The 109,265-nt window shown below is 47.9% G+C and overlaps 2 protein-coding genes across 13 annotated transcripts; one reads left to right on the top strand and one right to left on the bottom strand.

Moving 5' to 3' along the window:
- The first annotated feature begins 1,633 nt into the window (after positions 1-1,633).
- SPTAN1 (spectrin alpha, non-erythrocytic 1) lies at positions 1,634-63,296 on the top strand. Of its 10 annotated transcripts, none has more exons than XM_038549160.1 (58): positions 1,634-1,783; positions 12,145-12,384; positions 13,700-13,825; positions 18,282-18,422; positions 18,755-18,901; positions 20,547-20,680; positions 20,851-20,995; positions 21,073-21,227; positions 21,900-22,035; positions 23,076-23,177; positions 24,259-24,396; positions 24,835-24,945; positions 25,635-25,712; positions 25,852-26,007; positions 26,240-26,444; positions 26,946-27,127; positions 27,467-27,710; positions 27,901-28,023; positions 28,590-28,807; positions 29,616-29,708; positions 30,257-30,391; positions 31,462-31,610; positions 32,668-32,727; positions 33,827-34,025; positions 35,205-35,309; positions 35,744-35,767; positions 36,493-36,528; positions 38,195-38,242; positions 39,190-39,281; positions 39,565-39,709; positions 39,815-39,996; positions 41,945-42,044; positions 42,219-42,416; positions 42,513-42,659; positions 43,780-43,883; positions 43,977-44,139; positions 44,516-44,530; positions 46,159-46,290; positions 46,693-46,830; positions 47,803-47,907; positions 50,103-50,311; positions 51,081-51,201; positions 51,418-51,539; positions 51,917-52,049; positions 53,774-53,872; positions 55,413-55,572; positions 56,181-56,257; positions 56,838-57,047; positions 57,421-57,717; positions 58,125-58,237; positions 58,603-58,620; positions 59,829-59,891; positions 61,075-61,129; positions 61,530-61,726; positions 61,867-61,920; positions 62,011-62,157; positions 62,244-62,391; positions 62,836-63,296. In XM_038549160.1, exons 2-58 carry the CDS (start codon positions 12,148-12,150, stop codon positions 62,959-62,961), a joined length of 7,497 nt encoding a protein of 2,498 aa, XP_038405088.1. In that variant the 5' UTR covers positions 1,634-1,783; positions 12,145-12,147; the 3' UTR covers positions 62,962-63,296. The 10 variants fall into 10 exon arrangements, with proteins under 10 accessions (XP_038405088.1, XP_038405086.1, XP_038405090.1 ...); XM_038549158.1 differs by lacking the exon at positions 1,634-1,783 and adding an exon at positions 4,667-4,714; XM_038549162.1 differs by lacking the exons at positions 1,634-1,783; positions 32,668-32,727 and adding an exon at positions 4,667-4,714.
- DYNC2I2 (dynein 2 intermediate chain 2) lies at positions 63,295-86,994 on the bottom strand. 3 transcript variants are annotated; one of them, XM_038549168.1, is made up of 9 exons: positions 86,794-86,994; positions 73,793-74,041; positions 66,827-66,936; positions 66,150-66,307; positions 65,442-65,551; positions 64,746-64,913; positions 64,289-64,521; positions 63,900-64,057; positions 63,295-63,651 (listed from the first exon to the last, which is right to left on the bottom strand). In XM_038549168.1, exons 1-9 carry the CDS (start codon positions 86,977-86,979, stop codon positions 63,413-63,415), a joined length of 1,611 nt encoding a protein of 536 aa, XP_038405096.1. In that variant the 5' UTR covers positions 86,980-86,994; the 3' UTR covers positions 63,295-63,412. The 3 variants fall into 3 exon arrangements, with proteins under 3 accessions (XP_038405096.1, XP_038405097.1, XP_038405098.1); XM_038549169.1 differs by having other exon boundaries at positions 73,820-74,041; XM_038549170.1 differs by lacking the exon at positions 86,794-86,994 and adding an exon at positions 86,438-86,473.
- Between the last annotated feature and the right edge of the window lie 22,271 nt (positions 86,995-109,265).

Genomic DNA, 109,265 nt, shown 5'->3' with positions numbered 1-109,265 from the left:
AGAGGCTGTCGATATCATCAACTGTTCCAGAAACGCACATCCCAGGGAGGAGTTACCCAGTTACAGAAGATTGTAGGAAATGCCTTCGTTTTTCCTCTAGATTCTGCAAAGCTGGGGTGTGGCCACTCCTCTTCTGTTCTCTGCACTCTGATGGGTTGAGGGAATAAGAGAATTTTTCTTATCAGAGCTACAGCCAGGGCAGCTTAGGAACCAGATTGCGGATCCCAGGCACAGGGGAAGAAGCCAAACTGCAGAGGACCAGGAAGCCAGGGCTGGGCCTTGGCCCAAGTTCTGGTGCACTGTACCCAGGGCTGCTTGGTAACCAGGAGGCCGAGGCCTTCAGAGCTGCAGAGTTCCTGGTCTGCCTGACTGCACAGGAATGATCTGGGTGTTACTCCCAATGGCTGCGGCCCAGCTGTCGCAGGAGCGGGGGTGGGGAAAGGGCTTCCCGACAGAGGGCTTTGGGCTACACTGCAGAGTTTAGAGCCAGGCCCTGAAACTGCTAAGACTGTAAGGTACAGAAACTCCAGAAATTCTCTTTTTTTTTTTTTCTTTCCCCAGCATCCCAGAGTCCACCATTGCAGTGTCTCCCTTCCTAGGGGAAGGCAGCAGAGCATACTGTTTAAGATAAGGTTCTGACTGGATCCAGATCCTAGCTTTTCTTTTTGCTAGCTGCCTAACCTAGGGCAAGAGACCCAGCTTCCATGTTAGAGTGCTCATTTGTAAAATGGAGAAATAATACCTACCTCGTAAAATTATTGCACAGATTTAAAAAAAAAAAAAAGGTTACACATGAAATGCTTAGCACAGCGCGTGGTACACAAGGAAAGCTCAATTAATTGCGGCCTGAAGAACTTTAATGTCTTGTTTATAAAATACGACTAATGCATCCTATTTCACCGGCAACCCTGTCAGAAAGCTTTTGCTGTAAGAATATAAGAAATAATGAACTCTCCAAATCCCAAATGATAGATTTCAACTCCGAATTAGTCTTTATTTTGAGGGGATTGGATTTGGCCTTTTGCTACTACCACCTCAATCCTGGACCCCCAAGTCATCCTGGGTTTCTAGACCCCAGCCCCCAGCAGAATAGGCTGACTTGGGTCCCGGCCCCAGCCATCTCTTAGGGAAAGAGGGCAGGAGGATGAAAAGCCTGGGGGTGACCTCACCCTTTAGGACCGGGCGTTTTACCGCTCTGGGTGCGCAGCATCCCCAGCCAGACTGCGGCGTCCGCCCAGCCCCGCCCTTCGCTGCAGTCCTGGAAGGGCTCCCAGGGGCGGAGGGGCGGGGTGGGGTGCACAAGATTCTCCGCAGGGCGGGGAGGGGCGGGATTGGAGGATCCGAGGTGCGGGGAGGGCCGGGCGGCTGCCGCAGCTCGGCCCACCCGCGCGGAGGCAGCGGCTCTACTGCGCCACCGCCCCCCAACCCCCGGCGCGCGCCCTTTTTTCCCATCCTCCCGCCGCGCTCCCCGGACTCGGCTCTTCCCCCGCAGCCGCGCTTCGGCTCCTTCCGGGAGCGCTCGGTCCTCTCCGTCGCGCGATCGGGAAGCGAGGCGGCGGGAGCTCCGCCCCCTCAGCTCGGCCGGCGCTCGCCCCCGCCCCTCGCGCCGCGCCCCGGCTCTGCCCCCGCGCTCGCGCCCGACCGCCTATAAAGGAAGCGAGGCGCGCGCGTCGCCGCCACTACCCGCTGCGGAGCGAACGGCGAGGCGAGAGGCCGCGGAGGCGCGTCGGTGCTCAGCAGCCCCCAGCCCGGAGCAGCCACTGCCCTCACCCCGCGGGAGCCGGTGAGAAGGGGGAGCAGGGGAGCTCGGGGAGGGAGCGGGGCCCGAGGGCCGTCGACCCCTGGGCGGGGAGCCGCGCAGCCCGCGGGCGGGGCGGGGCGGGGCGGGGCCGGCGCGCGGACAGGTGAGCCCGGCCGGCCTCGCCGCTCCTCTCGCGGGCGCGCACCCAGCCGTGGAGCGTGGGCGGTGGGGGAGCCGCCCGGCCCGGCCCGGCCGCTGGAATGTCATTGACGAGGCCGCGGGGTGCGTCCTGCTCCGCACCCCCGAGCCCGGCTGCGGCCCCGCCCTGCCCCGTCGGGCTGCGGCAGGTGGGCGGGGGCCCCCGACCGGATCGTACCCACCCCCTCCCTGCAGGGCGCTCCCTCGGCGCCCCGGCGCCTCGCCTCGGGGGGCAGCGGCTTCTGCAGCTCCTCGTCCCCGTCCCCGTCCCCCGGCAGTGCCGGCCCAGCCCTCGAGGGAGGAAGAGCCGAGCGCAGAGAGGAGAGGGCTCTTTGACCTTAATTTCATCCCGTGTGGCGATTCTTGCTCTTCTGCCTAGACGCAGAGGGATCCGATACTGGCCTTGTCCTTTTCCTTCCTCGTAATAAACATTTCTTTCCTACTCAGTTGTGATTTGCTTGTAAATAACAGATGCGGCGCTTGCTTTGTAGGAGACTCGAATCAGTAACTTGATAGCTTACGAGTTGTCCCCCCCACCCCCACCCCAGCCCCAGCCCCAGCCCCACCGAGACGGGGGCTTTTCGATTCGAGGACATCATATTATTTGTCAAAAATTCTACAGCCACGCCGCTGTTGGATGATAGAGCAGCCTTTTGTTTGAAAGCTAGCCCTGCGAATTCGGTAAAGATGCTTCCTACAGAAAATTGCCGTTAAGAGTCTCTTTGATGGATCGGGACCAAATATTTTAAATTTAAGGGGCTTGTTGAGGTTAAGGGTTGCACACATTTTAAGTTAAAGGCCTCAGTAGCCCAGAAAACTGGATTGAGACGATTGAATTGACACAACACCTTGTCGAATCTCCTTTATATAACAGATTCTAAAATACGTAGGCCCTTTGTTCTGTCTTCATCATGGTATTTTAGAAAAACTTAACCATCATGGCTGTTAGGGAAGCATAGAAGCGAGACCATCTGAAGTATTTTAATAATGTGTGGCGAAATTGCGGAGTCATAGCAATTGGACCTAAGTAAAAAAAGAATGTATCAAAGATGGAAGGGTGGGGGTGTCTTGCAGCCAGGAAACAGAAAATCTTAAGAACAGCAGTGGGAACACTCAGCTGTATGAAGCTGTTGAGCCAAGGTTCCACCTCCTAAACTAGTCTATTTTCCCTTTTATTGCAGCTAATGTCTTAGGTTTTTCAAAGGTCAAATTGAAGTCAAAGTTTAAAAATGTGGCAGAGGGGGGTAAAAAGTGTTGCAGTAAGGCCTCTGCAGGAGATTAACAATGAGCCTTTTTTAGTATCTGGGCCAGTAATTACTCCAAAGGGAACCTCAAAGTGTGTTAGCTGTTATCTAGGGACCTCTGCGGAGAGAGGAGCCTCGCAAGGAGGATTTGCCTGATGCTGGACAGGTGTGAAGCAGTTCTTAGAATAATCATCCATCAGCTGAGTAACATCCTCCGATGCTTTTGGTCTTGGCAGTGGGTTTTACAGCGATCTAGCAATGGAGAAATCGGATATGTCACAGGCTTGTCAAATAATCTGATGAACAGGTTTAAGGTGGCAAGAGCTGGTTTTTAAATATAGATCTTTTGGTTCCCTGGGTTAGAATTTGCTCTATTTTTTTTCCTTACCTGCGTTCATCCCAAAGGGAGGGGCCGACTACAGATCCTGAGCAGCATAGGGCAGGAGCAGTTCACGGTCCTGTCATTGCTGAACTCGCACAAAGGATAGTGGGCATGAGGCCGGCCTCGTAATCAATCCTCCGTGGGCTATGCAAGGACTCCGCTAGCTATGCGGTCTGGGCTGCTGCAGCTGTGGTCAGAGTAGGTAGAAGAATGCACCGCCCTAATGGCAAGTGCTGACTCTGGGAATGCCCAAGGACGAGGGAATGCAGGCAGGAGCACAGAGCCCACCACTTGGGGCCACGGACCAGTCCAGCCCCCAGAGCAGCTTTGCTTGTTACCTCCCTTCCTTCCACCTTTTTTGCATATCCCTCTTGTATGAGTTTTAAACAGGAAGTGTACCAGTAAATGAGGCTGAAGTCAGATCTTTATGGCTTGAGTTCTTTATTGTTTCTTATGATGTCATGGGAGCATGCTGTTTTCTTTTAAAGATTTTATTCATTCATGAGAGAGAGAGAGAGAGAGAGAGAGGCAGAGAGACATAGGCAGAGGGAGAAGCAAGCTCCACGCAGGTAGCCCAACATGGGACCCGATCCCTGGGCCGGATCCCGGGACTCCAGGACCACACCCTAGGCTGAAGGCGGCGCCAAACTGCTGAGCCCCCCCGGGCTGCCCCATGGGATCATGCTATTTTATTACTGAATGGAAGGGGATTTAGGAATCCACTAGTCCTGGGAGTCTCAATTTATTGGACTGTGGATCTGGGGAAGGCATGTTTAGTGTTAGAAAGCATATTCAGTGTTCTTTATTTGAAAAGTGGGGAAACTGATATCCAAAGAGGGTATAACCTGGCCAAGGCAGCTCATCTAGATGAATAGGAACTGCTGAGGGACCAGAGAACTTTGGTTCTCTTTCCATGTTTTAAATCCCTGGTGGGATTCAGAAGCTCTACAGAACAAGGAAGTTTCCAGAAGAACACCGGGAATTTGGTTTTTACTTGTATTCACATATCCCTAATGGTCTGTTTTCTTCATTTTGAAATTATTTTGTTCAGTTTGCCCTTAGAAGCTTGTTATTTTGCTCTTCCCCCTCCCTCTTTAGACTCCACATTCTTCCATCATGTTGTCATCGTTTCGTAAACGCAGAGTCCAGGTATTTGACCAGCATGCAGGAAAAGGGGTTGCCTTTTGGTTTTGCCTGGCTTGCAGTGAAGACACATTTCTGGCAGAGAGGTGGAATGATCCAAAGAGAGGGGGGAAAAACCCTGCCTGCATGACTTTTTCTTTTAAGCCAATTGGCTAGGGTTGGGGTTTTTTTTTTTCTATTGCTTTTTGGTGTTACATGAACAGAAGTCTTAGTAAATTTATTCTAAAATTTCCAAAGCCTCCTGTTTTTTACTTCCTCTCTTTCAGGCATGAATGTATTAATTTCTTCTTACCTACTGGTGTTTGCATGTAGTGTTTGCTGGCTTTTTTTATTGATGGTTTCTTGGTTCTTAAGAGCCAAGGGACTAAACAGATTATCTTAGCTATTTGGAAAAAATAATCTGAAAATGTGTCATAAAAATAGTATTTTTAAATTTGACAAATACCATAAACTTGGGTTTGTTTCCTATTTCCATTGATTGATTTTCTTCTGCCACAATCCTTGTAATGAAATGGAGCTTGCATTTTCTTTGATGAAACAAAAGCTCACTATGTATGTTTTATTTGAACAGTTTTTGAATGTTTGCCAAACTGGAACTTTTTCAAAAAGAAAAATGCTTAAAATTAATGTCTTGATATCCTGTAAGGAGAAATATAAACTTTGCAAATTTCTAGCGATTATGGGTGATAAATCCAAGGCAAGCCCTTTTATAAATCAGAGTGGTGAATTGTTGAGGTTTATAAAAATGGGCCATGTTATAACCTTTTCCTGTTTTGAATGTCAGTAACAATATTTTGCACTTAAATACCTCTCATCTGAATTTTACAGGTTAAGAGGTAAGTAGCAGCAACATAGTATTTGGGAAGCATTCAGAAGTAAGTTTTCTCAACATTGCTCTGCATTTCTGGATTTTGATGCAATGCAGTATGAATCCTTTGCTTTCTGAAAGCTAAGTCCCTGCTCACCTCTGCAGAAACGTGCTTATGAGTTGAAATGAATTAATCAGTCTGAAGGCTGACATGCAGATCCACATAAGCAAAAATACTTGTTTTTATTCATGGTTAAAACTCTTATGTATTATTTACCTCTCTACTTACCGTCAAGTCTGCCACTAAAATCTGCAGCTAAGCTGGTTTGGAGTTCATTTGCTTGATCTAAGAATCAGTTGGTATAAAATGTTAATGGGGGATCCCTGGGTGGCGCAGCGGTTTGGTGCCTGCCTTTGGCCCAGGGTGCAATCCTGGAGACCCGGGATCGAATCCCACATCAGGCTCCCGGTGCATGGAGCCTGCTTCTCCCTCTGCCTGTGTCTCTGCCTCTCTCTCTCTCTCTCTCTCTCTCTGTGTGACTATCATAAATTAAAAAAATAAAAATTAAAAAAATTAAAAAATAAAAAATAAAATGTTAATGGGTGCTAAACCATTCTTTGGTGGTTTGTTCTCCAGAGAAGCCCTTCCACATCTGTACATGTAGTTCTCCTGCTTTGCACATGTCAAATTTAGTAATAGGTTGGCTTTCTGAGCCAGGGAAAAAACCTGCGTTGGCAGTTCTGCACCTTTGAGCTCTAAGCAACCAGAGTAAGTCTGACGAATGTTTTTTCTGACTTTTTGCTTTGAGCGATGTGTATGAATTTTTCCATAGAGCCAAATGATCTGTTCATCCCCTTAGTCCCCCCACCCCAAATCCCTTTTCTCACAAAAGAGTGTATCTGGTGAAATTGGAGTTCATTGTGTAGTTTTCCAGATGCCTCTTGCATCCAGCACATTCCGTGGCAGAACCAGTGCTTTGTCTCAGTGACTCCTTTCATCCTCACTACAAATGGGTTCTCTTGTGGGGTTCCACAGGGAAATTGTGTTGAATTCCTCCACTCTCCCAAGATCTGCACGAGGGGCCCCTAAACAACTCACTGCAGGTGCCAGGTTCACAGTGTTGGAAGCATCTGACCTTTGGTCTGAGAACGGTTTCTATCTGCAGTGTTTTCTGTTGCCTAACAGCAGAGTCCTTACCTCCTGCCTCTCCCGCCCGTCAGACAGATCCTCTTGCACAGCAGGGCAGATAGCTTCTGTAGGTGAGGCCAAGGCATTTAAAAATTCCCTAAATACCAAGAACTGCCTCAGACAGCTGTCTCTTGGCATTTGCAAGAAGATGGTTATTAATCAGTGTCTAGGCTTTTCTGTAGGAATCCATTTTCAGTTGATAATATGTGTGAATTTGTGTCATGTATGAGGAGTCATTATCAGATGTGTCTTTTTTTTTTTTTTTTTTAAGATTTTATTTACTTATTCATGAGAATACACAGGAGAGAGAGAAGCAGAGACACAGGCAGAGGGAGAAGCAGGCTCCATGCAAGGAGCCCGAGTGCGGGTCTCCAGGATCACACCCTGGGCTGCAGGCAGCACTAAACCACTGAGCCACCAGGGCTGCCCTCAGATATGTCTTTGGATTAAACTAGAACTTTCTATCCAAGATTCATATTTTTAGGCCCCCTCCCCTCTTTCTTCCCAGAGATCTGGCAGTATTGTAAGAACGCTGACAAGTTCTTTTTATTTATTACAATAGAGGACATAGTTGTAATTCCTGTTTTATCCCCTGAGATCAATTCATGTTACTTGCTGAATGATGTGGCTAACATTTTGGCTGCTGCATTGCAGCATTTATAAATAGCCTGCATCTTTAGTCTTCTTGAAAAATATTTGCAAAAATACGACCTTTTTCTTTGTTATCTTCAATGGGAAGCTGTCCTTAAACATACAGAGAATATATTTAGCTGTTCATTTCCCCTCCTTTATTCTGCACAGAGACCTGATTGGCAAAATCAGAGTTGATGGGCTACTTGGAAATAAACAGTCCTAGGAAGTTGGTTCCTTTGTGAGTTTTTAGGCAGTTAGTGAAATAATAGATAGGCTAGCATGGTTGGAGATTGATTTTTAATGGTACATTTCCCAAAGTCTTCCTTTCTAGCTCTCAAAAGGCATTAATCCCATTAAGGCTAGGAACAGCCTGGAACATTCTCTGTGGAGTCTGCCCTATCAGTCAGCTGCATATTTCAGGGCAGGGGTGGAGTTCTTGGAGCCTACAGCCTCAGCCCGGGCAGGGGAAATGTTGGCACACAGGCAGAGTCCAAGAAATTCCACTAACTGCCTCACATACTTTAGGGTGAGAGGCTGTCACATCTTTCACTGGCAGTAGTTCTTGGTCCTGTGGACAGTTTTCCTATTTTTAACATAATCAATGGAGATGACCCACTTAGGAGCAAAGAAACTGGAGCCTCTATAGATAAACTTAGAGCCAGCTCCCTCTCAGGTTTAGGGGTGGGGAACTCTTATTAACTCATCATCTTAGCCTCCTGTAACCATGCTAATGAGGATCCTGAATGCCCACAGCAGTGGGAGAGCTTTGATGACTTTCAGATGCCCAGCTCCCCAGGGACAGCCAGTGGCGGCTTGGCAGAGCTCCCACCTACTGACGTCAGCTGATCTGCAGGAAAGAAAAGTCCATTATTGCCTGACCAAAGCACTTGGTATAGAATTGACTTGTTCTACTTCACTGGGGTGACAAAGAGGGCCTTTTAGGTTGGTTAATTTCAGCAGGGCCTCGCTGGACTGTCTCCCTGGATTGGTAGGGTCAAATCCACAAGCAGGACCCGAGCAGGGGGACTTGCCGAGGCGGTGCCCTTGCCACATTATGTTGGGGATTCTTGGCTCCGTCATAAAGGGCCTGCTCCCCAATGTGATTTCTTAGAAATCTCCGTGGCAGCTAAAGGATTTTAGAAATGCAATGAATCCTGTGTATGAAGAGGCAGACACTCTAAGCATTTAATATAAGGACTTAGGCATCCTGTAGAAGAAACTCCTGTGCTCTGTGGTGGTTTCCTATGTAACTGCATCTTCTTTGGCAAATTTCTTTGCAAGAAAATTTTGTCAGGGAGCAAATTAGACACAATTTCCTGGTGTTTTTCCATCTTAAATGGTTTCCCAAGGGATAAGAACAAAGGAAGTATGTAATTTCTTAACCCTGATTGTTCACTAACTGAAGAAGACTTAGTCTTACAAAAACAAAATCAATTTTTATTTATCAACTAAAAAACTTTTTTTTTTTTTAAGTGTTCTTTAATCTCTACAGCTAGTGTGGGACTCAAATTCATGACGCTGAGAGAGTGATATGCTCCACTGGCTGAGCCAGCCAGGTGCCCAATTTTTAATTTTTGAATAATATATCCATCTCCCCCTTTCTTCCCTTCAAAGTGGTGATGGAAAAGATAAGAGATAATGATTAAGCAAACAGCCTTTAATAAAGAATATGCCAGGGCAGCCCGGGTGGCTCAGTGGTTTAGAGCCGCCTTTAACCCGGGGCCTGATCCTGGAGACCTGGGATGGAGTCCCATGTCGGGCTCCCTGCATGGAGCCTGCTTCTCCCTCTCCCTGTGTCTCTCATGAATAAATAAATAAAATCTTAAAAAAAAAAAAAAAAAAGAATATGCTAGCTGCTATCATGTCCAGAATCTTTGGTTCTGGCACACTAGTTTAAGAACCAGAGAATCCCAGTTTGCCCCAGGTAGGCTCTGTGACGTGGTTATTAGGTGGCCTTGTGTCTCCTGCCTACTTAATAACGAACTGACAGCAGTTTCTCTGTTTCCAACTTCAGAATATAATTGACTCTAACTGTACTGAGTTCTGTGGTCAGAGAGGAAGAGGAAGATAAGGTCTTTTTTATATAGGCCCTTAGGAACTCTAAATTTACAAAAGAATTTTTTTTTTGAAATATTTTATTCATTCATGAAAAGCACAGAGAGGAGAGAGAGAGAGAGAGGCAGAGACACAAGCAGAGGGAGAAGCAGGCTCCATGCAGGGAGCCTGACGTGGGACTCGATCCTGGGTCTCCAGGATCACACCCTGGGCTGAAGGCGGCGCTAAACCGCTGAGCCACCCGGGCTGCCCACAAAAGAATTTTTTAATGGGAGGGAGAAAACCTGGCAGAATGTGACAGTGTTCTAAAGAGGAGCATGGAGGGAGTGAAGACTTCTGAGTTAGAACTGCAGAGAGGACAAGGCAGTTGCTTTAGACTTGGAGGGGTTTATATGGTATTCAGTGGTGGAGCTGGGAGCGGAAGAGAATATTCTTGCCAAAGGGGACTTTCTGAGCTGGGAAATAGTTGCTGCCAGGGTTGGGGTTGAAGTTGAAGTTTGATAGGAGATAAGGCTGGAGCAGACAATGCAGGCTAGTGAGTGAAGTCACGTTTACATTCTAGTAGATATGGCTGGCGGTGGTAGTGATTCTTGTCAAAATTCCTGCCAGAAATCAGCCTTCACCCAAAGAGGCCGAGATTCTTAGGTAGCAATGTGAACCGGAACTGCCCTGTTGTAATGAAGTATTATTACAGAAACTCCACTACATTGTGAATAGTTGCTTACGTTTTTAAAAAAAGTAATCTTAAAAAAAATTAATCTTTAAAAATCTAAAACAACCCAAAAAAGATTTATTTATTTGAGAGGGACAGGGGGGAGGATGGGGTTGTGGAGAGAGAGAGAGAGAGAGAGAATCTCAAGTAGACTCCATGCTGAGCTCAGGGCCCAACCGGGAGTCAATATGACCCTGAGATCATGACCTGAGCCAAAACCAAGCTTCAGATGCTTAATTGGCTGAGCCACCCAGGTGCCCCCAGACATTTAATTTTTTAAGGTTACCCTCAGTTTTTGGTTTTAAGGATAGAAAATACTTTTTTTCAGACACAGTTATCTATTGATAAGAGAACTGTCTTCTTGAGCTCTGTTTCACCAAGGGCCTACCTTATTGGAGTGAAAAGGCCAACTCATTTCTCAAAATGCACTGCCATGTGTTCAGTCCAGGATTTATTAGTAATTCCCATTTGTTCAGTAGGTTGACACCTAGTTGTAGAGCTTCATTCTCCATTTGCAGTTCTTGTCACGAATCTGGCTTTTACCTGGGTGGAATTCCAAATTGACAATATGTAAAATATACCTTGGGTGGATAATGGAGCTCTGTCCACCCCTTTTACAAATGAATTCAGATCTTCTGCATAGCAGCTACAGCACTCAGCTTATACTCGGTCACTGATCAATACACTTTTTTTTTTTTTTTACACATTTCTTAATGGTCCGTGTATGCCAGAAATCGGAGATACAAAGATTAGGTTGCTCAGTCTAATTATACTGTGGGAAGTATATACAAGTGCTTTGTAAATCTGCAGAAAAGTGTGATTATATCTGAGGAGGGAAGGAAGGAGCATTGAGTATGGCTTGGGGAGGAGGCAGGATGGTACAGCTTACTCCTTTCAGCTGGGTATTGAGATATAGATAGTTATCTAGGCAGAAGAAGGGCGGAGCATTCTATACAAAAGACGCCTGGGTAAATAGCTTGGAGTCTTTATTTTTTTTTTAAAGATTTTATGTATTCATGAGAGAGAGAGAAAGAGAGGCAAAGACACAGAGGGAGAAGCAGGCTCCCTGCAGGGAGCCTGGTGTGGGACTCGATCCCGGGTCTCCAGGATCACACCCTGGGCTGAAGGCGGCGCTAAACCGCTGAGCCACCCGGGCTGCCCTCACCACACTTTTTTTTTTTTTTTTTTTAAGATTTTATTTATTTATTCATGATAGTCACACAGAGAGAGAGAGGCAGAGACACAGGCAGAGGGAGAAGCAGGCTCCATGCAGGGAGCCCGATGTGGGATTCGATCCCGGGTCTCCAGGATCGTGCCCCGGGCCAAAGGCAGGCGCCAAACCGCTGCGCCACCCAGGGATCCCCTCACCACACTTTTTAAGTTGCACTGTGAATGTTCTTTGGTGCACATTCATGGGAAACACAGCCTGTTCTTTGCGCAGGCACTCTAGTAGCCTGAGGAATACTTGTAGGATTGACATTTCCCAGTAACTGAGAAATCAGGGGCTCTGACTAGGTAAATTCTATTGGTTATTCACGTTAAGGACTCTGTTATTTTGTAATCATTTGCCTTTTTTCATTGAATAATGGGCTTGAGATCTAGAAAGATTAAAAAAAAAACTAATGTAAGTAAGAGGAAATTCTAATTTTCATGCAATGGAATGCAGAGACCAGGTGAAAGGACTTTTGAATGGATTTTTCAGTCATTTGAGTACCAATTTGGCATTTCCTTTGACTCCTCAAAGCCCTTGTAGAATTGTAAACTCTAGTTCTCCTGGTTGTATTTTTCTGCTGAATTTGGCTGCGGTGTTGGTTAGGCATCCTCTGAGGGACCCATGTAGGCAGGTGTTGCAGCGAGTGGATGGCTATTTTTCACAGAGGAATAGAATCTAGGCTCATTGTTCTAGCCTCAGAATGGACTACCGTCTCCTTTGATTTGTCTGCCAGGGCTATCTGGTAATTCTTTCCTTCATAGAGGCTGATTCCATGAAATCCACTTTGGTCTTACGGTGCTTATTTTAGGGCCTTCTGTCTTTTCAGAAAATGGACCCAAGTGGGGTCAAAGTGCTGGAAACAGCAGAGGACATCCAGGAGAGGCGGCAGCAGGTCCTAGACAGATACCACCGCTTCAAGGAGCTCTCAACCCTTAGGCGCCAGAAGCTTGAAGATTCCTATCGATTCCAGTTTTTCCAGAGAGATGCTGAGGAGCTGGAGAAATGGATTCAGGAGAAACTTCAGATCGCGTCAGATGAGAATTATAAAGACCCAACCAACTTGCAGGTGTGTCTCATCTCCCTGAGATTTCTACCAGAACAAGTTCAAATGTTTTTGTCCCCAAATTATAGTCATTTAATTATGTCTTGAGTAAGAAGAACGTAGATCAGACGTAAGTAGCAGGACTAACTCACTATTCTGAAAAGCCCTTGGTGTGTGTTTTATACATACTAAGGGTGTATGTAAAATCTTGCAGGTATTTATCTTTTTTGGATGCTTCAAGCTGATGGTTTTCAAACCACTGGCTTGCAACCATTCATGGTCCTTCAGCATGATTCAGTGAAGGTCTGGGCTGAGCTCTTGGAGTAGGTGTTTTCGAGAAAGGCATGCTAACAGTGTTGCTGGTGGGAATTTATATTTAGGTGTCTCTTTAAGCAACTCACTGGTAAGTCAGCAAGTCTATAAAAATCGTTGAATTGTAACTGAAGTTAATTTTGTGGTATAAATTATGCCTCAGTAAAGCTGTTTTGTTTTTTTTTAAAGGACAAAGCTTTTCTTATTGATTTTTTTTTTTTTTTTTAAGATTTTATTTATTTATTCATGAGAGACACAGGGAGAGAGAGGCAGAGACACAGACAGAGGGAGAAGCAGGCTCCATGCAGGGAGCCCGACGTGGGACTCGATCCCGGGTCTCCAGGATCAGGCCCTGGGCTGAAGGCGGTGCTCAACCGCTGAGCCACCCAGGCATCCCATCTTACTGATTTTAGTGAAACACTTTTTTTTTGCAGGTGGAGCACATGGTTCTTACTATACCAGAGTCCAGGAAGAGAACAAAGTGTCATACAATGAGTGGATGTGGATAGATTTTTACCCAAATTGTACATGCTAAGAAAATTGTTGCTGTGACTCTGTATTTCTAGAGAGGATTGGATGTCCACATAAAGGCTAATTTCTTGACAGACAGTAAAGTAAGACAATGCAAAATTGTTGGTCCTCTGTGGCTGCACTTCCAGAAAGTTGTTATAGGGCAGCCCAGGTGGCTCAGCGGTTTAGCGCCACCTTCAGCCCAGGGCCTGATCCTGGAGTCCCGGGATCGAGTCCCACATCAGGCTCCCTGCATGTGCTTCTCCCTCTACCTGTGTCTCTGCCTCTCTCTCTCTCTGTGTCTCTCATGAATAAATAAATAAAATCTTAAAAAAAAAGCTGGTATAGATGAGGTCAGAGTAATTAAATAATTAAGCAGGTTGGGGGATGGGAGGGATGCTGAAACTCCCTAATTAGAGGGAGCGAATTCAAGAGGGGAGAATAAAGGGACCTGGGGGATCTGAATGGTGAATTCTGTGTGGTTGCAGCTGTGGCTCACTTCATGGTCCACCAACAGGGCAAGCTTCAGAAGCATCAGGCCTTCGAAGCTGAAGTGCAGGCCAACTCAGGAGCCATTGTTAAACTGGATGAAACTGGAAACCTGATGATCTCAGAAGGGCATTTTGCGTCTGAAACCATAAGGGTGAGTAGGAGTAATACCTGGTATGGGAGGCCATCTGGTATGGGTGGCCATCTGGTTGGTGGCCAACCAATGTGGATTAAATGCCAGTTAGGGTTTCTAAAAAAAGACTTTTCTAGCCTCTTTTTTTTTTTTAGATTTTTACTTATTTTAGAGGGGGGTGGGGAGAGAACCTCAAGTAGGCTGTCTGCCGAGCATGGAGGGTGATACAGGGCTCGATCCCACAAACCATGAGATCATGACCTGAGATGAAATTACTAGTCAGATGCTTAACCAGCTGAGCCATCGAGGCACTCCACTTTTTTAGCTTTTTAAAAGAATTTGTGAAGTCTCCTAAAGGGGTTACCCACATCTTGCCTTTGTAATATGATGATTCAATATGAATGTAAGCTAGTATGTGTCTACTCAGTGGGGAAGTGAATACTCTTTTTGTAGAACAAATTAGAATTTGATTATACTTTAAAGATTACATAAATAGTAGAGGGGAGAGCATATTAGTGAAATTGCTGAGTTCGGGGATCAGGACAGAAAGATCAGTAGGATTAATCACAGATACCATAAAATTCTCTGTTGAAAATTCAAGGTCTGGATCTCAGTGGCTTGCCCTAGGAGGTGGTTTGCTGAGGTCCAGTTCCCATGCCAGTTAAGGGTCCAGGTGTAAGGGACGCCTGGGTGGCTCAGCGGTTGAGCGTCTACCTTCAGCCCAGTGCGTGATCCTGGAGTCCCGGGATCAAGTCCCGTATCGGGCTCCCTGCATGGAGTCTGCTTATGTCTCTGCCTCTCTCTCTCTCTGTCTCTCACGAATAAATAAAATCTTAAAAAAAAAAAAAAAAGTCCAGCTGTGAGCAGTGACTTACGGCACAGCTGTAGTGATTGATAAAGCCAACTTTGAAACAGGCGTCCTCAGTATTTTTTTTAAGATTTATTTATTCAAAAAAAAAAAAAAGATTTATTTATTCATGAGAGAGACACACAGAGAGAGGCAGAGATATAGGCAGAGCAAGAAGCAGGCTCCTCACAGGGAGCCCAATGCGGGACTTGATCCCCAGAATCCGGGACCATGCCCTGAGCCGAAGGCAGATGTCCAACCACTGAGCACCCAGGTGTCCTTGTCCTCACAGTCTTTGATTGGGCTTGTTTGGTGCCAGTTCACTGATAACATTTCCAGTACCAAAGTATCAAGGGAAAGCAAACCTCTTCAGGATGAAGTATGCACACTTAGTTTCTCACAACCGGATGCTCTTACCTATTTTTTATTTACCTTATACCTATCTACATATCTTGTTCTTTGTCATCCAAGGTCACGTTTCCTTGAGGGACTGGCCTTTTCAGTCCCTTACCAGTCAAGGCAATTGTGGAGAGTTAGATGAACTAGATTCATAAGCCCTAGCTAGAAATGTCCCTACCATCCCCTGCTGTTCCCTGACATCCTTGTGAGGTTTTCATTCCTGTAGGATCTGGTCTGGTGTTTTTCAACAATAAATACTTGTCTCTCTTTTGTACTAAGATACTCCACAGTCTCATATTGAAGACTTGCAATCAGCCCTAAGCTTATTATTAATAATTAACTATTACTAGTAATGATTGTGAGTAGGAGAGAAGAGTAAATTTCAAATGCCACATAACCAGCTATTTAATTATAGTCAACCCATTTGGGTAATGTAACGTGTTTCTGCAATTAAATATGTAATGTGTCTCTTTGATTAAATGTAAATATCTCTCTGCTCATTTCTCCCTATTTTATATATAGTCTTAAATGAAAGCAGCATGCCTTAGTATTTGTTAGATAGAAGTTGTTTTCCCAGAGTGCCTGGTGCTTCTCCATCGTAGTATAACCAGGCTACAGGTGGGGAACATGAGAAATAGATGATGCATTTGACTTTAGTGATTAACCTGAAGAGGTGGAGACCCAATACTTACTTCATTCAACTGTTAGTAACGACCCTCCTCCTGAAGATCTTTTTTTTTTTTTTTTTGATTTTTATTTATTTATGATAGTCACAGAGAGAGAAAGAGAGAGAGGCAGAGACACAGGCAGAGGGAGAAGCAGGCTCCATGCACCGGAAGCCCGATGTGGGATTCGATCCCGGGTCTCCAGGATCGCGCCCTGGGCCAAAGGCAGGTGCCAAACCGCTGCGCCACCCAGGGATCCCTCCTGAAGATCTTATTTTTTTTTTTTTTTTTTTTCTGAAGATCTTATTAAAGCAACTTTTAAAAGTACTGTTGGCCACTGTTTGTTGAATAGCTATTTATGTACAAACCCTTTGCCACTTTGATATAAGGCAGTGTCTGATCTTCACTGGAAGCTTGCTAGGTACCCCTAATCGGGATGGAAGGGAAAAAACTGAAGCTCAGAGGAGTTTGAGTAACTTATCCAAATTCCACAGCTAGTAGATGCCAATTGGAATTCCAGTCCATGCCTTTGTCTACAATTACTTTATTTTTTCCAAGCTATACTTCATTCCTGTTGGCTTTCCTTATTTTCTTTGCCAGCTGCTTCTCTGAAAGCTCCTGCTGTTTGCTCATGCCCCTATTGAGAAATCCACCTGAGTCAGAGCCAGGATTTCATCTCCACCCTGTTAGCTTTCAGTGCGTTTCCCAAGTGCACCTGCCTGCTTGCTCCCTCATGCTCTCCAACAGCACTACACTTGGGAAACTGGACTCTCTAATCTGCTGTGTTTACGAGATCAGATGCACCAGAAATGAGAGGGTTGTCTCAGGACTGGAGTGGGCCTTGCCCTAGTCCTTTACCTGAGGGTGTGAAAATGAACTTTGTGGGAGACTGACAATGGACTCGAGGGTGAGGTTTTTGGTCAGCCTTTGGTGGTCTTTTTAATTTTAGCACGGGACTTTCATTTAACCTTTACTGTCATGCTCCCGTGGTGATCCTGGTGCTTGATCTGGCCCCATAACTCAGTAACTGTGTTTGGCAGGTAGGTTAATGTGGGGGCGGAGGGTGAAAGGTGAAGATTGCTTCTATTTCATGGATAACCTGTCTGTTGCTGGTTTAGACTTTCACACCGTACCGGACGGCGTGGCGCCCCATAGTCACCGCCACCCACATTGGGTCCCACATCCGAGTAGGTGGAGTATTGAGTTGCTGCTGCTTGCCTCTTCCTTCCCCCCCTGCCTTGGAATGCCTTTCACTTCCTTCCCATTGACAGGCTGCTTTTGCAGCCTTCAGTGGTGGAAGTGAATTGTGTGAGCATTTATTTCCCCCTGTTGTTTTCTCCTTTCAAGTAGAACATACACCCTTGTTTCTAAGAGGATCCACCCATGTTGGCTGTCCCGTGGCTTTCAAGTTTTTAGCTGGCTGGGAGGGGCATCTCAACCATGGGCGGATCTCTTCTGTGAGTGCTTTAGCCTCGTTGTGGGTTTTACTTCTGTCTCCCAGTGTTAACACAGAAACTCCCAGTATCTTCGGTAGGTATAATCAACACATTGAGATTGGGTTAGATACCAGAAAGCATTACGGAAGCTTGAATTGATGATTGGTTCCCTCCAGTTGTTTACATGTCCTTACTAGGACTGTGCCATGGGAACCCAAAGATGCTGGGAAGTATGTTTGGGTCTGGGGCTGCCACTTGGATGAAGTTTGAAATAAATCCAACCTGAGATGTGTTGGACCACAAAGTACCGTTTTTGTTTTTTTTTTTTCCCCAAACTGCTTTTTCATAGAAGTTCCAGAACCTTTTCTGCCAAGAATCCTTTCTGATCGCTGATATGTTTCAGGACCCCATCTCTTCTACTTATATACAAAGGTGTTCCTATTGACTTGGCCCTCATCGTTATTTCTTAGCATTCACGATGCCTGTAGGATCTCGTTTTGTTGTTTCCCTCCACAAATTCAGAACGTACCCTTCAGTAATTTCCTTTTTTTTTTTTAAAGGATTATATTTATTTATTCATGAGAGACAGAGAGAGGCAGAGACACAGGCAGAGGTAGAAACCGGCTCCATGCAGGGAGCCCGACATGGGACTCGATCCCAGGTCTCCAGGATCACACCCTGGGCTGAAGGCGGCACTAAACCACCAAGCCACCTGGGCTGCCCCCCTTCAGTAATTTCTGCTCAGTTTCCATGTCAGTTCCTCTTGTCTTTCCACCCAGGAATCCCACTCAATGATTCAGTTACTAAGAACATTAATTATAAATAATATAATATTGGTAATAGTTGATCTTAAGTCCCCTGAAGTAGACTGGGAAAAAATCCACCTGCCAGAGGTCAGTAATTTTGTTCTTTAAGACCTACCAAACTACTGTGAGGTGTATGCTGTTTCCTATTCTCGGACTTCTGGTTTCCTCCCAGTTTGGGGCATATCTTTGGGGAAAGGGGGATTATCTTAAAAAAGACTTGTTCTGAGCTCTGATTTGTGGGGTTTCTGACTTGTGGGAAGTCTGTGGAGGAGCCAGATCCCATAGAAATGGTTGTGATCTCGGGGGCTGATTTTTAATCTGCAGACCCGTTTAATGGAGCTGCACCGCCAGTGGGAGCTGCTTTTGGAGAAGATGCGAGAGAAGGGAGTCAAACTGCTGCAGGCCCAGAAGCTGGTGCAGTATTTGCGAGAGTGTGAGGATGTGATGGACTGGATCAACGACAAGGTATCTTTCCAGGGGGAAGGTTTGCGGAGTAAACCTTAGTGAGACTGAGGCCCAGCCTTGAGCCAGTGTGAGCTGCAGAAGGCACATAGTGGAATTGCTCTAGCTCCATCTGCTCTCCGGGGTGTGCTCTTCTATAATTCTGAAGCCCAGAGTCTTCACACCAAAATCCATGAGCTCAGCCTTTTAACAAGGAGGGGAGCTAAGATCAGATGACACAGGAAGCTGCATCCACTAAAGCTAATGAGGCACATCCCGATGGGTCTTGTTCATGCTGAGTTTCTGGGAGCTGTTGTTTTGTTGGTGACTCTGGCTCTGTAATGGTCCCCAAATAGGAAGCAATTGTGACTTCTGAGGAGCTGGGCCAAGACCTGGAGCATGTAGAGGTTTTACAGAAGAAATTTGAAGAGTTTCAAACAGATATGGCTGCCCATGAAGAAAGAGTTAATGAAGTTAATCAGTTTGCTGCCAAGCTCATTCAGGTACGTAGCAATGTGCTGTGTGATTCTTCCCAGATCATAGTATTAACTTTCTGGTGTTTTCAGAAGAAGATTTTGATTATATTACCTAATTTCTGAGTGAGCAAGGTTTGGTAAGCCTGTCTAAGAGTTTTGTTTAGATCTGAGTAAGGCAGCCATGCTGGTAACTCTTAAAGTAGAAACTGCTTGCTAACCTGTGGCCACAGGCAGGAAGGGCAGAGTTCATTTCATCTGCTTCCTCCACGCACTTTCGGGTGGGGCTTGGCGATGCTTTTATTGGGTTGCCACAGGCAGGTGTCAGGGGTTCCCAGAGGAGGGTGTGGTGCTGAGTGCTGCTTACAGTTGGCAGGCACCCACTGACGCCTGACTGCTCTCTTGGGTGTCTGGGGAACCTTGTAATGAATGGGCTCTCCACTGGCGGCTCCGAGCCATTAAGAGGGGCAAGTGCACTCTTTTCCCATTGCCTTCATGCTTGCTTCCATACTCTGCTTCTTTATCCTTAGCTTCCTCTGTAGGGATCAGAGGTTCCGGAGATGTCAAGCAGTAGGAACTAGCATTATTGCTATCAGAGAAATTTGATTTGGGGGAAATAAATCTTAAATTTATGGATCTGCTTCAGGGCTGGTACTTGTTCCCTTTCTGGCCAGTGATGAAAGAAGAGCCAACATTCCTCAGAAACGCCTCACCCTTCCACAGTGAGAGATGTGCTTTGCCCCCTCACCCTGCCCCAGAATCTTGGGGCATCCTGAGGTTGTGCTGAGAAAGCAGTCAGGCCAAGCCTAAGATCTCACAGATGGATCCCAGAACCCTCAAATGCTTCATTTATTACTTACATGTTATTTTTATTAAAACCAAAATGTGGCTGGTGGGGTAAGAGGCTTTTAAAGACCTAGCTCCAGTCTGAAGTCAGGAGCAAACTTCAAGATGAAGTATATAGGCAGGAATGGTTTGATAGGCTCATGAATGTTGGAAATAATGGATTTTCCAGTGCTTGGGACAGACATGGGTGCATTTGTGAGACTACCACACACTTGTAGCTGACGTGTTAGCACAAAGGTTTTTTTTTGTTGTTGTTGTTTTTCTTTAAAGATTTTATTTATTTATTCATGAGAATACACAGAGAGGAGAGAGAGAGAGAGAGGCAGAGACAGAGGAAGAAGCAGGCTCCATGCTTGGAGTCTGACATGGGATTCGATCCTGGGTCTCCAGGATCAGGCCCTGGGCTATAGGCGGCGCTAAACCGCTGAGCCACTGGGGCTGCCCACACAAAGGTTTTTGGTATTGATACCTATCACTGCTTTATGACCTCACCATATATTCCAAGGGATAGATCATGTGTCTCCTCTTTTTATTAAGAGGAAATGGAAGCCAGTTTTATTTGTTTTAGAGGAAGTGAGAGCAAGCGGGGAGAGAATCTTAAGCAGGTTCACTCTCATGAACCCCAGATCATGACCTGAGCCAAAATCAGGAGTCAGACACTTAACTAACTGAATCACCCAGGCACCCCAGAAGCTAGATTTGAACAAGCTTTGCTTCATTTCACACATAAAACCAGTATTTCTTCAGAAAGATAAAGGTTTACTGAAGTGGGGACTTGGAGGAGCCAGGGGCTCAGGATCCAGGTCAGTCTCCACTCTCCCTCATGTAGGAGCAGCACCCCGAGGAGGAGACCATCAAGACCAAGCAAGATGAAGTAAATGCGGCCTGGCAGCGGCTGAAGGGACTGGCCCTTCAGAGACAGGGGAAGCTCTTCGGAGCTGCTGAGGTTCAGCGCTTTAACAGGTACCAAGCCAAAGAGGGCTGCTAGATGTGGGCACATACCTGAGGGACCTGGTTGAGTATATGGCACATGCCAAGGAGGTACTGGAGCTGCCAGGGGCCTTGCCCGGTGCAGCCTCCCCAGCTCCAGACAGTTGTCATAAGTGGCTGCACTGTTGCCTCCCATTCCACAGGGATGTGGATGAAACCATCAGCTGGATTAAAGAAAAGGAGCAATTAATGGCCTCTGACGATTTTGGCCGAGACCTGGCAAGTGTTCAGGCTCTGCTGCGGAAGCACGAAGGCTTGGAGAGAGATCTTGCTGCTTTGGAGGACAAGGTGGGTTTTGAAAGCAGCCAGTGCCATAAGTAAGTTAGCAAGGGGCATGAGCACAGTCTGATGGAGTGCATTTCCAGGTCAAAGCCCTGTGTGCCGAGGCCGACCGCCTGCAGCAGTCCCACCCTCTGAGTGCTGCACAGATTCAAGTGAAGCGAGAGGAGCTGATTGCCAACTGGGAGCAGATCCGGACTTTGGCAGCTGAGAGACATGCCCGCCTCAATGACTCCTACAGGTGGGGAATAATCTCCTGGAGCTCAGCAACTGGTGGTGTTGCACCTCTCTTAGAGAAGAGGGAAGGCGGGCCTAGGGGTCACTTCTACATACTGAGAGCACTGCTGTACACCTGCCAGGTTCCTGTACTAAGAAAGAAAATGCAGGTGACTTTTTCTACCGATGTTATATTTGTTTGGAGATTGGTCAGTCTATGTGTGTGTGTGTGTGTGTGTACATAGTATTTATGACTTCATGAATATTCCTCCATCCTGTATTGGTGCATTATGGCCAGTAGAAGTGGAAATCTCCTTAGCAATCAGAGCACAATGAATATACTATTGAGTAAATCAAGGACTGGGAAATGAAAGAATGCTAATTACTAACTGGAGCTAGAACTGGGGAATGAACAGGAGGTTGGCGAGAAGGGACCAGATTGGAGAATTATGGTGATGGACACAACCTAGATTTTATTTTATTTTATTTTTTATTATTATTTTTTTTTTACAACCTAGATTTTAAAGGATTGATTGCAGCCTTCTCTTGCTTTCCTTTACAATCAAACTGAAGAAGCCTCTGTGTCCCAGGATAGAATTGGCATGGTCTGAGGACAGAATTTGGAGCTTTAGGAAGGCATTTTTCATCCTGGGCTCTCCACTGGCAACATCTGATGACTTATCTTGGTTTTCCCCAGGCTTCAACGCTTCCTTGCTGACTTCCGTGACCTTACCAGCTGGGTAACTGAGATGAAAGCCCTTATCAATGCAGATGAGCTTGCCAATGATGTGGCCGGCGCCGAAGCCTTGCTGGACAGGCATCAAGAACACAAGGTAGCGTTTCCAACATCTTCCCGAAGGAAAGGCAATAACCTGTAACACATTTGGGGAGTACTCTTCCTTATGGCCAGAGTAGCTGAAACATTATTCACAGGTGGCTCTTATCACAGGATTGTTGTTGGCTTTGCCTTTGGAGACTGGTTCTGCCTGCTTCTCATAGGTGGTGAAGCTGGATAAGTGTCAGGAGACAGTGGTCCATACAAGTGAAGGGCCACGCCCTGGCAAGAGAGAAGCCCTGCTGTTCTGTGCATCAGTCATGTACTGTCTTAAATAATAACTTTGTTGAAATGCTGAATGTCATATTTATTGTAATTAAATTCCTTATTCTGGGTTTTTTTCCGTACCATGTCCCACAGAAAACTGGTTTTGTGAGCTTTTTCTTTTTTGGTATGTTTTTTATTGGAGTTCAATTTGCCAACATATAGTATAACACCGAGTGCTCATCCCAGCAAGTGCCCCCCCCAGTGCCCATTACCCAGTCACCCCATCCCCCCGCCTACCTCCCCTTCCACTACCCCTTGTTCGTTTCCCAGAATTAGGAGTCTCTCATGTTCTGTCACCCTCTCTGGTATTTCCCACTCATTTTCTCTCCTTTCCCATTTAATCCCTTTCAAAGGTTTTTTATGACTAAGTAATTTTGGAAAACACCATGAAGCAGGATTTTAGAAATCATTATTGCTGAAAGTCTTCTGAGAGGTTTTAATGTGGAAGTTGTGAAAAAGTCAATATAGAATGTCAAATACACTAGTAACAGAAACATAATTTTAAAAAACTACTTATAATTGTCTCAAAGTATAATGTGCTTGAGAATACATCTAAACAAAAGTTGAGTAGTAATATATTTGTAAAAAAGGCGTTCTGGCTTTGTTGAAAGACTGAAGAAAGACTAAAGGGGAATGTCTTATCTTACACATGATCTTTTATAAAGGTGGAAAAATTCTCCCCAGGATCTTTACAATCAGTACAGTTCCACACAAAAACACATTAAGTCTATATAAGTTGCTGGGCATAAATTGTGTCTTTTTTCCCTGTAGGGTGAGATTGATGCTCACGAGGACAGCTTTAAATCTGCAGATGAGTCTGGACAGGCCCTGCTTGCTGCTGGGCATTATGCCTCAGATGAAGTGAGGGAGAAGGTAAGAGGGGAGCAGTTCTTCAACTGAAAGTCTCTGAAAGCTGGTATCCATCCTCAAGCGTCCAGGCTGTTTTCACTCTGGTGTATGAACGGCTTACACAGAGCTTGTGCCGGGAAGATGGCGGGGAGGGGGCGGCTTCTGGAGAGACTGAAAAAGAACACCTGTGTGTAGTATGGTGATTAATCAGAGAAAAAAGTTTCCATTCATTTGGGACGTTTGTGACATTTCCTACTTAGGACTTCACAGGGAGTTGAGTCCTGCATTATAGGTGAAGCCAAGAGGAAATGGCTTTCAGATGATGTATAGAAGTGTGTACAGGTTCCACAGTATCTGAGTATGAAGATAACCTGAGTAATGTTAGAGAATGATGTTTTAGCATCATGTTGACTACTTTTCAAGGACGTACTTTATTGTCAACTGTGGAACCTAAAAAGTTATGTATTTTATGGAACATCCACTGAGTTGACGTTTCTCAGTCTCAGCTGAGACTCCTTAACTCCATTTTTGCTCCTCACCTTTTAGAAAGAGGTACTTTTTCGGGATCCCTGGGTGGTGCAGTGGTTTGGCGCCTGCCTTTGGCCCAGGGAGCGATCCTGGAGACCCGGGATCGAATCCCACGTCGGGCTCCTGGTGCATGGAGCCTGCTTCTCCCTCTGCCTATGTCTCTGCCTCTCTCTCTCTCTCTCTGTGACTATCATAAATAAATTTTTAAAAAAGTAAAAAAAAAGACTTCTCTAAAAAAATAAAAATAAAAAAAAAGAAAGAGGTACTTTTTCTTCTACCTAAAGTTTACTTAGCATTTTGACCTAACATCATTTGATAACGTAGCAGTAAATTAATTCCAGGTTAATTAGGGTTCCCTCTCCTACATAGCATAAACATACCAGCTGCTCAGGATATTTGTGGTTTCCCATGAGTTGGCTGACACAAGTGACTGTAATTTGTCCCCTTTTGCAAACCAGAAAACAAGCCCAAAGATTAGTATGAGGATTAGAAATTCCAGGGCAGCCTTTCTGTTTGCCTGAGGGTGTCAGATCTGCCCTCCCTCCCCTCACGTCCTTCGTCTCCCCCCTCCTCCAAGCTGAGCATCCTGGCTGAGGAGAGGGCCGCCCTGCTGGAGCTGTGGGAGCTGCGCCGGCAGCAGTATGAGCAGTGCATGGACCTGCAGCTCTTCTACCGCGACACGGAGCAGGTGGACAACTGGATGAGCAAGCAGGAGGTATCGTTCACCCACCCACCGCATCTTCCTTGCTCTTTGATCTGCTGCTCAGGTGGCTTGCTTATTTCAGGCAGGAAATTATTAGCATTGCAGCTGTGCATCGGGTGAAGAGCCGGGGCAGCTCCTGGCAGTTCTGCCGGCCTTCCTCCTGCTGCTGGGGTTGCAAGACCCACAAGACAGACCCCCGGTTTAGAGATGAGTGTGTTGGTGTGGAATGACTTCTTACCAAAGAGGAGTTTTTGGAGTTTGGTTTGGTTTTGGGTCTGGAACTTAACACTTCATGCTATTGTTAGATTAGTTGTAAGTGAATCTAAAAGGACATGAGGCTCCTCCTTTCTTCTTGTCACACTTTGGCCAGCATAAGCTTTGCTTGCCGAAAGCCTTAAGAGATGAAAGGACTAGGGTGTCCCTCTGAGTGCTTTTGCTTTCTTTCTCAAGGCCTTCCTGCTGAATGAGGACTTGGGAGACTCTCTGGATAGCGTGGAGGCGCTCCTCAAGAAGCACGAGGACTTTGAGAAATCCCTCAGCGCCCAGGAGGAAAAAATTACAGTAAGACCCCTTCTTGTTGTACCTTTGGGTGATCCTTAGACTCAGCCCAGAGTCTATTCTTCTGAAGGGTTTCTGAGCAGATGTGACAGGATCTGCATGAGAGGCACTTCCGTGGGGGCTTCAGATCTCATGGTGGTGGGGGAGCATGGCCTGGTAGGAGGCCTGCCCCAGTTTACAGGATGAGATCTTTTCCTGACAACCTCTGTGACGATATTTACCTTTCACTAAAAGTAGTTAAAGAATTCAGGACACCTGGTTTGCTTAGTTAGTGGACCGTGTGACTCTTGATCTTGAGGTTGTAATTTCAAGCCCCACTTTGGATGTGGAGATTACTTAAAATCTTCAAAAAATAAAATTGAAAAGTTAAAGTAGTTGGAGCTCATGGAAGAGGTATTTTCCCCTTTGAAAAGAGTTCTTAGAGGCAGGAACTGGAAGGCTGCTAACCTGTTTTGACCCCTGTCTGATCATACCAGGTGTGTCATGAAATCATCTACAGTCTTGAAGGGAGCTAGCATGATAGTGTTGTATCTTACTAATAACGTCAAGCAAAAACTCAAAAATTAAGGGGAAAACTGTGTTATGGTTCCGAGTGTTTCGTGACCTGTTCAGTTACTTTGCTCTGGAGGCCAAGCTGTGCAGCCACATGCTTACCAAGGAGAAACCCTTAATCTTCCCTCTTTCCCTCGTAGGCACTGGATGAATTTGCAACCAAGCTGATTCAGAACAACCACTACGCCATGGAAGACGTGGCTACCCGCCGAGATGCGGTACGTTTCCAGGTTCTCCATGCTCCTGCCCTTCTGTCCCCAGCTCTCCCTTCTGGGATGCATGTTGCCATGTAGCCTCTTGATTCAGAAATCTCTGGGGAGTAGGAGCCAGAGATTCACGTGGCTTCTTGTCTTTCAGCTCCTGAGCCGCCGCAACGCTCTTCATGAAAGAGCCATGTGTCGTCGCGCCCAACTGGCAGACTCTTTCCACCTGCAGCAATTTTTCCGTGACTCTGATGAGCTCAAGAGCTGGGTCAATGAGAAGATGAAAACCGCCACAGATGAAGCTTATAAAGTAACGTTCCGCCAGCATTGCCATGTAGCGTTTGGCTAGGAAGCTAAAGGCAGTTCTCACAGATAAATTGTAGCTAAAGAAAGAAATAAGAAATTCCAAAATCATACTATTTAGTGTAGGCTGTTTTCCACCCACCCCTCCCCCCTGCCAATAAAGAGAAGTAAGAAGATAACACAGAGTAGTTGACATACTGAGGTTCGAGGTAGAACTCCCTTCTTCCTTTTATTGACAGGACCCATCCAACCTACAAGGAAAAGTACAGAAGCATCAGGCTTTTGAGGCTGAGCTCTCGGCCAACCAGAGCCGCATTGACGCCCTGGAGAAAGCAGGGCAAAAGCTGATTGATGTCAACCACTATGCCAAAGATGAGGTAGCAGCTCGTATGAACGAGGTCATCAGTTTGTGGAAGAAATTGCTTGAAGCCACTGAACTGAAGGGTAAGAGAAGGTATCTCTGGACTGTGAGAGAAATGCTAGGGGATTCCATGTCCCTTCCCAGTTAAGTGTAGGGACATACACCACCTAGGTAAGGTGGACCAGGAGACCTTGGGTGAGCAGGCTTATCTCCCATGTAGGAGTTACTTGCCTCACATTCTCAATACTTTTGCTAATATGGCAAATGTGGTAACTGGGGGAGCCTGAGTGAGAAGGGAGAGATTCAGTTAGCCAGCCATGACTGAACTGGGCCCCAACACTGAAAAAGCTCAGTTGAGAGCCGAGGGCATTCAGTAATTATTAGCTGTTCCTCTCCTGTGGGTTAGAATGCTTCTTGTAGAACTTTCAAGTCAGCATCTTGTGTTCTTTACTTTTGTGATAGAGGTGAAGCAGGACTACAATCCTGATTCATGGTCCTTCACTAAGATGCCATTGTTTAGTGAGTAATCTTGGCAGAAGGATAGTGTTAACAAATAGAAAATCAGACCTGCTCCTTTGACCCAGGGATAAAGCTTCGTGAGGCGAACCAGCAGCAGCAGTTCAACCGCAATGTTGAGGATATTGAGCTATGGCTGTATGAAGTGGAAGGTCACTTGGCTTCAGACGATTATGGCAAAGACCTTACCAATGTCCAGAACCTCCAGAAGAAGCATGCCCTGCTAGAGGCCGATGTGGCTGCTCACCAGGTAGAGTGTGGCTTGGGGGCTGTTGTCAGGCTTGTGGTATGGAAACAGAAGTGAAGAGTGGCAAGTAATCCCTCATTTTTGGAGGGATAAAGGGTGTTGATTTTCTTAGGTAGTCCTGTGTGTTCCCTATTCTTCTCCAATTAAACTCTTTCCTCAGAGCTTTCTGGAAGCTCAAAATGAGAGAAAGAGATGGCAAGAAAAAATATTCTTTGGGCTGGGAAAACAACTGTGTTACTTTTTATTTGTATATGATCAAACCACCCTTGAGGTAAGATCAGTCCAGAACCTTGATGCCAAGGCTGGTCCATGCTTTTCAAGACTCTCTTTTCCTGTTCCCAGGATCGAATCGATGGCATCACCATTCAGGCCCGCCAGTTCCAGGATGCTGGCCACTTTGATGCTGAAAACATCAAGAAGAAGCAGGAAGCCCTTGTGGCTCGCTATGAGGCTCTCAAAGAACCCATGATTGCCCGAAAGCAGAAGCTGGCTGATTCTCTACGCTTGCAGCAGCTCTTCCGTGATGTTGAGGATGAGGAGACGTGGATTAGGGAGAAAGAGCCCATCGCTGCGTCCACCAACAGAGGTTAGTCTATTTTCATCAGATAAGAATCACATCTGAGAATGGGCTCTACCCTTGACCATAAAAGAGGTGCATATCAGAACAAGCAAGGTCAAGTGTAACTTAAACTTGAACCCCAGTAGAATCTTAAGAATGACAGGACTGACTTCTCTCTTGATGGCTTGGATGACCAGGGAGCGGTTTCTGCTTTCAGGCAAAGATTTGATTGGAGTCCAAAATCTGCTGAAGAAACACCAAGCCCTACAAGCAGAAATTGCTGGGCATGAACCCCGCATCAAGGCGGTTACACAGAAGGGGAATGCCATGGTGGAGGAAGGTGAGCGGTTGTCATCGGGCAGTGGCTCTGTGCTATCACTCTTCCTGTGTCCTTTCTTTGGTAAAGTGTGTGGACTTAAGTCAGATTGGGCTGTGGGGTTGAGTGTTTTCCCTGTTCTCTTTTTTTTTTTTTTTTACTTTATAACCTTGACTAACCCTGCTCTCTCGATCTGAGTGTCTTACCTGTGAGATGTGGGTAATAACACCTACTTCTAACATAGTTGTGAGAGCAAGTAGGACAGTGTGGAACAGCCTGGTGCATGTCCCAGTGACTGAGGACTGGGGATGGCACTGTTAAGCTTTTATTATGTCTTGATGGTTCAGTCCCTGGTACTGGTTGGAATTACCTGCTTTGTAGAGTCTGGGTAGAGATCATGGCTTGAGGAGACAAAAATTGAGCAAATCACTTAAAAGGCTGGGACAAGCTCCTGCTAAAACAGGATCGTGAAGGGGCCTGGCTTGTCACAGTGGTGTAGCACAGGTGCCGTGGACACACGGAAGACCTTTTTGTCTGGCGACAGGCAGCCCCCTTAAACATTGTCCTCCCTTCCCTCACCTGCCTTCCAGGCCATTTTGCCGCTGAGGATGTGAAGGCTAAGCTCAGCGAACTGAACCAGAAGTGGGAGTCCCTCAAGTCCAAGGCCTCCCAGCGGCGGCAGGACCTGGAAGACTCCTTGCAGGCCCAGCAGTACTTTGCTGACGCCAACGAGGCAGAGTCCTGGATGCGGGAGAAGGAGCCCATCGTGGGCAGCACTGACTACGGGAAGGACGAGGACTCCGCTGAGGTGAGCGAGTGTGGGGAGTCTGCCAGGGCTCTCACTGGAGCCCTGGGTGTGGGAGGTGCAGCCTCTGCACTGTCGGTTTGATGAAGGCGTTGTAGAACCTGGTGTTTGCTTCCTGCTGTGGAAATGCAGTCATGCCAGAAGGAGAGAGGATACTAGCTGTCACTGCCTTCCACCGTGAGCATTTTGCCATTCTTGTCCACCTGTTCTCTCCACATGCGTATGTGCGCCTGTGTATGTGATCACCTTTTCTTTTCCCCCCCTAGTAATTAGTGTTTTTGAGTGAGGCTCTTCTGTTTTAATCAATAAAGGTCAACGCATAGCTCCTGGACCTCTTAGCTTACCAGTCTTCACAGAAACTAGAGTACTTGAGTGTTGACATGCAGCTTCTAGGACTCTCCAAGAGATGGAGGAGGGGAGAACTGAAAAGCCTGGGCAGCGGTGGCAGTAGTTAATGCTGAAGCCCTGCATGTGGCAGGGTGGAGGGAGCTTCCACACGGAGGGCAGTGTCCACCACACGCTTTTGTTTGCTGGTGATGTTTATTTCTGATGGGTGGTGGATTCACTGTGTGTGTGATACTGTGCTGTCTCCTTTTCTGTTTCCAGCAGAGGCACAGAGAGCAGGGAGAAAAGATACTATAATAAGTATTAGAGAGAGAGAGAGAGAGTGTGTGTGTGTGTGGAACGGGAGATGAGAAAATCAGCGTGTAACTAAACCACATCTTAGGAGGGTGGCAGGTCAGTGAGGTGTCATGGCTGGGGCGCCCTTGCTTCTTGTGCCATCGTCAGAGTGTGTGATTTTTGGTTTTAGGCTCTACTGAAGAAACATGAAGCTTTGATGTCAGATCTCAGCGCCTACGGCAGCAGCATCCAGGCCCTGCGGGACCAGGCTCAGTCCTGCCGGGTGAGCTGGGCTTTAGTTGAGCAGTTCCACAGCAGGGGCGGGGGAAGCTGCCAGGCTCAGGCACTTCTGGCAGGTGTGACGGCCATCGGCAATATTCTGGTGGCCTCGTTACAAAGTCTTGTGACGCCATGGGGATCCCTGGGTGGCTCAGTGGTTTAGTGCCTGCCTTTGGCCCAGGGAGTGATCCTGGAGTCCTGGGATTGAGTCCCACATGAGGCTCCCTGGATGGACCCTGCTCCTCCCTCTGTGTCTCTGCCTCTCTCTCTCTTTCTCTGTATCTCTCATGAATAAATAAATAAAATCTTTAAAAAAAGAAAACCAAAGTCTTGTAACACCAAGATGTATAAACCATTCAAAATGAGATTTTTTTATAAAGACTGAACAGCTAAAGTTTGGGAATCAATTTTATTGGTTGCTTCAGAGATGGACTCTCATAAACGTGTGTTTGGTAAATTTGGTACAGCTGTTGAAATTGGGAGTCTGTCCTGTGTCAGGGGACACACCATGGACATCCTTTAACTGTGTTTGCCCTTCCTTGGGATTTTTAGCAACAAGTGGCCCCCATGGATGACGAGACTGGGAAGGAGCTGGTCTTGGCTCTCTACGACTATCAGGAGAAGAGCCCTCGAGAGGTTACCATGAAGAAAGGGGACATTCTCACTTTACTCAACAGCACCAACAAGGCAAGGCGTCTGAAGCAGTCACGTGTCTCTTTCCGTCAGCACTACCAGTTTTGTTCAGTTGTGTGCCTGTGGGCCATTGTGTCTGAAATGAGCCTGGGTTAGAATTTGAGAGGAGACTTGAGTTGCCCAGGCAGTCTCCCTCTTGATGTAGGTTCATTTTGTGGGTGATGGAGAAGGCAATCCGTCCGTCTTCCCGAACACCCAAAGGTGGTGTGGTGACACATACTCTAAAGGGTCACTTTTTTTCATGATTATACACCTGTAGGTGGAGTTCTTTCTCTCTAGAGCCAGAGTCTGCTTTTCTGGAACTTAAAGCTGTTGGTTCTTAATCTAGTTGAAGATAGCTGCGATGTCACCCCGTAGGCTCTGGAAGTTAAATGCTTCCTGGTTCATCAGCCACCTTTCCTTGAGGCTTTGAGATGAGGTGGATGGTATTCCACACGTTATCTGAGAGATTGCAAAAGATACTTGTTCAGGCTGGAGAGATGTTCACAGCCTTGTTAAAAACAGTTACTCCTATACTCTATACCTCACAGTTTACCCTGATCATTAGCATTTGAGAAAACCTGTGATTTGTATTTTCTGTTGTCTCTAAACCACCTTCCAGTTTATTTCTGGTTTACTCAACAGCATTGTCCCATGGAACTTGCTGTGATAGTGGACATTTTATGTGTGTGCTGGCTCTGCAGTAGCTGTTACCACAAGTAATTATTAAGCACTAGAAATGTGACTGGTTAACTGAATTTTTAAATTTAATTTTATTGTAACTTATTTAAATTTACATAGCCACATGAGGCATATGGCCACACTATAGTGCAGTTCTGGGGTGTCTGCTGAAGAGAGGGAATGCCCTTCATGTTGGGTGTCGTTATGGCATCCTTGTGACACGCTCTCTACTTGGCAGGTGACAGAGGACTGACACTTCAGTCCTTGAGCAAAGTGACCTTGACGCTGTCACGAGATTCTCCTAATAGGGCCAAAGCTCTCATGTATGTGTGCACACGCACAGGCCTCCTTGGTTTCTCTCTTTCTAGGGAACTCGTGTTTCAGTTGTCCCTTTGTCTTCTCAGGACTGGTGGAAGGTGGAAGTGAACGACCGTCAGGGTTTCGTGCCAGCCGCGTATGTGAAGAAGCTGGACCCTGCCCAGTCTGCTTCCCGAGAGAACCTTCTGGAGGAGCAGGGCAGCATTGCTGTGCGGCAGGAGCAGATTGACCACCAGTAAGGGCCATGCTGGTGACCACAAAGGTCGAGGTGTCTCTCGGGGCTTACTTCACATCCCACGTAGGCCAAGCTTTAGGCAGTGTCCAGAGGCTTCAGAGCGACTGTTCTGGTGCCCGTGTGAACTCAGAACACCCTCTTCCAGACACTTTCCCCAAGTCCTTTTTAACCCATGGTGTTTCATTTGGACCTAAAACTCTGGATTAATACCTTTATTTTCCTTATTTTGTTGTTCTACTAAAGTGAGTTTCTTTTCTTCAGCATTTTCTAGACATCACTCTCTGAACCATTGTCCTTCAGTTGGGGGAGATGCTCTGGGATTGATTTTTAGAGGTTCCACACCCCTACAGCTCTGCCCTTTTTAGAGGACTATTGGGAGAGTGGCTCTCTCCTGCTTTCTGCTCTGAGATGGAGGTTATTTTTTATGAAATGGCTTTGTCCTCTGTCCCCTACCTAGCTAAGCTCCTGTATTGACCTATGTCCCTCCTGTAGGATGTCTTGCTCTGCTAATAAGCTCAAAAGTTTTGGACACTTGAAAAAACACTCAAAAGATATGTTCTCATTAGACCTTAGTGTAATGGAACTTTTGTGACCCTGGCGATCCCTGAAAAGATCAGTTATTTGTCCACTTACAAATCTTTTGTGTTACTGCTGAGACAGGAGAGTGCTTTGTGCCTGGCTCGTAACTGGGGGAGCAAAGCAGGTGGCCCGGTATGTGGCTGGAAGGGCATACTAGCTCTCGGGGTAGGCCTTTCCTTCCCTGGCCTTGCTCTGCAAAGTTACCAGAGTCACCTGTACAAAGAAAATTGCTTGCCTTAAGCCTGGCACACTTTTCAGGAAAACAATAGTGAACTAACTACTCTAACTTACTTTCCTGGCTGTTTCTTTACTGATTTCCTTCATGGCCCGGCCTGCTTCTGAGAACTTTTCAAGGACTCCTCAGTTGCCCCCACTTGAAGCATCCATCCTCCTGTTGGCCTCGGAGCTGCACTCTTCTTCCTATGGATTAATCCCACTAATTTGTGCATGCTTTTGCTGTGCCCCCCCCCCTGTGCAGGACGCGCATAACTAAGGAGGCCGGCAGTGTGTCTCTGCGTATGAAACAGGTGGAGGAACTGTGAGTAGGCGGGCGGCCTTGCCAAGTGCCCATGTCGGTTCTCCCTCTGCCACTTCTATTGAGAGCACTTGTTCATCCAGAAAGACGAGGTGGGGGAGGGGGCGGGGACTGTGCTGCTGTGCAGCTGGCTTCCCTCACCAGGGAAGAGGTGTCGGTGTTGCTGTGTCAGTCAATGGCCACTTATCTCTTCCACGCACAGCTGTGTGTTCAGAATGTTGTTGGTTCCCCTCCTGTTGGCTTTGGTGGTGGGCCAGCCACTCTTAGTCCCCAACTGATGGCCGGGTCCCTGGCGTTCCTTGGTAGGAAGGAAATGAAATTCCTCCCTTTCAAATGCTTTGAGTCTTGATACCTTGTTGCTGTCTTTATTTCATTCTGAGAAGCTTAGATTTGATGGTGATGGATTTTCTTTAACCTTTAACTTTTACTAAGTTAGTCATGTTCACATCTCCAAAGATAGTAAGTAGTTCAGCATTCTGTATTTTAGTTCCTGAGAGCACAAAAATTCTTTGATTGTTCTTAAGAAACCTTCCAACTAATGAAGTGGTGCAGATACTCTGTACTCGACCTGATTTTCCTTCTGAAGTTGCCAAAACTCTCTGAGAAATAAATATCACTTCCCTACCGTTCAGGGAGGCTAATGTCCTGGACGAGGCTACTGTATAGTTGGGTATGCCTTCCCCTACCGCCCAGGTCGGCTCAGAGAGTTCTGAGAGCGGAGGAGGAATTCTGTATGCCTTGTACCCAGCACACTCATTTCGTCTCTCAGCTGTGCTCGCATGAACCCCCATGCTAGACGCTTGGTTCCAGTCATTTGTGGTTGTGATGTTCTCAGAGCAAAACTGGCCCGGGGATGAGTGTGCCTGGCTGTCTAAGCCACCTAGTGGTGAACAGTAAGCGTGTACTTCTCCTCGGGGCTGTAGTGCTGGCCTGTAGGAGCTTCATCTTCATCTGTGTTCTGACACCTTGTCGCCTGGGCACCGTCATTACACATTCATGGGATCCACATCTCAGAGACACCAGTGGTTTGCCCTTAGGTTAGCACCTGTAGGAAGCTAACTGCCTGCCTGCCCCCTCTTGTCACCCTCTTCAATGACTTCAGGTATCACTCTCTGCTGGAGCTGGGCGAGAAGCGCAAGGGCATGTTGGAGAAGAGCTGTAAGCGGTTCATGTTGTTCCGTGAGGCGAACGAGCTGCAGCAGTGGATCAACGAGAAGGAGGCAGCTCTGACCAGCGAGGAGGTGGGCGCTGACCTGGAGCAGGTCGAAGTGCTGCAGAAGAAGTTCGATGACTTTCAGAAGGTACGGGAGGGAGGTCTTGGTCTGAGCTGGAAAATCATCCAAAGACTTGGTTCTCTGGACTTGTGACTGTGCTTTACTAGAACAAATATGGTACAGATTGTGTTCCATCCGCTGGGTGGCCATTTCTCAATGACTTGAATTGGAACTTTGATCAGTTTGGCTCCAAGGAAATAGATGCCGTTTTCTCTACTTGTTGGAAGAACTTTTTTGAACTTAAAATACAAAAATAGGTAAAGGTATTTTTTTTAATTGGGGTAAAGTTGGCATACACTTCGCCATTTTAATTTTTTTTAAAAGATTTATTTGATAGCACAAGTGGGGAGCAGCAGGCAGAAGGAGAGGAGAACCAGGCTCCCCACTGAGCAGGGAGCCTGATGTGGGGCTCAATCCCAATCATGACCTGAGCTGAAGGCAGACACTTAACTGACTAAGCCACCAGGCACCCACCAGTTAACCGTTTTAAAGTGTGTGGTTTGGAAGCATTCAGCACAGCATGGTGCTGCGCATCTCTGTCTGGATCTGATACATTTCCTATGTCACAAGGAAGCTGCATACCTGCTAGTCCTTCCCCAGGACTCCCGGCCCTTGGCAGCATGAGATCGGCTTTTGTCCTGGACTAATGTATTCTGGACATTTCATATAAACGGAATCCTATATTAATGTAACTTTTTACCACTGACTGCTTTCATGGAACATAACATTATTCCCAGTTCATTCTTACCCTGGTGGTTTTCAGGACTCCATGACGTTTTATGGCCGAATAGAATTCCATTGCATGCATAAACCACATCTTGTTTATCATTCCTACTTTAAGAGGTTTATAACCGTTAATATGGGTGGTGGGCTATTTCTTCCACAGGGGCTGGCATTAGAATTTCAGAATTTTAAAAACCTTTCTCCAAAGAAAGATGAAAGCAAATTTTCATTCCAACAGAGTAATGGTTTATGAACTGTTGTTAATTAAGCAAGTTTGGGACAGACTGACTCCAATGCCCTGTTATTTTTTTTACTTCCTTGATAGTGACAGTCAGGAGTTCTTGATTTAGGTGACTGCTGAGGAATAGATAAACTAGTTCATAGGATACCTGTTGGACAGGATTTATTGGTTCAAAGCATCTGTTTGCCCACCTTCTTTGAATTATTCTTGGAGTCTTAGTTATTATGGGCTTTGCTTTAAAGGATCTGAAGGCCAATGAGTCACGGCTGAAAGACATTAACAAGGTGGCTGAAGACCTGGAGTCTGAAGGTCTGATGGCTGAGGAGGTGCAGGCAGTACAGCAGCAGGCGAGTATCTGGATTTTACACTGAAGCTGTGTGACTGGCAGAAAGGAACTTGGTTCCTTCCTGTGTCCTTGCTAGCCCAATATGCCATGTCCTGTAGCATGGGGTTGGGGGTGGGGGCTGGGTGTGGTCAAGTCCTCTCCATCTCCATTTTGTTTACCTTCCTATATCAGGGGAAAGAAGCTCCTGTCTTCTCCATATGTCCATTTAATATTGTGAAAGTTAGTTACTGTTTATATGGCCCTTAATTAATAGTAAACTCACCCGTTTCTTAAATAAATAAAAGGTTTTTCATATAAACACTTGGTCTGTTAGACTCTTGAAAAGTTCTCCTGGCCCGTGGTCTCTCTTTTTGTAATTCTGTCTCTGGGTTTGACACTAATGAGTGTCACTTTGAGTGGTTCTAATAATGAAACTTGTTCCCTCTCTCCTCATAGGAGGTGTATGGCATGATGCCCAGGGTAAGTCTGTGCGGAACTTGAATGTGAGGAGAAGTAGGTGTTGGGAAAAATATAAGTCACGAGCCTATTAAGGATTTCTCTTCCCAAACCTTGAGATATAAAAAAAACCTGTGGAAAAGAATTAGCAGAAATTGGTTTCTATTTGCCATTCTCCAAAAGATTAAAAAAAAAAAAAAAAAAAAAAGGTGTCCTCTCTTCTGTTTTCTAGAACTTTTTCCACGGCTGTTTTTTTTTTTTTTAATTGTATTTATTCATAGAGACAGAGAGAGAGGGGCAGAGACACAGACAGAGGGAGAAACAGGCATTATACGGAGAGCTTGACGTGGGACTCGATCAAGGGTCTCCAGGATCACGCCCTGGGCTGCAGGCGGCGCTAAACCACTGCGCCACCGGAGCTGCCCTCCACAGCTGTTTGTTTTATTATCCTTTTCCAAGAATCCTATGAGTAGAACAGAGACAAAAATTGGTGATTTTCTTACCAAATTTCCTCATTCTCTTCATTTTTTGTCCACTCCATAAACTAGAGTTTTCCTGTCCTGATCGTTGGCTTCATTTCCCTCAGGTGGCCTTGTGGTGTGCTCTGAGCCAGCAGATATGGATTCCAGAGGGGATGCCACTCTGATGGATGGCTCTGGGGATGCAGCCTTGGACAGGAGAGGGTGGGGCGGGGGCTGTGTTGTTTTGAACTGCACAGCTCCCTAATCTCTGCCTCTTCCTTTGAATAGGATGACACGGATTCCAAGACTGCATCCCCTTGGAAGGTAGGAACTCCTTTGCCAATTACTGTTTCCAAAGATTTTCAGGAATAGAAATATTTCATGTGTTTTTCTGATGTGTCTGTTCTGACTGTAGAGGCTTGTTGGGAGTCTTTGGTCATTTCTGGAGTTGTTTGGGCTGGTTTCTTTCTTTGACCCTGGCATTACATTCTTTGACTCTGTCACATGTTAAAATATGATTCTTAATATAGAGAAGTAAGGTGTTCACATGCAAATGCTGAGAATGAGTTTGATTAGATGGCATGATACCCACGTCACTGCCAGAATGAACCTTGCACAGGTGGCCTTGTGTAGTTAGGTGTGGTCCACCCATGGAATTGCAGTCCCGGAGGATAGAACAGGAAGAAAATGACCTCTGCCTAGACACTTCCCCAGTGGCCTAAGAAATGTTTCCTCAAAGATACCAGATCATGCAGAGAGATATAGAAAGAGGAACAGAAAGAAATGTACCTACTACAGCAGACACTATTCCAGACAGACACAGGGAGGGTGCTTGACTAGAGTCCTTTGCTTCTGGCCTCACCCTTCCTTGGCCCTCATTATTCTGCTCATTAAAGAGGCTTCTCATTGGGGGGAGCATGCCTTTTCCCCTTGATTCAGCTTTCTCCCTTCTTCTCAATCTTAATTGGTCTTATATGGCAACTTATGATCATTGGTGGCTTGAGTGGGCAACATCCTTACTTCTCTAACCTCCTGGTGGAGTTTTTCTGGTAACAAATGTCTTTTTAGAAGTGTATTTCAAATGGCTTCATAAATGCCAGTGTCACGAAATTAATAAGTATATAGATTGGGTTTGGTTTTTGAACCCTGTACGCACCCATACCGGTAGAAAATGTCACTTGGGCGTGTCACAGGAGCATCTGATGAGCCTGATTTCCCTGCATCTCAGCAGGACCCTTGCTTTTTCTAACATATTTGAAGATTTACAGGTATTGCAATGTGGGGTTTCTTTTGGATAAAACTGAACAGGCTCTGCAATCCCAAGAGATGTCTGATTTGTGCATTGATGAGAAGAAAGCTAATTCACTGGTCTTTGTGTCGGTTTATTTTCCCCCTCATCTGGTGAGGCTGTTGCCCTTAGTTCAAGGGGGACACTGTTAAAGAGAAGAGCAGGCTGGTAGCTAAAAAAGAGATAAGTTCCTGGTATTTTTGTTCAAACAGTCTCAGCTGCCAGCATTTGTTAAATTGAGTATTTTCTGGACTGTTCTATAGTATGAATAGGAAGAAGACACTAATATTTAGTGTCCAGCCAGCTGGGTTTGGGGTGGTGGGGTTTAAGATTTTATTTTTAAGTAATCTCTACACCCAACATGGGGCTCGAACATATAACCCTGAGATCAAGAGTCATGTGCTTCACCAATGAAACCAGCCGGGTGCTCCCCACAGCCCGCTGTTTTAATTGTGGTTGTCACTACTCTCTCTTGACTCTTCACCGAGTGAACTTAATTAAATTGTACACTTGGGTGTTTCTCGCCTTTCCCCTGGTGGTTGATCCTTTATTCGTGGCTCTGCTCAGAATTTTGACAGTGTCCCTCTAAGATAATTTTGGTTGACAATTGGGACCAAATGAATGGCACTTGCTTCTCAGAATTGTCTTTTAATTGGCAGACACTTGATTAGTGTTGCTCTTCTGCTTCCCTCCCCTACATAGTCTGCTCGTCTGATGGTTCATACCGTGGCCACCTTTAATTCCATCAAGGTAAGAAACTGTGGCCAGTTTCCCTTCTCCTGACTCTATAGCCGAGCTCTTGTCCTGAGTAGTCACATGAGCTGTTGCACTTGTCACTCTCCTGGGGCCAATGGTATCCTGGGGAAAATGTCAGCTCTACTCTTGTAGGAGGGTGGTGAGAGGTTGGCTTTCCTGGTCAGGAACTCAGCAAGTCTTAGCAGTAAAGTTAGCCTTCCCTTTAGTTCTAGTGGGATCGGGAGCTGCACAAAGTGTAAGGTCCAGAAGACAGGGAATGCCTCTCTTGCCTCCTTACAGGAGAGGTTTGGCTTCTTTCTGGTCCCCATGGCATTTTGTCTCCTTGAGCACCAGGCCCTGCTTGGCCTACCATGGTCTTGGGTGCAGCTGGGCTCAGGGCTCTGGGGTAGTAGACTCTGGGATTTTTCCACCTGGTAGTTATTTTGTTTTGTTTTGGTTTAAGATTTTATCCATTTATTTGAGAGACCCAGCACGGGAGAGAGAGAGAGGAAGAAGGAAAGTCAGACTCCCTACTGAGCAGAGAGTCCGACCCTGGCCAGTCCCAGGACCCTGAGATCTGGACCTGAGCCAAAGTCAGACGCCTCCACATAGTAGTTATTTACGAAGCAGTTGCCCTGTGGAGGGCACCAAGCTAGGAGTTGAGAGTGAGGATAGGTCGGTTGCATGTGTCTGCAGCATCCGAGGTGATTCCAGGTAGGTATTCATGGAGCGTTCACACCATCAGATGTGGCTAACTTTGGCGAGGTTCTTATCTTCTGGATCTCTGCTGTAGTGTCTGTACTAATTTGTTCAGCTGGAAAGGCTGGAGACAGGAAATTGTGCTCTCCAGTCTTTCCTTGCAAGCTGAGCACCAGCCCTTTGGTCCTTTGCCCCTTGTTGGGAGTCTGGCATGGGTGTGGTGGAAGAGGGATGCGGCCCAGCTGACTGCTGTCTTCCTGCAGGAGCTGAACGAGCGTTGGCGGTCCCTGCAGCAGTTGGCCGAGGAGCGGAGCCAGCTCTTGGGCAGCGCCCATGAAGTACAGAGGTTCCACAGGTAAGGAGGAGCACGGGGCTGGAGAGGGGGTGACCTTGGCAGTCCCTAGATTTGCTGACTCAGATCTGGTTGATATTTGTGCTCTGGCAGCCGGGACCATATCTGTCATGGGGTAGATTGCTCAGTAAAGAGTGAGTGAATGTGTGTTCTTTTACTTGTTGGAGCTTTTAGTAGTAGCCACTGACAAATGTACAAGTGCCAGCTAAATATTTTTGTTGTGCTTACCCTATGTTCAGGGTAGCTGTGCTCAGCAGTCGCTAACCGCCTATGTGTCTCCCTTCAGAGATGCCGATGAAACCAAAGAGTGGATTGAGGAGAAGAATCAGGCCCTAAACACAGACAACTATGGCCACGATCTGGCCAGCGTACAAGCTCTGCAGCGCAAGCACGAGGGCTTTGAGAGGGACCTCGCGGCTCTTGGTGACAAGGTGAGAGGTGATAGTGCCATCGGCGTTTTGGCCCTGGGGCAGAGAATCTTCCACTTGGCAGAGCACAGCTCCCTTACTCGCTGTCTCGCCGCCTTGCTCCTGTAGGTCAACTCCCTGGGGGAAACAGCCGAGCGCCTGATCCAGTCCCACCCGGAGTCGGCCGAGGACCTGCAGGAAAAGTGCACGGAGTTGGACCAGGCGTGGAGCAGCCTGGGGAAGCGCGCAGACCAGCGCAAGGCCAAGCTGGGTGATTCCCACGACCTGCAACGCTTCCTTAGTGATTTCCGGTATGAAACCCAGAGGCCTTTGCATGGTCGTTCACATCCATTACCGATGGCCACTGTGAAATCCCCAGCTACCAAATGTCAGCTAGTCAAAAATAAATCTGCTCTTCCCTGTCCATGGATGGGCGTGCATGTGTCCATCATCTCCCCCGTTTCCTGCCAGATGGCATTCAGTTTCTTCCTTAGGCATATCTCTCACTCATTAGAGCTGCACCTTAGTCTCTTTCACAAACTTACTGTAGTTAGAGACATTTCATTGCTGTAGAAAAATAGGATGAAACCATGAATACAGTGACAACCTTCACCCGCAGTCACCAGTTGGCTTTACCTCCAAGGATACACTTCTTTGTTGCTAACCCACCTGTCAGTCTGTTGCAGATAGTTGGTCCTCTACCTAAATACTTGGGCCTGTGCCTCCTTGTGCCAGGCATTTCTGTCCTCCACCCTCACATCCAAGACCAACGCAACAGTATTATATCCAGCTCCCATTGAGTTTCTTCCAGTTGTCTTAAGATTGTGTTCAGTAGCCCAGGTTTTTGGTCCAGGATCCAATTAAGAATTCCTATTGCAGAAGTAACGTTGTCTCCTTAATATATAGAACAGTACCACTCCATCCTCTGTGTATTGTCTTTTACAGCATTGACAGTTTTCAACAGCCCAGGCCAGGTTTCTGGCGGAATGTCCCATGACCTGGGACCTCAGTCTTTTTTTTAAGGCTGCATAGCACTTCACTAGTGGGTGATTTAGAACTTGGTACCCAGGGCACCCATTCAGGACAGTGTTTCTTTGCAGCACACTTTTGTGCTAACAAAGGATCCACGTGTGTGTGTGTGTGTGTGTGTGTGTGTGTGTGAGAGAGAGAGAGAGAGAGAGAGGAGGGGCGGGGGGCGGGGGAGATCCTGGCATTTCCTCTGTAGGATAAGACTAGGCAAGTGATGTGCTTCACCTTCCCAGGCCTCTAGTAGGAGTTTTTCGTGGGGTTTTGTTCTTTTGTTTTTGTTTTCGTTTTTTGAGGTGAAGGTCAAATAACATAATCGTTACGTAATTTAAAGTATGTAATTCATCTGTAATTAGAACGTTTGCAGTGTTAATTGCAGAAAGGTGGTAGTTGTGTAACTTTTCACCACCACAGAAAAACACCCTGCAACCCATGTGAAGTCACTGCCCATTCCCCTCTCCTCATCAAGTCTGCCTTCGGTCTCTGGATTTGCCTGTTCCGGGTATATTTTATCAAAAGCAGCATAGGGCCTGCGACCTTACACACTGATTTTTATACCCTTATGTGCAGACGTCAGTAAGAGGCTGGGGTCAGCGCATACAGAGGCCTGGGACAGCTGAAGGCACAGGGAAGAGTGATTTCATCTGAAGTTCTGGAAAACTTAACCACGGTTGTTTGTGTTAGAACCTACTGTTCTGTAGGGTCAGAAGACCTTAGTTACAAACCTAGTTCGTTGTCTTCTGAGGAACGTTTGGTTTTTGTTGTTTTTAATTTTCTTAACCTCTCAATAAGATGAACAAGACGCGGGCAGCCCGGGTGGCTCAGCGGTTTAGCGCCGCCTTCAGCCCAGGGCCTGATCCTGGAGACCCGGGATCAAGTCCTGCATCAGGCTCCCTGCATGGAGCCTCCTTCTCCCTCTGCCTGTGTCTCTGCCTCTCTCTCTCCCCCTCTCTGTGTGTCTGTCATGAATAAATAAATAAAATCTTTAAAAAAGAAAAGGAACATTTAAGATGAACAAGACACTTTAAAATATTTTGCCCAGGGATGTAGATTATAACTAGCTAACCATTCAGTAGATTAACTAGTTAATGGATTAACTAATTGACCCTGTAGATTAGCTAGCTGACTCCAAATCATCTTTTGAGACCAGAACTGTGCAGTTCTCTTTTCCTGGACAGAAAGCCTACTTGCCAGGAAATGTAATAACTATTCCTTTGTGGGTCTGGTTGCCAGGGACCTCATGTCTTGGATCAATGGAATACGAGGGTTGGTGTCCTCAGACGAGTTAGCCAAGGATGTCACCGGAGCAGAAGCTTTGCTGGAACGGCACCAGGTGGGTAGACTGCCCGCTGAGCAGCAGAAGGGGAGTTGCACTGCTGTGCTGGGAAGACCTCATCCCCCATCACCATCCCGCTGCGGCCAGCACCACCCTTCGCTGCAAGTCAGTGGTTGACATGACAGTGGGCATTTAGTGCCAGTTACCTAACCCCTTCCCTCCTCTTGGCAGGAGCACCGGACAGAAATCGATGCCAGGGCTGGCACTTTCCAGGCCTTTGAGCAGTTTGGGCAGCAGCTGCTGGCTCATGGGCACTACGCCAGCCCAGAGGTCAAAGAGAAACTAGATATTCTAGATCGGGAGCGTGCGGGTCTGGAGAAGGCCTGGGCCCAGCGTAGGATGATGTTGGATCAGTGCCTTGAACTGCAGGTATGTGTGGAGGATGTCGCTTCCCATTTGCCACAGGCTTTCTGATGAGTGTCATGGCCAGTGGCCCCATATTCCCACCTGCCTCCCTCTCTCTAGCTGTTTCATCGGGACTGTGAACAAGCTGAGAACTGGATGGCCGCCCGGGAGGCCTTTCTGAATACTGAGGACAAAGGAGACTCACTGGACAGCGTGGAGGCTCTGATCAAAAAACACGAGGATTTTGACAAAGCGATCAATGTCCAGGTGAGGCCCTTTTGCCATCAGGTCTCCATGTACATTGGTCCAGATGGGTGGTACACTCTCTGGGCTGCTTCTCCTTTCTTTTTTTTTTTTGCTTCTCCTTTCTATCTCAGAAATGAGAATAAAAACTAGTCACTGACTTCACTCAGGGAGCTTTCGCTGCTCCCTAAAATGAAAATACTTGACATTGACCATGCAAAGGAAGAACGGCCACCTTCACCCCCATATCAAGTACCTGTGCGGACTAGGGAAAATGATATGGATATGAACACTTTTTAAATATTCTAGGTTCTGATACTTCTGAGTTTTAATAATGGAGATGCCACATGGCAAAAAATTATGGTCAAAGCAAGAACGTAAACATGTTGATAAGAAAAGACAGTGCAAGGATCCCTGGGTGGCTCAGCAGTTTAGCGCCTGCCTTCAGCCCAGGGCATGATCCTAGAGTCCAGGGATTGAGTCCCACATCAAGCTCCCTGCATGGAGCCTGCTTCTCCCTCTGCCTGTATCTCTGCCTCTTTCTCTGTGTCTCTCATGAATAAATAAAATCTTAAAAAAAAAAAAAAGAGTGCATAAACACCAACAACTTAGGAAGATGGGAACCTTTTTGATTTATAACCCATTTTGTTGAAAATCTAATCTTCGGGACACCTGGGTGGCTCAGTGGTTGAGTGTCTGCCTTTGGCTCAGGGGGTGATCCTGGAGTTCCGGGATCGAGTCCCACATTGTGCTCCCTGCATGAAGCCTGCTTCTCCCTCTGCCTGAGTTTCTGCCTCTCTGTGTGTCTCATGAATAAATAAATGAAATCTTTAAAAAAAGAAAAGAGAAAATCTAACCCCTTTTTCCCATTCAGCTTGATTTTGTGTATGATAACTCCTGGTGTCATAGCCCCTGTCCCCAGTGTGACCTGGAGTCTTCTTGAGTTAAACTCTACTCTCAGTGGTCGAAATCAAGCTTTCTTCTGGCCTTCTGCTCTCCCCCTTCTAAAGTGTCAGTGTATTCTGATCCCACCACCAGCTAGGTCCCAGGCACCCAGAATAACCACTCTCTTCACAAGACCTGTGGTCTGGGCAAGGCTGGGCTGACCTGCCCACCTTGGCCCCTCGCCTCTGTTTGCCAACAGGAGGAGAAGATTGCCGCCTTGCAGTCCTTTGCTGACCAACTTATTGCTGCCGGCCACTATGCCAAGGGTGACATCTGCAGTCGGCGCAATGAGGTTTTGGACAGGTGGGTGCTGCGTGTGCTCATGGCCCAAAGTGGGAGCCCAGCCCGTCTTGTTCTCAGGGAGGGTCACGTTCAGGTTTGGCTGCACTTTCTCAGGTGGCGACGCCTAAAAGCTCAGATGATTGAGAAGAGATCGAAGCTGGGAGAATCACAAACCCTCCAGCAGTTCAGCCGGGACGTGGATGAGATCGAGGCTTGGATCAGTGAGAAATTACAGACTGCGAGTGATGAGTCGTACAAAGACCCCACCAACATCCAGGTGAGCTGAACTGAGTGGCTGGCTGCTCATCTCTGAGGCGGCCTCGGTTATGGGGTAGGATTCGGTAAAGAAGGCATCTTTAAAGGGGGTTCTACCTAGTAGAAAACCGTTTCCTTGTGTCCATGCTGAAGCCGGTGAAAATTATTATAAGAAGCTGAGCTTGTGGAAAAGTACCACTAAATGATCAGACATGAGAAAGTACTTTTCTCACTGGTCTTCGTGGAAGCCACGTCTGCCCTGAAAAGTCTAGAGCCCCCTCTATTAGCTCTCCCCATATGCTGAGCTTCCCAGGGGAAGAGTGAGCTGCTGTTTAATAGCTGATATGTGCATTCACCTCAGTGTACTGAACTCTTGTTATTTTAATTTATTTTTGTAGCTTTCCAAGCTGCTGGTAAGTTTCTAATTTTTTTAAAGAGTTTTAGTTAAATGCACTCCAGTGTTTGTGTTCTTCGCATAGATCTTGTTGTGGCCACATGCGGTCAGCTCGTGTCTCCTCATCCACGCTTCTCATTTCTAATGACCCATCACACTCCATTCAAGTGTCCCTGTGGGATTTGGCTTTCTCTGTCGTAATTAGCCTGCAGCCCTGCGCCCCTTCCCCTTTCCCCATGTGTCACTTAGGCAAGTTCTGTACCATGTTTGATTTGGGGGCTGTAGTTAATTGCTGTCTTTCCAGAGGCGCTTCTTTTAAAAAATGGAAACAGTCGGCTTTTTCTGTGTGGACTTGCGCTCACAGTTCCTGGTGGCTGAGGACGGAGGGGTCTAGTGTGGCATGAGAGTTTTATGATGCACCCAGAGTGCCCAATCCAGAGATGATGGTCCCTGGAGAGGGACAGTTAAGTTGCCTCCGAGAAGCAGACGATCTGTTCCAAATCTGACGGGAACCAGGGTTAAGGAAAAAGGATGTCGTTACTCCAGGGGGAGTCAAGGGGACTTCTCAGTAAGAATGTAGCTCACAGATGGAAGAAATAAAGAAACAGAATAGGTGGGGTTTGAACCAAAGAGTGATCAGAGCAAGAAACAGAAGAGGGGAATTGGACTTAGCTCAGGATACTTGGGTATTTGAGACCTGTCTTGGGCTCCAGTGGGGGGAGCCCAGAAGGAGGACTCTCGATGTGAGCATCACACTCCTCAAGCCGAGCGGCTCCATCCTTTGACAGCTGCTGCCCCTGAAATGAAACATTTGATGCAGAATCCTTCCCCAACCATACTGGTTTTTCTTTTTTTTTTTTTTTTCCTTTTAGTTCTTTCTCCACCAAATAATACTTTCCCCCAAAACCCTGCCTTTCTCACCCAGAATTATGCCATATCTGTGTCCTTGCACCATGTCTTGTAGCGTTTCCCGTATCTCCTGTTTCTTTGTGGTTTCTTAAAATCCCCTTCAGCCCTAGTGTCAGGAGCCTGTCAATCTCGCAGGCCTGTCTTTTCCTAGCAAAAATAATTTCCTACCTGCAGTTAAGCTTGGATTTTGACAGTATCCATGAGTTTTGATTAACGACCGATACTAAATGAGAAGGTGGCCAAAGCCAAGGTCTGTGATAGCCGTAAAGTCTCCTCCCACCACAGAGGGTCAGCTTGCAGCTGCAGTGATCGATCTAGGCCTCCTATGATGAGCGAGCCAGATGGGTCGTATCTGTTAGATCTTCTGTCCATGGGGGAGAAGGTCGTGGATAGAAATTGATGTCCCAGTAGGTTAAACACTGCACTTGGGGGCTGGCATTTACCGTAGAATAGTAAAAAGTACGTAATTCTTGGGCTCCACTCCCAAGTAGCTAGTCCTGCCGATTGAAGAATTGACTCCGTTCACCTGCTCCTGAGCCAGTCTATCTTCATTCTCCCAGCGGACCAATCCCTAAAATACGTCATAAACTCTGTGACTTCCTTCTATGAGCAGTGTTGACACTTGTCCCTGTTCTTTGAGTTTCCCATCACTTACCCTTCCTTCTGAGAGTCCCTCATTCCTAAAAAGAGGAAACCTCACAGGACCTGGTTTTGAAAGGTCATCTTTTGGAATTTTAGAGCAAACACCAGAAGCACCAGGCCTTTGAGGCGGAACTGCATGCCAATGCTGACCGGATCCGCGGGGTCATCGACACGGGCAACTCCCTCATCGAGCGTGGGGCCTGTGCTGGCAGTGAGGATGCTGTCAAGGTATGGTCAATGTAATGACGACTTTGACATACGGCCATAAGGATGTAAGCAGATTGGGACATCTGGGTGGTCAGTGGGTTAAGTGTTTGCCTTCAGCTCAGGTCCTGATCCTGGGGGCCCAGGATTGAGCTCCGCATCGGGCTCCCTGCTCAGTGGGGAGTCTGCTTCTCCCTCTTTCTCTGCCCTTTCCCGTTTGTGCTTTCTTACTCTCTGTCAAGTTAATGAATAAAACTTTTAAAAAACGTAAGCAGATTAGGAGACTTCTGCTTACATTACAGATGGGGAGTATTGGTGAGAACCATTCCCATGAGGCTTTTTGCTCTCACCATGAATCATCTGGCTTTAGGAGAAGGGGCTCTTCATGGATTTCACCATGTCTGATCACCCTCTTCTCTTCCCCAGGCCCGGCTGGCTGCCTTAGCTGACCAGTGGCAGTTCCTGGTGCAAAAGTCAGCCGAAAAGAGCCAGAAACTAAAAGAAGCCAACAAGCAGCAGAACTTCAACACTGGAATCAAGGACTTTGACTTCTGGCTTTCTGAGGTAATGGCAGGTTTTCCTTCCCACCATCAGAGGATTTCTGGTCCTTCGGGATAACAGGACAGTCAGCAAGCCCCAAACCATGAAAAAAATCAGGGCACCCCTGATGCCCCTTTTCACAGAAATCTTCCTTTCCGCAGAGGAGTCTAATGCTGTAAGAGGTCTATTTGTAGAGGGAATGGATGTTTTGAGAAGAGAGCATACAGATGGGGATTAGACTGTAGCTTCCTCCTCTCCATGGGGAAAGCAAATAGGAAACGATGATAGGGTCCGTGTGGCAGGCAGCTCTAATGAGTCTATGCCCAGATAGAAACCAAAACAGCAGTTAAGTCAAGAAACCATATTTAGTAGATTTAGTAGAAAATTCAGGAGTACAGAAAGCATAAAGAAACAAATTTTTAGAGACTACTATTAATATTTCTCTCCAGCCTATACATATTTCCATCAATAGTAGTGTAGCCGTATTTTTATAGAGCTGAGCTCAGAATGTAATTTTTCATTAGTCTGTATTGGGCGTATTATCCTAATTCTTCCTAAACCTTTGAATAGCTGCGTAAGTTCATCGTAGTCATGCCATGATTTAACCATTCCCATGTTGTTGGACATTCAGGTGTTCCCATCCCAGCTTTTTCATGGCACATCTGCACTGAACATCTTTATGTGTTAATCTTTGCCCCTGCTGCCAATTCTTTCCTTGGGGGTTCCTCGGAGCCAGATTGCTGTGCAGTTTGTACCTCCGTGAAGGTGCTGGGACCTGCCTTGAGTTGTTTTAAGTCTGCATGTGATTGACAGGAAAGGAGGAGAGCTCAGGCCACGTGGGCTGATCCAGGCTGAGTCACTGTGATTGACAAGTTTGCAGCTAGCCAAAGACCCGGCCCAACAACCAGGCCTCCTGGATTTTCCAGAATACCAAATGTGCATCGTATACTCTATGCTCCACATGATGACCTTCTCCCTTTCCTGTTTCACTGCCAGGTGGAGGCCCTTCTGGCATCTGAGGACTACGGCAAAGACCTGGCTTCTGTGAACAACTTGCTGAAGAAACATCAACTGCTAGAGGCGGACATATCTGCCCACGAGGTGATCAGAGGGGGTGGCCAGGCCCTGCTTGGAACACAACTGTGCTTGACTCCTCAAGGGAACCTGCTGCATTTGGGGAAGGAGCGTGGTGTCCCACCCTTCCAGCCACGTTCTCAAACATAGTGGCCTCGGGGCCATTTTATAACCTGTGCTATTATTGAAGGTCCCTGAAGGAGTTTGTTTATGTGGGTTTCATCTATCAGTATTTACCATTATTTAAAAATCACATTTTAAAAGTTAAATTTTTAAAAGACAATCTCAAAGACTTTTTGTCATTCTCAAAATGACAAAATGATAGACATGGAGAACAGAACAGTGGTAGCCAGGAGTCAGGCACAGGGCTGGGTGGTGGGGCAGGGTGCAGCCAAGAAGGGATAGACAAGTCCCTTTGTACTCGCAGAACAATGTGTCTTGATTTGGGTTATGTGAACCACACGTAGGGGAAAATTGTGTGGAACTACATACACCCACGCAGACCTGGATGGATGTGCATGAATTTGGTGAATTCTGTGTAAGGTCTGTAGATGCACTAATGGCCATGTCCTGGTCTGCTATGCAAGCTGCTATGGTGGGGAGAGGCTGGATGAAGGGCACACAGGAGCTGGACTATTTTTACAACTTCTTGTGAGTCTGTAATTATTTCAAATGAAAAATTAAGAATAAAACTGAAAAATTGTATTTACTGAAAGTATAATAGTAAGCCCATTATAAATGAACAAAAGTAGCACTTTTTATGAACAATAGCTATATTTTTTCAAAACCAAAACAATACATAGTAAGAGTGGCATTGGCTGTATTTTGCAAATTTCTTTAACATCTAGCTTAATAAAATACAGCTGGATTCTCATAGCTGCTTCGGAATTTGGGCTGTGGGAGTGTGTCAGATGTGATGAAAACCCAGCCTCCCACAGGGAGTTAGAGAAGGGAGCAGTATTTTCATTCAGATAATCGTGGATACTCTGACACCAGACTCAGTGCATGGTAGTTGCTTAAAGGTTAGTTGCAAAGTGAACTCTGAGACTCTACCAGTTTTCTTACCATTTAATATTAAAATCTACTGGTCCATCTTAGACATGGATTTTTTTTTTCCCCCCACGCATGATGTTACAAAATCATTTGGAAAACATTGAATTATGTGGGACTTCTAAACATTAGCACCCTTTGTTACGTGTGAGCTCCCACATCACAGCCAGTCTCAACAGGAAAATCTTCATAAACTGAGCTGAGCAGCTGTCACCCCCATGGAAAACGCAGTTCCTTCCAGAAATCTGATTTTTTTTTTTTTTTTTTTTTTTTTTTTTTTTTTTTTGCTTGAAAGTTCATGTTTTACCAGTAGCAACAGACTATCTTCCTGAAAGCGACAGGTTCACTTTATTCATTCTGAGCAAGTCATTGTCAGACATTGCAGTTTGAATGACCATAGTTTGTCTTCTCATTATTCTCTCAGTGAGGACAGCCTGTGAAAAAGCGGTGAGTTCAGCTCATGACACAGGCTTCTCGGGACTGTCCCTGAACTTGAGTATGCAGCAGAAGTGCTTTGTGCATCTCCCATTTTGCCACACAGGGTATTAACGTCAACATGTGCTTTAGGATGGATATTCAATAAAATTAACAACTTCTGCTTTTATAAGGATGTCCTTTTTTTTTTTAAATTTTTATTTATTTATGATAGTCACAGAGAGAGAGAGAGAGAGAGAGAGAGGCAGAGACACAGGCAGAGGGAGAAGCAGGCTCCATGCACCGGGAGCCCGACGTGGGATTCGATCCCGGGTCTCCAGGATCGTGCCCTGGGCCAAAGGCAGGCGCCAAACCACTGCACCACCCAGGGATCCCCTATAAGGATGTCCTTAAGCGAAAGAGCGTTTTTACAGAGGGTGGGTGCCAGTGAATTAATCAGATTCCTGCTGGCATGATGTGCCACTGTCTTGAACTATGGCATCAGCACCCCCACCACAGATGTTATACCACGGGCAGATGTCCCACACAATGAAAAAGGCAGACAAGATCTATGTGTCATGACAAAAATAATTTTGATCTCTCAGAACTCCAGGGATCCACATATTACACTTTGAGAGAACATCAGCACTTTGCAGATTCAACCTGTCAGTGAAGAATTCAAAGTTCATATTTGCAAGCAGATACTCAGGGAAGACCCAGGTTTCTCATCCCTCCTGTTGTGTCCCCTGCTGCCCCAGGATCGCCTGAAGGACCTGAATAGCCAAGCAGACAGCCTGATGACCAGCAGTGCCTTCGACACCTCCCAAGTGAAGGATAAGCGGGACACCATCAATGGTCGTTTCCAGAAGATCAAGAACATGGCGGCCTCCCGGCGAGCCAGGCTGAATGAATCCCATCGCCTACACCAGTTCTTCCGGGACATGGATGATGAGGAGTCCTGGATCAAGTATGTATCCTTGGGGCTCTGCATTCTGGGTCCTCTGGGATGCCTGTTGAACCTCTGGTGGCAGGCACTGGCAGCCACAGGCTGAGTGGGAGTCCAGAGCCCCTGGCTGCTTGGCTGTGAGGTTTCGCTCTCTCCAAGACAGGGAAGTGTAGCAGAACCTGCTGGGCTGGGTCCCTGCTCTGCCACATGCTCACCATGGGACACCTTGGCTTCCTCTGATGCCTGAGTCTGCAGTGATAGGGCCATCGATGGCCTCCACATGGTAGCAGTACACGACAATGGAGCTAGACTTTGTCTAGACCCTGCCCTGGGATCCCCAGGGAGATAAGCGAGTGCCCATCTAGAAAAGATAGCCTGGTGTCCTAGGCAGGATCAGTCCTCAAGGGAAGAAGAGTTGTTTTTCGTCCCTTCCATTGCAGTCAGAGTTGTCATAGCATTTTGTAAACACCCCATTTTTAAGGACAAAGTCCTGTCTCTTATTCCTCACTTCCGTAAAAAATTCTGTCTGTATCTTTATGTGTTTTTACGTGTGATGCCTGCACATTTGGTAAAGTAGGGTTGGTAGGGCAACACCACTAGCGCCTCCTCGTTTTTCAGCATACCCTGGGAAATAAAGGCTTTTCTTTTCCAGAAGACTGACAAGGATTTTTGTGGAGTGATTGGTAGATGTAGGTGCAGGATGTCATGGGGTCTGGAGACATCGCAACTCTTGACCAAACCTGTCCAGTCGAAAGCACAGGGGTGCAGGGTGTCTGTCTGTGTTGTCCAGGGAGAAAAAGTTGCTGGTGAGCTCAGAGGACTATGGCCGAGACCTTACAGGAGTTCAGAACCTGAGGAAGAAACACAAGCGGCTGGAGGCGGAACTGGCTGCCCATGAGCCAGCGATCCAGGTGAGGGGGTCTCTCCCAGCTGAGAGGGCAGTGGGCACCCAATGGGCCCACATGACATACAGAGAAACCCTTTGCTCTCATTCATTCCACTGTGAGTTGCAGTGTCTATGACCCCTCATTCTAAACCCAGAAGTTGTGGGTTCCGTGCTGAGGCCTTTTCCTGGACGCCTCTAGAAGCAGGTGATAGCTGTTAATCTAATCCTTCTTGCCTGTCAGGGTGTCCTGGACACTGGGAAGAAGCTGTCTGATGACAATACCATTGGCAAGGAGGAGATTCAGCAGCGTCTGGCCCAGTTCGTGGAGCACTGGAAGGAGCTGAAGCAGCTGGCGGCAGCTCGGTGACTGGCCAGGGGAGGGAGCACTTGTCCTGCTTGTGGATGTAGCACGAGTGGCCAGGCCCAGCTTCCAGGCCCTCCTGTCGCCTCCTGGGCCCTTTTTCTGGGCGTGCAGGGACCACAGTTGGCTTGCTTCAGAGCCACCCTGACAGGCCCATGCTAGGCTGGTCCAGTTATGTGGATCTGAACCCAGAAGATGGTTCTGGAATTTCATGTGTGAACAACATTGTCTCTGCTTCATATTACAGAGAAGGCTCAATGGAACCAATCACTTCCATACTTGTCAGGAGTATTTTTAAGCACATGTTAGCTATCGGAATTAAAGTTTGACAATATTAATGGTCTTTTGGTTTGTTTTTTTTCCTGTCTCCTATAATTAGGGGTCAGCGGCTAGAGGAGTCCTTGGAGTATCAGCAGTTTGTAGCCAATGTGGAAGAAGAAGAAGCCTGGATTAATGAGAAGATGACCCTGGTAGCCAGTGAGGATTATGGAGACACGCTTGCCGCTATCCAGGTCAGAGAAACTGGCACAGCCCCGCTGCTTAGTTTACCAGCTGGCAGCCTCGGTCTCCCTGGTTGGTCACAGTCTTCCAGATCTCACGCCAAAGACGGTGCCCCTCTGGCCAAACATGGTGCAGCCGGCAGCCCTGGGGCCCAGGGGCTGCTGCCACCATGTACCTTCCGCTGGGGGTAGGGGGTGGGAGGTACCACAACAGGAATTACTGCCCTTTGGTTCTGGAGGCTGCAAGTCTGTAATCAAGGTACAGGCAGGGCCTCGCTCTCTGAAACTTCTAGGGAAGGCTCATTCCTGACTCGTCCAGCTTCTCCCTGGCATTCCTTGGCTTGTGGCGGCATCATTGTGGTCTCTGCCTCTGCTCTTCATGCCTCTTGCCTCTGGGTGTGTCTGCCTGCGACTTTTTCTCCGGGCGAGTCTGTGTCCAGAGTTCCCTCTTAATTTTTTTTTTTGTATTTATTTATGATAGAGAGAGGCAGAGACACAGGCAGAGGGAGAAGCAGGCTCCATGCACCGGGAGCCTGATGTGGGATTCGATCCCGGGTCTCCAGGATCGCGCCCTGGGCCAAAGGCAGGGCCAAACCGCTGCGCCACCCAGGGATCCCTAGAGTTCCCTCTTAGAAAGATACATATCATCCTGGATTAGATCCCACCCCAGTGACCTCATCTGAACATCTTAAGTTGATTATATTTGTGTCTTCCACGTTTGTTAGGTGGCAGGGGTTAGGATGTCATTTTGGGGGACACACCTCAGCTCGTGCCCTAAGTACACAGGGTAGTTGTGGTTACTTGACGACCCTTCCAGCAGCAGGTGTCTTATTCCTCGAGGCTGTGCTGCTTTTGAGCGGGGCCACTTGCCCTGCTGAGCCAAGGCAGAGTAGCAGACCAAGGGAACCACACTGATGTCACAGCACAACTATTCCCCTCCTCCTGCCTCCAGCAGCCTTGCCCATCTTCCATAGGCAGCATTCAAAATGGCAGAAGCAGAAGCTTCGAGGCCTATCCTCAGATGTCACACCACATGGTCCGCACTGCATTCTGTTGGAGTGATTGCAAGCAGCCAGGGGCCACCAGCTGGATGAACAGCCTCCCCTGTTGCTGGGAGGAGCCACACCTTGTGGTCAAATATTCCCAAATCTGGGCCAACAGCTGTGGAGACAGAGTCTGCATTCCCAAGAGTCTGGGTAGCCTCTGAGCCATGTTCTTGGAGTGGGTGTCCTGTTCGGCTGGTTGAAGTGCTTCATGTGGCTTAGATGGAGAGATTTCCCCTCCTCTGCATGATCCCTTTCCTGGGAAGCCCACACGGAAGCCTTTCTGGGCCTTCCTGTACTGAGGAGAGGACCACTAGGAAGGTTCCCTGGAAGCTGTACTCAGGGGAAACCTGCTAGGCTTTGTCTTAAGCTTGCTTGGTGTTTTCTGTATGGTCTCCTAGAGAGGGGAAGCAGGGCACTGTAGTGGTTGATTAGTGAGAGCTTAGCACCTTCAGAACTTCTTCCTGGACGGCCCTTCTCAAGCTCAGGCCCCTGCCAGTTACTCTTGCTGCATCCAGGTTTTACCACCTTTGTCATAACTTACCTACTTTGGCCCCTATGGTCATAGCCCCTGCCTAGACTGGGGCGCGTCTGAAGGCTGGCACCTTACAGCCTAAATGCCCTCTGTCCCTGCTGCCTGACTGGCCAGCACATGCAGGCTCTCAGCTGCTGGCCTCTCTGCTTCCACTCCAGGGCTTACTGAAGAAACATGAAGCTTTTGAGACAGACTTCACTGTGCACAAGGATCGTGTGAACGACGTCTGCAGTAATGGACAAGACCTCATCAAGAAGGTAAGCCTGGCCTGCTGGTAGGGTGCTCCCATCCCATGCTGGCATTCATCTTCCTGGAATAGTCACCCAAGAAAGATTTGCATGGAGACCAGGAGCAGTTCCACTCCCAGATTTCTGAAGAAGAGAAAGATTGTGATTAATTGGATGCCTCCCCCTTTCTAAAGCCAGTCAACAAAGTTACTTTGCAGCACTTAAATTTTCTGCCTTAGGCAGGGAAGCATCCCAGCTTGTTCTTCAGCGAAACCCCACAAAACTGTTGTCTTAATTTCTTTCTCAGGTAGTATAAGCTCTCAACGGTAGTTGAAAATACAGGAAAAATTTAAAATACCACCAGAAGGATCGATCCCTAGTAAGGCTTTCATGCCTAACCTTCCCTACTCTGCATGTAGAGCCACCCCTACACAGGATAGATTCTGTTCCGCAAATTTACATTGCTCAACAAAGCCTGGCTGCTGTCCAGGATGTTCTGGAAATGAATGTCATAATATCACAAGGTTCGTTTTGTTCAAACGGCCCCTGACCAAGAAAGCAGATGGGGAGGGGTCTTGGGGCTTTCTCCCCAGCAATGAAGTCAAGTCACTGGCACGTTGGCATTCCAGACTAAACATGGTGCTGCCCTTGGCCCCAAGTTAGTCACCGCTGATCACTTAGGTGCAGTGACAAATATTCAGTACCGCAGAACAAGCAAATTTTAACCATTATAATTTTCTGTTGCAAACATAACTAGTAGATAAGATTCTCGTCACAGGATTTGCTCTAATAAGCATGGTTTCAAGACCAGAGAGTTGGTCATAACAGGTAACAGTATGTTCCAGTTCATGTTCACTAGAGAGCTTTTCCCCCTGCCCTTATGGGCAGATAAGATAACATGAAGCTAATTTCCAGTCCAGACCTCATACAGGAAGAGATGAGGCCTGTGTATGACCGCTACGCACACACAGCCCTGCCTCGCGGTCTCTGTCTTTTCCACGTGTGCGGTGACCAGTCTGTGAATATTCTGCACCTTCCAGCAGAGAGCCCAGTGCTTTACCTTCAGGAACAGTCTGTTTCCTCTAGTACTCTCTGAATTCTAAGCTGACTTGTGTGTATTTTCAAATATAGTTATGTTGAGACAAAATCCAAGTGTTTGGGGCTTAAGAATTTTCAGGTCCACTTTTTCTGAACTGTTTTTATTGCTTATATGTAGGAGCCATTGTTTGAATGCGTAGCATTTTATTTATTAAGTCTTAGCTATGTGTTTTCTTTTCTTTTCTTTTTTTTTTTTTTTGCAATCAGACGTATTAATGAGCACATTATGATATACCTGCTCATTCCTTGTTACTTCCTTAGGATCCATTCCCGTCAGTGAAACTGTTGGCACTCATCCTTTCAAGGCTTTTACTCCCTGTTCTCCACCTGTTCTCCACCCCCCTGGCAGCGGGTGGGGGGTGCAGGGCCCGCCTTTTAGCACTGGAGAACCTTCCCAGGCAGGCAGGCCTTGGATTAGCTAGCATGGCAGGAGGTGGGGCTGACCAGAGTGTGCCTTCTCTTTGTGGCCTAGAACAATCACCACGAGGAGAACATCTCTTCAAAGATGAAGGGCTTGAATGGCAAAGTGTCAGACTTGGAGAAAGCTGCTGCCCAGAGGAAGGCCAAGCTTGAGGAGAACTCGGCCTTCCTTCAGTTCAACTGGAAGGCTGATGTAGTGGAATCCTGGATCGGTGAGTGCTGCCCCACCCAGCCAGGCCCCAGTCTCTCTGCCTCCCCAGGCCAGGAAGACTGTTCCAGAGCCATAGCTCGTCTGTTTCCTAAGCAGTTGGTTTTCTTCTACAGAGAAGAGATGGATCTAATGCGGGCATATCAGAACAAGAGGCTGTGTCCCTGTGACCAAGAACAGGGGCCCCCATTGTGCTCGGCACTGGGCCGGCACCAGTGTCAACAAAACAAAAACCATTAATACCTGGGAGAAGTAATAAGCATCATAGCACAAACAAAATGGCACAGCAGCAGACCCCCAGTGGTGCCGCTGCCCAGAAGCCCAGGTCCAGGACAATCCAGCTCCCAAGGGGGGTGGAGCTGGACTCTGATTTCACCCTGTGACCCTGGTGATTGCTGTTACATAAGTGGTAGTTGAAGCATGTCTAGGATGAGCTGGAAGCGGGGCCTGGGCTGCAGGGAGAAAGGAGCCAGCTAGGGGGGGTCAGAGCCCACTCTTAGGAATCCCGGGATGTAAACATCAACCAGGTGGTAGCATGCCTCGGTTTTTATCTTCTTAATTCACGTCACTGTGTCAAGAAGGCTGATTTGCTTCCCCTGCATGGTTTCCTAGGTGAGAAGGAAAACAGCCTGAAGACAGACGATTATGGCCGAGACCTGTCCTCCGTGCAGACTCTCCTCACCAAACAGGTCAGTTGTGGTCTCTTTGTTGATTGACTACAATGTATGCAAATAGCACCTCCTGGTAGACGAACAGTGGTTGGCATCTTTCATTGAGAAAGGCCCTAAGGACTCAGCAGTGAGAAAGATAGTTCTGGTCCTCAGCTTCCAGACTAAGCCTGTGCTTAGCCTTCCAGTGCTACAGCCTGATAGGTGCTCAGAGGGTGGAGTGCAGCAGAATGTGCTGTGGACTTAACACCCAGAGCTGTCTGACTTGGATTCCAGCAAGCAGTGGTTGATGGGGAAGGTCTTTCCAGAGAAGATGCATCTAAGCTAGATCGTGAAGGGCTAACTGCAGGTGGTCAGGGGGTGGGAGGCAGGAGTTCATTCTAGGGAGAGGCAGTAGGGAGAGTGTGCATGTGTAGGGAGCCCCGTACCTCAGTCTGTGGTGGGCAGGGGGCGAGAGGATGTCAGGAGAAGGGACTCTGGGCTGTCTGGCTTGGGCAGCTGGTTGAACAGACTCTGGTGCCATCAAGCTGTGGCTCCCAGAAAGGGTGAGTTCTACCTTCCCTGGAGACCCTACAGATGAGTGTACTGCTCTTTGTTCCAGGAAACTTTTGACGCTGGTCTACAGGCCTTCCAGCAGGAGGGCATTGCCAACATCACTGCCCTCAAAGATCAGCTGCTGGCCGCCAAGCACATTCAGTCAAAGGCCATTGAAGCCCGGCACGCCTCTCTCATGAAGAGATGGAGCCAGCTTCTGGCCAACTCGGCCACCCGCAAGAAGAAGCTGCTGGAGGCACAGAGTCACTTCCGCAAGGTAAGGGTGGGCCCTGCAAGAGCTCACCCAGCCCGCTGTGCAGGGCCAGCAAACCCTACTCCTGTCTGTGCGCCCTGGCCAACTGCAGGGAGGTTCTGCACGGGGCAGGGGTCAGCCTGAACCAAGCAGCAGAGGGCCCCTTTCCTCCGAGAGGCTGCCATTCCGAAGCACCCAGGACAGATGAGCTCATCTATAGCAAGGGGAAAGAAAGGGTCACGAGGGAAGAAAGGCCTTTTGAGAAGTGGAGTTGGGAGCACCCCGTCTTGACCCAGATGCCCCAGAAACTACCCCTGCCTTTCCCATCCTTTGTCCACCCCCACCCCCGGGCCTCCAGCACTGGCGGCTGCGCTAACTCAGGCTGCTCTGCTTTCAGGTGGAAGACCTCTTCCTGACCTTCGCCAAAAAGGCATCGGCCTTCAACAGCTGGTTTGAAAACGCCGAAGAGGATCTGACTGATCCTGTGCGTTGCAACTCCCTGGAGGAGATCAGAGCTCTGCGTGAGGCCCACGACGCCTTCCGCTCATCCCTCAGCTCTGCCCAGGCCGACTTCAGCCAGCTGGCTGAGCTGGACCGCCAGATCAAGAGCTTCCGTGTGGCCTCTAACCCCTACACCTGGTTCACCATGGAGGCCCTGGAGGAGACGTGGAGGAACCTGCAGAAGATCATCAAGGTGCCCGGGGCTGTCTGTTGGGAGCTCGGGGCCAGCGGGGCTGCAGGGGGTGCAGTGTCTCTTCCAGAAGTGACAGCGGGTGCCGGCTGGCAGCCTACACAGAACTATCCATCACTCACTTTCTATCACCTCTCACCAGAGTTCTCGGGGGGCCGGTTGTGAGCAGCTGGGAAACAGAGGGTTCTGAGCTCCCTGAGGTGAGGGTCTCTCAGGCTCCTCCTCTGGGTTGACATCAACACCCGGTCCTCCCTGCCCCACAAAGCGGTGGTTTCTGGTCACGCTTAGCTTCCAGAAACTGACATCATAGGGCCACTGGTCCGTCATCCCAATGGCAGACTGTCCCCCTCCCACGTCCATCTGGGAAGGACAGGTCCTAGTGACACAGCCTTGCCTCCTCTGGGCCCTAGGAGCGGGAGCTGGAGCTGCAAAAGGAGCAGCGGCGACAGGAGGAGAATGACAAGCTACGCCAGGAGTTCGCCCAGCACGCTAACGCCTTCCACCAGTGGATACAGGAAACCAGGTGTCCACTGTGGCTCCAGGGGGTGGGGCGCCCTGCAGGAAACTGGCGGGCACACTTGCAAGAGGGAAAGAAGGGTTAGGGCGCACCCTGGTCTGGGTTGCCCTGGAGGGTGGGCATAGTTCTCAAAAGTACTTTTCCCGAAGGTGGAGGGTGCTAGGTGTCCTGGATTGGGTGGGGACTGGGCGTGGCCGGCGGTCCGTGTTCAGCATCTCGGTGACACACGGAGCAGAGTGGGATTCAGCGTGGGTACTGATTTCTTTGTTTTGTTTTTCTTTTTTCTCGTGTCTCTCTCTGTCCCCCACCTCCTGACTGCTGCTGTCTGGACACCACCTTGTCTTGCGGCTGCTTGGATCCCATCTGCACAGAACATATCTCCTCGATGGGTTAATATTGTCTTCTTGTTTCTCCGGGCTCGTGGTGTGGTGGTGTCTCGTGTGCTTGTCCCCTGCCCTCGGTCCCTCTATGGTCTGGCTTGCAGAGGATCCCAGGATGGACCTTCCTGCCCCAGGCGGGCTGCACACCTCCCCTGTCCCTCTCTTGCCCCACCTCTGTCCCTGTCCCCCCTATGAGGAGTGCGTGCCTTGCCCCACAGCACACAGCACACGGTCCTTGACAGCCTATGGTCTGGGGAGGGGAGCCACTCCCACCTGCCTATTCAGATTCAATGGGTTCTCTCAGGTAGGGACTGTGACCAAGCCAGAGGGCCAGGGCTGGAGTCCAAAGCCTCTGAGAATCCCCATGCTTGTTCAGCCGTTGGGATTTCTCTGGACTTCTCTTCTGCCTTTTCCCCGTGTGTCCAGTGGGACCATACTTAGCTCCTAGGAGGTCATGGTCATGAAGGAGGAGATTCAGCTGGTGCAGTGAGTCTCCAGCTGTGCATGACCCTTTACCCAGGTCCCCACACCCCAGTGTTCCCAGGGGAAGGGGAAGAGCATCATTTGCCCTAATAGAAGGCAGCACTGCCTGGGGTCTTGAGTGATGGAGAGATGAGGCTTTGGAGGAGCCCAGGAGAAGCAGGGCGGCCCTGCCCAGTCCAGTCCTGGGAGCGGCCTCTCCTAGAGTCTTTGGCCTCTGCCAGGCCCATGTAAAGCCATGGTTGGGAAAGGGCGACCCCAGTGCCTTAGACCAGTGCTCCCGGGGTTCTGCAGACAGTAGCTGGGGTGTCCGAGTGCGGTACTGGGAGAAGCAGGTACCTGCTGCCGCCACCACCTGTGCTGAAGGCAGAGGGGGTGGGATTGAGGGGGGTCGCAGTTTCTAGCTTGAGTTCATTAGCCACCTGGCCTCCGCTCCCCTCCCCAGCCCCATGGCTGTGTCTGCCCATCTGGTCTTGTCTCCGTGGGTGCCATGCTCCCCTTCCCACATGGCTCCTCCCTAGCCCCGTCCCGTCTTGCTTGGTCCCAGTGTGAGCTGCCCCCAGGCCGCCTGTCGTCCCTGTGGCCGGCGGCCCAGCCCCACCAGGTCCCTCTGCCTGGGCGCCAGGTTGCCCCGCCTGTGCACTGCCAGCTTGGGCCTTGTGGCGCGTGTCTGTCTCGGTCTGCTCTTGCCTGCCCATGCCTTCGGTGTATTCATTTGGTTTCTTTTCTTTGACTAGCATAGCGTATCGTCGGGTCATTCGTGTCTATCAGTATGAAGTTGGGGATGATCTGTCTGGAAGGTTTTTCTCCTCTTATTTCTCTCTTATCTCACTGTGGTTTTACCAATGCACTCTTGACTTCCCCAGGCGGCTCCGCTTTCTGACTAACCCACCGCCCTCGGCCGCTTGGGAAGGAGGGGTGTGTCCTCCTCCCACTGCACCAGCACCCAGCCTCCTGCCCCCGGGTCCTAGGGGTGTGGCTTTTCCCGGGGGGACATGGCGTGACTGTGAGTCTGATCTGCTGGGGTAGGAGGAAGCTGGTGCCTTGCCTTGCTCGAGCACTTTGAACTTGGGGACATTTCATAGCTAGCCCTGGCTCGCAGGGTGCTGCAGGGGTAGGCAGGGGCCCATGTGGGTGCAGGGGAGGCTGGGCCAAAATCCCAAGACATGCGCACAGTGTGACTCATCCCTGCACGTAACCCCAACTTGTTTGTTGTCTTCGTTCACTGGTGGCCTTCTGTGACGTCACACTGTAACGTTGGGAAGATGGCTCCCTGGGGCATCCCTGCTCTTCAGAACTTGGCCCTGGGAGCCTTGGGCCTGTCTGTCTCATGGAGCCTGAAACTGGGGCCTAACTGCAGTCACCTCCCTTCTTTGGGCAGTAGAAACACTTTCAAAACCCAAATCTGGTCATAATCTTTTAGCATCCCGGCTTTTTGTCTGAGGGGTCATCTGACTGCATCTCCTCCACGGCTGTCCCACCCTAGAATGTGACTTCCCTCCTCAGGAACCTGCAGGAGACTCCAGGAATTTTCTGGGGGTTGGCTCTCCCATTTGTCAGCCTCTCCTCCCTAAGGTGTCCAGGTGGCAGAGTTGTACAGAGCAGCTTTCTCCCCAGTGGCTGCAGCAGGCGGGCATGCTGTCAGGCCCATGGAGGAACCTCAGCTCGGTTCCTCAGGCACCTTTCAGGGTGTAGCTTGGGCCTAAGGAGCCACATGAGAAAGGATCCTAGCCCGGGAGAGGCTGTGTGGGACTTGGCCCTGGCCCCCCAGTTGGGCCTTTGGACAGGTGGCACACCACCTGGGGCAGTAGTGTCCTGTCTGTGGAGCAGGAGAAATACTACCTGCCCTCCCTTGCTCCCAGGGCCACTTCGGAAAAGATAGCTTCCTGGTAAATTAAAAAATAAAAAGTCACGGTTATCTGGGGATGGTTGATTTTGAGCTCATGACCAGGCCCTCTTGCCTCACTGTCCTCTTGTGTTTAGGTCCTGCATGGTGGAAGAATCCGGGACCCTGGAATCCCAGCTTGAGGCTACCAAAGTAAGTGCCCCTACAGCTCCCTGCCGGGTGTGCTTGAGGCCCTCCATCCTAGCATCCTCAGCAGGCCTGCCTGGTTTAACTGGTTTAAGGATAGGCAGGAAGTAGGCTGGGTAGGTATCCTTTTCTCCTTAGCATAAAGCAGCACAGGACCCCATCATCTTAAAGAAGGTCTTTTGTCTCAGACAATTGCTACCCAGTCTTACTTGCAAACAGAGGATCCTTTGGTTTAGTGTAAGTTTTCCTGGCAGTCTGCCCCTGGTTTGTGATGGAGGCTGTTGGATTTGACCTCACGCCATCCCACACAGCCCCACAGGCTGGGAGGGCCTCTCAAACAGGCTCTGGGGCCTGCTGTCCGAGGTAAGAGTCCCTGTCACCTACATCCTTGCTCCCCCATCTGTAGCGCAAGCACCAGGAGATTCGAGCCATGAGAAGTCAGCTCAAGAAGATTGAGGACCTGGGGGCTGCCATGGAGGAGGCCCTGATCCTGGATAACAAGTATACAGAGCACAGCACCGTGGGCCTGGCCCAACAGTGGGACCAGCTCGACCAGCTGGGCATGCGCATGCAGCACAACCTGGAGCAGCAGATCCAGGCCAGGTACCTGCCCCAGTCAAGCAACACGGGCTATGGAGGAGGAGGTCTCAGCTGCCTGACCCCGGGTCCCCCCAGGGTCTGGCAGTCACTTTCCTGGGATGGAACAGAATGAGCCACCTGTTGACTCCTGCCTGTTCTTTTAGGAACACAACAGGAGTGACGGAGGAGGCCCTCAAAGAATTCAGCATGATGTTCAAGTGAGTATGGCCTCCCCAGGCCAAAGGGCAGGGGACTCAGCAGGCTCAGCCCCGGGGCCCCTGCTGAGCAGCCCTCCATTTGTGCGGCAGACACTTCGACAAGGACAAGTCAGGCCGGCTGAACCACCAGGAGTTCAAGTCCTGCCTGCGCTCCCTGGGTTATGACCTGCCCATGGTGGAGGAAGGGGAGCCTGACCCCGAGTTCGAGGCAATCCTAGACACCGTGGATCCAAACAGGTGAGCTAGAGGGGAGGGTAGTAGAAGTGGCTCTGCCTCCAGCTCCTCCCGCATTCTCCTGGCTCACTGCGCATGCCCCTCTCCAGGGATGGCCACGTCTCCCTGCAAGAGTACATGGCCTTCATGATCAGCCGTGAAACGGAGAACGTTAAATCCAGTGAGGAGATTGAGAGCGCCTTCCGGGCCCTGAGCTCCGAGGGAAAGCCCTACGTGACCAAGGAGGAGCTGTATCAGGTCTGGGGCTCCACATCTCTGCCCTGGGGATGGCTGGAGGTTTCCTTTGAAAAGTAAAACGTGGGATCCCCGGGTGGCTCAGCGGTTTAGCGCCTGCCTTTGGCCCAGGGTGAGATCCTAGAGTCCCAGGATCAAGTCCCACATCAGGCTCCCTGCATGGAGCCTGCTTCTCCCTCTGCCTCTTTCTCTTTCATGAATAAATGAATAAAATCTTTAGTAAAACCTGAGGTTGCCCCAGGGCCAGACCAGAATCTAAATTAACAGCACCTCCCTTTTGACTTCTGTGTTGGGGGCATCTTATCCCTATTTACCACTGAAACTCAGCCCAGACCTGTCCATCCAAGCTCACAGAACCAGCTGCAGCCTCTGAGCTCAGGTGTTCCCCATGTCCCCCAACACCCCAGGGCAGTGGGGTTGGGCTGACCGCAGCCTCTTCCCTACCAGAACCTGACTCGAGAACAAGCCGACTACTGCGTCTCCCACATGAAGCCCTACGTGGATGGCAAGGGCCGCGAACTCCCCACTGCCTTCGACTACGTGGAGTTCACCCGCTCGCTCTTTGTGAACTGATCCTGCTCCCAGCCTAGCCTGGCCTGCGCTGCCTGCCCCGCCGTCACCTTGCTGCATGTCACCTCCTCTCTGTGCTCAAGTATTCCAGTGTCACCTCCCACTGTAAGCTTATGTCTGCTTAGCTTGGGATAAGACTTAGTAGAAATGGTGCTTCACTAAGCCACTTCCGGTCCAGTGGCACTTGCCCTGTGGTTGTGGGGACCCAGATTCCTGTTGTGAAGCCAGCTGCCCCATTCCGACTCGAGAAATCTAAACAGCTGGCTATTTCCCTTCTTGTTCTCCCCCCTCCATTTTGTTTTCATGTAAAAGACAAATAAAGGACTCTTCCCCCCGTATGTTCATGTTGTCTTCATTGAGCTTCTACGAGAAATCCATAGCTCAGCACAGGTGTGGCCTCACCCCACCTGCCCCCATATTTGGGGGCATTCCACCCACGGAGCCCTGCTGTCACTTAGGTGGCCACCTCAGCTGCCAGCTGCTCCAAGTCCTCGGTCTCCCGGGGTCCTTGTTCCGTGAACTCGGTGCTCAGCTGCCATACCTTTACTGTGCCCTCGGCGTCGCCGGCAGCCAGAAGCTGAGTCTGCTGGTGATTAAATTCCAGACAGTAGACAGGGCTTTCATTCTGGGTTTGCTTGATTGAAACTGTGGGTTTCTGGGAGCTTTTCTGGAGATCAAACAGCTGTACATCACCTGCAGATGAGAGACTCATGGGCCAAGAGGCCCCAACCAATAGCCTCTGCCCCTCTTCTAAGTTCCCTGTGCACCTGGGAAGAGAAACTATGGGCCACAGCACAAAGTAAGGCTACTGCCTGGTTCAGCAACCCTTCCCACACGAGGGAGTCCTCCCAGCCCCGTGCGTCTCTCCCGGCTCAGAATTCCAGATATGTGCAGGGCCCATGGCACTCAAGTGGATCAAAGTCTGGTGTCCTCTTTCCTACCTTCCCCAGAAGCGGCTGCAAACACCAAAGGGCGCACTGGGGACCAGCGCACAGCAAACAGGTATTTGTGGGACAGCTGCAGGGATGCCAGGGGCTGGGCCTGCAACATGGAGTACAGGTGGATGTGGCCGTCCGTCCCTGCGCTCAGGAAAAGGTTCCTAGACAGGATGCAAGGCAGAGAGCCAGGCAAGGGGGTGAGTGCTGGGTGTCTTGGTCCACTGGGCCTCCCTGGACCCCCAAACCAGGGACCCCTTTAGGGAATGAGGGCCCAACACCCTCTGGGCACAAGAACTCAAATGGGGAAAAGCTGGGCCCAAGACAGACTGCAGGCCCTTTCAGCAATTCTGTGGGACCCCCTCGCCCTCCCGGTGCCCGGTGGCCTCCTCTACCTGTGGAAGGGGGAACAGCTCACAGAGTAGATGGGACCCCCGTGGGGAGAGAAGATGAGCTGTGCCGGCGCCCGCAGGGGCACGGAGCTAGGCCTCCGCGTGAGGGCGGCCTCTTCCGCCGCCAGGGAGCACTTGAGTGGGAAGCCGCCTTCCGTGCCCAGAACGAAAAGGCTGGGGTCAAAGCTGGAGAAGGCCACCGCCGTGGCGCCCACCTCGGTCTCTCCCCGGGGAGGCTGTGGAGAGATGAACGGCAGGGCAGAGCCAAGGGAATCCAGGCCCAGAGTCCCAAAGAGCCCGTCACTCAAATGGGCGCCGTGGCCCAAGGAGGTCAAGAAGTAAATTCTCGACCGACCGGTAGCTCCGGTGCTGGAGCTGCCTGCCCCCTCCAGCCCCCGCCCACCGGAGGCTTGCTCATGGGGCGAGGCCCTCTGGGGGCGGCAGCTGGGGCCTCACATACCTTCCTCAGCTTGGTGTTCCTGGGGAGCTGCTGCACCACCAGTGCGAAGCCGTCCGTGAGCTGCAGCTGGCCTGCCCCGAGCCCCTGCCAGAGCAGCACCTTCCCGTCCGTGGCCGCGCTCAACACCTGGAAGCGGTGGCTGTGCCGGGGCTCTGGAAGCCAAACCACCTGGGGCGACAGGATGCAGGTCCAAGGTCGGGGGAAAGCTGCTTGTTCCCAGCCTGCCCCCACCTCCCAACAGACCCAACGGTTCCCCTCCGCCCCACCTGCCCCTTCTAGGAAAACGAGGATTCTGGGGTAGGCCTGGAGCCACCTCACACTCCGGGGCAGGCGGCGGTCCCCAGGCTGCAGAGGTCCCTCCCTGAGCCCGGGGAAGGCCAGGACAGTGGGCAGGCCCGGACAGCAGGGTGCCTCTTGTGGCAGCTTGGAGTGAGGGGGTCATGCCGGAGCGGCCCAGAGCCCTGGGGGTGGGCCAAGCCAGGGGGCGGAATGTGACTCATGCCCTGGGGCCTCTGAGAATACTGAAAGCAGCTCTCCAGCCGCCAACTCCCCGGTGACCTTCGGCCGCAGCTGTGCCAGGCGGGCGCCCTCGCTCCTACTTGGCCTCGAGAAGCAGGCCTGTGACAGCACAGCCCAGCTCAGGGGGAAAGGGATGGGGCCTCCTCCAACCCCCCAGCAGCAGCCCACGGCTCTGACCTGGTACACGGGGTCCGTGTGTGTGTCGTCTGTCAGGCCCGTTCGCCAGAGCAGCGGGTCCTCAGGATGGCTCATGTCCCACACCAGCACCTCGCCACTGTACAGCCCACCTGTGGGACCAAGAGCTGACTCACACCCTGCACCCCGGCTTCTCTTCCCACTTGCGGAGCCAAGATGTGGAACCACTTCCCCAAAACCACCTTGAGGAAAGTTGGTTTGGCCCTCAGCCTCAGCCTCACACCCCAGCCCCCTGCAAGCCTCACACGCCCCAGGAAGCTTCTCCCGCTGCCAGGCTGATCTCGGCCCGGTACCCAGCTCCTCCCTCCAGGACAAGCCCCTCTTCCCAACATGTGTGGCCCCAATCACCACTGACGCTCCCCGAGGGTGCCCATGTCACCCTGCCCCTGGTCCTGACTGGGCTATACCCTTACACAGCCCACACCCCAACAAGACTCCACGACAACCCTCTGCCAGTTCTGTAGCCTCCCCGCCTCCTGCTCCTCCTCCGAGTGCCATACCTGGCACAGCCCGCTCAGCATCCTCACCTGAGCCCAGGGATCAGGGCCACCTACACTCTCTCTCCACACTCTCTCTCCCCCACAGCGGACTCGCTCTAGCCGTGCCTGGGGGCTCAGGGCGCAGTGGAGAGCTCACCTCTGGCCACCCTCTGCACAGAAGGAAGCAGAGTGAGGCAGGCTCAAGGCTCACCTGCAACATGGGACGGCTGCGTGGGGTGGAAGGCCAGGCACATGACGGCGCTGGGCACCTCCACCACTGCCGATGGCTGCTGGGGGTTCAGGCCTCGCCTGTCCAGGTTCCAGGCACACACGAAGGACTTCAGGGTGCTCCAGTCCCCATCATCCAACCTGCACAGGAATGAGCCCGAGCTGGCTCTGCCTCGAGGCCAGGACTCATCCCCCCCTTACCCCTATCGCCTGACCCACCATTCCCCCAGCCCACCCCAAACAAATCAGCCTCTGTGTCCCTGCCACACCCAGACTGTACCAGGTACTGAAGTGGCACAGGAATCTCCATGGCACTTCAAGGCCATGACCTCAAGAAAAGGGTTCCAGGGAGCCAAGGATGGGTCTACACCACGGCAGGGTGGGGGAGCCCTGGCACATCAGGAAAAAGCTCATACAGAAAAGGAGGCAGGCCCAGGGCTCACTGCCCTGTGCTGGCAGGTGGGCACCGGGACTCCTGGATGCTAAGCCCCTCCCTCCTCGGCTCTTTCCAGCCAACCTGGTGCCCAGGCAGCCTTGAGGAAAAAAAGACTCCAGAACGGCCAAGCCCCAGGTCAACCCTTCACCAAAAAGACAGGGAAAGAGGCTTAGACCAGTCTCCAGACCTTCCACTGCCCTGCAGCCTCCCCTGCTGCCACTCACCGGCCATAAGCACAGGCCACCACAGACCCTGTGGTGTTCCAAGAGACACTGGTCACATGCAGACCTTGCCCTTGGGCTGGAGGGTAACCCAGGGTGTGCAGACAGGTCACCTGCAAGAGACAGACCATCCCCAACCCTGAGCCCAGAGCCAACCAACAGGTTACCTTGTAGGCACCTAAAAAAAAATACACATAGGCTTGGACCTCCCAGCCATCAAAGTCTACTGCCCAGTCCTGGAGGGAAATGTGGAGGCTTCATCCAAACACCATTCCTCGGGCAGCCCCAGTGGCACAGCAGTTTAGCGCCGCCTTCAGCCCAGGGTGTGGTCCTGGAGACCTGGGATGGGGTCCCACATCAGGCTCCCTGCATGGAGCCTGCTTCTCCCTCTGCCTCTCCCTCTGTGTGTGTGTGTGTCTCTCATGAATAAATAAATACAATCTTAAAAATATACACTAAAAAAAGCTTAAAAAAAAAAAACAATAAAAAACGAACACCACTCCTCACAGGATACTTCGAAAAACCCAGAAGAAAAGATCTTATAAACCAGGGTAGATGCCAGGTTGTGGATCAGAGTTAGACCCTGTTCTACAGACCATTTCAAAAGCTTGGCTTCTGAGGCACGTGGGTGGCATGGTGGGTTAAGGTCTGGCTCGTTTTCAGCTTTGGACATGATCTCAGGGTTATGAGACCGAGCGCCATGTTGGGGTCTGCACTCAAGGATGACCCCTGCTTAAGATCCTCCCCCTCCCTCTGCCCCTCCGCCCCATTCAAAACAACAATAAAAGCTTTAGCTTCTGGAACTGGATGATAGTGATGGCTTCACAACAAAGTGACTATACTCGGTGCCACAGGCCTTTATACACAAAGGTCTAGCATCTTCTTTCACAGCTCAGAGCAGGCTGGCAATGCTGGCCACCATGAGCGGTCAGCCCAAGGTTTCTGGGACAGGATTTGCAGCACAGATCAAAACCCATGTGAAAAGCTGACTGCTCCTTGACCTCATGACCCCATATAAAGAAAGTATCCGGGATCCCTGGGTGGCGCAGCGGTTTGGCGCCTGCCTTTGGCCCAGGGCGCGATCCTGGAGACCCAGGATCGAATCCCACATCGGGCTCCCGGTGCATGGAGCCTGCTTCTCCCTCTGCCTATGTCTCTGCCTCTCTCTCTCTCTCTCTCTGTGACTATCATTAAAAAAAAAAAAAAAAAGAAGTATCCAATAGAAAGAACCTAAAAAGTATAAAACGCTGTATGGTGGGAACTGTCACTCACTGCTAGCAAGAAGACAGAATGGCACGACCACCGTGGGAAAACAATCTGGTGTTTCTTCAAAAGCTGAAATACAGATCTCTAATATGACCCGGCAATTCCGCTCCTATGTACACAGCCAAGAGAACTGAAAACACTGCTCACGCAGAAACTTGTACACAAATGTTCACAGTGTTACTCCTACCAGCCAGAATGTCCACCAGCTGACCAATGCGATGCATCTCTCAGTGGGGGAAGGGCTACTGAGCTACAGGAAGGAAAGAGCCAGGACACAACCAGCCTCGCCAAACATTCTGCCAAGTGAAAAAGCCAGTCACCAAGACTGCTTCGTATACAACTCCATTTATGTGAAACATCCACATTAGACAATCTATAGACAGAGGGAGGAGGGACACCCAGGGATTTGGAGGGAAATGAGAAGTGACTGCTAGTGGATATGGGCTGTCTTTTGGGGGGTAATGAAAATGTTCTAAAATTGTGCCAGTGTCGTACAACTCTAGAAACAAACACTTATTGAACTGTACACTTTATTTTTTAAAGATTTTTAATTTATACTTGAGAGAAAGAGAGAGGGAGCACACATGCACATGCGGAAGGAGGCAGAGCAGAGAGAAAGGGAGAAGCAGACTCCCTGCTGAGCAGGGAGCCCAATGCGGGGCTCAATCCCAGGACCCCAAGATCATGGTCTGAGCCAAAGGCAGATGCTTAACCAACCACGCCACCCAGGCACCCCAAACTGTAAACTTTAAATGGGTGAATTATATGGGATGTGAATGATCTCTCAATAAATCTGTTATTTAAAACCAAGCCTGTGTACAGGGGCGCCTGGCTGGCTCAGACAGCAGAGCATGCAACTCTTGATTTCAGGCTCATGAGTTTGAGCCCCATGCTAGGTGTAGAGATTATTTAAAAAAACTTGAAAGGAAAGGAAAGGAAAGGAAAAGAGAAAGAAAGAAAAGAAAAAGAAAAGAAAAGAAAAAAAGAAAAGAAAAGAAAAAAGAAAAGAAAAGAAAAGAAAGAAAAGAAAAGAAAAGAAAAGAAAAGAAAAGAAAAGAAAAGAAAAGAAAAGAAAAGAAAGAAAAGAAAAGAAAAGAAAAGAAAAAAGAAGAAAAGCTGTATGGTGGGGTAGGAAGTGGAAGGAACTCAAGAAAACCTTTGAGGTCTCACTACTTTTGGTTTCCTTTTTTTTTTTTAAGATTTTATTTATTTATTCATGAGAGAGACAGAGAGAGAGGCAGAGACACAGGCAGAGAGAGAGGGAGGAGCACGCTCCATGCGGGGAGCCCGACGTGGGACTCGATTGTGGGACTCCATTCCGGGACTCCTTGGCAGGGATCATGCCCTGGGCCAAAGGCAGGTGCTAAACCACTGAGCCACCCAAGGATCCCCTACTTTGGTTTCCTGATCTGGGTTCTGGTTCCAATAAAGTGTTTGTCATAACACTACTTATAAGTGCAACAACCAGAACAACTGAAAATCTGAAGATGGGACTACAGGTAGAAGATGGGGATGCTCCGCACCTTCAACACGGTGGCCGTGTGTTTGCCAAGACTCAGAACAGCACTAACGGTGAGCTGACCCGCATAGAGAACACACCTTGATAAACTTAGCTCAAAAAAATAAAGTGTGCGGATGAAACAGGAGGCGGTATTTTAAAAGGACAAGCGTGGGCAGCCCGGGTGGCACAGCAGTTTAGCACCGCCTGCAGCCCAGGGTGTGATCCTGGAGAACCGGGATCGAGTCCCACGTCGGGCTCCCTGCACGGAGCCTGCTTCTCCCTCTGCCTGTGTCTCTGTGTCTCTCATGAATAAATAAAAATAAAATCTTTAAAATAAATAAATAAAAGGACAAGTGTGAAGTCTCTGGAGCTACCTGACAACACAGAACGGGCTTTGCTTCCAACCAGAAAAGACCCCAAGATCAGTTACCGTGACACACGGCTGTCCACACATGTGTGCAAAACAAGAGGAAGGAACCAGCAGAGCCAGGAGGTCAGAAGTCCTGGTGGTAGCCCCTGGGGTGATCACTCCCTCATCTTCGATTTCTAAGTGCCCCTCCAAGGTTGTCACATTGTTTTGAGAAATCTGAAATCATGGTTTCTTTATGAGAGCAGCATGCCGGCCCTTCCACAGCCACTGCAGTGGTGCCAAGGACAGTCATGAAATGACATGACCAACACTGTGACAGCAGAAGTAGACACAGAAAAACCCCCAATGGCCAAAATAATAACCCTGCTTTGAGGAAATCAATACAACACTGATGCAAAAGAAGCAACGAGAGAGAAAGATTCGCTGACGTTGTTAATACGATAGCCAACTTGTAGGCTCTGGTCTGCCTGGCATTCCAAACCCTGCTCAGACGCACGGCCGTGAGGCAGCTACCATGCTGCCACTCAGAGGGTGCTGCCCTATGGCCCACCAGTCCGCCTGTTTCTACAGGATACCTCGCTGAGTCCCACAGGGGACTGAGATGAAGGATGGCATGTCTGCGGTGGGACACAGCGCAGCCACTGCACAGGAACTAACATGGAAAGCTCTGGCAAGTGAGAAAAGTCATAAAGAAAACGTATAGTGCTTTCCATTTTTTATTTAAAATGTGCTTGGGGCACCTGAGTGGCTCAGATGGTTAAGAGTCTGCCTTCGGCTCAGGTCATGATGGCCTGTGATCAGCCCCAAGTCGGGCTCCCTACTCAATGGGGAGCCTGCTTCTCCCTCTCCCCCTGCCCCTTCTCTTTCTCTCTTTCCCTGTCAAATAAATAATAAATAAAATCTTTAAAAAAGAAATGTTCTTGGGACGCCTGGGTGGCTCAGCGGTTGAGTATCTTGCCTCTGGTTCAGGGCATGATCCTGGAGTTCCGGGATGGAGTCCCACATCAGGCTCCCTACGGGAGGCCTGCTTCTCCCTCTGCCTGTATCTCTGCCTCTCTCTCTCTGTGTCTCTCATGAATAAATAAAATCTTAAAAAAAAAAACAAAGAAATGTTCTCAATGACAAACACTAGTAATGATGGGATGCTGTGTTAGTGTAGCGTGTACTACAGGAAACAGCTGAGGCCTGGGAACACCGTGTTCCCTCCCTCTGTCCACACAGTATATGCTCTGTGTCTCTGGAATGCCTGGGTTTGTTATAATGAACACATGTTGCTTCTGTAGTCAGAAAACAGATATTTTGTAAAGGGGGAGAAAGTAATACAGGCTTGGACCAAATTAATCCATAGAAATACTGCTTCTCCCTCTGCCTGTGTCTCTGCCTCTCTCTCCCTCTGTGTCTCTCTCATGAGTGGATAAATAAAATTAAAAAAAAAAAAGGGCAGCCCCGGTGGCGCAGCAGTTTAGTGCCACCTGCAGCCCGGGGCATGATCCTGGAGACCCTGGATCGAGTCCCACATCGGGCTCCCTGCATGGAGCCTGCTTCTCCCTCTGCCTGTGTCTCTGCCTCTCTCTCCCTCTGTGTCTCTCTCATGAGTGGATAAATAAAATATTTAAAAAAAAATCCATAGAAATGAGGGAAGTGCTACAAATAAAGAGCAGAAACTTAACCTCCCTAAATGCAACTGTAAAATGGGGGGTGTGGGGCATCAGTGAAGGCAAGGAGCGAAGGATGAAGGACGTGCTGAGATCTTACCTGGTCACTGAGCCCTTCCTGTGCTCAGCTTTACAAAGATTCAAGGATGGCCCAATGGGGTGTGACCTCAGCAACTGCTTTCCAGAATGATGTTGAGGATTTCCCTCAAACAAATCGACTCTCCCATGCCTTCCTATGACTAGGTGGAAAGAAGACAGAGGAGGAGGAGGGGCTAGAGCAGGGCTTATGACCTCTGAATACAGAGTTACTCATCTCTGTTTCCCGAGGAAGAAAGCATTGTATAAAAAAAGTTTGGCCCAGGGATCCCTGGGTGGCGCAGCGGTTTGGCGCCTGCCTTTGGCCCGGGGCGCGATCCTGGAGACCCGGGATCGAATCCCACGTCGGGCTCCAGGTGCATGGAGCCTGCTTCTCCCTCTGCCTGTGTCTCTGCCTCTCTCTCTCTCTCTCTCTCTCTCTGTGTGACTATCATAAATAAAAAAAATAAAAAATAAAAAATAAAAAGTTTGGCCCAGAACACTAAGGCTCTGGGGTTGGTCAAGGGCATGTAGCACTGAGCAAGCAGCCTGTCCACAGGAGAGGCTGAGGCCCATGAAGCCAGGGCCAAGAGCCCCCCAATCATTCAGAGGCTCCCTTATCCCAAAGCCTGGGCTGTCAGTGAGGCTGGACACCTGAGTAGACAGGGTGACAGCTCTGAATGGAGCCTTGGAGACGCTGAGGTCACTGGAGCAAAGTAGTGATACTGACCAGGGCTCACATCCCAGCTTGCCCCATGATAGCTGTGTGACCACAGACAAGTCACTAAGCCTTTCTGGGCCTGACACAAAATAGAGATCATCCCAGGGCTGAGAAGTGAATGAGATGACACAGAGAGCACTCACTGTACGCTGCATGGGGAGGCACAGCCAAGTAGTGGTGAGAAAATTCGGTCCAAAAAAAAAAAAAAAATTCGGTCCACAGACTTCCTGGTTTCAAATCCTGCCTCTACTGCTGACTAGCTCTGTGATCCTGGAAAAGTCACTTCAGCTCAGTCTTCCACCTGTACCTACCAGTACCTCCCAGCTGTGGACCGATGTAACCATGCACCTACTTCTTGACAGCAGGGAAGCCTCGATGACTTACCCTTTTTTTTTTTTTAAGATTTTATTTATTTATTTGAGACAGAGAGAGAGAGTGATGGGACACCTGGGTGGCTCAGTCAGTTAAACATCTGCCTTTGACTCAGATCATGACCCCAGGGTCCTGGGATTGAGCCCTGCATTGGGCTCCCTGCTCGTTGGAGAGCCTGCAGCTCCCCCTGCTTGTGTTCTCTCTCTCTCTCTCTCTCTCTCTCGATCTCTCTGTCAATTAAATAAATAAAATCTTAAAAAAGAGAGAGAGAGAGGAATGCCCAGGTGACTCAGCGGTTGAGCGTCTGCCTTCAGCTCAGGTCATGATCCCAGGGTCCTGGGATCAAGTTCTGCGTGGGGCTCCCTGCATGGAGCCTGCTTCTCCCTCTGCCTGTGTCTCTGCCTCTCTCTCTGTCACTCTCATGAATGAATAAATAAAAATCTTAAAAAAAAAAAAAAGAGAGAGAGAGAGAGAGAGCAAGAGAGAAAGAGTGCATGCACATAACCTGGGGGAGCCATAGGCAATGAGCAGGGAGCCCAATGCAGGGCTTGATCTCAGGACCCTGGGATCATGACCTGAGCCAAAGGCAGCCACTTAACCGACTGAGCCACCCAGGTGCCCCTCGATGACTTACTCTTATAAAACTATACACCTGGCTGGGGCACCTGGGTGGCTTAGTGGGTTGAGTGTCTGCCTTTGGCTCAGGTCATGATCTCAAGGTCCTGGGATTGAACACCACATCAGGCCCTCCCCTTAGTGGCGAGTCTGCTTCTCACTTTTCCTCTGTGATCTCTCTCACTCTCTCTCAAAGAAATAAATAAAATCTTTAAAACAACAACAACAAAAAAAACTATACACCTGGCAAAATATAAGAGCTCAGTAAACGCTGTTACTATTATTGCTATTATCAATATCTGGGCGGTTAAAAAAAGGACTTTAACACAGGGCTGAGGATTGAACAGCAGCACAGGTGAGGGGCTATTCCAGGCCGCACTGGCCGATTCCCTACCGTCGGCTGCTGCTCAGTCCAATTCACCTCGAAGCCGTCAAAAGCGTGGCTCTGCCAGTTCTTGTTCAGCTCTCGAATAACCATGGCCTCCACCCTCCGAAGAAAGGCTGCAAGCCGGGGGCCGTCGTACTGGGATGCGGGCAGCACACCGACCGGCACAGGAGCCTCCGTCTGCACCTCGGCATCCACATGCTTCCAGGTCTGGGCAGCCGCCTCCGCGGTGGCAATGCTCGCCGTCTGGCAACTTTTCTGCAGAAGATCACAACCCAGCAGTTACTACCCAGCCTCACCCACCCGCCCACTTGCCTCCCATGCGGCCGCTTACCTTCAGGCCCCTGGGCGTCTGGTCACCCTGTCTGCCCCCTTCCTCTTGTAATTGGCCCATCTTCCAAAGGATGAGCCCGATCTGTGTGCTGTGGGTGGAGAGGACCTCCCCAAACCTCCTATGCGCCCTGAGTCACAGTGAGTGGTCCAGGGTCAGCCAACATGACCCAGTAAGAGCCTGACTCATGACTTTTGGTAACACTATGACACTATTTGGAGCAGATGCAGAAGTGTCCCCCCCCCTTTTTTTTAAGAGCACCCTTTTGAAGATACTGACAATAATAAGAATCATGTAACATTAGAGCCAGCAGTGGTCATCTCAACCAGCACATGGAAGCACCTCAAACCTGGCGACCAGCACAATTACCCCATGGCATCTTGGCAGGCACTGTCCAAGATCCCTCCCGCCCCCCATGATCAAAAGAAGCGAGTATGTTGGGATCCCTGGGTGGCTCAGCGGTTTAGCGCCTGCCTTTGGCCCAGGGTGCAATCCTGGAGACCCGGGATCAAATCCCACGTCAGGCTCCCGGTGCATGGAGCCTGCTTCTCCCTCTGCCTATGTCTCTGCCTCTCTCTCTCTCTCTCTCTCTCTCTCTCTCTCTCTGTGACTATCATAAATAAATTAAATTAAAAAAAAAAAAAAAAAGAAGCGAGTATGTCTGTAATGAGCTAGTAGGTAGAAGGCAGGCTTCTCCCCGGCTGCCTCTTTTCTCCACCCTGCCATCTGCCTCCAATCCCTTGCCCCTGTTTAGCTGGGCACAGGGACAGACAACAGATCAGCCTCTCTCTTACGGACACGACCCATCATTTACCAAACAGGGGCCCTCTACCACACATCTCTGTCTTATAAGTGGCTCTGCTCATGTGGCCCCTCACCAGGCACCTGAACACACAGGGCAATGATGAGGCCCAGACCCTTGTGCCCCCATCTTGGGCAGTGCTGGGCACTAGGCCAGCGCTAGTAAGCCTGAAGGAAGGGAGCTGAACCCACATGAGAGCAGGTCTTGCTAGAACATCAAACATCTGTACCCACGCTCCCCTTCACATTCCACAAAATTCTCTTTGCTTATCTACCTCCCATTAAACTGAGCTGCTCCAGCTTCAGAACCTGGTCTGATCTCTCTTTATATCCCCTGCACTTTGTGTGGTATTTGGCACAAGCTCATTTCATTAAAACCATAATACTATATGTTATATATATACTATTAATGTTATATATATACTACATATATATACTATATACTATATATATGTTCTAAATATATATATACTATATACACTATGTTATAAATATATACTATATATGTTATATATTTCTCCACTATGCTACACATACACATACACATACACACACACACACACACACACACACACACACACAATTATTTACTGAATATCCACTTGCCAGGCACTGTCTGGGTACTATTGATACAGCAGAAAACAAAAACATGCAAGATTCCTGTGCCCAAGGAGCTTCCACAGGGGCCTAGGATATAGAAACAAGAAAAACCCATCAACTACCTACAGCGCTAAGTGCAGTGAAGGTGTGGGAGAGAAGGGACCAGCTGGCGAGGCCTCTGGGGAAGTGGCACTTGAACTGAGGTGTGAAGGACAAGTGGAGAGCTGCAGGAGAGGGTCCCGGACAGGGACAGGGGCTGAGGGTGGGGAGCCCAGAGCAAAACCTTACAGTAGAAAAGGCCCCACACTCAGACTGGAGCAGGCAGCGTGCCCAGCTACACTGGGTGAGGAGGGCGGCATGTGAGCAAAGGCAAGGCCAGGACGTGTCTGAGAGCCACACCTCTAGGTGTGAGCCACAGGGTGGCTGAAAGCAGGGCCATGCCTCTTGGGCGGCTCAGGCAGAGTGAGGAGCGGAGAGCAGGTGTGACCACAGCGGGATGTGATGGCAGATTCTGGAAGAAGAGAACATAAAAGCAGTGGAGGCGTCGAGGATCCCGAGACTGGTCACAAGGCATGAGGCTCTGGAGAGCATCCAACAGAGACGTGACCTGAAGCCACAGCACTGGAGGAACCCCGCAGTACCAGTGGAGTGTGCACATTGAGGAGTTCATGGATGGGCATGGGGATCAATCAGAAAGTATACAGGCTGAGGGGATCCCAGGGTGGCTCAGCGGTTTGGCGCCTGCCTTTGGCCCGGGGTGTGGTCCTGGAGTCCTGGGATCCAGTCCCGCGTCAGGCTCCCAGCATGGAGACTGCTTCTCCCTCTGCCTGTGTCTCTGCCTCTCTCTCTCTCTCTCTCTATCATAAATAAATAAATAAATAAATAAATAAATAAATAAATAAATAAATAAATAAATAAATCTTAAAAAAAAAAAAAAAGAAAATATACAGGCTGAGCCAAAATTCTAAGAGACTGGGTGAAAATCAAAGTTCCAGAAGCCACGAGAATGGTAAGATGGTTGGTCACTAAGCACTCACTCAGGCACTGTCCCCAGAGTTCTCACCTATCTTATTCATGCTCACAATCACCCATGAAGGAAATTCTATTTTGCATGACAACTGAGACACAGAAATAACTTGTCCAAGTTCACATGGCATAAACACATAAATAGGGCTTGGATCCAGGTCCTCTGACCCCCTCAACACCAAACTGTCTCTGGGTCACGGTGTTCACACCCAAATAGCCCCACGTCCTGGCCACTAATCATGTCAGATGAACTCGGAAAAATGTTTCTAAAAGAATGTTACCCAGTGTCCTAATGTAAAGCAAAAATGTCCACAAGAGACAGCGAGCTGTCACCTCTCTAGCTATCTCTACTAGTATTTTTTTTTTAAGATTTTATTTATTTTACAGAGAGTAAGAGAGCACAAAGGGGGTGGGGTGGGGCAGGCAGGAGAGGGAGAAACAGACTCTCCGCTGAGCAGAGAGCCTCACATGGGGCTCAATCCCAGGACCCTGGGATCATGACCCAAGCCAAAGGCAGATAGATGTTCAACCGACTGAGCCACTCAGGTTCCCCGCTATCTCTACTAATACTTCTTTGCTGCTTGCTTACTCAGGCAAGTAACAAATGTCAAAACACTAGAGAAAATTAGGGAGAAAATGAAAACTCAAAACCAATGATACTGCACCAGCAATGTTTTTTTCTGTGAACTGGAAGGAAACCACCATTACTCTTTTAGTTCTGGGACACAGAAGTAGGTTCCTATGGTTCAAGATCCAAGTATCTCGGGGCGCCTGGGTGGCTCATCTGCCTTGGGCTCAGGGCAGGATCCAGGATTCCTGGGAGTCCCACATCGGGCCCTCTGCATGGAGCCTCTTTCTCCTACCCTCTGCCTGTGTCTCTGCCTCTCTTTGTCTCTCGTGAATAAATAAATATTAAAAAAAAAAAAAAAAAAAGACCCAAGTATCTGGCCTGACCCTGACTAGCCCAGACTATCTGGGGATGGAGCTCCAAGGCCTCCAGAAGGTAAGGGCTTGCCCAAGGCCACCCTGTATACAATGGTACCTCTCATTCCAGGCAGTGTGTGACTGGACCAACACTTCCATCTGAGATGTCAGAAAAGGAGCTGTGGCCAAGGGGGAGTCCTTGCTTCCTAGGCCTCGACAAGGCCAGGAAGGAGAGTGTTAGGGATGATGGGCTGTAGCCTGCCTCCCACATCTCCCAGGCAGAGGTACTGCAGGGAAAAAGGTACTGGGGCCAGACTTTACTGGGGGGTGGAGGGCAGACTTTAATCACACTGGGAGGCGTGGCTCAGGGAAACAATTCTCAAACCAAGATGACCAGGCTCCTCCATGCTTTGGAGTCTGAAGCCCCCCTCAGAGAGGGAGGCAATGAGACTCAGAGAGCAGAGCCCAGGGTGGGAGCCCAGCTCTTCTGCCCCCAAGAGAGTCTGAAGACACCTAGAATGTCAGGACTCCTACCCAAGCCACAAAAAACATGCCCCAACATCATGCCCACTGGATGGGAAGGAGACCTAACCTAGGTCTCTCTGGGAACCTTACAAGAGACAAAGATTTTACGAGTTAGACAGCACAGGCTTGGAACTGCAACCTGGAAACTTGGGCCCCGACATTCAGCCAGTGCCACAGTGTGACCAGGAGACAAGCAGAGAGGGGCCTCAGGGCAGGGATGGCAAGAGCAGAGCTGAGAGAAAGTGGGCCCCAAAGCCTGATTCCTCAGGACCACCTGCACTGCCACAGAGAAGCCCAGGAGACTCCCCTGCCTCCTGAAGAGAAGTGCCTGGTGTGGCTGACTGCTGTCATCTGCCACCAGAGTCCGACACTGACCTCCGGGAAGGCTCCCTGACCCCCAGACCACCACCCATCAAGGCCTCACTTCTGAAATAAGGGGTCTCTGGCTGGCATCTAGGACTGGCTGATCAGTTTCAGAACACTCATCATTGACAGAGGAAATGGCCCCACTGGGCCTAGAGACCGGCCACCACCCACCGACAGAACACTGGGCTCTGCCTTTGAGGTCAAAGACTGACCAGTGCCACTGGCAACTTGGTTATTCAGAAACCGGCCAGCCAGAGAAACCCTTCCAGGGGATACCAACATGGAGCAGGACAACTTCAAAGTCATGAGTAGAACAGTCACTTTCTTATTAAAAACATACATTCAGGACACCTGGGTGGCTTAGCGGTTGAGCATCTGCCTTTGGCTCAGGTCATGATACCAGGGTCCTGGGACTGAGTCCCACATCGGGCTCCCCACAGAGAGCCTGCTTCTCCCTCTGCCTGTGTCTCTGTCTCTCTCAGTGTCACTCATGAATGAAGAAGTAAAATCTTTAAAAAAATAAATAAATAATAAAAACATCTAGGGGCCCCTGGCTGGCTCAGTCAATAGAGCATGCCAACTCCTGATTTCCAGGTCATGAGTTCGAGCCCCACATAGGGTGTAGAGATAAATAGATATGGGGCGCCTGGGTGGCTCAGTTGATTAAGTGTCTGACTCTTGATTTCAGCTGAGGTCATGATCTCAGGGTTGTGAGATCAAGCTGTCCCCCTACCCCACCCGGCGAGTTCTGAGATGGATGTGGAGGCTGCTTAAGATTTTCTCTCTTCCAAAAAAAAAAAAAAAAAAAAAAGAATTTTCTCTCTTCCTCTACCCCTCCCCCCACCCTCTCAAGGAAAAGGATAAAACATATACATATTCTTGACTCTAGGACATATTGATTATAAAACATTCCAACTGGGATGCCTTAGAGCTTAGAGGTTGGGCGCCTGCTTTTGGCTCAGATCGTGATCCCAGGGTCCTGGGATCAAGTTCCACATCGGGCTCCTTACAGGGAGCCTGCTTCTCCCTCTGCCTGTGTCTCTGCCTCTTTGGTTCTCTCATGAATAAATAAATGAAATCTTAAAAAAAAAAAACAAAACAACATTCCAACTATTTTATAGTAGCTCTTCAGGGGAGAAACTATATTAAATATAGAAGTCATGGGGATCCCTGGGTGGCTCAGCAGTTTGGCGCCTGCCGTTGACCCAAGGCGCGATCCTGGAGTCCTGGGATCGAGTCCCACGTCGGGCTCCCGGCATGGAGCCTGCTTCTCCCTCCTGTGTCTCTGCCTCTCTCTCTCTCTCTATGTCTATCATAAATAAATAAATATTTTTAAAAATAATAAAATAAAATAAAATAAAATAAAATAAAATAAAATAAACAAGTCATTTATGAAACACATCAATTTTTACGATCTGTTAAAATGGCTGAGGATCGGGGTGTGTCTTCTAATTGAGGAAATACATCACCACAGAGAAAATACGTGTTTGAAGGTCGAGGCCCCTGCTACTCCTCTGGGAAGTAACCACCGCCACCAAATACCAGAAGCACACCTCTTCTCACTTCATCCTCCCAACTAGCCTCAGCCAGCACATCTGACTCCAGAGTGGAAAAGACCTCAAAGACCATTCTAGATCTGCACTCTCAATGAGCAGGCCCCAAAATCACCTGGAAGCCTGCTAAAACACAAGCCTCCTGGAGTGGGGCTGAGAGTGCTGTGCTAACAAGCCCCCAGGTAATGCTGATGCTGCGGGGGGGGGGGGGGGGGGCGGTGCTGTTACTCAACCCCCACATGTTGGCCTCACCCGTTTATATGCTTCCCAGGGCCACAGCCCAAGATCCATCACCCTTCACCCTCACCCAGTACAGACCATGCTCACATCTATCCCCCTTTCTATCTCCACTACTCTGGGGGCTGGGGCTTCACTTGGGGTGGGGTAGCACATGGCTCATCCCCAGAGGCTAAGGAATGCTGTCAAGCCCACCTGAGGGGTGCTGCTGGGTTCTTGTGTTGGGAATGGCTTGTCGCTGTCACCTTGCCACTTCCAGCAGACCCACTTCCACTAGTCCTCCCCAGAGTCTCCCTTTTCTTCAGGTTGCTGTTAGCCCCAAGGCCTCCCTCCTTCACCTCCTTCCCCATCAGGTCCTGAACACCCAAGGAGAAGGCAGGTGTGACAGGAGCAAAGAAGATTCTGAAAAAAAAAGAAAAAAAAAAAAAGAAGATTCTGGCCTAGGTCAGCAGCTCTCCATGCACACACTATAAAGCCCACATGTGAGCACCACCTCAACTGGACCCGAGTGTGAGGACAATTCATGGCAAATGAGCAGACAAGGTGAGGCAGGAATGCAAAGTTGAGCTGAGGGAGTTTCGTAGTGCAGTATGGACAACTGTCCCAGGATGCCTCCGTGAGTGTAGAATAACTGAGCCTGGAACCAACATCAAGGCACAACCTCCTGTCCAGGTGAACTTGCCTCTTGAGTATATCAGGGCAGAAAACAGCTATTCAAAGGCTGACGTGGAGCCAGGAGCCAGCCATGTGAGGAGGGAAAGAGCAGACATTTCCATAGAAGCTGGGAGCTGCCGACGTGCTAGACCACCTTGGAGCTGCAATTACTGCAGACTATCTTGGTGTCATCTTAACCTCTTAATCTTTTCTCATGCTCCTTGGGGAAAAAAAAAAAAAAATCTAGTACCTACACTCTAGCAAACTCAAAGGTAGAGAGCCACAGATTTAATTCTCCTTGAAAATCTGTAAGAGGCCAGACTCCAGGTTAAAACAAACACCCTCCAGCAGGGGGTGACATACGCTACGGAAGCCACCAAGATGAGAAAGCAGCAGCCCATCTGTGGGAAGAAGAGCCCGCAGGTAGGCAGCTAATTTAATTCAAAGCAGGAGAGGAGAGATGCATCCTACAAGACAGCACACAGGAGAATTATTCAATCCAGTATTTCCCAGGTGCCTTTGGGAGGTGCAAAAGTACACAAGACCCACTCTCCTACCCTCTGGGAGCTCACAGTCCACGGAAGACAAGATCTAAATGTCCAAAATGCATTCCATGGATGGAAAAGTTCTGGAACTAGATAGGTGGTGATCATTGAACATTGAATGTAATTGACAATTGTATACGTAAAAACAGTAAAATTTCTGGGGCACCTGCGTGGCTCAGTGAGTTAGGCGTCTGCCTTTGGCTCAGGGCGTGATCCCAGGGTCCTGGGATCCAGCCCTGCATTGGGCTTCCTGCTCAGTGGGGAACTTGCTTCTCCCTCTGCCCCTCCTCCTGCTCAGACTCATGCTCTCAAGCGTGCAAGTGCGTGCATGCACACGCTCTCTTTCCCCAAAAAATAAAATCTTTTTTTTTTAAATAGTAAAATTTGGGCAGCCTGCGTGGCTCAGTGGTTTAGCACCTGCCTTCGGCCCAGAGCATGATCCTGGAGACCCAGGATCGAGTCCCACGTCAGGCTCCCTGCATGGTGCCTGCTTCTCCCTCTGCCTGTGTCTATCTTTCATGAATGGATGAATTAAATAGATAGATAGATAGATAGATAGATAGATAGATAGATAGATAGATGATAGTAAAATTTCGGGCAGCCCAGGTGGCTCAGCGGTTTAGTGCCAACTTCAGCCCAGGGCATGATCCTGGAGACGAGGGATCAAGTCCCACATCAGGCTCCCTGAATGGAGCCTGCTTCTCCCTCTGCCTGTGTCTCTGCCTCTCTCTCTCTCTCTCTCATGAATAAATAAATAAAATCTTAAAAAAAAAAAAAATAAAATAGTAAAATTTCTATTATATGAATCTTATCACAATTTTACTTATTTTTAAGTAATCTCTATGCCCAGCATGGAGCTCGAACTCACAACCCTGAGATCAAGAGTCATGTGCTTTACCAGCTGAGCCAGCCAAGCACCTCACCACAATTTTTTTTAGTAAAAAAACACACCCACATTTTCCTAGGATCAGAATCAGGCTTCAGAAAAGTAATGCTCTTGGAAAGAAAGATGCATTTAATTGGCAGTCTCAAATTTTGCTACCCTTAAAATGACCTGAGAAGCTTTAATAAAATCAGATTCCTAAGTTACACCATATACCAATTAAGCCAGAATCACTGAAGGTAGGACTCAAACATCCATATTTTTCAAGAGTCTCCAGGACAGGGGATCCCTGGGTGGCGCAGCGGTTTGGCGACTGCCTTTGGCCCAGGGCGCGATCCTGGAGACCTGGGATCGAGTCCCACGTCGGGCTCCCGGTGCATGGAGCCTGCTTCTCCCTCTGCCTGTGTCTCTGCCTCTCTCTCTCTCTCTCTCTGTGTGACTATCATAAATAAATAAAAAAAAATAATAATTAAAAAAAAAAAAAAAGAGTCTCCAGGACATTCCAGTGTCAGCCAAGTTTGAGAAACAGCGGGATGAACAAGGAGATAATTACATACCTTACATCTCAGGCAGCTGGACTGGTGCCTGACACTCCTATACCATCCACCTGAGCAACCCCAGGCTTTCAAACTGCTTTCTCACCCATGATCTCATTTAACCCCTCATCAAGTACTCTCACAAGGACACACTTTACAGAAGAAGAGATCACCTGACTGGCCCAAAGCCCTAAAGACTGTGTGCATTCCCGGCTCAAACCAAGTCCACGACACTATCCCTCTGTGAACAGATTAGAATATGACAAGAAAAGTCAAGTCAGGCCAAAGACGATTAATATTTAGAAAGAAAAGGGGAAAATTTTTTTTTAAAAAAAGAAAGAAAGAAAAGGGGTACCTGGCTTGTAAGTTCGAGCCCCACATCAGGTATAGAGCTTAAAAAATAAAATCTTTTTTAAAAATTTTTAAAAGAAGGAGTGCCTGGATGGCTCAGTTGGTTAGGTGTGTCTGATTCTTGATTTCCGCTCAGGTCATTGATCTCGGGGTCATGAGGACAACCCCATGATCAGTGAGGAGTCTGCTAGAGATTATCTCTCCTTCTCCCTCTCCCCTTCACCCTTCACCTGTAGACTAAATAATTAAAATATTTCAAAAAAATTAAAATAGAAAAAACCCATCACTGGAACATGGAAGCACATTCGAATATTGCACCACTACATGGGCCACACAGAGACCAATGGTCAACTTTTCCAAAAAGACTTTTAAGAAAATTAAGGAACTGTATTTTAAAATTAGCTTACAGAGTTGTTTTCAATAAAAATTAGCTAAAACATTCATCATGGAGTTTATTGATAAAAGGAAAATTCGAGGGTCGCCTGGCTCGGTTAGTTAAGTGTCTGCCTTCGGCTCAGGTCATGGTCCAGGGGTCGTGAGACCAAGCCCTTCATCTGGCTCCCTGCTCAGTGGGGAGTCTACTGCTCCTTCTCTCTCTGCCCCTCTCCCCTGTTTGTGCTCTCTCAAATAAATAAGTATGAGGGACACCTGGGTGGCTCAGTGGTTGAGAGTCTCCCTTTGGCTCTGGGCATGATCCCAGGTCCCAGGGATCCCAGGTCCCAGGATCAGAATCCTGATCCCAGACACTGGGCTTTCTCTGGGATGCCTGAGGTGCCTTTCTCTGGGGTGCCTTTCTCTGTGTCTCTCATGAATAAATAAATAAAATCTTTTTAAAAAGTAAATAAGTATGATCTTAAAAAAAAAGAAAAATTCGAAATTGCCTAACAACCCATCAAGAGACTAGTTAAATAAAATGAAATTATTTTAAAAAAATAATTTTTAAAATATTTTATTTATTTCATGAAAGGGGGGGGCAGAGACACAGGCTGAAAGAGAAGCAGGCTCCTCCATGCAGGGAGCCCGATGTGGGACTTGATCCTGGGACCTCAGGATCATGCCCTGGGCCAAAGGCAGATGCTCAACCCCTGAGCCACCCAGGCATCCCTCCCACCAAAAAAAAATTTTAACATGGAAAGTTTGTTTGTTTTTTTAATGGGGCAAAACAGACAACACAGTTGGAACAAGTATAAACTGAATGGGGAATGGGATGATTTTTCTTTTTTCTGCATATCCGTTTTTTTTCTAAATTTTGAACACACTGGGGATCCCTGGGTGGCACAGCGGTTTAGCGCCTGCCTTTGGCCCAGGGCGCGATCCTGGAGACCCGGGATCGAATCCCATGTCGGGCTCCCGGTGCATGGAGCCTGCTTCTCCCTCTGCCTGTGTCTCTGCCTCTCTCTCTCTCTCTCTCTGTGACTATCATAAATAAATAAAAATTTAAAAATAAATAAAAAATAAAAATTCTGCCTTTAAAAAAAAATTTTGAACACATTAACTTCTATAAAGAGATAAAAGTTAATTTGGAAAAAAAGTAATTTACCGGGACCCCTGGGTGGCGCAGCAGTTTGGCGCCTGCCTTTGGCCCAGGGCGCGATCCGGGAGACCCTGGATCGAATCCCACGTCGGGCTCCCAGTGCATGGAGCCTGCTTCCCTCTGCCTGTGTCTCTGCCTCTCCCTCTCTCTGTATGACTATCATAAATAAATAAAAATTTAAAAAAAAAAAGTAATTTACCTTCTTCTCCCAACCCTTGCAACATTCTTACAACTTAATCAAAAATCTCTAATAGGACCGGAGATGCCAGTCCAAGGAAACAACCCTCACAGATAAAAGCTCTTACAACTCAAGAGTTCGAATTCCTTCTTAGAACTCTACAGGCTAAAACTATAGTCACAAGAAAATGAACCTGCCTGCATTTCAGTCTCTGTAAGAAAAAAAGTTAGCCTGAATCAGGGTTTCCAACCTAAAGTCTTCTAGAATCTGGGTCTTCAGCAAACGAGCTACTTCAAGTATTCTTTTTTTTTTTTTTTTAAGATTTTATTCACTTATTCATGAAAGACACAACAAGAGAGTGAGAGAGGCAGAGACAAAGGCAGAGGGAGAGGCAGGGAGCCCGACGTGGGACCCGATCCAAGGCCCCCAGGATCAGGCCCTGGGCCGAACGAAGGCAGCACTAAACCGCTGAGCCACCTGGGCTGCCCTATTTCAAGTATTCTTAAAAGCCAGTAAATGTGAAGTATACATCTACCTGTGATAAGGATGGACAGATTTAATTAAAATACCCATTTGTGCTTTCTAGGGAGCACAGTTAAGTAGGGAATACTTTGAAGCCAGATCAAATCCTGCATGCAGACTGTTGGCCCAAAGCAAGAAATCTGTCTTCAAGTAAGATTTCATGGACAGTTCACAAGTGTTGGTGAGGATCTCAGCTCTCCTCGGCCACTCGGGTGGCAAGCTAAGAGTTCTCTACAGGTAAATTTGCCGCACCCTACAATGCACCCATTTTCACTGAGGAAAAGCCAACATCCTTACAATGATCTGCAAGGCCCTACTTGACCTGCCTCTGTTTATCTTCTCTGACCTCAGTGGGGACCACTTTCCCTTCCCTCATTCTTCTCCAGTCCCTCTGCCCTCTCAAACATGCAAGATCGGCTCCAACCCCAGGGCCTTTGCACTTGCAGTTTGCCCTGCCTGGCCGCTCAACCTTAGGTATCTTGTTGACTAACTAACTCACTCCTTAAATGTCACCTTCTCAGTGAGGCTCACCCACCCCTTCACTCTCCAATTCAGCCTTTCAATCCCTCACCCTTCTTTTGCTTTTGTCCATAGCACTATTCACCTCCTAGGGAGCACACAGCATAATTTACTTATTACATAAGTTGCCTATTGGCTGTACCCTGCAAATGGCCCCATGTCAGCTCCAGGAAGGGGGTCCCAGTGCCAAAAAAGCCCTTGGCACACAGGAGGCCTTCAAAGTCTGCACAAACTGCTTCTCCCTCTGCCTGTCTCTGCTTCTCTCTTTCTCTCTGTGTGTCTCTCATGAATAAATAAATAAAATCTTAAAAAAAAAAAAGTCTAAAAAAAATGGGGATCCCTGGGTGGCTCAGAGGTTTAGCGGCGCCTTCAGCCCAGGGTGTGATCCTGGAGAGCCCGGATCGAGTCCCACGGCGGGCTCCCGGGATGGAGCCTGCTTCTCCCACTGCGTGTGTGTGTGTGTGTGTGTGTGTGTGTGTGTGTCTCATGAATAAATAAAATCTTTTTTTAAAAAGTCTGCACGAAGACCCCTCTGGAGAAGACCTGTGCCCAGGAGCTCTGCCCCTCACCTCCTCAAAACACCCAGCCATGCGTGCTATTGATTAAACTGCTAGAAAACCGGATTATCTCGACCTCGAAATGCAATCTGGTCTTTTTCTTAAGCAAAGTCCGTTGAAAATGCCTAAACATTGCTGTTCACACTAAATCCTTCGAAACATGAGGTCTTCAGAAGTCTTGAAGAAAAACTGCTTTGGTGATTGTTCAGAGTCTGGGGCAACTGGCACGAGGATACCGCAAGGGTTAGCCTCTGTGGGTGAAAGTACAGGAATAACCTGGTGGCTCGCCAGCACTTGGCCGCCCGGAGACCGCGAGCGGACCCTCGCCCTCCCGCCCGCGACGCCCCGAGCCGGGTCCGGGCCCTCACCGTCTCCCGGCGGATGCCCTGGACGCCCCTCCACTGCGAGGGCACAGACGCCACGCCCAGGGTCTCGTCCTGCAGCGGCCCTGACCGCCCGGGCCCCTCGGCGCTCGCAGCCCCGCCTGTAGCCAGCGCCTCGGCTCCCGCGCTTCCCGCGGGGTAAAGCTGCCTGGGCTGAGCGCGGGTTGCCATGGAGATAGCTCCGCCCTACCGCGCCTGCGCATCGCGACGTGACCCTCGTCCCTGCGCCTCCGGAGCGGAAGAAAGGGGAGGTGAAGCTCTCCGCACCATTTTTGAATTGGTCAGATCGCCTCCTCCAAGACTTCGGAGAACGAGATAAATTATTATTCTTGGCCAGGATGAGACAAGCATGGCCAGTTTTGGATACCTCATCCCAGTAGGGGCATGCTTGGGCATGCGCGGCTACCCCTGGTTTGGGGAGCGTAGAGCGGAAGTGCGGCCCCGTGCCAGGCTCAAAGATGGCGATGAGCGACCAGACGCAGAGACGGGGAGGAGAGGCTGCCAGGACGCGAGGCTAGGACCGCGGCGGGCTGACGAGTTGTGGGGTCTGGGGGGTTGCAGAGCCCGCCGAGAAGCTGGGTGCTCTCAAGAGAGCCGGCCCCAGCTGCAGCCACCTCTAGTCCAAGTGCTCGCCCTCTGATTCTCAGTCCCCGCCTCTATAGAATGGTGATTTAAAATATCCATATGCGGAGGTAGAGTTTGGTTGGATAATTGGAAGGCCCAAATGAAGTCACATAGAGAAAAATGCCTGTTAGAGCGAAACCAAAGGCCTAAATAACTACCAGCTATTGCCTATCGCGTGTCAGGCAGAGCCCAGAGACATGTATATATTGAACTTACTAAATCCTCAAAAAAACTCTAGGAAGGAGCAACTGCTCTACATCACATGAGGGTGCTACTGCTCCGACAAGTAACTGCCCAGGTCACCCGGGAAAGCCCACGACACATTTGCCCAAGAACCCGCAGGTTGCTGCTTGGTTGAGGGCTTCTCGGCAGGTATCCTCCCACCAGGTCCCGGAGCCCTGAACTCAGCGATGGAAACCTGCCCAGTTAGGGGCCCATCTGCACCACAGCACAACCGAGGCCCCCTTGGGACCCTGCTCCGGGCAAGGCAGTGAAGACTGATTAGATTAGCAGCAATGGGGACGGGCGGCTATGAAATGCAATAGGAATCTCTTAAAAGGGCAGCCCCGGTGGCTCAGCGGTTTAGCGCCACCTGCAGCCGAGGGCCTGGGCCTGGAGTCCCGGGATCGAGTCCCACGTCAGGCTCCCTGCATGGAGCCTGCTTCTCCCTCTGCCTGTGTCTCTGCCTCCCTCTCCCTCTCTCTCTCTCTCTATCATGAATAAATAAAATTAAATAAAAAAAAAAGAAATCTCTTAAAAAAGAAAGTAGAACCAGAAAAAATTCTCTTTGTGAGGCCCTCTTAACACTAAAGACTTTGCAAACATCACCAAGGATTCCTAATAATAATAACACTCAAAAAGAAGTTCAAGGCACTGGGAGTCAAGAGGCTCAGCACGGTGCTACCTCCTCTTTAGTAGACTGGGTACCTCCTTCCCGCCTTGCTTTCCTAAGTGTAAAATGAAGCTAGTAAGACTGGATCTGCTTTACCTGACCAAGGAAGGTAAATATTTCAGGAAGAGAAGAGTGGATGGAGGTATTAAATGGCCCAAACAGGTCAATGAAGATAAGGCCAGAAAATAGATCAATCACTGAAATTGGCACTCTTGATGATAACTGATGACCTTAGTGAGAACAATTGCAGTGGAGTAGGGGAAACAAAAGTCAGCCTGCAGAGTTTAAGAATGAAAGAAGGAAGTAGAGAAAGTAAGTAATGGACATTATCTATCGAGCAGTTAAACACAGGAAGTGGGTGTGAATGTAAATTGGTAAAACCTAACTGGAGGGGAATGTGACCTTTAAGTGTCCTCTTAAATCTAGAAATCCGGGGCAGCTTGGGTGGATCAGTGGTTTATTGCCGCCTACAGCGTGGAGTGTGATCCTGGAGACCCAGGATAGAGATATATTATAATAACATTACTATGATAATAGTAGGATCTTGGAGTCAGCCTAAATTTCCAAGCAAAGTCGTGCCACACCACAGGTGTTCACTAAATATTGAAGAAACAATGTATAGTAGGCCTTTAATTGAGTATTTCTGACACATGGTATAGAATCTCAAGTGGCCATATATTGTTATATATAGATATTTAAATGTGGCAAAATGTGCAGCATATTAAAGTTTTTACAAACTGAAGTTTATGTACAGTGTATCCTGTTTTTATTTATGATATTATATATCATATATATCATTGTAATATATATTTCTCACAAAACCTAGGTCTGTAAATCCAAATATTGATAGCAGTTGCCTATGGGTGATTTAAATTTCTTTTTTCAGGACGCCTGGGTGGCTCAGTGGTTTAGTGCTTGCCTTCAGCCCAAGGCCTGATCCTGGAATCTCCGGATTGAGTCCCATGTCGCGCTCCTGCGTGGACCCTGCTTCTTCCTCTGCCTGTGTCTCTGCCTCTCTCACTCTCTGTGTCTCTCATGAATAAATAAATATAGGGATCCCTGGGTGGCGCAGCGGTTTGGCGCCTGCCTTTGGCCCAGGGCGCGATCCTGGAGACCCGGGATCGAATCCCACATCGGGCTCCCGGTGCATGGAGCCTGCTTCTCCCTCTGCCTGTGTCTCTGCGCCTCTCTCTCTCTCTCTCTGTGACTATCATAAATAAATGAAAATTTTAAAAAAATAAAAAATAAATATAATCTTTAAAAAAATAAATACATTTCTTTTTTCTCTTTGTGTCATTCAAGTTTTATGTAGCTTATTTGTAAAAAGAAGGCCACAAATAATGAGTGAATGAATGAATAAGACTATGCTTAGCTATGGTGGGGGGAGTATTATACCTTGGGCAAGCAGGACAGTTGGGGTAATGTATCCAGAGTGGGAGAGTCTGGAGCAGAGACATGTGCCAGAAAGGAGGAGTCTGAGAGGAAGAGCAAAGCTCACTGGATGAGGAGTGGAGAGGGCAAAGAGAAGAGCACTTGGGTAGCCAGTGGTCCTGTGGTATTTATCCAGCCCTCATCCTGAAGCAGCAGGCACTCTGGCCCATCCTCAGTTACCCTGACAGCAACTCAAACTCCTCCGCCCAGCCTCTGGGATGCTCCTCCCTGTTCTAACTTTTAGGCCTCCTTGGAAGTGTTAATTGCTAAAGGGACCAGATCCCAAACCCCTGTTACTGGTTGTCAGGGGACAGAATTTCTCTGCTTTGGAGGACTCCTCAAACTTTTAATTAAGTAGCAAGGTACTATTAATCCCTGTCTTTGTCCCAGCGAGTCAGTTCCATTGGCATAGTGACCACAGATACCCTCCAGAGTCCAGCACTGTGCCTGGCATACAGCATAGACTAATGGAATGCCTTACCATTGGTAAATACGGTTTTCAGCCTCATAGGAGGACAGAGACCCTCTTAAATCTCAGATAAACTATCAGGCCATTTCCAGGAAGCTTCCTTCTTCCTACCTCTACTTCTTTCAGCACAAAAAGTTCAGTAAATATCTGTTCAGAAAACATTCAAATAGACCCTCGCCAGCAGCCCAGGTGGCTCAGCAGTTTAGCGCCACCTTCAGCCGGGGGCATGATCCTGGAGACCTGGGATCAAGTCCCACAATGGGCTCCCAGCATAGAGCCTGCTTCTCCTTCTGCCTGTGTCTCTGCCTCTCTCTGTGTCGATCTGTGTTTCTCTCATGAATAAATAGATAAAATCTTTAAAAAAATAAAATGATATAAATAAATAAAAGAGACCCTTGCAAAGAGTCAAAAAAAAAAAAAAAAAAAGCATCCCCATTTTAAAATGCTGTTGGCGGGATCCCTGGGTGGCGCAGCGGTTTAGCGCCTGCCTTTGGCCCAGGGCGCGATCCTGGAGACCCGGGATCGAATCCCACGTCGGGCTCCTGGTGCATGGAGCCTGCTTCTCCCTCTGCCTGTGTCTCTGCCTCTCTCTCTCTCTCTCTCTCTCTCTCTCTGTGACTACCATAAAAATATTAAAAAATAAAAAAAATAAAAAATAAATAAAATGCTGTTGGCAATTATTTCAGGAACATTCAGTTCTATTTATTTTTTTAAAGATTTATTTATTTATTTATTTTTTATTTATGATAGACACACACAGAGAGAGAGAGAGAGAAGCAGAGACAGAGGCAGAGGGAGAAGCAGGCTCCATGCCGGGAGCCCGATGCAGGACTTGATCCCGGGACTCCAGGATCAAGCCCACGGGCCAAAGGCAGGAGCCAAACCGCTGAGCCACCCAGGGATCCCCCACATTCAGTTCTATTTATTAAACAACTCAACCTATGAAGGTCTTTACTATGCACCAAGGATGAAACAACAAACATAATAACACTTCTAGTGTATAGAGTTCTAATCATGTATTAAACACTTCGCATGAATTCTCACAACATCGTGATAGGTCAAGTATTACTATGATCCACATTTCACAGAGGTAAGAAAGAACAAAGGCTCAGAGAACCTTATGACTTGCCCAGGGTCATGCATAGCTGGTGAGATAGAGATTGGATTAACACCCTGAACTTCCTGATTGAAAAGCCCATGCTCCTTCCTTTAAATAATTCTGTGTCTTGGGGTGCCTAGGTAGCTCAGTGAGTTAAGCAACAGACTCTTGATTTTAGTTCAGGTCGAAATATTAAAGTCCTGAGATCAAACCCCACATCAGGCTCTGCGCTCAGTAAGGAGTCTCTTGAGATTCTCTTTCTCCCTTCCCTCTCCCACCCTTGGGGCATTAGGTTCTATCTCATTGGAGTTGAAATATTGTTGAATGAGTTAACACTGGGAGGGCAAGTGCACAAGGCAGTACCTAGTATGTTATCAGTACTTAATAATTCTTAATTTTTATTTTTTAAGATTTTATTTATTCATATGAGAGAGTGATCAAGAGAGAGCACAAGGGGGGGTGCATAGAGGGAGAGGGAGGAGCAGACTCCCTGCTGAGCTAGGAGCATGATGCAAGGATCCATCCCAGGACCCCAGGATCATGACCTGAGCCAAAGGCAGCCGCTTAACCCACTGAGTCATGCAAGTGACCCTTCTCAATTATTTTTAAAGTTTATTTATTTAAGTAATCTCTACACCCAATATGGGGTTGGAACTCATGACTCTGAAATCAAGGGTCACATGCTCCTCTGACTGAGCTAGCCAAGAATTAATTAATTAATGGGATGCCCCAGTGGCTCAGCGGTTGAGCATTTGCCTTTGGCTCAGGGCGTGATCCTGGAATCCCAAGATCTAGTCCTGCATCAGGCTCCCAGCATGGAGCTCACTTCTTCCTCTGTCTATGACTGCCTTTCTCTGTGTGTCTCTCATGAATAAATAAATAAGATCTTTAAAAAAAAAAAGAAAGAAAGAAAGAAAGAAAGAAAGAAAGAAAGAAAGAAAGAAAGAAAGAAAGAAGGAAAGAAAGAAAGAAAGAAAGAAAGAAAGAAAGAAAGAAAGAAGAAAGAAAGGCCTCTGCAAGGAGAGGGCTTCTAGGCTGAGGTCTAAAGAAAAAGAAGTCATCCAGGCAAAAACAACATAAAGATGAAAACAGAAGTGGGAACAGAAGTTTTCCAGGTGGAAGGAATAGCTCTTCAACTAAAGTCTCCAGGGATCCCTGGGTGGCGCAGTGGTTTAGCGCCTGCCTTTGGCCCAGGGCACGATCCTGGAGACCCGGGATCGAATCCCACATCGGGCTCCCGGTGCATGGAGCCTGCTTCTCCCTCTGCCTGTGTCTCTGCCTCTCTCTCTCTCTCTCTGTGACTATCATAAATAAATAAAAATAAATAAATAAATAAAAAATAAATAAATCAATAAAATCTTAAAAAAAAAAATAAAGTCTCCAAGAAAAGAGAACCTGGTGCCTTGATGTGTGGCAGGTGGATTCGGGCTGGATCTACATATATTAAAGGTACAAGGAGGGATGCCTGGGTGGCTCAGTGGTTAAGCATCTGCCTTAGGCTCAGGGTGTGATCCTAGAATCCCGGGATCAAGTCCCACGTCGGGCTCCCTGCATGGAGCCTGCTTCTCCCTCTGCCTGTGTCTCTGCCTCCCTCTCTATGTCTCTCATGAATAAATAAATAAAATCCTTAAAAAAAAAAAAAAAAGGTACAAGGAGTTTGGACACCAAGAAACCACTGATGGGTTTCAGGAAAAGAATGACTTAATTGGATTTACATATTTGAAGAAGATGCCCGGCTGCAGAATGACGAATGGAGTGTAAACACCTGGTTTCCCAGGACAGTCCCACTAAATCATCATCTTTAAGGTGGGTTCTGGGATTTCCCTGGCCATGTTTCGGTGCTCTGAAGTTTAAGATCTATTTACTCAAGAGGAATTTCAGAACCACTTAGAGTAAAGGTGGTATCAGCGAAGTAAGAGCTACTCAGAAGAGGAAAAATCCCATGGAGTTCTGAGCAGTGGGCACTGCCTTAAAGTCACACAGGCAGGCTTCCCAGCTCAGCCCTTACCAGCCACTCTACCCCTTTGTTCATTCACTCAGTTAGCAAATGATTATCTTCTAGCACCTCCTGAGTGTGAGACACTGTGCTTGAGTGCAAGCAGCACCACCAAGTGGTCCTGCTTTCTTGGAATCTATACTTTATGAATTGACACATAAGTGTACACATAAGTGATGACAGGGTGAAAAGTGCTTGGAAGAGGCACCAGGTCATTATGGTGAGGAGGTGGTCGCCACTGGAGAGATGAAGAGTGGGGTGGGAAGGAAATGGTGAGAAAAAGCCAAACCCAGGATCCCTGGGTGGCTCAGTAGTTTAGCACCTGCCTTAGGCCCAGGGTGTGATCCTGGAGTCCCAAGATGGGGTCCCAGGATTGAGTCCCACATCGGGCTCCCGGCATGGAGCCTGCTTCTCCCTCTGCCTGTGTCTCTGCCTCTCTCTCTATCTCATGAATAAAAAAAATCTTAGAAAGAAAGAAAAAGAAAGAAAGAAAGAAAGAAAGAAAGAAAGAAAGAAAGAAAGAAACAGCCAAACCCTATTTCTCTCATATGGAAGAACACAAATAACTGTTTTATTCAACAAATATTTATTGGATATCTACTATGATGAGCCATGTGCCCAAAGAGGAATAAAGCAAAGGAAGAGAACAGAGAAGCAGAGGGGAGCATCTGGAAACAAACATTTTATCCAGGGCAGACAAGGATGGCCTCCTGGAGGAGGTGATATTTGAGAGGTGAACTTAATCCTTGCTCGCTGGCCCTCTCTCTGTCCCTCTGCCTTTGCCTCCACCCAGCTCAGGCCCCAACCCACCCACCCCTGGAGAAGCCCCCAGCTCAAGGGTGCTTGGAAGACAAAGGAGCCCTAATAAACTCATTAAAACAGCTTTGTCAGAGCTGGAGTTGACGAACAGGAAGGAAGGAAAGGACAATAGGGTAAAACTCCCACCCCCTTTCCCAGCTGAGGCCCAGAACCATCAATCCTCCCACACTCGCAAATATAGCTGTAGGTTGAGCCCCAGTCTTGAGCAATTGTCCATCCTCCCAGGATCAAACAAGGGTGATTTTTCTTAGGACCTGCTGTAGGTGAGCCCCAGTATGTGGCCAGTTAATGGCTGGTTATTAGAACGCTATGGAGGAGGGGGCGCGCCTGGGTAATTCAGTCTGTTAGCATCTGCCTTCATCTCAGGTCATGATCCCAGGGTCCTAGGCTTGAGCCCCACATCAGCCTCCCTGCTCAAATGGGAGCCTGCTTCTCCTTCTCCTGCTCCCCCTGCTTGTGTATGCTCTGTCAAATAAATAAAATCTTTAAAAAAAAAAACAAAAACAGTGTCATGGACATGAAATTGGGCATCTGGCAGTAGCATTTCAAATCCTTATTTGTTTGTTTGTTTGTTTGTTTGTTTGTTTGAGAGAGTGAGAGAGAGAATGAATTGGGGAGAAAGACAGAAGGAGAAGCAGACTCCCCGCTGAGCAGGAAGCCCATCACAGGGCTTGATTCCAGAACCAAGAGATCTTGCCCTGAGCCTAAGGGAGACGTGTAACCTACTGAGCCACCCAGGTGCCCTCATCAAATCTTTTTTTTTTTTAATTTATTTTTAAAGATTTTATTTATTCATGAGAGACACAGAGAGGGAAGAAGAGACACAGGCAGAGTGAGGAGAAGCAGGCTCCATGCAGGGAGCCCGATGTGGGACTCGATCCCGGGATTCCGGGATCATGTCCTGAGCTAAAGGCAGATGATCAACCGCTGAGCCATCCAAGTGTCCCATATCTTTTTTTTTTTTTTAAGATTTTATTTATTATTTAAGAGAGAGAGAGCACAGGGAGTGGAGGGAGGTGCAGAGAAAGGAGAAGCAGACTCCCCCCTGAGCAGGGAGCCCGAGGAGGGGTTTGATCCCAGGACCCTGAGATCATGATCTGAGCCAAGCAGATGCTTAAACAACTGAGCCACCCAGGTGTCCCTCAAATCCTGATTCTTCAGTGTAGTCCCTTGCCTTTCCTGACCCTCCTTGTGCCCCAGGATCCTCTGCCTGGAATGCTTGTCTCCCTGCTCTGTGAAGTGTTGGCTCCTTTTTATTTTTTTATGTTATAAGTCTGAGAGTGAAGATTTTCTTCTTAGACTGAACTTCGCTGAAGATTTGATTGAAAAGGCCTTCCTCATTATTCCCCATCTCACCCCTGGTTGGCTGACTTCTTGGCAGCCTTCTTAGCTCAGGATTACACATTCACTGTTTGTTTCCTGCTTTGCTATGTGTGTTTTCCCGCTCACCACGCTCTGCAACCATTGCCACCTTCGCCTCAGCTTTACCTGTGCCAGGTCAGTGCTCACCCACGGCAGGTCATTAATAAACATGTGCCCACCTGAAATGAACACACATGAAGTGGGAGGATAATGATACAGTATCTGGTCATTGTGAAAGTTAAGTGTATCTGGCACTTTGAAAGGGCTAAACAATAGCTATAGGGATGCCTGGGTGGCTTAGTTGCTTAAGTGTCTGATTTTTTTATTTTGACTTAGGTCAGGATGTCAGGGTCATAGGATCGAGCCCCAAGTAGGGCTGTGTGCTCAGTGTGGAGTCTGCTTCTTCGTCACCCTGCTTGCACACTCTCTCCCACTCTCTCTCCCTAATAAATAAATAAAATATATTAATAAATACATATATTTTATTTATCTAAAAATAAATAATACTGGGACACCTGGGTGGCTCAGTGGTTGAGCATCTGCCTTTGGTTCCAGGCATGATCCTGGGGTCTTGGGATCGAGTCCCACATCAGACTCCCTGCATGGAGCCTACTTCTCCCTCTGCCTGTGTCTCTGCCTCTCTCTGTGTCTCTCATGAAAAAATAAATAAAATCTTAAAAATATAAATAAAGGGCAGCCCCGGTGGCTCAGTGGTTTAGTGCCGCCTTCAACCCTGGGCAAGATCCTGGAGACCGAGGATCCAGTTCCGCGTCCTGCGTCGGGCTCCCTACATGGAGCCTACTTCTCCCTCTCCTCTGCCTGTGTCTCTGCCTCTCTTTCTCTCTGTGTCTCTCATGAATAAATAAATAAAATCTTTAAAATATATATAAATAAATAAAAATGTAAAAATAAACAATACTTTATCTAATAAAATGTATTTATTTCTTAGAGAAAGCGAGCAAGCCCACAAATAAGTGGAGTGGCAGGCAGAGGGAGAGGGAGAAGCAGACTCCCTGGGCAGAGAGCCTGTCTCAGGACTCCATCCCAGGATCCCCGGGATCATGACCTGAGCCGAAGGCAGACACTCAATCAACTTAACCACCCAGGTGCCCCAATAAATATAATCTTTAAAAAACTGTTTAAGGGCAGCCTGGGTGGCTCAGCGGTTTAGTGCCGACTTCAGCCCAGGGCCTGATCTTGGAGACCCGGGATCAAATCCCACGTCAGGCTCCCTGCATGGAGCCTGCTTCTCCCTCTGCCTGTGTCTCTGCCTCTCTCTCTCTCTCTCATGAATAAATAAATAAATAAATAAATAAATAAATATTTAAAATAAATAAATAAATAAATAAATATTTAAAATAAATAAATAAATAAATATTTAAAATAAAATAAAAATAAAAAACTGTTTAAAAGGGCCACCTGGGTGGCTCAGTCAGTTGGATATCTGCCTTCAGCTCAGGTCTTGATCTCAGGGTCCTGGGATTGAGCCCCACATCAGGTTCTTCCCTTGGTGGACAGCCTGTTTCTCCCTCTCCCTCTGCCTGCCACTCCCCCTGCTTGTGCATGTGTGCGCTCTCTCAGATAAAAAGATAAAATCTTAAAAAAAAAAAAAAAAACTATTTAGGGATGCCTGGGTGGCTCAGTGGCTAAGTGTCTCCCTTTGGCTCAGGGTGTGATCCCGGGTCCAGTCCCTCATTGGGCTTCCTGCATGGAGCCTGCTTCTCCCTCTGCCTGTGTCTCTCTGCCTCTCCCTCTCTGTGTCTCTCATGAATAAATAAAATCTTTTTAAAAAATGAAGATGGATTTTATTTTTTTTAAGATTTTATTTTTCAGGTAATCTCTACACCCAATGTGGGGCTCAAACTCATAACCCCAAGAGCAAGAGTCACATGCTCTACCAACTGAGCCAGTCAGGGGCCCAAAGATGGATTTGATTTTTAGAGTCAAGATTCAGTCAGAGACAAAATAAATGATTACATTGGGATATAGCAGAGTACTCTCTTTTGATCTATAAAATGGATTGTGAACATGACTTCTGTTCCAGTTCATTGGGAAGAATAAACCCATAAGAATGCCCAATAAATTTCCTAAAATTACGGAATAGTGAAAGAAGCCAGGCCCCACCACATAGTAAGAAATAGACAAAGTAAAGCCAGATGTAAAAGACAACATGTTGTATGATTCTATGTATATGAAATACTCAGGAAAGACAAATTTATAGAGATGGAAAGTAGATTAGTGGTTTCCCAGGGCTGGGGGTGGGAATGAGCATGAGGTTTCTTTTAGAGGTAATGAAAATATTCTAAAATCAGATTGTGGTTCTACAGTTTTGTAAACCTACTAAGAATCATTGAATTGTATGCTTCAATTGACTGAAATATGTGGCATGTAAATTATTCTTAAATAAATCTTTTAAGTCAGAGAGAGAGATAGTCCAAGAAAAATAATATGAAGAAAATGGAATTGATAGTGAAATAATCATAGATACCTTATTCAATGGAATAGCAAGCCCAGAACCTGATATATGTAACTATATGTTTAATGTATTCCAGAGGTGACATTTCAGAGTGGGATGGAATACTCCTGGGTGGCTCAGTTGGTTACACCTCGTGACTCAGGTCACGATCTCAGGGTCATGGGATGGAGCCCCATGTCAGGCTCCACAATTAGCTCCAAGTCTACTTGAGATTTTTTTCTTCCCCTCTTCTCCCCCTCCTCCTCTAAGTAAATAAATAAAATCTTTAAAAATAAATAAACTCGGGGATCCCTGGGTGGCTCAGCGGTTCAGTGCCTGCCTTTGGACCAGGGCGTGATCCTGGAGTCCCGAGATCCAGTACCACATCGGGCTCCCTGAATGGAGCTTGCTTCTCCCTCCGCCTGTGTCTCTGCCTCTCTCTCTCTCTCTCTCTCTCTCTATATATATATATATATATATATATAATGAATAAATAAAATCTTTAAAAATAAATAAATAAATAAACTCTAACCACTTTACTGAGATTTAGTTCATATACCATACAATTCAGCCATTTAAAGTGTACAATTCAATTATTTTCTGTATATTGAAAGAAATGTGCAATCAATCACCACAAATTTAGGAGAAAAAAAATTTAGAGACTATTTTTTTTTTTAAGATTTTATTTATTGAGGCGCCTGGGTGGGCTCAGTGGTCTGCCTTGGACTCACGTTGTGACCCCGGGGTCCTGGGATCAAGTCCCACATCCCCGCTCCCGGTGGGGAGCCTGCCTCTCCCTCTGCCTATATCTCTGCCTCTCTGCCTCTCTCTGTGTGCCTCTCATGAATAAATAAATAATTAATTAAAAATAAGATTTTAGGGGATCCCTGGGTGGCGCAGCGGTTTGGTGCCTGCCTTTGGCCCAGGGTGCGATCCTGGAGCCACGGGATCGAGTCCCACGTCGGGGTCCCGGTGCATGGAGCCTGCTTCTCCCTCTGCCTGTGTCTCTGCCTCTCTCTCTCTCTCTCTCTCTCTGTGACTATCGTAAATAAATAAAAATTTTTTAAAAATAAGATTTTATTTATTTATTTGAGAGAGAGAGAGAGAGAGAGTGAACAATCAAGGGGGAGGAGGAGAGGGAGAACCAGACTCTGGGCTGAGCACAGAGCCCATCACAGGGCTTGATCTCACAACCCTGAGATCATGACCTAAGCCAAAACCAAGAGTTGGACCTTCAACCAATTGAGCCACCCAGGTGCTCCACAATCAATTTTAAAACATCTCCATTACCCCAAAAGAAATCCTTTGAGGGACACCTGGGTGGCTCAGCAGTTGAGCACCTGCTTTTGGCCCAGGGCATGATCCTGGAATCCCAGGATCGAGTCCCACATCGGGCTCTCTACATGGAGCCTGCTTCTCCCTCTGCCTGTGTCTCTACCTCTTTCTCTTTGTGTCTCTCATGAATAAATAAATAAAATATTTAAATAAAATAAAGCTGATTTTTATTTTTTAATTTTTATTTATTTATGATAGTCACAGAGAGAGAGAGAGGCAGAGACACAGGCAGAGGGAGAAGCAGGCTCCATGCACCGGGAGCCCGACGTGGGATTCAATCTCGAGTCTCCAGGATCGCACCCTGGGCCAAAGGCAGGCGCTAAATCGCTGCACCACCCAGGGATCCCAAAGCTGATTCTTTAAAAAGAAAAAAGAAAGAAAAAAAAAAAAAAGAAAGAAAGAAAAGAAATCCCTTGGTACCCATTCATTCTTACTGACCCAGCTTAAACTTCACCTTTAATTTCTGCCGATGGATTGATTTGTTCCATTTTCTCTAATCGTATAGAATTCTGTTCATATCTATTACAGTTTCTGACATGAACTATGGATACTCAGGACACAGGCATGTCTTAATCAGCTTTGAATTTTGTATACCCAGTATAGAAAAATGTATCAGAGACCCTGATACAGCCCACAAGCCCTACACAGCCCACAAGCCCCACAAGTCTCCAACATTGTCTAAGCCCATCTCCCACCATTTACACCATTCCAACAACCTGACTCCCTTGGTTCTCCTGAAACATGCTCCTGCCTTGGGGCTTAGACCTTCTTGTTTTCTTGTCTAGAATGTTATTCCCCTAATACTCACAATGCCGGTTGTGTACCTTGAGGTCTTTGTCCAAATGCTAGTTCATTAAGAAGGCTTTACCTTATTTTTTAAAATATTTATTTATTTATTTGAGAGAGAGAACTCGAGTACATGAGTGGGAGGAGGGGCAGAGGGAGAAGTAGACTCCCCATTGAATGGGGAGTCCAACGCAGGGCTCAATCCCAGAACTGTGGGATCATGACCTGAGCTGAAGTCAGACGTTTAACTGACTGAGCCACCCAGATGCCCCAAGAAGGTCTTACCTTATTATCTGTATTTTTGTCAGAGAACTTATTGTCATCGGTACCTGGCATGTATTAGACACTCAATAAATATTGATTGAATGAATGAATGTGGTTCTATATAAGCAAATTTTATTTTTTTTAAGATTTATTTATTTATTCATGAGACACACACACACACAGAGAGAGAGAGAGAGAGAGAGTCAGAGATACAGGCAGAGGAAGAAGCAGGCTCATCACAGGAGCCCGATGTGGGACTTGATCCCAAACCCCAGGATCACCACGACCTGAGCCAAAGGCAGCTGCCTAACCGCTGATCCACCCAGGCATCTCACAAATTTTCTTCTAAATATGGCAATTCCAGTATTTCTTTTGTCAACATTGGAAATTGTAGCATTAGTTCTATTGAAAGAAATGTGGCACATAAATAGCTATTCAGGTAACATTAAGCTTTATGGACTTTAAAGTTATTTGGACAGGGATGGTATGTATTATATCCATCTTTATGTTTGCTATCACTTTTTAAAAACTTAAAAAAATTGTTTTTAAGTGGGCTCTATGCCTCACCTGAAACTTGAAATTATAACCCCAAGATCAAAAGTCAAAATATGCTCTGCCAACTAAGCCAGCCAGGTGCCCCTGCCATCATCACTTTTAACTGGAGGTTTCTCATTAAAAGAGAGAGAGAGAGAGAGATTTGATATGTATTGAATAGAAAGAAAAATGTGTTGGATCAACTGATCAATCATTTGAAAAAAAAAATCTAATTATATCTTTGCCTCACATCATACTCCAGAATATATTCAGATAGGTTATAACTTGTAGCATTAAAAAGGAAGATAAAAAGAAGAAAACACAGGTGGTTATTTGCAATATCTTGGGATGGAGGGGTCTCTCTTAGCATCTCCAAAGGCAGAAACCATTAAAAGGAGGAGAGGAAGGGGAGGAGGAGGAGGAGGAGGAAGAGGAGGAGGAGGGGGAGAGGAAGAGGAAGAGGAGGGAAAGGGATGGTGGAAAAGTAGGGGAGGGTGAGGAGTGGGGAAGGAAGAGGAGGACAAGAAAAAAATACAAAATTGAGAGCCTTGATTACATAAAAATAAAATACTTCAGTGAGTCCTCCCCAGAATTAAAAAGTCACTAAAAGGGATGCCTGGGTAGCTCAGCAGTTGAGCATCTGCCTTTGGCTTAGGGCATGATTCTAGAATCCCGGGATCAATTCCCACATCGGGCTCCCTGCATGGAGCCTGCTTCTCCCTCTGCCTAGGTCTCTGCCTTTCTCTCTCTGTCTCTCTGTCTCTCTCTTTCTGTGTCTCTCATGAATAAATAAATAAATAAAATCTTAAAAAAAAAGTATATAAGAAAAACTGTTCTGTCTCACTAAACATACGAACTCTGAAATAAAATTTTGCCCCTACCAAATCTGAACTTCAAAGAATGAGGCAGGGTTCAGGGAAATAGACAAACACCAAAGCCCAGCTACTGGACAACTGGGCAACACATTAAAAACTCTTATTAGGGGAGCCTTGTTGGCTCAGTTGGTTGAGCATCTGCCTTTGGCTCAGGTCATGATCCCAGAGTCCTGGGATAGAGCCATGAGCCATGCATGAGTTGGGCTCCCTGTTCAGCAAGGAACCTAGTTCTCCCTCTCTCTATCTGCCTGCTGCTCCCCCTGCTTGTGCTTTCTCTGTGTGTCAAATAAATAAATACAATCACTCTTAAAAGAAAGCTCTTATTATTTTTCATACTTTTTCACTCTGCAATTGTAGTTCTAGGAATGTATTCTAAGAAAATAATCATGTATGTGTGCCAAGATTTAGCTGCTAGGATGTTCATTACAACTCACTTAAGACAAAATAGTAAGCACATCTTAAATTTCCATTGCTGACATTTAAATAAATTATAGCACATTTAGGGGCACCTGGCTGGCTCATTCAGTGGAACATGAGACTCTTGATCTTGGGGTTGTGAGTTTGAGATCCACATTGGGTTTAGAAATTACCTAAACATGAAATCTAGGGGCAGCCCGGGTGGCTCAGCAGTTTAGCGCCAGCCTCAGCCCAGGGTCTGGTCCTGGAGACCCACTGAGTCTCACAGCCGGCTCCCTCTGCCTGTGTCTCTGTGTCTGCCTCTCTCTGTGTGTGTGTCCCTCATGAATAAATACATAAAATCTTAAAAAAATAATAAAAAGAAAAAACATGAAATCTAAATAAAAAACGTGCACAAGGGACACCTGGGTGGCTAAGCGGTTGAGCATTTGGCTTTGGCTCAGGTCATGATCCCTGGATCCTGGGATCGAGTCCCACATCGGGTTCTTTGCAGGGAGCCTGCTTCTCCCTCTGCCTGTGCCTCTGCCTCTCTCTGTCTCTCATGAATAAATAAAATCTTTTTAAAAAATGCACAAGAAGGGACGCCTGGGTGGCTCAGCGGTTGAGCGTCTGCCTTCAGCCCAGAGCGTGATCCTGGAACCCTGGGATCGAGTCCCACGTCTGCCTGTGGGACTTCTCCCTCTGCCTGTGTTTCTGCCTCTCTCTCTCTCTCTGTGTGTCTCTCATGAATAACTAAATAAAATATTTTTAAAAAATGCACAAGAATATATGTTATGTGACATAAATGTTATCTAGGTAGGTCATAGTAGTTGCTATATCTTGGTGTATAACTTCACCTTATTTTAATTTTTAAAAATTTAATAAAAATACTATTATGATAAAATTTTAAAAACATATTTTATTTATTTATGAGAAACACAGAGAGAGGGATCCCTGGGTGGCTCAGTGGTTTAGCACCTACCTTCAGCCCAGGGCATGCTCTGGGGGTCCCAGGATCAAGTCCCACAATGGACTCCCTGTGGGGAGCCTGCTTGTCCCTTTGCCTGTGTCTCTGCCTCTCTTTCTGTGTTTGTCATGAATAAATAAATAAAATCTTTAAAAAAGAAAAGAAAAGAAAAGAAGAAAAGAAAAGGAAGAAAGAAAAGAAAAAAGATTGTCTTAATCCAAGTGCCTCCTCTGTGCTGAGAAGTATGAAGGAAAATCTCCCAGGAGATGACCAGAGATACTCTCCTGAGTATCTAATATAGATAGACAGATAGATAGATAGATAGATAGATAGATAGATAGATAGATAGATATAGATATATACCTCTCGGGATCCCTCGGTGGCGTAGCGGTTTGGCGCCTGCCTTTGGCCCAGGGCATGATCCTGGAGACCCGGGATCGAATCCCACGTCGGGCTCCTGGTGCATGGGGCCTGCTTCTCCCTCTGCCTGTGTCTCTGCCTCTCTCTCTCTCTCTCTCTGTGACTATCATAAATAAATAAAAAAAATTTAAAAAAAAGATATATACATAGAGTTTCTATGAGTCTCAGAGACAGGTCTTGGTGTGTTCTGGGCTTTACCTAGCAATCAGGATCTGGGTGGCAATGTCAAAAGTGGTATAGAGGAGTTGTAAAGACATAGGTTCATATCCTGACTCTTCTATCCCTTGATTTTGGGACCAGATTCCTTGAGTGTTGATTCTTCATTTTGGTTTGATTCTCCCATCTGCAAAATAAGGACATGATACTATCCTGGCCAGGATGATGGAGGGTTCAAAAGGATAATGCTTAGTGAATACCTCTCATACCGCTAATGCTCAACAAATGGTTTACAGCTATCCTGTGGTGCACACAGATGACTAAACAATAAGGAGTTCTGGATATTTTGGAAACTCCTGGTTCCCAGAAGGAACCTGGACTCAGGGTTACAGAACATCATGAGCCTGTCAACCTTTGGGTGGGTTGGAGGGAGGCCATTGCCTTTCCTCTACCTTGCCTGCAGCTGTCCTGGAACGAGGCAGAGTGGCACGGTTGCCTAGTAACACCTCTAGAAATCCAGGAAATTAAAATTTGGAAGCTGTAGATGAGAGGAAAGGTGGGGTCATGTATGTTTGAATGTAAGCTGACATGTACCAAGTAGGTGCTGTATTTAGGTGATCTAAGTGACTCAGGTAATCTTTGGTGGTTGTGGTTTCTTTTTTTTTTTTTTTTTAATATTTTATTTATTTAGTTTTTAAGTAATCTCTACACTGAACGTGGGGTTCAAAATCAGAACCCCATGATTAAGAGTCACTTGCTCTACTGACTCAGTCAGGTGCTCCTGTTATTTATTTATTTTTTAAGATTTCATTTGTTTGAGAAAGAGAGAGAGAGAGAGAGAGAGAGAGAGAGCAACCATGTGCACAAATGGGGGTGGGGGAGCCAAGGGGTGGGGGAGAGGAACAAGCAGACACCCCCCCCCGCCCCCCGCTGAGCTCAGAGCCCAACTCAGGGCTACATTTTAGGACCCTGAGCTCATGATCCAAGCCAAAGTCAGATGCTTAACGGAGTGAGGCACCCAGGTACCCCCTTTTTAAAAAATATATAGTATATTCAGAAGGTACAAAAATTTTTTTTAAAAAGTAAAGAATTTCCCCTCTTATCCCTGTCTTTTTTTTTTTTTTTTTAAAGATTTAAATATTCATGAGAGAGAGAGGGAGAGACACAGGCAGAGGGAGAAGCAGGCTCCACGCAGGGAGCCTGACCTGGGACTCGATCCTGGGACTCTAAGATCACACCCCGGGCTGAAGGCGGCACTAAACTGCTGAGCCACCGGGGCTGCCCTCTCTATCTTCTCATTTGTCACCAGCCAGTCCCCTCCTCAAGGTTGGCGGGTTATGGCTCCATAGGAGTCCTTCAAGGGCTGTATTGTAGGCATACAGGCAAATAAATGAACTTGTACTTTTTTTCTATCCCCCCCTTAACATATATGGTAACATACTAACTGTTGGTTTAGGATTTTGCTTATTTCACTTAGCCACAGCTCTGGTTCCCTATGGTTCCCTATTTGCTTTGAAAGTTTAAGGCATTCCATGGTTTGGATATATCCTTTGGTCCCCAGGAGCCTCAAGAAGCTGTTAGGTTGTTTCCAATACTTTGCTTTTACAATGTTGCAAAGGAGGGGTGCTTGGGTGGTTCAGGAGGTAAAGTTAGGGACTCTTTTTTTTTTATTTTTTAAATTATTTATTTATGATAGTCATACAGAGAGAGAGAGAGAGGCAGAGACATAGGCAGAGGGAGAAGCCAGCCCCATGCACCGGGAGCCTGACGTGGGATTCGATCCCGGGTCTCCAGGATCGCGCTCTGGGCGAAAGGCAGATTTTATTTATTTATTCATGAGAGACACAGAGAAAAGAGGCAGAGAGGCAGAGACACAGACAGAGGGAGAAGCAGGCTCCATGCAGGGAGCCCCATGTGGGACTTGATCCCAAGATCCTGGGATCATGACCTGAACTAAAGGCAAATGCTCAACCACTGAGCCACCCAGGTGTCCCTCTTTCTTCCTTCCTTCCTTCCTTTCTTTCTTTCTTTCTTTCTTTCTTTCTTTCTTTCTTTCTTTCCTTTTTCTTTTTTTTTAGATTTTGTTTATTTGAGAGAGTGAATGAGGCACCTCTGGGCTACTTCTCATTTAGCCCCTTCTTTGTTCTAGGAACCCATCCAGTGCAGCATCCTGTCAGTACACCCATTGTGGTTGCTACAAGCAAGGGATTTCGAGTTTGCCCCTAGATTCCAGAAGTGTCCTTTTCTAATACATCCAGAAATCTGTAGCTAAGGTGCCTGTCCTTTCTTCTTGCACATATCCTGTTTCTTTTCCACTGCTTTGGCCAGCCAGCCACCTATTCTGTGGTTTGGGGTTTAGCTGGCTCCCAGTTTCATCAAAAGAGTTTTCATTTTTTTCCCCTTTCTGTTTTTGGACAACTTCTGCAGTATAAACAGTGAAAAGATGACCCTTTGTCCTCAAATTGAAAATCCTAAAACAAAGACGCAGGCATCATTATCACCTAATTTACAGGTATAAACAGCAAGACTGAAGCTGGTTGGGATGCAGTAAGGAGTAGGGGATACAAAAAAAAGGAGTAGGGGGTACAGAGGCATATAGAAAGAGACAACAAGGGATCCCTGGGTGGCGCAGCGGTTTGGCGCCTGCCTTTGGCCCAGGGCGCGATCCTGGAGACCCAGGATCGAATACCACGTCAGGCTCCCGGTGCATGGAGCCTGCTTCTCCCTCTGCCTGTGTCTCTGCTTCTCTCTCTCTCTCTCTCTCACTGTGTGCCTATCATAAAAAAAAAAAGAAAAAAAAAAAAAAAAAGGTGCATCCCTGTGATCAAATGAACCCAAAACCTTGGTCCTGGCTAAAACTCAGTTATTCTCCTCACAACCTTAGGCAAATCACTTCTTTCAGGTCTTAGCTTGCTTATCTGTAAAATCAACATACTGTGACTTTCAAAATGTCTTAGAGGAAGCCCAAAGTCCTCAGAAACTGACAAAGAATGGAGGGCTGGAGGGGAGCAAGATGTAGTGGTGGGAGTGGGGGTCTTCTACCAGAGAGAGCTGAGCTTTTTATCAATATTAACATCATAGATGTATGCCTAAGATTTATTTTAAGAGATTAATTGATGGGAAAAAAACAAGCTGTTTTTTAAAGATGGAAAAATCATTACACTATCTCAGAGGTTACAAAATTCATGACTTGCAGAACGAAAGTGGCCTGGCCAACATGTTTGATTTAGTCCACAAACTGTGTTTTATTTATTTATTTATTTATTTATTTATTTATTTATTTATTTATTTATTTATTTATTTATATTTTATTTATTCATGAGACACACACAGAAAGAGAGAGAGAGAGGCAGAGACACAAGCAGAGGGAGAAGCAGGCTCCACGCAGGGAGCCTGACGTGGTACTCAATCCCGGGTCTCCAGGATCAGGCCCTTGGCTGAAGGCAGCGCTAAACCACTGAGCCACCAGGGCTGACCCAAACCATGTTTTAAAATTTTTAATTAGTTGCTAATTTAAGAAAAAAAGAAAATCCAGAGTTCACATAAAAAGTATACCTCTCACTTCTCTTTATTTTTAAAGACTTATTTATTTATTCATGAGAAACAGAGAGACAGAGAGGTAGAGACACAGGCAGAGGGAGAAGCAGGCTCCATGCAGGGAGCTCAACGTGGGACTGATCCTGGGTCCCCAGGATCATGCCCTGGGCCGAAAGTGGCGCTAAACCATTGATCTACCCAGGCTGTCCTCACTTCTCTTTATTTTTATTTTTTTTTAAGATTTATTTATTTATTTATGATAGACATGAAGAGAGAGAGAGAGAGGCAGAGACACAGGAGGAGGGAGAATCAGGTTCCATGCCGGGAGCCCGACGCACGACTAGATCCCAGGACTCCAGGATCACGCCCTGGGCCAAAGGCAGGTGCTAAACTGCTGAGCCACCCAGGGATCCCCCTAACTTCTCTTTAGAAAGACCAGGGACAGGATGCCTGGGTGCTCAGTGGTTGAGCACCCCACCTTTGGCTTGGGGTGTGATCGAGCGTCCCGCATCAGGCTCCCCACAGGAAGCTTGCTTCTCCCTCTGCCTATGTCTCTGCCTCTCTCTGTCACTCACAAATAAATAAAATATTTCTTTAAAAACAAAAAAATGAGGGACGCCTTGGTGGCTCAGTGGTTGGGCCTCTGCCTTTGTCTCAGGGCATGATCCTGGAGTCCCGGGATTGCGTCCCACATTGGGCTTCCTGGATGGAGCCTGCTTCTCCCTCTGCCTACGTCTCCACCTCTCTTTCGTGTGTCTTTCATAAATGAATTAAAAAAATCTTTTTTTTTAAACATTTTATTTATTTATTCATGAGACAGAGAGAGAGAGAGAGAGAGAGAGAGGCGGAGACACAGACAGAGGGAAAAGCAGGCTCCATGCAGGGAACCTGATGTGGGACTCGATCCCAGGACTCCAGGATCACACCCTGGGCTGAAGGCAACCACTAAACCGCTGAGCCACCCAGGGATCCCCTAAAATCTTAAAAAAAAAAAATAAATAAAAGAAAGAAAGGAATGAAGGAGGCCTGGGAACACAGATTTCACAAATCAGACACAGTAGTGTAGGAAGCTTGAGATCCAGAAACAAAGCATCAAGAGGACTCCATGGGGCCCCTAGGCCCCCTTTACATGACATCTCTCCTCAAGGCTAGGTTAATCACACTCTGGACTCCTCCTTGGCATAGATCAGTTTTGCCTGTTTATGACTTTATACAAATGAAATCACACAGCCTATCCTATTTTGTATCTTTCAATCAACATTCCATTTGTAGGCTATAACCACATCATGGCATGTAGTTGTGGTTCATTTATTCGCATTGCTTTATCACATTCTATTGTGTGAATATTTCACAATGTATGCATTCAAGTATTCAGTTTTGTTTTCAGATTTTTACTTTTATGAATCTATGAACATTCTTATACACATATATTCACACATATTAAAGTACATTTCAGAATGCATTTCTGTTGAGAATATAACCAGGAGCAGAAATGCTGAACACAAGTTCAGTTTTGGTGGAACTGCCACAGTTTTCCAGAGTGGTGTACCACTCCGCCTTCCACTAGCTGTGGTGAACTCCAGTTGCTTGCTTATTCATAGTTCTTACCTGACAGACTGCAAAGGGCACTGAAGTTTGTGACACCCCTCCCCCCCCACCACACACAAGATGCCTTCTAAAGGTTCTTCAAACTCAACTTTCTATTTCCAAAATGAGTGTAGAATGAAATGCTCAAAGTCTTCTCAAGGGTACCTACTGTTCTTGGATGCCTGGGTGGCTCAGTGGTTGAGCATCTGCCTTTGGCTCAGGGTGTGATTCCAGGGTCCTGGGATAGAGTCCCACCCACATCGGGCTCCCTGCAAGGAGGCTGCTTCTCCCTTTGCCTATGTTCCTGCCTCTCTTTACGTCTCTCATGAATGAATAAATAAAATCTTTAAAAGGGGGGTGGGCGGCTACCTCCTGTTTTTCCCTCTTCCTTTGCAACTCTGGATTGGTAATCCTGTATTTCAATGTTAATTTATGTCTCCAAGAGAGGAACAG

This window comes from Canis lupus, chromosome 9, assembly GCF_011100685.1.
Source record: "Canis lupus familiaris isolate Mischka breed German Shepherd chromosome 9, alternate assembly UU_Cfam_GSD_1.0, whole genome shotgun sequence".
In the NCBI taxonomy this organism is placed as follows: Eukaryota; Metazoa; Chordata; class Mammalia; order Carnivora; family Canidae; genus Canis; species Canis lupus.
This window is presented reverse-complemented; position numbering and strand designations above follow the sequence as displayed.

Bases quoted from the DNA above. Each gene is read 5' to 3' on its own strand.
- SPTAN1 (XM_038549158.1), top strand. From the start codon at position 4,682: ATGTTGTCATCGTTTCGTAAACGCAGAGTCCAG. The intron at 30,392-31,461 runs GCAAGGCGTCTG...TTGTCTTCTCAG, and splicing joins TACTCAACAGCACCAACAAG to GACTGGTGGAAGGTGGAAGT. The intron at 35,310-35,743 runs GCGAGTATCTGG...CTCTCCTCATAG, and splicing joins TGCAGGCAGTACAGCAGCAG to GAGGTGTATGGCATGATGCC.
- DYNC2I2 (XM_038549168.1), bottom strand. From the start codon at position 86,979: ATGGCAACCCGCGCTCAGCCCAGGCAGCTTTACCCCGCGGGAAGCGCG. The intron at 65,552-66,149 runs GTGAGCCTTGAG...TTGGTCCCACAG, and splicing joins GCAGCCGTCCCATGTTGCAG to GTGGGCTGTACAGTGGCGAG. The intron at 64,914-65,441 runs GTCAGAGCCGTG...CTGTCGCCCCAG, and splicing joins ACACGGACCCCGTGTACCAG to GTGGTTTGGCTTCCAGAGCC.